Source organism: Symphodus melops (assembly GCF_947650265.1).
Source record: "Symphodus melops genome assembly, chromosome: 19".
In the NCBI taxonomy this organism is placed as follows: Eukaryota; Metazoa; Chordata; class Actinopteri; order Labriformes; family Labridae; genus Symphodus; species Symphodus melops.
In genome coordinates this window covers 17,867,523-17,989,418 of record NC_136709.1, presented here as the reverse complement: position 1 = coordinate 17,989,418, position 121,896 = coordinate 17,867,523, and the positions used below count along the sequence as shown (strand labels likewise).

Here is a 121,896-nt window from a genome sequence, read left to right as displayed (position 1 = left end):
AATAAGAATTTGGACTCAAGAGCGCAGAAACAATGACTAGGTATGGGAGTGTGACACATCTGTGGGAGGGGCTTACTGCCCTTTGTGATGCCATAGAGGGAAAATCTCCAAAGCCATGTCATCAAACAGCTTATGCATGGCTTCCGTTGTTAAAAGTATAAAGAAGCAACTAAGGGATAAATAATGTAGAATGAAAAAGAACAGGGTAGCAAAAAAAAAAAAAAAAAAAAAAGGGAATGCTGAATCAACGTTTTCACTAATCACACTCTCAGGAGCTTGTGGAATACTTTAAAACTTTAATATACAGTGCTTCATAAATCATTACTAAAACACAGGTGGTAAAAATCAAATCGGAACAAATAAGTTACACCGTAGTAAAAAGCAGTTGAGAGTCCTTTCCATTTTCATCATTTAGTGTGAACCCCATATGAAAATAGCATAAAAAGTATGCAAACATAGAATTTCATTCATATATATTTTTGTCATCTTTAGCTAAATAAACCTTTTGTCCCCTTAAAATTCCCTTAATCAACTCGATTAGATACTGAAAGTTTACAGCTGTGTTTGTATCGTGGCCTCTTCGATCTAATCTTTGAATTGTTTTAAAAACAGCTTGAAAAACATTTTCATGACTCCCCCCCAAGAAGAACCTTGAGAAGAAATAAAGAGGAAATATAATATAAATTAACATACCAAACATGTGAACAGTCTGCAAACTTGTTTTTTTTCCACTGACTTCTGTACAAATTAACATTGAACCTTTAAACCACTCGTGCACATGTAACAGCATATCCATATCCACACTCTCACACACACACACACACACACACACACACACACACACACACACACGCCCACACACAGTCGTCGATGCATAGACACAGGTTTTAACTTGTGGAGTATCTGGTGATTGGAGCCGTTTCTCCCTGTAACCCTGACAGACTAAAAAAAATCATCTCTGTGATTTGTCTTTTAAGGGTAAATAACCCTTATACCCATTTGTTGCTATGGCAACAGAAGCTGGCTCAGGGCCGAAGGGATTAACATGGAGATATGAAGGGTTAGACGGATCAAAACATGCCGTTTCCACAGCTGCTTTTAGTGCCTGCTGCCATCATTGAAAAGGTAAACAGAATAAAAAGTCCTCCTTAGATACACATTTGGGTTTGAGGGAGGGAAATATTCATCATCAAGCACTTCTTCATTGAAAAGTCAAAGTTGACTACATTTGCTTTTTTTCTTTAAAAATCAACAGTTTTCTTTCTGTTGTTGAAAAGAGATCCTCTACATAGCCGAGGTTTGAGCAGAGCATGAGACACCTGAACTATCACTTCCAGACACGCAGGCTTCAGAGAATATTTGTTCTTCTAAATTTGTTTGGGCTTCAGTGGAGAGTCACAAAAGCGTCTTTTGGCTGCAGTAAAATCTGCTAAATCAAGGTTGAGTTTGTTTTCAGTTTAAAAAAACAACAATCTTTTGCTCTACTTGGTGCCGGTTTGTTGTTACTTTCACGACATGTTTACAGTCAGTGGGAACTTCGAATACTTAGATTTTTTGTCTTGTGTTAAATCAAGGGAACAGATCCTTTGAATTTCATCTCCTTCTAAAAACTGAATAAAAAAATAAAAAAAATAAAAAAAAATCCAGGTTCCAGTTACACTAATGTGTTTCAGCAAATGTTTATTATTTTTGGAGCACGGTACGAAAAAAGTAAACCCTGGCTCAGATCTCGGGGTAGTGAGCATATTCTAGGATATGTTTGTGCTGGTCCCGCCCCCCCTCTCACTCTGTTATGTGTATCTATAGAGACCTGCAGCTTCAACAGTCATTGTCAGTTCCTCCTATAAGTAACAGGGTTAACAGCGAGGCATCTGGAGCAACTAGTCCTAGCATGAGGGAGGGAGGGAGGGAGAGAGGGCTCGGACGCTCAGGTAACAGGGGGTCAAACTTGTTCTATTGCACATCAGTTCTGCCTTTTCTTCATTTCTGGCTTCCTTAAAAAAAAAAAAAAAAATCTCACAGTTATAAACAGGCAGCGAGGAGCATTATTTTTTGTTTTTCTTTAAATAAAAAACAAAACAAAACAAACAGACAAACAAACAAAGGACAAGTACAGAAAGCGCTCCATTCAATTGCAGCCAAAAACCAGAATATAATAATATTAATAATCATCAACAAGAATATTCACAAAAACAACAAGAACCATTTATAGCTACACAGGCAGAAAAAGTAACGTTTGCCTGCATATATATCGATATATTCATAAAAAAAACACAACAGCAGTGTAAAATTGATTGTCATTTTGAGATAGAAAGCATCAAAACATCCAAGGCATCAACAGTGAGGGAACAAGCTTGAAACTATAACAAAGTGACGAGGGCTGAAGGTGGGGGGGGGGGAAAGGGGGTGTTACACAGAACTGAAGCCCGAATGCACAGCAAGTCACCGAGAAGCAGGAGGGGACTCGTGTGGTGCACGTCATGCGTCTGAGAAGAGAAAGCTTTTGGCAGCCTTGAGTGCAGAGGAGCGGCGGGACAAAGGCAACAGTTTGCACACGCCACCGATCAATCCATCCGTCATCCATCTGGACCCGACCCGTCGTTTGTGTCAGCGCAGAGAATCAAACAGCCCGCGCCTCCACCTGCTGTCAGATTTCATTCCACCACTTTTTTTTTTTCTTTTTCGCCAAAGCTTCATCCGGATGTGATGCAAGCGAAGTAGTTCATACTGTGGCTCATTGAAAGAGAAGTTGAAAAAAAAAAGACCCGCCAAAGGACGCGGGCCAAGACTTGAAGTGCTGAGGAAGGCGGCAGCCTGGCGAGGACAGCGTGACAGCGCCAGGAGAGGCGGCATGGCTTTGATTGGACAGAGCCCTGTGACCAAGAGAGGTAACTCTTTAAAAAGCTTTTAAAGCAGAGTAAAGGGCGTTGTTGAGTTTGATACACACACACACACACACACACACACACACACACACTCAGTCCACACATTCACAAACACGTACGTGGGTATCAATCTGTCCCTGAATGTGCCAAGCAACAGAAGTCTTGTTGTTCCACTAATGTACAGGAAGTCCAACAGGAGGGATTCTTCCTTTGAAAACGTCCATCCTCCAATCACAGAGGGCGAGTCACGCTGCGTGTTACAGTCGGTGCGTGTGGCCCTTTTTTTCATTTATTGCCAGTCTTCATCGTCCTCGTCCTCTCCGCCTGACGAGTCCTCGTTGGTGCTGTCCCCGCCCATCTGCCGCGTCCCGTTGTGTTGACGCGCAGCGAGCATGGCGGCGGCCTCAGCTGCCGCTCGTTCCTCAGCTTCCTTCTGGCGCAGCGCAGCCGCCTTCTTCTCCTGCTCCGCGTGGCTCTTCATGTGGGCGCTGCGACTTTTCACCTTGGGGAAAATCCTGTGAGGGGAAAAAAAAAAAAAAGGGAATAAAGGAGGTTACAGCGAAAGGATCAGGATTCAGAGTCTTGATTGCCCCAAAAAGGGGAAATTGGTTTTACAGCAGGAGCACACAGAAGACGAGAAACACAAGGACAACATCACCGTAGAAACCAAATAAAGAAATATCAGACAACACAACGAAATATAAAACAAAATAAAAACGCAAGTGACGATGCTGATGCTTAAAGCCGGGTTCACACTGCAGGATAATTACGCCGATTTTGGCCCCGATTCTCCCCTTCCGGTAATCTTAAAGACGCCCCGATCATCATATCAATCATCAATAATCTTATAAGATCATCCTGCCGTGTGTGGAGTGTTCAGACTGCTCTCGTCTGGTCGGAAGAAGGCCGGAACCGCTCCGATCTCAAATCGGGGAAATTCAACATGTTGGATTGTTTTTTGCCTGATTTCTCATCGTGTGTGGTGACAACGAACCCGAGCCCGTTGACTGTGACGCGTAGCCAATCAGAAAGCGAGGTGCTGAGTGGCGAGGAAACACCGGCAGCAAAACAACAACAACTCACCTCCGCATCAACATGTAGCAAGTGCAGCTCATGCTCCCGTAGTCTCCACTCCTGTGACCGACGGCTCTTTTTAAAACGTGTTTTTCATCCTCTTCGTCCGTTTGTTGACTCTGGAATCACGTTTGATCTCGAGAGGTTTCGTGAGACTTCCTGTCTGATCGGGGGGGGGTCGTACGCGAGGGAAATCGGTTCGTGTGTGGTGTGTTGATGTTGCCGTGTGGCCGCACACCACACACTGAACGACCAAAACTGTGAAGCCTCCGATTATTTATCGCCGTGTGTGTGGTCTCTAAAGTTTGGGAAAATCGTCCGACAGTTTTAAAACCCTGCCGTGTGAACCAGCCTTTAGAGAGCGGAGGGATTGTGAATTCCTTTTATCCATGCCAGCACTTTTTTCACACAACCGGACATTTCAAAACATCAACATCAAATCACAAAGCTTGGCTTCATTAAATTAAAAAAAAAAGGTGAAGAAAAGACCCATTCATAACATCTTTAAATATTTATTAATGTTGGAAGCCGGAGCGCGTCAGAAATGAGGTTTGTGAGACAAACAGTGGTTTCAGTTTGAGAGAGGAAGGATTCAACTTGGACTGATCTGGTGGCTGAATTATCCTTTAACAGTGATCATGGTGCAGGCGAAGCTCAGGTAGCGTGCAGCGGCTGAGGGTAGCAGCTGCACTTGTGGTCATGATGGCATCATTTTATACTGGTGTTTATTTTAAAGGAGTGCCCTATGACGCTGAATCTTAACGGTATTTTAAGTTAGATGTTATCTGTACGTTTTTAAATCTGCGTTGGTTTTTTTTGCCCAGGTGAATAAATCTGTGATTCTCAAAAAATGTCATCCACCCCATAATATCAGCCAGGCTCTGTAGGAAACATAACATGTTCTTACATAAGCTCCATATGGGTCAGCCTCAGCTTTAATATATACTGTGTAAAATGTTTCATTATTCAATTCACTAATCCACAAACCCCCCCCCCCCCCCCGCTGTGTTCCCACCATAAACATGGCTCATTTTTTCCCCGCAATTAAAATTGGATTCAGTAAGTGATTAGAGAACGAATCAGACCGACAAGTAAAAATGAAGTCTTATTCATTCCTTTTTCTGTTCTCTCTGGATCCCTCTTCATAAGGTGTGTGTGTGTGTGTGTGTGTGTGTGTGTGTGTTGCGGTATGTGGTGACAGTAAAGCTCACACCATGTGACACGGCAGCAGGCTCATAGCTGCACCACTGACTCGATTCTCTCCAGCATCCTCAGTGAGACTGGTCAGTAAAGGAGCAGTCTTTGAGTATGTTCAAAGTGTGAGCGGAGCTCCTGTCATGTCAGTGGGTAGAGTTGCAGTCCAGAGAGGCGAGAAGTGCTGCATCTACTGTGTTCCTAGTTGCTAGGACACAGTTGGCAATAACAGACTCGATGTTGCTAGAGGACTGAGTGTTATTCAATCAAACCAGGACAGGATGGTTCAGTTCTTTCAAACACCACAATAAACTTGCCTCTATTTACCAAAAAGTGGGCAAAAGCTGAATAAACATTTCCTGCTGGAGTATTTTTTTTTTTTTCAGCGCGAGCTCGTGCAGTCCTCTTATATAAGTAACCGCATCTGTCCGCTCTAAAGAAGTAAAGACAAACCATGCAACAGCAGTGACTGACTGGCTTTATATTCCTGATCACTGACCTGCCACATTTCTTGCAGGGGAACTCTCCCTCCTGACCGACTGTGCCTTTGTTCCCCGTCGAGGGGCTGGTCTTGCGTGCGTTTCCTTCGCTGCGTGGTTTGGAGCTAGGAGGAGGAGGAGGAAGAGGAGGAGGAGGGTGGATGACCCGGGGAAGCAGCTGGTCCCTTGCAGCGTCCTCCTGGCCTTTCATGATCAGGACGGTCCCGGGCTGTGTACACAATCAAAGTGAGAGGTGACGTTAACACGAAGGCTCCAAAAAGGTCTTTAACACACTCACTAAGTGCAATTAGGAGGACAAAGAAGGAACCTGAAACCGCTTTATGAGCACCCTTAAGTTGGGTGGTGTAAACACTTAACAAACAAACAACGTCTGTCTTTTCTGTCAACAGAGTCTTGCATGTGCTAATTGGTGAAATGCAAAGCGAATAATGGAATAAAACGTTTCTTGTCGAGTCATTGTTTGCGAGCAGACATAGTTGGGGTTGCACAATCCAGGGAGGTGGACGTCAGCCAAGTTTTCTCCTCCTCAAAACGGCCAGCAGGGGGCGGCAAATCCAACAGCCGAGCCTTCCACAAACAGGTGAAGTCACGCAAAGTTCAAAAGGACAAATGTGTCACAACAAGTTAAGTCAAGTGAGGTCTGCGAGCGGGGGCCGGTGAGGGGGGTTTATTCCACAATAATGTCCAAGCTTTCTGTCATCCTCTTTATCCCGTCTGTTTATAGAAGAGGTCTTGGTTTTCTGTTTTTAGCCTCCTCCCTCTCCTACACACAGTTTATCTTCAGTTTAAAGCAAAGAGGGGAAGCCTCTGTGTGTGTGCATTTGTATGTTTTTTTTTAGTGTTTGGGCCATTTTGTTTTTATTGATAAGACAGCTGAAGAGAGAGAGAAGGATGACCTGCAGCAATTGGCTGGATCGGATTCGAACCAACAGCCGCTGTGACGAGGACTAAAGCCGCCATTCACATATTGTCACCTACTGTAGCAGAGTCGGACGTTCTTTAGTCAATCATGCTTTATTCTTCGGAGAATGGGAAAATGACTTCCAGGATGAGTTTCTTAACCTCTAACTATCTTAAAATCCTGAAAACTTCCCACACACAGTCTTTCAGAACAGGTGTGGAAAAACAAGAACTATTCAATATTTGAGAGTCACAAACAAACTGTTCTGCCTTTCATCCCTTTATAAACTTATTCCGCTCAGTCACGGTGGTTCCTTTCCCACGCAGAGCGGGTAATTAGCTTCACACTCACATTCTCTGTGGACTGAAGCGTGTGTGTCACCCTGGTGGGACCGACATCCTGTTTCCTGTCAGCTGACCCTTCCCACTTCCTGCTGTCCTCCTCCCGCTGCGGCTCCAATCTGTGAGAGCTCTGCAGGGGAAAAAGGCAAAGAGTGGAAACGTGAGGCACACACCGGGAGGGGGGGGGGGGGAGAAACACATCACACATTCTAACATGCATCTGTGGAACAACGAAGCGAGACCTTTAGATCCAACGTTCTCGATGTCTTAAGAAGGACAACACATGTGATAACATCTGCTATGTGTTCAAATACATTTCGGCACTGAGGCATAAACAATAGCTTGAGCTGTTCACTCAGCTCATTTCATGACATTCTCACTTCATGCTTTATTTCTGAAATGACATTTTGCAGTTTCAGTTCCTCATAAAAATGTGTCGTTTTCTGTTTGGACACTCTGCAGCCAAACAGCCTTGTTCGTTCTGCTGATTTGTAACCCACATTAACCTGAGACACTCGGCTTACGCTGCTCTGGAGACGCGAGCGCTGAAGCTCAGTGAAAATCCATTTTCTTTCACATTTGTTCCCCGAGCACAGCAGTGTCTGGGCCGGTTTCATGTCAGCTCTAAATGAGCATCTGCTCTGTGCAGTTCAGATATGAATCAGGTAACTGACCTTATGGTTGGTCTCCTCCTCAGTGGTCCTTCCCTCCAGAGGCTCAGCCTCGCCATAGATCAGCGTCCCGTTGCGGCCGATCTTCACATGCTTCTTGTACGTGTAGTAGAACTCCACACACTGTGCCACTGACTTAGTCATCACCTGTCACACACACACACACACACACACACATTTTCTTTTTATGGAGCTTTTAGGACATTACAGCACTATGCAGTGGAGAAACCAATGTTTTGAAAGAAAAAGCCGTTTCAGCATACCCCTAACCCTGAATAATAACAATAACAATAAAATGAATGAAAAAAAAAAAGTCTAATTTGAAGATTAAAAAACACCAACAACAACAAAACGTCTTCATAGTTTGGTATAGGTCCAAATCCCTCTCAATGTTCCAAGAGATTTGAGTGTCTTAAAACAAAGCACTAAAAAGATGTACTATCTAAGTGAGTACGTCTTATTTCAAAACACTGAGATATTTTATATGTCCAATATTTTTTATTGATCTTTTTTTTTATGTATGGGATGGGCACAACACGAGACATTTCAGATGTACAACAAGAGATCATTTTAAACTAGTACTGGAGTTTTGCAGGGATTCGTTTGCCTTCAGGGCTCCGAGTGTCGCTAACCAGTGAGCAAGTCATTCATCCATTAGAAGATACACATCTTAATGAACTTGATTTCTCTTCTTCAAAAGAGAATCTATCAGCTGACTCTAACAACATGCTCAATCATCAAAGGCTGCAACACATAAGAAACCAGTGTCTCTACATTGATGCTGTAAAAACACTCTTGAACTTCTTGCAAACTCACAGTGATCCAAGAAATATGGAAGGAAAAACTGTGTTTTTAATGGGACTGTTTCACACTGTGGAGAGGTGTCAGAGAAGGGCTGCTTCACTCTGCTATGCAGGGAGGGAGCCAGAGCTGTTGGGGGGTTTGGTGCCTTGCTCAAGGGAATCTCAGCAGCACTATCTCAAGTGCCCCACAAGACCAACTTCCGTATTTATGTCCACACTGGGACTTGAACCGGCGACCCTCCGGTTAACCACCCAAGTCCCTACAGACTGAGAGCTGCTGCTGCTGCTGCAACACATTTACCTTCACTTATAAAAATGAATTCCAGTAAAGATGTGCAGTCTGCTTCAGTCTGCAGCACACTGCAACACAAACACTAAAAATACTTTTCCTTCTTCTTCCAAACTTCGGGGTTAAAACAAGCACATGGAATCGTTCTGCAGCTTTGTGGAAAAGCAATGATTGAGTGCTACGCTGCAAGTAATAAAACAAGAAGGAAACATTGTTTCAGAGTGACTGTTTGCTTTCCCCACCCAATAGTCCAATATTATTATTATTATAATTTATTTATTTTTTGCTGGAAAAGCACGAAGATTCAGAAGTCTTGACAATTGAGCGTTTTCCACGTCATACCTGTTTCTGCACCATTAAGAAGTCCTTCTTGTATGCAGTGATCCCTTTGTTGAACTGGCGTCTCTCAGCTGCGGTCCAGCTGTCTGATCCTGAGGGGAGGAGGGGGAGATGGGGGGGGGGGGATGTTTGTATGTGCAGAGGGGGGAGGAGGAGGAGGGAGTCAGTGAAGAAGATGAGCAGAAAAAGGGAGAAATATAGAGACACAAGCAGCATGTTAACGGCCCGTTTAAAAACCAATTATAAAGCAACAAGTTTGAGACGAAGTTCTGCATGTGTGTGTGCAGAGCCTGACTAATTCAAGCCCACCCCCCACCCTTAATACCCCCCCCCCCCCACACACACACACACACACACACACCAAATACATGCACACATTGAAATCAGTGGATAAACAATGGCTCTCCTGTCTTCTGCTTGGGATTAACCACATGCTGTAAACCTGCCCCCCCCCCCCCCCCCCCTAAAACCCACCCTTCAGCTCCCTGCCTCCCCCTCCCCTCATCACATTGACCCTGACAATCCTCCACAGTTACCAGCTACCCCCACCAAAACAAGCCGGGCACTCTCACTCCTGCAGCTGCCATCGCTTCGAAGCGAGAGCGGGGGGCTCGGAGAGATCCAGTGTGACGGTTCGAGGGGTAAAACAAGGATCCTGGTCGATTAAACTGGTCTAACTTCTTCATCAATTAACAGTTAAGTTACAACAACAACAAGTTAAACTACGTCTGTCTTCATGTTCTGCTAGTCATCAACCTTAAACACAAAAAAATCACCGTTCTCATTTCTTATATTATAAAAAAAGAACTCTTAAAGCTGCTGTATGAGCCTCATCAAGTGTTTTAATGTTCTGTTATAAACCCGATCACCTCCACGTTTCAGCCATTAATCAATTCAATCAACTTAAAAGAAGGAGCCGTTTCTTTACCCGAGTAGTGGTAGCTGGCCAGACGATGAGACTTTGGTAAAACTGGATTCCTCAGCATCAGGAGTGACAGCGCCGCCTGAAAAACAAACAGCAGTTCATTAGCTGCCCTGGAAGTGAGCACACTGGAGCTGTTGACTGTCATTAGTCTTTAAACAGCAGGGCTCCTGCTGCTCTCCAGGTAACGCCGCGGAAACACACCGAGCCCAACGATGAGCGCTCATCTTACAGGTAGCCAGGGAGCGGGCGAGATAACGTTCTGCTGATGTCATCGTCACATCCGGCTTATCGAGGATCACCTTTGAGAAGCAACCATCCCACTGTGGCTGCATGTTCAAAGATGGCAGTTTGAGCCAGACTGCTGTTGCTGTGGCGAGTAGGCGTCTTAACAGTCCCCCCCCCCCCCCTCCTTAGTTTCCTTGACAACACCGGACCAGAGCTGGTCGCTGGGGTCTAAAAATCTCAACCAGGGCCACTACAGAGCAGTGAGACAGCTCGAATGTTACCCCACCAGTCGACTCCTGCTTGAGCATCCTCAACGTCACTAAAGATTCTTTTTAATCTACCTGGAATCAGACCCGAGGTAACAAGTCTTCTTATGCGTGAGAAAACAGTCAATGGGTTTAACATGTGTCATGTTGTGTTTGGAAAGAATCAGCGCCTCCAATATCTAAAGAGACCCCCTACGACCTGAGGTCCTCCAGTAGCTCATTACTTACTACACCTCGGAGTAACCTTAAAACTAAATGTGATCGAGCCTTCTCTGTGCAAAGACCTGCCGGAGGAGAGCAGGGAAGCAAACTATTTTAGACAAGCTTGGGATTAATTGTGTAGGTTTATTGTTGTTTACAACCTGCTGCCCATATAATAGCATGTAAACTGCTCAGGAACTATACAATTAAAGGTATCGTCATGATGAGATCTACAGGCCGTGGCTACAGTGGAGAACTAATGGAGATAGAATAGTTTCTGTAACTCAATGTGTTATTTTCTTTGCGTGATAAATTATGTCTACAGGTTTTAGGCTTTAATAACAAATCTGTAATGGCGTCTCTCTTTTCTTTCACACACCTAGCCAACTAAATGAAATGCCAGATTGAGTTATATAATGTTCGTAAGAAAACAAAATCTGGACAGAAAGACAAATGTGCATGTCGCAGCCAAATATTGTCATTTTTATTTAATTTAGTTTAAAAAAATAAAACTTTTCTTAAATGTTAAGCTTTCACTTTTACAATCCTGGCGTCCTTTTAAGACAATCTAATGTTCCCTCTGCTTATTCCAGGCTCTCTTTTATTCAATCCAAGAAGACGTAGCCAGCATCCTTTGTTCTCTCTATGGGGAGTGATGAGATCAGGGAAGAGCCAATCAGGATGCTGCTTTCATATCGTTTGACAATGACCAAAGTCAGCACGGAGCAGCCAGCTCCTAATATTTCCAATGATATCAGTGACATTCATGATTTTATTCACTGAGACAGCAGAGTGAGGCGAAGTGCTTAGTTAGATCTGAGACATCCTCACTGTCTGCATGAGGCGCTCTGATGTCACTCGAGTCATGACTGGAATGCAAATCATACGAAAACCAATGATGTAATATCTGACCAATCAGATTTCTTCACGTCACTGCATGTTATTTTTTTATGTTTTCGTTGTTTACTTTCCTTCGGGTGATTAACGACTCGAGTACTTTCGGTAACTTAAGTTACCGTACTCTTAAATCAAAGTAAAAAAATAAATAAATCTCATTTTCAAAGAGGAGCTGCCACTGAGGGTCGTTTTTATGAGCTGTCATTTCTTAACGTCAATCCAAAAATGTTTTGTTTAGTTTCTAAATTGTTGTTCAAAGTTTCACATGATTTTTTTAAAATGACTTTTTAGTCATCACATGATTGCAGCTTTTATCTTCTGATCGGGGATGTGATTGGTACCAGATTCATCCCTGACAGATTACATTTCTGATTAATCTGCAGGGGCTCTGAGGGATTAAGATGAAGACACTTAAGTGTAAAAAAAAAAAAAAAAAAAGGAAAAAGATTAACCTCCATATGTTTTCATTTTTCTCGTGTTTATTCAAAGCTTAAGAAACTCCACTTGAAAATACGTTTATGTTGAAACATTCAACATAAAGTGACACGAGTTTCCTGAATCCTTCTGGGAAATCTTCGAAGCTCTTTTTTTGGATCGTTAAAAGCAGCCCCGAACCAAAAAGCTCTCCAGTCTATCATCACATGCATCTCTCTGCCTCTGGTTCAACATGTAAACCGTTTGTACAGTCTCAGTCATATCAGGTCACCACAGAGTTTCACTCTAAAGCTCACTGAAAGTCAACAGTTCAGTCACATCCGCTCAGTAATCACTGCGAGCTCAAATGAAGGCAGTCAGGTTAGTGCAAGTTATCAAGCTCAGACAGGAAGTGGGGGAAAAAAGTGAGCGTGCTCTGCAACAGCCTGATGAATTTCAACATGAGCTTTAACAAACCGCTGGTCAGTTTTCTGTTTTTCCTTTTGACTGTGTTTAGTTTTTAGCACAGCCCTGCAGACTTTCACTCTGACAACAACTGAGACAAATAAACCGCCTGCTATGGCTCTTTTTCCCCCCCATAGAGTCACATGACTATAGCTGTTTTCACACATGCACTTGTGAGAATGTCAGAGCCAGAGACGACCTCTGTTGGACGGGGGCTGTTGTGGTTGGGGGGGGGGGGGGGGGAATTAACATTCAGGATGTTTTCAGTCGTGCCCCCTCCCATTTCTTAGCACTTCACAAAAGCCCGATTGAGACTGCCCTTACAATGTGCGATATTTATGCGTCTGCGCTGTCTCGCCTTCACTACAAGTGTCAGAGGCGTAAGGGGGGGGGGGGGGGGGGGGGGGGGGGGGGGGGGGGGGGGTGGTGATCCACCTCTGTACCACAGGGCGACACAAGATTGGCGGAGCCAGCGGGGGAGAACATGTCTGAGTGTGTGTGTGTGTGTGTGTGTGTGTGTGTGTGTGTGTGTGTGTGTGAGACGCTCTTGCTGTCTCCCTCCACGCTGTGTTTCCACATCAGCGTAAACGCGATGTAAACAGAACGCTCGTGAACGTACAAAGAAGTAACGAGAGGTTTGTTACAAGCGCTGATTTGGAATCAGCTCTCGACAGAAGAACAAAAAAAAACCCGCAGATGTTTCTCAGCTAAAAGCACGAAAGTTCAAACTTGGCAGAATAAACTGCATTACACAATCACTTAGAGAACAGCCTTCTCATTCATTTTTTAAAATAAGAGATCGAGAAATTTAAAGGAGGAATTCCTGCTTTCGGAACCTTTAAGGGAGACGCAGGTCGGTGTTCATGTGTGGGTTAGAAGAGAAGAACAGCTCCCGGCTCATTTCACAGCGAAACAACTTCTCCGACTTGCCGGTCAATATGGATTGTTCTTTTCTGTTCTGCTTACCATGATGTCCCCTTTGGACTCGTGCAGACAATGGTGGGCTAACTCCTGGTTGGTGCCTCCTCCACAAAAAACACTGGAGCAGGCCAGCTGCATGAGGTTTACCACTGAGAGAGACAAGAGACGATCGTTTAGAACAACTGCATGTTTTTAATAGTTACTGAGCATACAGGAGGAGGAAATATTTTAATGTATCAATATAATGAGCTGTGTGTAAACAAAGCTGCACGTGTACTCCTGAAACAACTGAATTGCAACAGCTTGATGGAGAAGTTTGGAATCAAAATCGGCCAAAAAAAGGAAAACTTGTTCAAACTTGACTCCTTCCTTTGCAGTTTTTTTTTTTTTTTTTTTTTTTTTACATTTCAGGTGACGCAACGACTTTGAAACGCTCTTTCTACCTTTCTGCTGAAAATCCGGTTTCCCTTCCAGCTCAGTCAGCGGAGCCCAGACAAGCTCTGCTCGATGACGATCCAACTCCACAGCGGACCGCTGCCTCAGCTCTGGAACCTCCGCCTGGTACCGAGACCCGATATTTATCCGTCTGGGAAAAGAAGATCGGTGTGAGTGACTTCGGTTTGAATCTCTTATACAGAATTCATCCCATTCACCAAACGGATTTATAGCCCATGTTAACTGTTTTTTGCACCAAGACAAATTCCTTGTATGTGTAAATCTACTAGGCAATAAAAACTGATTCAGATCCAGACAACAAGTATCAACCTCTCATGTTATTGATACGATCATGGCTGTATTTCTTGACTTTCCTTCAGCTCCGCCGTTTGAGTCATCAGACTTTTGTTGAGCGTCTGTGCACAGAGGAACATGCTCGTGCTCTCTGCTGATAATCATGTGTGAAGTGTGCTTCTTAAAACAATACAACAAAAAGTAAATGGATGCTCATTTTGGAAAAGTCACATTAAAGCACGGGGGAGAAAAAAAAAAAAAAGACTTCAAATCCAAGAAGTGCATGCACCCTTTTTAAGCGTGAATGTCGGCTGAAACCAGAAAGCTCAGTGCTGCAGTTGTGAAAACGATGCAGTGTTACATTAACAGACAATCCTGTTCCAGCATGCCCCCTCCCTCCCTCCCCTGCATTTCCAGTGGGCCTGCAGTGTTTCCAGATGAGTGTGTGTGTTCTGGCAGCCTCCCCCAGGGAAGGTGGGCTTGCTGAAAGTTCAACTGGGATTGCTCTGGTGTGTTTGGGAGTGCACCAGGCACAGCTGACAGCCTGATTTATGTAAAGCCTCGCCGGCTCGACCCCTGACTAACTGCTCAACAGCTTTCACAATGCAGCCCCATAGACTTGCCCTCACAGTCGATGCAAAAAAAACAACAACAAGAAGAAGCGTCTTTGATTAACAGTTTAAAGGTTAACTAGCTAGTGCCCTTAATGCTCCCGTCTTCGCTGCTCAGATTTCAGAAACAGAAAGCAATCAATGGCTGTGTTTACATTCATGGAGTCGCTTGGATGCTGGCCATGTTCTTACTTTTCTCAAGGTTGTTTAAGAGCATCGTAGATACACGGCATAAGACTAAAAAAAAATCAAACCAGTTCTTGATACTTTTTACAGCTCCGTGTCATACGACTTATTTTTGCTCGTAGTGAGTCTGCCATCGCTGCAATGGTTCCTATTGCAGGAGACATTTCAAATGTAAATCAGAATACTTTTTTTTGGGACAGGTCAGTACGGACTTTTGAGGCTGATCAACTAATGAAGGTGGAAACACACTGATGACTGTCCTGACAGATAGCGTGTTATATGTTTGAGCTGGATTTAGATGAGACCTGCTCAGCTTTGACGCTCTGCTACATTTACTGCAGACTTTCACACCGTCCATGGTGATAGGGCCGATTCCACCAAACAATACACTCAACACATCTATCAGTGATGCTCTTATAAAAACTAGCTTCACACTGCAGCTTCTTCACATCAAGTGTTTCAAGTTATGAAACACAGAGAAGCAACCACCAGAAGAGCAGCATTTGAACATTTTTAATTTCAGTCTCCTCAGAACACTAACTGGTAGCAGACGGCAGATGAATTGATCACTGAGCTTTTGATTTACTGTAACAATAGAAGTCTGTTTGGCTGCACTGTGAGCAGATACACCAGTCGCTCTTCTATCCAAATGAGTCCTTGCCTTTATGTTAATCTGCACTTACTGTTGCCTCGGTAACAATTTAGAGTCCCTAAACCGCTGAGATTTTAAACCTTAAAGATCCCATTTTTTTTATCAACAAAAGCCACAAATAGTACAAAGTTTGACCCTGGACATCAGGCCACTCTGATCAATTTCCAGATATGTTTTATAGAGCACAGACGCAGGCCTCTCGTGTACTTAGTGCTATTAGGTTTTAAAAGGCTTTAAGACTTTGTTATGACAGCTGATATGGAACTGGTACGACGGGATGCACTTCCATTGAGACACGCATCAGGCTGCATCGTTAAAATCGGAAAAACCCATGTTGGCATTGACGCCCGCTGGATGACGGGGCAAAAAGCTTCCAGTGGTGACAGCAGTGGAGAGGAGCGCAGCTTTTGAAGGACGAGGGTTTAGGATTTCAAAAAGTCTGCGCTCTCTTTTCCAAGACACTTCAAGATTCAGCCCGGTGTTATGGTTTGAATAACTGATTGCAGAACTTTGTGTGCTTTGAGTCCCCCCCCCCCACCTTCAAAAGTTCCCCTCCATAATGAAACACGATGACTTGGTGGCTGCTGGGAGGGGAATACTCACGGCTCTATGCTGACTGGAGTGGCCTCGCTCATAGCAGTCAGAACGGGTGGTGTGATGTCACAGCTGTCTGAAAAAGAAGCAGGAACACATATTCCCTTCAGTGACTTGTCGAGTTAAAAACAAGAATACATGCTGCACAAATGCTCCTTGATTCACTTCTACAATTCAAGAAATTATAAATCATCCACTGAGATACCGCACGTTAACCCCTTGACGCCTGAATTTGTTTCCAAGTATTAAAACATTTTTTTTTTACATGCGTTTCTGCTTTCAAGTAGGTGCTTAATTAAGTTGAGAACGTTTATTTGAAAACAGCACATAAATAGATATTACATAAAAATAGCACATACATAGCGCATAAAACGGATGTTGTTCCGTCTCCGACTGGTCCTATGACAAACTAATGCTTGCAAAAGGTTCCTAGGTATGTATTGAAAGTGCATCAGCCGGCAGTGGAGGAATACGGACGCTGTTTTGGCTGCATTTGGAGCGGAGGCGGTTTGATGCAAATTCGCGACAATAGGCGTCGAGGGGTTAATTACTGCCAGAACCTGATTCCCACAGTTCAAACGTCCAGCAGATTATTCAGGGGAGTCCTATATGCTAAATGTTTTCACTTACTGGAGCGCAACAGGCTGCGTGTTGCAGACTTGGGTGTTGCAGGAGGCGGCAGGCCCTGACTGCTGGCTGCAGCCGACGACAGGAAAGTGGAGAAGTACAGGCCGGAGCCCTCGCGAACCGGGCTGAGGATTGGCGGAGGCGTGTATGGAGGAATGGTGAGGGGGTTGTCGATGAGGCGGACAGGGGAACGCAGGTGGCTCTGGTAAGGCGTGATGCTCGAGTAGACGGGAGGGGCGATGAATAAACCGGGTTTAGGCGGCGGGATGAAAAGGGGCTCGGGCCGGGGCCGCCGCTTTGACTTTTTGCCATCATCGTCCCTCTCACCGTCGGCTCCATTCTACGGAGGAAAAATATCTGAGTTACAATTTATCACAAGAGTGCACTTTTAGTTTCAAGTCAACTGTTATGGTCATGAATCAATTAGCTTCTTGTACATCTGTCTCCTCTCCTGGAGGAAAAGAAAGGCACCCTAACCCTCAGTTCTACAATATTGTACATTATGTTCAGTATGGCACAGCTAAACCCTGGTAATCTGCCTGATCTGGGACAGGGCAACCAGTTCACCAACCCCCCCCCCCCCCCTTCCAAATGACACAGGGAAAGGGAGAATAAAGTGTGGATGGCTGAAATTGGGGCAAGGGGGGGGACATTAAGCATAGTGGGGGAGGGGGAGGGGGGGTGTGGCACAAACGCAAGGATTTAATAATAACCAGAGTTTAGACAGACATACTGAAATACTGACCTCATACCTCCACATGCCTCCAAGACTTTTTTAATAAATTACATTTTTAAACAACTAGTTAAAAAAAAAACAGTAAAAAAACAACAAGTGCACCAATTAAAAAAAATGCCCCCCCCCCCCAAAAAAAAAAAGAAAACTCAGCAAAGAGCCAACGTGGACCCACCTGCTCTGAGCTTTCTGACAGAGAGTTTCGGAGCGAGCGTCTCCGGGTAACGATGACCGAGGGCTTGTGGTCGGAGTGGCCCAGGTCCTGAGGGTTGTTCGGCCTGCGGGGCCAGTGGGAGGCCGACGTGGCTTCATCTTTGTCAGGAGAGGAGGGCTCCTGCCTTCGCACTGGGACGGACACCGGGATGACAAGCGGAAGGAGATTTTCGTCTCGGGGTCGCTTGGCGTTGGTTTCTGGTTCAGCGGGACTCCACGGCCTGTGAGGCTCCTGACGGAGACAATGGAAGAGGTGTCACAAAGCATCTTTTAAAAAAGCTACACTTAAAGTTCGCTTAAATGTCAAACATCAAGAGAAACAGAACGTGTACTCGCCCTCATTTACTGTGCAGACATTGAATTGGGGTTCCTAAAACTAAAGATTTGAGGCAAAAACCAAAGAAAGCTTCATCATCCTGTTATTACTGGCCATCAAAACTTGCAGCTCTAAAGCTGGTCACAGTCAGACTTTAAGGAGAAATGTTTTCAAACGTATGAACAGAATATGACTTTAACAGTGAGGCTAGGGTTAAACTCAATTTAACTTTTTTCTTTGGTGGATGTTAATTCGTCTCTGTTGGTTCCCCTCATCCTGATCAATACTCAGTTTCTCCATTTAAAAAAAAAAAAAAAAGTACAAAGAGAAAAGTAAGTCAATACTCGAATAGAGAGTTAACAGACATCATTAAACAAGCATTAGATGCGTTCTCATTCACAAACTGCTCTAAACAAAAGAAGCTTCAAAAAAAACTCAAGGTTCAGTTTTGAAATGACTGTTTCGGCGTCGGGCTCGTCAACAAAGTTTTTTTTTTTTTTTTGCAGATCTGCAAAAGTGTTACTGCTTTTAAGTGACAAAGACTTAACTGGCACAGAGAGCATTCTTCGCATTTTTCTTTGAGTTCCCATAATGAGTGGGCCTCAGCAACCAGCGCGCCTCAGAGCAACGATCAATTCTGAAGCAACTTCAAAGCGATCTATAACACCACATCACAGGCCAGTGGAAGAAAGAGTCGCTCCGTTCGCTGCACGCTGCATCTACCCGGGCAGACAGGCAGGCAGGCATGCAGCAGTGTGTGTGGCTACGCTGGATCTGTTCTCATTATTGCTGGTGGAAAACTCCAGCCCCTTCACCAGAGAGCGGTGGAGAGACATTCTGCTGAGCACTGCAAGCAGGACAAACCCTGCACCTCTCCCTGTAAAGAGGGAGGGGGGGGAGGGGGGGGGGCCGGGGCAGACGAGGCCAGGCTGGAGTTTCTCTCCTTTGATGGAATGGGGGAGGGAGGTGGGGGGGGGGGGGAGGTGTGCAGGCATGTAACTAAACACACTTTCAGTATGCTCAGCTAACCTGCGAGGCAAAGCCGGGGCACAGCCATGCTGAGCTCCAGACTCACTGACTCACTGTTGTTTGGCAACAGAACTTGTTGCACAATCGAGACATCCAGCGCGTAAACACAGATAAAAGCGTACGACTCCGGGATGTTCCGCTCAAGGTGATTTCTCAAGTTTGTAAAAGGAATCGGGGAAAAAGGCGAAGACGTGTTTGAAACCGTTGGATAAGTGCATCAAATAAAAACCTGGAAAAACAAAGGTGTTTTTACTCCCTTTTCCCCACCTTCATGAGGTGGAGCAGAGCTGCTCATTTCTGTGGTTTCTATTTCAGCGGCTGTTGATTACATTCAGTGTCTCTCCCTGCAGCACGTTAATCACAAACAACACAAGTTTTGGCACAGTTTGCCTGGCAGCTGCCTTAAGCAGTGTGTTCCACTTCTCGCTCTTGTTAAGGGAGCTGAAGTCCCAGTGCAATTACAACCCAGGATAACACACAATAATTTTTTTTATTTTTTTTTATTGGTTGCTGAGATATTTGCAAATAGAGAGTTCCAGGGTACTTGGGCTGATCCGGTCAGAAATGAACGGCAGGATACAGAACACTCCGTCCTCTTCTGTTTATGGTTATTTTGGTTTTTGGCTCGAGATGAAACGGATGAGAACAAGGAAACAGACAGACAGGCATATTAAGAAAGAAACATTATTAAAGGAGACTGTTTAAAAAAAAAAGTACTTACTTTTACAACATGTGAAGGCAAGGACTCCATTTCTGATGCTTTCTGAGCGAGGGTCTCCAAATTGACCTCCTGGGAGATCCTGCGTTTCCTGCGCGTGCTCTGGATGACGCCTGTTGGGGCCGCCTGGATGTCCCGGGCCCCGTTCTGGGACCCTTGAACCCCTGCGGTGGCCTGATCTGAAGAACCAGACAGAAAAGGGTTGTCGGACGGCGCCCCTCCTTCCTTTGAGAGCCGCCGTGATCGGCGTAGCTGCGTTTGGGATTGGAGTTGCGCCTGGGGGAGCGACTGTGAGCGAGGCTCGGCCTGGAGTGGGGGGAGGAGCGGGTCTGAGGGCTGCTGGGGTTCTGGGGTGATATCCTGGATGATTGGCTCCTGGATCTTCGGGGGAGCGGGAGCAGAGGACTCCTGGGAGTGTACCACCACAGGCTGTGGGTGCGGGTGAGGTTGTGCATTTTGTTTACCGGGGTAAAAGTCAAGCACATGAGGGTTTTGTTGTTGCAACTGCTGATGTTGCATTTGCTGAATTTGGAGCTGCTGCTGTATCTTTTGTTGCTGCTGCTCATGCTGTATTTGTTGCTGCTGCTGCTGCTGCAGCTGCTGGACATGCTGTTGATGCTGAAGGATTTGTTGCTGCTGCATTTGTTGATGGTGCTGCTGCTGCTGCATTTGGTGATGCATTATGTGATGTTGCTGCTGGCGCTGTATTTGCTCTTGCTTCTGTAACTGCTGCAACTGGTGCGGGGGTTTCGCCTGTGTTGAATAGATGGGCGGATTAGGTAGGGTTGTCCTGTTGCCTTGAAAGCTCTGGTAGTAGGCCGGCAGGTGCTGCTTGGGCTGACCGAAGGCCAACTGGAAGGGCTGCAGTACGGAGCTTCCTCCTGGGTGTAACGCGCTGTGCTGCTGCGGGTTGAGGGCCCCGGGTTTCAAGGTCTCTTGAAAGGCCTGGGATTGCTGCTGCTGCTGCTGCTGCTCCCAGTCCAGACCACGAGCCTTCGCGGCATCTCTGTACACTTCAGCAGCAGGGTTCGATCCCAAAGGCTGCTTTTCTGCAGCTCTTTTCGGGGGCTGTAATCCAGAGGTGTCGTGCATGGACTTCACAAATGCATTCTGGGTCCTTGAGTCCGTTACATTAACTCCTCCGATGAAATTAGCAATGTTTTGCCCCCAGTTTGTCATAGTGTTCCAGGGGGCAGCTCTCTGCTGCTGGGACAGAGATGGCTGCTGCTGACTGGGCTCTTGGTGTGCCCACTTCATCGGCACAGTCTGCTGATAGTGACCCCTGCTCTGGTCTCCTTTATCGGGGCTGAAGATGACCGAGTTTAAGTACACGTGAGGGCCCTCGGGGTTTGAGGTTACAGTGCTCGCAGCCTCGCTCTGTCCAGGGTCGGAGGCGGTGCCACCCGCAACGTAGTAGGAGCCCTCAGGGTGCTGAGAGCCTTCCTTCATTGCTACACTTTGCTCGTTGAAAAATGTGATGCGTTTTCCCGTTCTTTTGGCGCTGGGTTTTTGCTGGGCTGGTACGCTCATGACGGGCATGAATACGCCGAACCAGGTGAGTACTTCCAGCAGAACCAGCTCTAAATGCTCTACTTGGTAAATATATATCAAACCAAAAATTCAAGGGCGCCCACATTCAATCAAAGCTGTGATTCTGTGTTGACTTCAGAGTGAGCAGTCGCAAAAGTTAATCCCCTCTCTCCCCCTCTGAAGTCCTTTGTGACCCGCTCAGGGGTCTGCTGGCCTCGGGGTGAGCAGATCTGAAGTAGTCCACGTGTTTCGCTCATTCATGGGCAACACCCTGTATGGAGAAAATGAGAGAGAGGTCAAGCATTGAGGCATCAGAGCAAAGGGGTCCCCATAGAGAGGAGAAAGGGGGGGGGGGGGGTCTCTCATTATCAACCCCGCCTCAACCATGTAAAAACCTGCTGTTTGCTTTTTCAACAATAGACCTCTACTGAAAAGGTATCTGGTGTGAGAATAGAGGAGGGGAGGGGCAGGTCTACACTGTGTCATTATTCACTCAGATCACATGACACAGGGATAATGTCCTACTTGCAGCTGAACACGTACACCTGATGCAGGATACACAGACGGCTAAAAAAACGCTGGAAATGTCATTACAGGATAGTAATGAACAAAACATGAATGATGGGGGACATAAACACCCGGAGAATGTCTCATCACTTCAAAAATGACCAGACAGATCAGTGACCGGACGCACGCTTTCTTTCCCGCCAAACTTCCAGAACGAGCAAAAGCTTGAAGGTGAAACCTTTTTACAAACGTTGACTCATCTCAGGTGAAAGAAAAAAGAAAAAGGGGAACCCGTGCCATTTGAACGTGAACGCACGGGCAACCGAAAGTGAACAAGCATGAGTCACGATGACAGAATCCTTGCATGAGGGGGGGAAAAAAGTCCGAACAGCCTTGCAGGCTTTAATGACTGAAAATTGCTGTGGCAACCTGTGATGATTTTTTATTTATTTTTTTAAATACTCGATGGTAAGGTTTTGGAGCAGATTTTGACACAGTGCAGTCTGCCAAGTTGCAGGAAGCACACACAGATACCCACTGTTTCTCTCCGTTCGTGCTCCATCTGTACAGACTTCAGTCTCGTCACTGTTGTGCAGCAGTCCACAAAACCTTTAAGACTTTTTATTCATGAAGCTAAAGTCAACGTATTAAAAGCACATTAAAAACTACTTGTCATCCCGATTGTATACATTAATACTAGACTCTACAAATGGACTTGGCAACCATCGAGTTGACTGACACTCATCACCCTTTACTCCGGTGGCCTAGTAAAACACAAGCTTCTTAAAATAGACAGCTGCAGCTGTTCAGATCCTGCATTGGCTCATGGCACCACAGAGCAAGGAAAGTGAAGGACCATGCAATGTGGCTAACAAACACTGCTTGTTTGTTTGTGCATGAGCTACACCACGTGATGCCACACATGCCTATAGCAATGTTAAAACACATGCATATAGAAGACGACGTTTTAAAGCCAGGATCGCCCTGCATTAGAGCAGAAGGAAACTGCACATACACATACTGCTGATCACTGAGCGACCATGCTTGTGTGAGCAAAGGGATCATAGTGACGCATCACAAAGTGCAACCTTACACAAGCCGAGGGTTTAGCCCAATAAACAAAGCAACACGTTAAATTGGCTTACAATAAATGTCAAGCGCCATTAGCCGCCCTAATCCATCGCCGTTTCCTAATTTACATCGGCCCAGTGCGGGACGGCGTGCACGTCGTGCAGCAAGGCATCCGAGGCCTGCAGCGTGCAGGAAGAGAGAGAGAGAGACGACAAATAAGAGACAACATGCGGAGTCCGTCCACGACGACACTCTTCCTGGACCTCCCTCCCCTTTCTGCGGGCAACCAGCTCTCAGCGCAAATGACGAGAAACCCTATTCCGGTTGCAGGAACGGATTATCCCCAGTCCCGTTACATGCAACAACACGAGCAAGCAGTGTAGTGGTGTGCATGGCAATAACACCTTACCACAGGATCGATCCGACTTGTCAACACGGTTAATACGTCACGTCTTGTTCGGTTGTGCACTCGATCGGGCTTTGATTGAGACGTTAAAAACAGAGAAACAGAAAGAGGCTCGTGAGCTCCCCGTATGGAGGCTTCATCGGCGGCAGCAGCGCTCGCGCCCCCCCCCCCCCAATCCGTCTCTGCGAGGTAAACAAAACTTTGTCAGCAGAGCTGTCCGCCACCATGCACTGTCGACCACAACAACAACAACAACAACAACAAGCCCACAGTCTCCCTTCTCCAGTCCTGTCTGCCCCCCCCCCCCCCCGATACTTACTGTGTTGGTCATGAAAGCTGCTTCTACTCACTGCAGCTCAAGGATCGCATGCTCGCAGCTCCGCGCAGCCAGCAGTAGAAGCGGCAGGGCCCCCGGACGATCCAGACCCGCGATGATGACTGCATTCATCCCCAAGGTTGACTCATGCTATGCTGCTGACCTCACTCACGGGTACTCTCCCCCCCCCCCTCCCTCCTCCCGCTTTAAAGTCAAGAGGAAAAAGGGGGTCGGTGCAAAAAAAAAAAAAAAAAAACAGGAGTTCGCCCCAGCCGGACACGCAGCGATAATCTGCAGAGATGCAAGCTCAATGCCGTGGCTGTATGTTGCACATTATTGCACTACGATTGCACACACACAAAAAACTCACTGGCAATGCGGCCTTTGGTGTACACCGAGTCACTCCGTGTTTCTGCTTGTCTTGTGATCCTCCTCCTCCTCCTTCCCCCCCCCCAGCCATCAGTTCGCTGGCCACACCCACTTCCATGCCCATATATGGTGTTCCTATGAAACGCAAGGCGTCGTAATTTACGGAGCAAGATCCCCTCTCAGTCCATGCGGGAAATTCCGACACACATGGGGAGGATTGTGGGGATGGATGGAGAAGGGCACACCCCGACACTTTTTCTTTCCAACTCTCTCTCTCTCAGACACACACACACACACTCTCTCATACACACTTCCTTTTTCTGACGAAATCTTCTGGAAATGCCCGCGTGGTGTTTTCACAATGACACAGCATTCAGGGTGTTATAAATGGAAGCTGCAGAATGACCCCAGAGCTAAAATAATAACAATACAAATAAACATATTATAAAGACAACAAATACAACTACACATGCATTACAAATGAACCTATTCTGTAATCGGTTCATCTACACTTATGGAACATTTGGTATATTTATACTTATTGAACTTCCCCACCAGGGATAAATAAAGGATAATATATGTCTCATTTGTAAATACTGTTCATTTATTCACTTGCTGATGCTTCTTAGTTATTCTTCAGATACGCTCACTTGGTTCTATTGCTTCTTCTATTATATTTGTATTTAATATTATATATTTCCTCCTGCTACATATTGTGTTTTATGAGAAGCTGTAATAGCAATATTTACCACTGGGATTAAGAAAGTATTATCTCTTAAATGTGCACATTTCTGGATGCTAGTCAGAAGAATTTTTTGGGGGAAACTTCAGTGTTTTTTGTCCATTGGCTATAGCAAAGTCTTTCAGTCCATCCATCCTCCCAACACGGGCTGTTTTAGTCAACCACACTCGGGGAGTAAGAGGAGCTATCGCAAGTGTTAATCAGTGACATTTTTTCTTTACATGTCATGCTTCTGCAACGCGAAGCATGGTATGTAACGACAAAGACAGGGCTCCACATGCACACACAGACGCTCCTGTCCCGCCCCCTGTTACGCCTCCGTTACTACCTCAGATACCGGCACAGAGGAGGGACAACTTCTTTATCTTGTCTGGAACTATCAATAGGAACAGCACAACTGTTTGATGCTCCGGATATTTGAAGGCCACACAGATTGGCTGCTCAAGTAAAAAAAAAAAAATGTTGCGGACTGCAGTTAACCAAATTAATCATCTCTATCCTGATATTGCACATTTTATTTTTTCACTTTAAAAAATAAAAACAGTTGTACAAATTGAGGCTAGAAGTCCTGACAAGTGCAAAGTGTCAGGACTACGTATTAGCTTCTTGTCATCATCAAAAGCTGTCTTTCATTCAGGTGAGTGAAGGAGCTGGTATTCATCGTGAAAGACGGCCAAAGAGCAAACATTACTGTCGACAGAGACACCCTGGCACCAAGAAGTTATATTAGCACTTTCTCTTCGTGATATTTATCAGCTGGATGGTTCAGCTAGACCTTGTTTTGAGGAGCTATCAGGAGGACAGCTTCCTGCTTTAGTATTGATGTCACTAGTAGTTGTTAAGTGTCTGTTTCCACGCGGTTTTAGGATGAAGTATCACCTGCTCAATCCTCAACCGTGCAAAGATGCAAGACGATCTTGAACCTTCTCTCACTGATGTAACGACAAGCTAACACAAAACAATGGCTGAAAGTCAACTGTTGATAAATCAGTTCAGCAAAAAGCTTTTCAATGAATCATTTCCCGTGTATTTTCTCTACGCGACTCACTCTTTCACAACAGACTTTTCTGACTTTGAACCAAGAAATTGGAAGCACAGGGCAGGTTTGGAGGGATGGGGATTTTAGCAGGGAACCTGGAAGTCAGCATCACCCTGGTTCAATCAACTAAAGGGATCTGTGTCTGGGGTTTTTTTTTATGCAGGGGAAAAAAAAAACAATCTGAAGGGCTTCAACCATAGCTGACACCGTGGTCACTAACCACAACAGTATCATTGGAGTTCACCAGGGTGACCAAGCTTTCAACTTGTCCGTGTCTGTCATAATGAGATTTAAACTCGCGGACATCCTCTTTAGCCCCATTGAGCCAATTGTTAGCAACGGTCTTTTTTTAACACTTGTTAAAGAATTACAGTTTCTTGAGCTGGGTGTTTACCGAGGAGTTTCATGAACATTTCTATAGCTTGAGTTAACCTCACACCTCTCTCTCTCTCTTTTTCTGCATCTCCCTTTAACCCACTTTCCAAGCCCTCCAGTTACAGCAGATGTCTGTTTCACATGAGTTGCTGGTTGTGCTCGAGGTCTCTGATCGTTAAAAGACTAGTATTTCCTCGCCACTGTTGCTTTGTTAAATGTTGCGTCAAGTGTAACGACATTTTCTATGACTTTATTCTCTACAAATACAGATTGATTGACTTGATTTGAAGTCATAAAACAATAACCCATTCACAGACCCGTTGACCTTTGAGGAGAAGAGGGAACAAGAAGTGCAAAGAATCTAAATCACTGCTCATTGCCAGACTCAGTGGGAAATAGAACCAACCTGATTTTCAAGCTGTTTGTAACACCTGTTCTTGTGCTACAGGTCTACATGTCTGTTATGAAAAGGGCCCCATCATATAAGTCATACTATCAAAGAGTGTAGGAGATATGGGAGCACAAATATCACCAAGCATGTGCCAGACTGGCTCTGCAGGGTGCCAGTCTCCCTCCTGCTTGTTGGCCCTGAAAATAAAGGGAACACTTTCATACAGTTGACAAGAGTCTGACATCAGATGTCTATACCTCCTGTGAATCAGTGTGGAACGACTGATCATTTAGTTGATGCACAGACACAAAACAACCATCAACTGATATGACAATAGGGCTGACCTCAAATCAATATCATTATTAATGAAACATTTCAGTTCAACTACGATTCATGAACGATTATTTAGTGTTTTTTCGTTGAAATTCGAAAATTAATCGAAACCAACATTCAGAACCGACGTCGCCTTGCCCTTTTCTCTGCCATTTTTATTCTTTCTACAGAAGAGTGATGTCTCCTGGGAAAACTCAGGGCGGGTCATTGTATTTAAAGAGACACACACACCAAAACGGGTCGTTCTGAGAGAGCTGGTTTCTACAGGGTCACAAACCTCCTCCGGTTCTTGATTCACGTTATATCTGGACCAAAGCGCAGCACAGATGTTTCATTTAGACCACAGGGGGAGTGTTTGAAAAGGTGAAAAAAAAGGGTATAACATGACCCCTTAAAGGGCGGAGTCACGTGATGTCTTAAGGGAAGACAAGACAGAACATAAAGAAGAAATGCAAGGTATTTATTTTCTACTGTTTTGGAGAAGTTAATTCCTACTTTAAAACCAAAATGTGTTGGTTTCAGTTTAAAAATATGTAATAAATATCCATAAATAGCTAATCAGATATACAATCTATCATCAAAAAACAAAGATCCCAGCTTGAATAATTAAGCTTATTTACAGCAGAGACCATGTCTGTACATATTATATATTATACAGTATATGAGCCCTGTATAAATGACATTGAATACGCTCTGCAGCACAAAGTATAATGAATGACACTAGGTTGTCTTTTTTTTTCAATGGGACTTTTGGGGATTTTGACAGGTCATGAATGCGCGTGCATGCTCGTGCGTGTGTGTGCGATGGGGGGGGGGGGGGGGGGGGGGGGGGGGGGGCGCTAGCTAGCCACATAAACTGTCAGCTGTCAAAAGGCTCTGACACAATCATCTGGCCCATCAACGAAGCACTCAACATAAGTTCGTCATGCATTATGAAACATCCATAGCAGTACTTACATGAAAGTCTGTCCCTCCATGGCACACACACATCTTCATTTCCCCTTCATCTGTCACGCTCTCCTTTTCTGACTGTTTAAGCTAACTGAGGTGACGTGAAAAAAAAAAAAAACTTCACTCTTTCAGATTTCTCCGTAAGTCTTCACTTTCTTTCAGACTCACTTTTGACACACTTCGGCTAGCCATCGATTCTGCAAAAACCAAATCTGTGGCACCTACCCACGTAACGTGTCTGTGACGGAGAGAAACGGATTGCATTGGTAGAGCCGGCTCTGAATGTACCTGCGGCTTTTAAAACAGCGGCTGAATCATTGTACAATAAGTGCAATATTGATGATCTGGGATATTAATATAGCGTCCTCTCTGGGCGCGTTCCGTTTCTGTTCAGTGTAGCTGCCTTAACGGCTCAAAGATGATATACTACGACCAAGAGAATAAACATATGATCCCCGGAAATGTATTAAAAATCGTATCGCACATGGTACACAAGATTTTATTCCATCAGTAGATTGGAGAAATATATTCAATTCAATTCAGTTTATTAAGGAAGGGGACAGGTGAAATTAATAAAACCAAAACTCTAGTTTTCTTATCTGTAGTCCCCTTTCCCCGATGTTAAAGAGGCTTAAAAATAATACATAAATAAACAATAATAATAATAATAATAATAAATAAACGAGGAGAGAAAAAGAAAAAAACACCTCTCCAGCTACCAGACAAATTTTCATATTTGGTCCGCACTGGAACTCAAACTCGCGACCGAGTTTTTACGCACCATTGTGTGCCTTCTCTGAAAAAACAACTTTGATCCAATCTTTTTATTAACGTTCCAAGTGTTCGTGAGATATACATGTTCACGCAACAATGCATTCATTAGAATACTTGTAAAAACACGTGGACTGAGGTGAGAGTTGAAATGTTTCGGGTCGGGATCATTTCAATGACAGACACGCTCGCGCACACTGAGCGCTGATACAGCAAACTGCAAAGAATTAATTGCCAATGGTTATTTTTGCAGTTTATAAGGGTTTGGACGTACGCACTGAACACACCGAGTGCCTCCGGTGGCTCCGTGCATGACAACAGAACTCCCGTTTTAAAAATGCTTCTGACGAAAGCGGAAGTTGTGGAAGTGAACTCTCTTGCTTTGTCAGTGGTCTGTTGACTTTCTGCTTAGCCTGCAGAGTAAACAGTCTAAAGAAAAGGTTGTGAAACAAGTTCACTGTTTTACACATGTGTTACGTTTAAATGCAACACATTTGGGCTTTCTTAAATCTTTATACACAAAGAGGACAGAGGTTTATCTTCAGGTCTTCTCCAAAGATCAAGCACCAGTCAACGTAGATCTCTAGGTTAACTTTTACTTTTCAAGGATGCAGGTGCAAAGAGTGGTTCTCAACTCACGACCAGGTAGGATTTTTATTTATTTTTTTGTCATAATGGCAGATTATTTTTTTGTCCTGCATCCATGTGGCCAAATTTTGCACAAACGCTTTCAGGTAAAAACGGGACCCCTGTTCCTGAGAATTTTCGGCTGGAGGAGGAGACGACTCTAACAGCTGACCTGCAAGATGGGGAGGTTCTTGTTCGGACGCTTTACCTTTCAGTCGATCCATACATGGTATTAAAACAGCCATCGTGCACATATATTTTAAATGACTGTATTTGTTTTTTCTACATTTACATTTATGCCTTGTAGGAACATGGCTTCACAAAACCCTGGGTTTAGTCCCTCCTTGCGTGCTTCCACGTTTTAGTTCAGATTAGAAAAAAAGGACTCCAGCTGTTACTTAACATTGAAACTAAGAACATGCAAATGTGTCACAGTCCGGTTTCCATGCTGAAAATGTCATCATCTTGTCTCTTTTCTTTGCAGCGTTGCAGAATGAACGAAGACACTGGTGCAGAATATTTGACTCCATGGCTTTTGTCCGAGTGTGTGGATGGTGGAGGTGTTGGTGTGGTCGAGTCCAGCCGCTGTGCGGGTTGCACAAAGGGAGATGTAGTCACAAACTTCAACTGGCCCTGGCAGACCTATGCTGTTATGAAAGGAAGCCTCTTGCAGAAGGTAGGGCATTTAACTATGTGACAACATTGTGACATGTGGCATTGTTATATTTGAAGAAAGCCCTTAAACATTCTGACATTACTTTCTACCTATCGCAGGTTCATCCACAGTTGGTTGATGGACATTTGTCATACTTTTTGGGTGCAGTGGGCATAACGGGCCTCACTGCACTTTTGGGAGTAAGGGAGAAGGGTCACGTGACCAAAGAGGGAAATCAAACCATGGTGGTGAGCGGTGCAGCTGGGGCCTGTGGCTCCATTGCTGGACAGGTAAAATACACCAAATAAAAAAAATGAGCCCAAGCCAAATGTTTCTCAGAGGAGCTTTTAACATTAAATTTGACTACATACAGTATAAGACAATATAAGCATATATAATCCAGATAATCACAAATGCTCATTAAAAAAATGACGAAACTGACAATAAAGTGAAATCCTGACTGTATTGTTTTACCTTATTTTTTCTTTTATTTTTTCTAGATTGGCAGGCTGGATGGATGCGTGAGAGTGGTTGGTATTAGTGGTTCTGATGGGAAGTGCAGAGCTTTAGTGGAAGATTTGGGCTTTGATGCAGCCATTAACTACCGTCAAGAGGACGTTCCTGCGAGGCTCAAGGAGAGCTGCCCTCATGGGATAGATGTTTACTTCGACAACGTGGGCGGAGACATCAGTGACGCTGTAATCAAACAGGTACTGCTTCAGTTGTCCCTGTCCGAGGAAAAATCTAAGGTCTTTATTTGATCTTTTTTGGGCTGTAAAATGTCAGGATTCTTTTTGCAAAGCTAATGGGCGAGGCTGTCTTTCAGCAGCGAGTGTTTTGTGTCTTGTAAAAAAAATCACTCTCTCATATAGACCTCCAACCTCCTTCTCTCCAGATGAACTCTGGAGGTCACGTAATACTGTGTGGGCAGATCTCCCAGTACAACAAGGATGTGCCTTATCCTCCTCCCTTGAGTGAGGAGATCCAGGAAGCCCTGCGAAGTAAGAACATCACCCGAGAGCGATTTATGGTGCTTAACTACATGAACAAAGCCGACAGTGCCCTCTGTGAGCTCAGCCAGTGGGTTAAATCAGGCCAAATCAAGGTAACAAGGAAATTATGATAATGTATGGTTGACTGTGTAGGCGGCAATGTTTGCAAAATTCAGGCTTCGTCCTTATCTGTATGATCACAGTTTGTTGTATTTCTGCTTCCACTCCACAGGTGTTGGAATCTGTGGTTGAAGGCATTGAGAACATGGGAGGTATGTCGATTATACGTTTGGTGTTTACTTCATGGTATGACTTTTAGTTTGGCTTGGCGAAGAGCTAAATCCTTTTTTTCTCCCATTTCTTTGCAGATGCATTTTGCTCCATGATGAAAGGGGGAAACATTGGCAAGCAAATTATAAAGATATCAGAGTGAATAAACAACCTGTAGCCTCCACGAGAGACGGCTCATCACTGCCATCATCAATAATAATGTAATGAACCCTGATTAGAAGTTGCATTGTATTAGTTAACACTAGCTGGTAAATATTTATGGTATTTATGAAAATATGTTTCTGGAAATGTTATCAAAAATAAAGTACCGTAATATTCTATGAGTACTAGTGAAGTCTTTAACATCAATACTTGGTTTAGACTTCGGTATTAGGTGCTGCAGACAACTATGTGAGGTGGTATACTGGAGCACGGCCTCACAATGAAAATCTAAGTGTGGTGTTATGTGTTCGTCAACAGTCCAGACAAGTAACTACAATTGTGGTTTATTTTTAATTAAATGTACACTATATAAAAATCATAACCCTCATAGCCGTGGAAGATTACGTTGATGGGTTAATCCACAAAACTGTGGCTATCCAGCTGAACTGAAAACAATGCTAGTTTATTAAACAAAGCAACAGCCTCTTAGCTAGTATTTTAGCTGACCGTGTAATATCTATATACTTAAATGGTTAAGAATCAGGCTGGCTTGTTAATAAGCAAAAAAGGTTAGCTAGTAAGAATAGCACTTAAAAGGTTGCACCATTGGTCTAACTTCATACCATCGTCATATTGAACTACTTGTCTCAGACTTTATTGTGCCATCATGTATATTGTTGAGATAAGATTTGTCTAATAATTTAAAACTAAATGAATTTTGAAGTAGCTTTAGCTACCTAACGCTATTTAGCAGTTAGCTTACTCCTTGAAGTACTTAGCTAGAAAGTAGGCCTTTTCTCGTTATATTAACAACAAGGCTGGTTTTCCCTAAAATAATTTTGAAGGAGACGACAGACAAAGCTAAAACAAAGTTGAAAAATAAATGTGGATTTTCTGTATCCTATACATTGTGTAGATGTGGATTTATTTGAAGATTTCTTAAGTAGCAATACTAGTGTTTCCAGCTCAACTTTTAGCAACAGAAATAACCAGAGTGATGCTACTTCACTGAACTTATGTACTGGTTTGTTTTCTTTATATCAGCTCAAATCTGATTATGTTTGACTGTCATTGTCTGTTTCCATGCTGCTTTCTACTGTGTGTAATGTGAAAAAAACAACAACAACACAAAGTATATGATATACTGTAATGAACATTTTATTCCACAGCACTATAAACCATTGATAAAATAAAATAGTGGTTGGCTCTGGTTTTAGTTGTCACGAGAAAAATATGTGGCATGTGTAAAATCATCAATTCATTCATATACTGAAGTGTTTGAACATTTGAGGAGATGCAGAATAAGTCAAGTGAACACCACTTCACCACTATACTGGTATGTCTTCATGATAGTAGTGCGTTGGAGTGGATGTTTTTCTTTTTTTGTGAACAACCAAATCAGTGTACAGTGCAAAACAATCACAACCAGAATAATGATGAAACATAACGAATGAGCACCAATGAACTATCAAAACAGTCTCCTCATGACAAATGTTTGATGTGCTACTGTTAAAAAAAACAAAAAAAACATGCATAATTTGATCATTTAGAGGTGTAAATAATATGCAGTAATCCCGATTACCGTCCCAGTCCAATCAATACTGACTCCATGTGGACATAGCTTGTAAGAGCATCATCATGAAAACCATCCGTTTTTAAGTATCTGTCTTTACGATGGATTTATATACTTGTTTATGCTCCCATTACAATAAAAGAGTTGTCTATGAAAAGAGAGAGAGTGGGGGCCATTGCCAGTGTGAGTGCACATAACTTAATTTTCTCAGCTGTTCTAATATTAAACTGTGTCTTATCACAGCGCTAAGCAATTATTCTTCACTCACACAGTATGGTTTGAAGCAAAAAAAAAAAAAAAAACTTTAGTAGAACATTGCTTCTATTAAAAGACTTGATAAATGGTCTTCACCCTGGTTGTTTTTTTAATTTTTTTTTTAAATGAGATTACTTTGTTCTTGTGGAATCCAACACTTTCTACTACAGACGAGAAAGGATTTAATTCAAAGAACAAAACACTCTTCACAGTTACCTGCTCTCCCACCTTCTTCACACATATTAAGGAATCATCATTCTGAGGCCACACAGACAAATGTCCTCACACACATAAAGCTAGGAATGCTATTTTATCATCTTTTCCATGTCCCCGAGAAGCAGCCATTTCCAGTGCAGCTATAATAAAACATACATGTAAGTGGGGGATGGGGGGGAAGAGAAAAAAAAAAAGGAAACCACTCAATACAATCTGAATCAATAAATAAAAAAAACAACAGCGTATAACTTTTCATCCTATTTCACCACATCTTGAACACATTCATTCCCCCCCCCTGTCACCACACGTCTTGATTGTTTTACAGGATGGTTGAGTTCGCTGAGCTACTGTGGAGTATAAAAACATTGTCCTGAAATACTTCGGGGACCGGCGTGTCGTTGGAGTGCTCACATTCCTGAGAAACAAACAGCTGCTTTCTGTATTCACGTTTGAAGGAGCACGTACACTTACGCCGGTGAGCTTTCGTTTTTTTTTTTTTTTTTACATTATGAGTGTTTGTAAAACAAAATGAAATATTATAAGTATTTGATATGACTACTCAATGCAAAATTCAAGAGTATTTTTTAAGTGGCAGTCGTGTGCAACGTAATTACCAAAAAAACACTTTAAATCAGTACACAATAGATTTTTTTCCCTTCTGTCGATTTCCTGTAATTATGTGGAGAATAAACTTGAGATAATGAACATCGTAGGCTGTATTACACGTGTCATTCTCACCAAAGAGACTGGAATGACTGCACTGCGTGTTCAACTTAGGAAAAGCTCACAGTATACAAAACGAGGCGTACGCACTTCCTTATTATTATTCACATGAATTGTATACTGGAGGGTAAAACAGGAAACGGGAAGATGGGTTTGGCACGTCCAGCCGTCTTAGTGAATGACGAAGATTTTTCACAGGGAGGAGGAAAAGGTAAAATCTTTCTTATTCATCATTTGGCAGTGGTGGAGTGGCTATCGGCCAAGGCAACACTTCCAAAAAGTGCTAAAGCTCAAGTAAATGACTCAGCATTCAGTTTACCGCAGCTCTCGTTCGGTGCACTGTCAACTGCAGCACACATTCAACAGTCCTCACTTCGCTCAATGAAGCCAGTTACCCTCATGTCTCCCAAAGTGTTTCTTACACTGTACACATTGCTATGAATATGGCCAGAAATGTGCTCACCAGTGCTTTACAGTAACATGCATATTAAGTAAACAATACTATCTAGAAACAGGAGAGTGACCGATGTTCTGTCAAGTGGATTTGGAAAGAAAGGAAGGAAACTGAAATGTCCGGGATGGATAGAGACAGCAAAATATATCTGCGAGTCAGGGTCGATGGGAAAATCGTGGAAGTGGTTGTGGTGGAACAGTGCAATTACTGTCAAGAGGGAGAGACGCTCTTGCTCTTGCTATGTTCCCGGAGAAGGGGGGCGGGGCCTGTCCAAGCACGGTAGACCAATATCAGGCTGAGTGCCAGCGCCCACGTGCGGACAGGAGACAGGAAAAAGGCCACGGAGCCGTAGGTCTCCAGGAGGAAGTAACAAGAGTGGGCCTGCCAGGTGAGCAGCAGCAGCATGAAGACGTGCACGGCCAGAGTCCGCCAGCGGCAGCCCGGCCGCAGGAAGTGGGATCGAAAGGTGTTGCCGCGGCAACGGTGGTGGAGGCTCCAGCACAGGTAAAAGGTGAGGGGCATGTTGAAGAACAGCATCTGGCACAGATTAAATAAGCCGAGTTAAATGTGTTAGTGCTGTATGGAGCTCACAGAACAGGCTGACAACACATTTATCAGTCGGGCATTAGGCAGCACTTTGATACCTGTTTGGCTCTACAGGAACCTTGACTGGGATGTGACCTCATCAGATCATTTAAACTAAAGCGTTATTTTAAAAAAAACACTTGGTATCGTTCTCACAAAAAGCCAAAAATGAAATAACTGCTGGGAAACGTGCCAGTTCTTTTTTCTTCTCTGATGAATCCAGAAAGGCAACTACTTGTCATGATGTCATGCAGACTGAAAAACAAACAAGGAGGCCTGAGGAAAATATTAGGCTCATGAAAACTTCCAACTAACTGTGAAAACAAGCTTTGAACACAACACTGTGTGGTTGTGTGACTATTGAGAAGCCTCATGCTTTCCCAGCTAGTTTGCAGTCGCTGTTATTAGGTGATGGGAAGGAAGCATACAGTTGTGTTTCAGGAACTTGTGGTGAAAATGCTATCTGAGTGGTGTGAGTGAAAACAAACTATCAACTTGTGAGCCAGTGAATAAAAAACAGATAGGAGGCTATAAATATATGCGTTAAATGTTTATTCATCTACTTCAATAAAGCATTCATAGTTTTCTTACATCATAATGACGGTATTTTCTCTTCCTGTAAAACGTTTCGATTGTCTCACGACTCATCCTGCACTCAGTGGCGTTTACTAACATTTCGATAAATTAAAAAGCTTTTTTGAAGCAAACAATCCAATCAGAATAAACCCAGTGTTATGTCCCGCCTTCTCTCTTGTGATTGGTTCTCTCCCGTTTCAGATGGAAACACATCACGACACAGCAGTTAGATACTCTCCACTGTACATAAAGCCCGATGTGTAATCAATCATTTTCATACCTGGACAACACCAATGACGTAAGTGAGACTGCCCTCCAGAAAATGTCCGTCGATGAACACCCCGAAGGCGAAGCAGGCCCCACTGTGACCATCTATCAGCTCTCCTATAAACCACGGACCTGAAACATCACACAGCTTTTTATACAGGAACAATGTGCGAGAAAACAAAAGACATCATGGAGAGAAACACGGCATCAACATCAAGAGGTCTGTGTCTCACTTGTAACGCTGCTTTGAGCGTGAAAAGCTTCGAGCAGGAGGCACAGGGCCTGACTCACCTACGGCTGTGCACAGGTTGAACAGCAGCAGAGAGTAGAAGAAGGTGTCCATTGTACTGACATGATGCAGCGACATGCAAGCTTGAGAATAAAATCCTGTAAATAACAGACAAAACAATAACAATAATTCAAATGACTACTTTCGCCTTTTTTAACGCCAAAATCTTTTCAGTGATTAAATTGGTCATGCTCCGTCTCTGTCTACAATCGAGACTTTGACACGAGCAAACTGCACTTAAATTGCCTGTATTTGAAACTTCAAAAAAAAAAAAAAAAGCTCACCTCTCCTCGAGGGAACGCTCAGGAACCTGAAGGCCAACAGCACGCCGACGTTTAGCAGCATGGTCAAGATGAAGGCCACTCGGGCCAGGATGTAGTGGTCTGTGAGGAGGATGAAGGACTGCACGAAGCTGAAGCTGGGAGTCAGGTCATCCTCCAGAGTAAAGTGTTGCTCCCGCACCGACGACCGGCCTGCCGCGTCCTGAAGCACACACAAACAAAACATCCCAAAAAAAAAAAAAAAAAAAAAAAAAAAAAGAGCTCATTGTTATGTGTGTGAGTAGTGAATCAACGCCACAGCTCCCAGACAGAGCAAACCAGACCAACTGAGTCATAATTCAACTCCAGCAAACAAATTTAATCAGGACCTATGAAATATTCAGAGGTCTCAGAACACGTTTTAGTGTAAGTGGAAGATAAATGAACGCTGTGCAAACCTCCACTTTTACTCTGATGGTGTGCAGTCCAGTGAGGTAGAGGGACGGATCCCACAGCAGGACGTAAAGAGGACCTCCAGCGGCGTCGCATTTCCCCAGAGGCTCCCCGTCCACGCTAACGTGCACTGCTGTGATTGGTGCCTCTGAGAAGGCCAAGACCCTATTGAAGACAAGGAAATACATGAGGTTGTAATTCTGAGAGTTGGAGACTGAAGTGTGCAGGGGCTGCAGTCCTGGTGTTTTTGTATTATTCTATTTTTATTTTTTTTTTTTTTAGACAAAAGTAAAAGTTAAAATATTCTCAAGTCTTCAGTCCAAGGCACAAAGTTCCACAGCTCGAAATGATGTGATATTTACAACAATTGAAGTTTAAAAATCTGGGATCAGGACAACCACTCCCTGGACGTATGCTGCTATGTCTTCCTGTTTGAAAATATGTAAGCCATATTCTTGTCACGAACACCAACATGTGTTTTAATACCAGGGCAACAAATCATGACAATGTTATAAAAACATGCGCAGGTGCTCTGCAGAAATGTGCGTGCAGATACATCAGAGAAAGCATGTGCTGTGGAAGCATGTGCTGTAGAGCCAGCACAGCCCTAAAGGGTCAACAAAGAAGCAAACAGGCACCTGATGTGTGTGGACCTGCGTATGCGCCCCAGCGGCTCCACTCCCGGGTGCAGGTACTGCGCGTCCTTGGGGTTGGTGATGAGCACAGCGGGCCACTGCTCGAACCTCAGGTCAGAGAAACTCAGCAGGTCGTGGTCAAAAGCCAGAACCCTGTACCTGGAGACAGATGTGTTGGTTACAGCTGGACTTCCCCCCCCCGTAATAAATAAACTCCAACACAAACACTGGACTTGGCCTAGTAATATAATTCACTGTAACATGAGAAGCAGCATCAAGAGGTTTAACAGCCTTCTGCGTGCATGAGAGGCAGCTGTGGCTCAGATGGTAGTCGTCGTCTCTCAACGGAAAGGTGGAGGGTTCGACCTTTGGCCAGACAGTTAACACTGCTTCGTCGGCGGCGTATTTACTTCTGATGGTCTCTCTACTTAGCAACCTCTGCCATCAGTGTGTGACACGCGGTGTGAAAGTGCTTTGAGTAGTCAGAAGCGTTCTACAAGGTCAAGTCCTTTTGCCAAAGAAACAACAATTACACTTAAAGTTTACAGGCTTTTAACATCCAATAATGGACAACAAATCCTTTTTGGACGAATACAGCTCCATATAGATGGAAAAAGTAGAGAAGTCTTAATAACACTTAATCCCTTTAAACATCTTTGAAGACTGCGTTAAGACCTGCAGATACTCCGGGAGATGTCTGAACAGCTGTGGAGCTATTTATGTAAAAAGATCAAAATCAAATAACAATAAAAAGGAGTGGAAGGAAATATATATATCGAGTTATCTTGCCATCTGTCATACCTGCGGTTATCCATCCAGTCGCCCAGCTCAAGCTCCAGAGTACCTTGAGGGTGTCGGCTGTGGAGGACGGGCATCAGGCCGCCCAGTGTGTGCAGGTGGCCACACAGATACGCAACAGCAGATCTAAACACAAAAAAAAAAAAAAAAATTAACATACTAACATACTAAAATAAAATAAAAAAGCAGACAGAATATAAATAATAATTACAAACAGTGGATATTATAATTTAGAAGAAAATAAAATTAAATATAGAAGAAAATGAAATTTTTAAAAAAATTTGCAAATTAGAAACTTCAGCGACAAACAATGTTTTTCTTACCTCATTATGTCCCGAACTCCTGGAGCAGGTGAAACGACGGTGGACGTGGTGTAGTGGCCAAACCAGATCGACTGGTTGCTTTTCAGACTCTCAACTCTGAACGTGTCCAGCAAGTCCATTTGAGTCTACGACACATCGAGAGAGAAACTCGTCTTTAACTACAGGTTCTGCGCTCTATATTCAGTGACGTTAAACTAAAATCATTTATGTTTCCCTTGATCACATAACAAAGATAATGAACTGTATGTTCTTTATGGGAAACAGACATTTAAAGAATTGTTTACCATTAAGTGTGTGAGGAAACAGGAAGTCATGTGCTGATGTTATATATTTGCTTATTTTTAATATAAACTACTTTTTTCTTTCCCGTTTGCTACATAATGGCATTTCCATGTTTGGAGCTCCCCCTGCTGATTGGCTGCAGTATATATCGTAAAGCTCCGCCTCCTCCATGAGAAAAGACAGGACATGGGTGAAATTATCAAATTAAAATACATGCCAAATAATTGTTTTCCAAATATGGTTTGCATCACTAATATTAGTTCTTATCATGTTGTTTCATGTTCAGTTCAGTCTTAATTAGATCTTTAATGCTAATAAAGAGCGGCTGCATTGTCATAACTGATAGCTCTTGACATATACAGCCTCTGTGTGCACTCGATTAGCTGAGTAGATGAGAAGCAGAGAGAGGAAATGTAAATATGAGTCATTGAACTTTCCATAACTGTAAGTGTGTGCTTCAAACCGACACGAGAGTCTGTTCTGCTGAGGGCTGGAGCGACCGGAGGGATCTTTGCCTTTTATCAGTAAGTTTAATGTGAGCTTTAGTGGGGGGTCCATGGCATGCACATTTTGTCTTCTTTGTTTTTTTTTAAAGGGGAAGAGGCAGAGGTGGAGAGACGCACCGTCCATATTTATAGAGTCAAGGTTCAAGTCTCTTATCTTTACCTCGTCCAGGTGTCATAAGAACCAGAGCAGGTGTCTCTTAACTGTGTTTACATTTCAGCAGCTGTTTATGTTGTGTTAAATTAAAAGCGTGCGACAGATCTACCTGGTTTAAAATGCCAAAGAAATTGTATGGCCTCTTGGGTCCTGGAGTCAGGGTGGCATCAGCACACACGAAGGAGTAGTTGCCGAAGGGAGTTTTGTGAACGTAGTGGAAAGAGCCAACTTTCTGATTGGCCGAGTATTTCCTTGAGGAAATCAAACAGAAAAAGTCAGCGTGAGCGATTAGACACTGTGGTCTGGGATGGAGCCAGCAGCTCGGCTCCTAATACAGTCCTCAGATAATTTAATGTATTTTAAATGAATTAATGAATCAGGCGTGCATACGAGACAGACCGCAGCATTGAAAAAAAAAAAGAAAAAAAAGAAGGAAGATGAAAGATCTATCAGCATTAACAGAAGCGGCAATGTCACATTAAACACAATTTGTGTCAAAAGACGAGACGAGAGTCGCTCTGTTCATGTAGCTTGAGCCTCTATTTTAGTCTTCAGGAAGCTCAGATAGCTTGAATTATTGGCAATAAATAGGTCTGCAGCGACTCAGGTTTCAAAAGCATTGAAGCTACTCCGTGAGCTGATCAGCTTCGCACTCAGCGAGCTGCTTTGAGACATGGAGGAGAAGACTGGGTGTAAATCACACCTCTATTGTAACACTGACATTTTCATACTGACCTGTAATAGTTGTTGGTGCTGTCCAGTGACATAATATTGAAGGCATCTGTCAAAAAAAAATCACTGAATCACTGCAAAATGTCTTGTGAATAAAATACCCTCAGAGCCTTAAGTATGTAATTTTTCATATCACAAGAAGACATTGAATTAAATCTGCTGTTACCAAAGATCCCACCGACAGATGAACTAACACACATCAAAAATGTACGATCAATAACAGCCGAATAGCTGTCAGACAATCAGCAGATACAATAAAATAAGCCGTCTTCTATGTAACAGTTACAAGTATCTGGTTTCACATCTAATAGCTTGGGATCCAATAACAAGAGGAGAAAGAAGCAGTAAAGAGGAGGGGCGGGAGGATTTCCTGTGCAATGCTAAAATGCACCACAGTTAATGGCTTCTTCAGAAAGCTTAATAGCAGCACTGGCTGCTGAGGGATGAGTTTGATTTGAAGCAGTGGGTTTGGAGAGAACATTAAGATAACAAAGTGCTGCGGTGTGGTTACCATGATTTCCGCGGATGTCTATCCACCTCGTGCGCTCCATCACGCGGGACCTCTTCAGGACGTTGTGGTAGGCCTGCCACTCGACTTCATGCTGCAGGGAGCCCACCTTACTCTCCGTTTTGGCATCTGTCAGATCTCCTGTGGAGTGGAAAAAAAAAAAAAAAAAAAAACACAGATTAGAAGAACGAGACGCAGCTTATTGTTTTAACACTGCTCTAAATTTGGGGCTCCACACCCAACAAAATTGTTTTTTGTTTTTTTAAATCATACAAATACTTCTTATGCATTCTTACATGGGTTAAAGACGGGGGATTACTGTACCTGTTGCAAGCACGAGAGCCGGTTTGATGACTTCAATCGTGTCAGTGCAAAACTTTTCAAAATCTGGAATGCGTCTTGGGTCATGAAACCGGCTTATGTGAATGTCAGACACCTTAAACCAAACATAAAACACACACACACACACACACACAATCAGGAATAATAATAATAAAACATTTTTTAAAGAAGCCTCGATTCAAGATTTCATTTTGGTTTGTTCATTATTTGAACATAGCAGTATGAAGAGTTTCATTTGTTCATTCTTTGAACACAACAGTATTAATAGTTGTAAAACACAAACAGGTGCAAAGTCTAGCTTCAACTTACTCTGCTGCTGATCTTTTTTGTTTTTTTACCTGACAATGACACACTTCAGTGGTCAGTGACCCCATTCTGTCAATCATTGAGAGAGTTCAGTGGGTGAACTACTAAAGCTAGTCTCATTTAACAACACCTGCAAAGACAACCCACTCCTGTTAAATAAAGAACTACAGAACCATGACATATAAATAGATTAATTTCTATTTAACCTGGTCGCAATCATTACGTTTACAGACTAAAACACAGCTACTGTAGCAAAGCAATGCGGTACAAATAAATCACACCTGTATAAACCAGAATATATGGCTCAACTCGCCGCCGGGAAATGGTCGAGAACTCCCCGCAGATGAGTCTCCATCGCCGGCTGTGGGGCGCTGCACGCTCCGCTTCGGGTGCCAAGCCGTGTCGTAGCTGTCCAGCACCCAGGAGGTGATGCACGCCAGGGCCAGTCCGAGGAGAACCAGCACACCGAACAGCTTCAGCATCCTCCTGTAGTGGCGAGAGAAGGGGGGGGCTAGCTGCCGCCGTCTGTCCCGGACAGTAAAAAAAAAAAAGCTAGCTACTAGCTAAATAAAAAAGGGGGAGCACGAATCACACTAACATGAACTACAAATATAGTGAACCGTTCAAGCTACATGGCTAGGATCTATGACTCAGACCGTGTCTGTCGTCGCCATCGTGGCCCCCCCAGGAGATGCATTGATGTGCGGGGTTCATTCACGGCTCCGTTCAGAGGAGGAGGAGGAGGAGGAGGAGGAGGAGGAGGAGGAGGAGGTAGCTCGGCAGGTTAGCTAGCAGCTAGCTTACCTACAAGCTACCAACAACACAACACACACTGACCGGTTGGATCGGGAAACGTCACAAGCGGAGACGTGTGTGTGCGTGCGCGTGAGGAAAGAGCACCCACTCTGACATGTTTTCCGGGTACTGCAATCAGTGGCAATCATACCGCATCTGATTTTTAGGAATAACACAACACAGTTACAATAAAACCAGTTCATTTTCATTTTTATTTAGAATAACGAAAATCCAGAATTTATTGATGAGACATTTTAACATGAAATCCTAAAACTATAACATATACAATAATGTTCTATATAATAATAATATAATATAATTATATATAATTAATCATACATTAGTTTTATATAGCAATTTTCTAAATACTCAAAGACGCTTTGACAAAAAAAACCCACCAATCAATAAACAAAACCTAAACTATCAATATAAGGGGAGAGGATGGCACTCAGTGATTGTCAGCGATGTCGAAGAGGTGAGTTGTTAACACAATTGCTGAGAAGGACACAAATGCACACACACACACACACACACACACACACACACACACACACGCACACACAAATAACACACGTGCATTGGCTCCAAGGATTTTGCCACGTTTATTAAAAATGGTTTTGTTAGATTCTTGTATGAAAAAATGAAATAAATATCTTACATTAATACACTTGTCTTCACTTAAATGTTGCAATATTTCCAATTTGTTCTCAGTTTACTTTTCTCCTTCTAACACCAACAAATTGGTCATCTCACCTGGCATTTAAACATTGAGTCCGACCTTATGTATCCTTTGTATGTATGTATGTATATGTCTATGATTGAAATGTGTAATATTGGCAAATTGGCCGTCTTTATAAATGTTCATGCTATCACTGGCTGAATGTCACCTCCTAGTGGTCTTTACGAGAACTGTTCCTCATGTCGGTGGTCGCGTTCCAAACACATTAGAAGGTATCCTGCAGCATCGCCGAGATCAAATTAATTTGAGCATAATCTAAAAACTATAGGTTTTCTATTACAATCACATAACACACGCATGTTGCAGCAATCCACTGCGGTAAGGTTCCCACTGTCCCAAAAACAAACATGGAAATCGTTGCAGAGCAGAGCGCGCACGGGAGCGAGCTTTAAAGACCCTGTCGCGCGCCCCCGAGCTGTTGCGAGGGGTGATCGAATCGGGGACGCGCGCGCAGGAAGGCTGACGATCATCACAGAGAGTCGTCACGTCACGGATCTGCAGCGACCGACAGAGATGCTGAGGTGACAGGCAGAAGGAGAAAAGGGACGATCACGCTCAGACATATTTCTCCAACTTTACGCATGCTCGTTGATTTTTTTTTTCCAAGCGCAGACACGACGGCCTGCACCTTTTCCTTTGGACTGATCGCTCGCTATGGGATACCGCTTAATGTCGTCCCCGCCGCCTCCTTACGTAGAGGATTTTTTGTAACCACACCCGGCTCTGCTTTGGATCAAGGATTGGCAGCGAAGATCCGAGGTAAGCATCCAGTATCCGGGGGGGGCGCCGTGCTGTGCATTTCTCCTCTTTTGCTCTCGTTCCAATTCTATCGCATTAACAACCCATTCCTACCGCTGGCTGCTCCATGCATTGAGTTTAATCATCCAGCTTGTTGTGTGTCAGAGCGCAGAGCTTCACCAGCTTCACGCCAGGCAGGATGAGGTTGCGTGTGGCCTGCTGTGGTTGTGGTTGGACGGCCAGTGTGCGTGGACGCGCCTGAATAAATCTGCTGTGGCAACCAACTCGCTATGCAACAGCTTTCCACAGCAAAGCCAGCAGCCGGTCCCACTGCAGGGAGCACATCTGATTTAAACTGTGCAGCTTGAAGCATGTTTTGTGACATTGCTGCAGCTTGCCACTAGTCATTCAAAACAACTGAAAGATATGTTGTGTTGACTATCTTGCAAAAATAACTCTTAAAATGACAAGTTCAGTTATTATGAGTCATGCTAACTTGATAATAAACAGGGTTTATTATGTTGAACAAACACCTCTTAGAATTGGGACCTGCTAACCACATCAATTAAGCCAGTTACTCAATTTAAAAAAAAACATATTGATGTTAAAAAAAAGGTCATTATTAAAAAGTAATTTTATCAAATACAAGACATTTGTCACCATGCTACAGCTGCATCTATAAAAGGTAATGTACATAATTAAAGGAGTTACACAACTGTTTAAACACTTCAAAGCTTGAAATACAACAACAACATTATTAATGTATTTACTCTTTTAAATAAATGGCATCACTGTGTCTCCACATTTTTAAAGTTCAAACCTGGCCCTTTTAAACTAATTGAATACTAAACTACAGTGTGGAGGGTCTTGGCTAACAAAGATCTCCCCCAGCAGCAACCTGTGGACAAGTCTCCCTGTTAACTTTCTACTGAGGTGGGTCACGCTCAGATTAGATAGAAATGCCCCAGAAATGTGACTTTGAGTCACGATTTTGTCACTTGTTCCACATGTTGTTAAAACCCAGAATCAGATTAAGAAGGGCTTTGTTGCTTTATGCAGAATAAGTTATCAAAATAAATATTAAAAATAAGTACTATACATTAAAGTAATTTAATGTAAGTTAGAGTACAAATAACAGTAGGATCAATATATTCTATGTACATACATTTGTACAGGATATGAAACAGCTAAGTGTGTCACAGTTTGATTCTAAGATTGATTTTAAGAACTGCCGTCAATGTTGTGCTTTGACTGTCGCCACCTGTGTTTCCAATCACACTTAAAGCTGTTTGATGCATTTACTTACTGACATTGTTCCCTCTTTTCTTGATCTTTGCTTGTGCTGCACTGATGTACGTTGCTTTGGCTAAAAGCATCTGCTAAGTGAATTCTGTTTGATGCCACATGTTTAATACAATCTGTTAATTTAATGATCAGTGCTGAAAAGTACCAAAGCCTCCCAAAAAACCTTCACATCTATAATCATATTTTTAGTTGGCAAGGTTTTGCAATTGCAGGAGTTTGCTTGCAATTATTTAATGAAAAACAAGAGATGACCCACTCTCTGGTGTCTTGGACTTCGATCTTAGTTGCCATCGTATCCAAACAGTTTGGCTTTTTTTCAGGCCGCAGGACATTTGTTATAGTTCTAGGAATGTTTTGGAACCTTCACTCATTTTTACTGATTCTTCACTTAAGGAACTAGGAACTATTTTAAGTTCCTTAAACCTTGTTTAGAGGAATCTTTTGAGCTCCTGCTTCAGGCAATTTCCCAGCTCCAGAGGGACTTTGAGAAATGGAAGTGCACAGTTCATACATCATCGTATGCAATACCACCAACCGCCATTTTAAAAATCCCACAGTAAACATTAGCCAATGACAGTTAATAATGGTGGTTAAAAGCTATTAAAATCAAAACAAAACAAAATTGACAAGTGGACTGATGATGAAGTCTTGGCATGATGGAATTTTTATGCAACAGAGGATATGTAACGCTCTTTTGTATTTTCAGTTGTCGCGTAAGTGACATTCAACTTAGTATCTAGGGCTGGGAATCTTTGGGAGTCTCACGATTTCGATTCTTGGGGACACGAATTGATTCTGAATCTCGTTTCAATTCAAAACAATTCATGGATCCATGATTCAAAGTCTATTTTTTAAATTTGTACGTACTTCACGATCTCCTCCTGTCATCTGTGAGACTGGTTAAATTTATAGTTGCTCTGTTTCGCATTCTACTGAGTTAAATAGCTAGCCGTAACACTAACCTTAGCACTTAGCAGGTAGTGACACCCCCCCCCCCCCCCCCCCCCCAAAAAAAAAAAAGATTTTTGGAAGTTATAAATCTATTAAAAATCTCAGAAGAGAAGAATATCTATTTTTACATCAATCGATTTTTTCCCCCCACCCTTAATAGCAACTCTCTGTCGGCGTGCATCACTTTAACGTTAATATTAGCAATCACCATGACATTGCAAATGCAGACAGAAAAAAAAAGTTGTTTAGCTCTCAGGGAACTTGGTTCCTCCTCAAAAAACTGTTTAGTGTGAAAAATACCTCATGTTGTTTGATTTTTACTGGTACTGTATCAAAGTTTACAATAATGATGTACTGTATTAAACCTTTTAATTAGTTAATGTGAAGTTAATGTTTTTAATGCTTGAATGAATAGTTAAGCATAGACTTTACATATGGTCAAGACTGAAGTAATTTTCAGGCCCGGCATCTCCAAATGTTGAGGCAGGAGCAGTCCTCTCATTCACGTCCCATGCTGCTTTACGTAGCTGCAAGCTCACAGCTTCCAGCAGACCCAAAGGGCAGAGGCGACCACAAGCTGCAGTCGGCACGTGGAAATGGCACTGCACCATGGTCGCTATAGAGACCATGATGCAGGGGTCAGAAAAGCATGATTCACGATCAGACGGGAGCTGATTTGTCATAGATTGATTCAGTCCAAGGTCTGCAGCTCCTCCCGCAGTGATGTTCTTCTTCATTGAGGGTGGATAGTATCGAGGAGGAAGAGGAAGAGGAAGAGCAGAGCCGGGCTTCTCTCTGAGGTGTGAGATTAGTCACAGAGTGAGACAGCCTGGCTTGTGCATAGGTGTGTGCGCTTATGCATTATGCGAGGTTATGTGAGTGTGTGTGTGTCGGCGAAGCTGCTGAATCTTGTCAGATATAATCAAAACGCTGAATGGCTGGTGGAGTCCGAGTATTTCTTCTGCTATCCTGACTTCTGTGGGTTGTATTCAGGGATAAAAAACATACATGTAAACTTCTCCAGAGTGTTGACCCCGAAAAGTAAAGGTTAAGCTAGGTAATGATAGCCTCTCTCAAAGATCCATCTTTTCCTCTCTTTCTCCAAACATATTTTGTGTTTCCTCCTTGATTAACTTTTGAGCAAATGATGAACATGTCTCGTACATTAAGTGGCAGAAAAAAAAGTTATAACTTCTTTCCTTGGAAGGATGACCACAGGGTGACCTTGAGGTTTTGACACCCCAATAAGACTGGTAATGTCATAGTCAGCGGAGTTCCCACACCACAGTGGAAATCACAACAGATACAATACGACAAGATATGATGTGATCTGTCTTGGTTGATATGCTGCTTTGATCTAACTCAACTGCTGTTGTTCCACTTGACTTGGTTCTCTCAAGATTTGCAAACACAGATGCAGCATACATGCCTGATATCGACACACGTTAGGCTACTTCTAGAAACAGGCTTTATATACAGCCGAGGTTGATCCAGCATTTTGATTTTGTGGTTCTCATTAGGGTTTCAAATTCTGTCCAGATATTCATGATCCCAAGAGGATGTCTTAATGATGACCTTGACCGTCTTTTCATCCTGGAGCGCCTTCATCAGGTCTGACTTATTTTTGTAGGCCAACCCGGAACTAGGGTTAAAGGTTAAAGAAGGAAAAGGGACTTAATTAGTTGAATTGTCTGTTTAAGGAAGAGATTGATAATCCCATCGTGTGATTGAGGCATTTTACCTTTATGAAGTCTGACCACGCTTCCCTCTTCCATCTACCAACCCCACCCTGGTGCATGATGGGATTGATTGCCTCCTTGATGTCGGGATCATGCCCTGTAACTAAATAGCGTTCTGAAGGCCTGGTTGCATAACCGTAGATTCGCCGTGTGCAGAAAGATAAATCGAAAGGCGTTTTTTTTTTTTTTGCTGGGCTTGCTTTGACTGTTTGAAGACAGACTTAACGGAAGTTTCCAGCGTTTTCTCTCCGGAGGAATGCTTATCTCTCCCAAGGATGTTGTATAATACAGGAGAACACAGTTTATCCAGAGGAAACTCCACTTAGTCCTTTTTGTACGGACAGTCTGCTTTAATGCAAAGCAAGCGTGCGCTACATGGCATGGGCTTTATTTATTTATGAAGGATTTGTAGGTTATAACTTCTGGTTTAATTATTGATGGTTAAGTAATGTTTTATACATCAGTTACAAGTCCTCAGTAAGACCAACTTAAGGATAATCAGGCGGGTAAAGAATCCGTCCAACAGTACAATTATCTTTGTAACCTGTGAGTTTATTCACCTTTTGGAAAAACCATTAAAAAATCTTAAATAAAACAATACTGAAAACAACATGTTGAACTGCAGACTTGTTAGCTTCTTAGGAAGTGTCACCCACACACATTTATAGTTTTATCCCAATGTGTTTGTAACAACCAAAAGAAAGTGTAGGAAGAGGGATTTCTCATAATCTGGCAACCAAAATGTTGGTTTTGTGTATAGCTTAATAAATAATAAATAATGACAAAATGAAAGAAAGTCAACTTAAAGTTCCAGTCAAGAGTTTTGATCTGACGATGTAGAAGACCTGAAATTAATACTGATGCCTCCATTCAACCAACAAAGCTAACCCGACCATCAGTGTGAAGACTGACTGTTTCTATGTTATTCCCAACGAGTAGCCACTGCCACCGCCGAGTAGGTGTCCATTAACAGCACGCTGGAGCAACTACTCACAATGAGTGACACGTTGGACTGTTAAAAGAAAGCAGGATATAATAGTTGTTAGAAACAAAAGGGATTAAAGGCCCTGACACACCAAGGAGATCATCGATCCTATAGTTGGTTGTCACCTTATTTTTTTTGTGTCCGGCGCGCGACTTGTCGGCTCCTGTTTGCTTTTTTTTTGGCTCATTTGACATTTTGAATCGACGGTCTGTGAGAGTTATCGCTCTGATTGGCTGTTTGGAGGTTTCGTTTATCTCCAGTCCCTTCAGCCTGCTGCTTTAGTCGCCATTCTTTCACCCATTAGTGCGTTTTCTCCTTATTTGTCGCCTCGTTGGCCTTATGTCGTCACTAGTTTCTGTGCTGTCTGCTTGGTGTACCACTTTGTTCACTAGAGTAGACACACAAATCAAAAGTACCTCACAGGAGCTTTAAGATCACTTAAGTTGCTTGTCAGGTTTTTTTTTACATTTTGATACAGTTTAATACCATTTAATAAATATATTTGCTGTTATTCTAATGATCTATAGTTTTAAAAGGTAACATTTAAAAAAACATCATATTCAGTTATATTTTGAACCCAAAGCTGATGCAAGCTAAAGACAGAACATTGTCTCAATTACATAAATACATTGGCAGTGTTTTGGTACTAAGTTTGTGACGGTTTCAGGAGTTTGACAACATCTTCACAAAAATGACCCAATAAGGATGCATAGGAACTGTGTTTTTGTTGTTTTGGTTTGAGTACTTATAGTATCTTATCTAAGTTTAAAAGTCTGGTATTGTGACGAGTGACAACCCCATGATGTACGACTTCATGATGCAGAACTCCTCGGCTGTTCCTGATGCAAAATTAGGGAGAATAAAAACGGTCTCGTTATATCTGACGAGACTGTGAGCGCTGCCCTCATTAGTCCTGCGTCTGGGCTGTCACACACAAGAGAAGATAAATGGCAAGAAGATAAAAATGATACTCAGAGTCAGACGAGGCCTTTTTGTAATTGAAGGCGCAGAGATTTTTCCCTGCCAGTTGGTGGGGTGAGTTTGTCTACAAGAACAGCTGTTGGCAGCAGGTGGGGCAGCTGCAGCGACGGTCGGGTATCTGCAAGCTCCAGCCGTTAAGCCAGGGGTTTAACTTTGTCTCCAGTTGGTCGATTTTTGAACTTCTACATGCAGCTCAACCAGGTTAAAAACAGGCATTTTATTTTACACAATTAAGTTGCTCAACCAAAAAAGCAGCAATAAGATGCTTAAGTTTACAATATGATCTAAAATTCAGATGATTGCCTTGAGAATAATCCCTCATCTTTTGCACGTTTGTGTTTCGTTGGCTTCCCTAGGGTTCTCTATCAAGACTACAAATGTCCGGCCCAGTCTAAAGTAGCTGTTCGAGGGGGGCGGGAAGCAGTGAGGACAGCGTCCCAGGTCCACAGACGGGATGAGCGGAGGAGCGGAGCAAGCTGACATCCTCAGCGTGCTCTCCCTGGTCAAGGAACGATGGAAAGTGGTAAGTGACGTGTTATTTGGCCACAATAGGAGGCGTGTGTTTCCAGCTCTGTCGCTGCCTATCCCCCACAAACAACAACTCCTTGTTCATGAAGGAATGCTTTTTTTCCCCCCAGCCTGTGAATTTTTATGCTATTCTCACCTCTCTAAATGTATCTCACCTGTGCTTTGGACAGTTTGGGGTCAAATCCCTCTGTCCAGGTAGGGCTGCTGCAGTGTGTGAGCTCTAAATATAGCCTGTGTCGCTATTTGTGGCAGTGCAGTGTTCTATAGGCGGCAGCAGCAGCGTTCCCTCAGGGGCCCATGTCTCTCTCTGCTGTGCCAGTCGGGGGTGCCATGTGAGCCTGTTATTCCTCACTGGCAGCCTGGCACCACTTCCTGTCTTCCAACAAGGAGCAGAGTTACATAACAGTGCCGCAGCTAATCCTACGACTTTAGCTCAGAGGGCGACACAAGGCGCTGCATGTGTGTGTGTAAGAGCGCGTGTGCACGGAGGGCAGTGAAGGACACGTGGGGAATGTAAAGCTCTGCGAAGTGCTGAGACTGAAAAGGTACAACCACAGGGCGCTTCATGAATAAGGAAAAAAGAAGTCGAAAGAGAAGCGACATCGATGGCATACTTCTGCAACTGTGTTGCATAAAAAAAAGTACAGAAGTCTTAATTCCCTTTTACTGTCACGCAGAACTTTGATGAGTATGGAAGCACAAGGCCAACATACATTTGAACACTTTTCAGTGTTTCAGGTCCTGAACGATATTGGACTTTTTGGTCTGATACCGATGTCGATAATAGAGTTTTCAAAAATCCAATCCCAATATTTGGCTGATATCTTTCTTGATTCTATGTGTATTGCATTGATGCCTTAAATGCAGTAATCAAACAATTGTGTGCAGATATTTGAAGAAGACGAGATGGTCACTTAGCTGGAAAGTAGCTACACATGTCCATTCATCACTCGGGAGTGTGATAATGCTTGTTGTAATCCATAAAGCGCCCTCTGCTGGTGACGGCCAAAAAGAGAACTGCTTGTTTAAAAACACACAAAGGAAACGTGAGTTGGCTGGTTGATAAATTTAGTCATATCAGCGCATGTCTGCGATAGAATTAACTGATACTGATAGTCACTTGATGTGCTATTATCGGCAGATGTTATCGGCTGCTCGATTAATCGGTCAGGCTCTTTTTTTATTTTCTCCATTTTCAGTTATTTTCACAGAGATCTCAACGGATGTGTCATGTTCATGCCACAGTCGTAGTGAATAAACGTTAGCAGCATCCCCTCCCACTTGCTCAGAAGTTCAAACATGAAAATTGTGGAAAACTTGTAAAGTGTAAAGAACACAACAACGTATGCATAAAGTGTGACTGAATGAAACAGTCTGTCCAGAACTGTACTGTCCAGTCTGCTTTTACTTTTGTCAACATCTGTCAGATGTGTCCAAAAAAACAAAAAACAGCCAAATTGTAGTACCATAAATGTTTTTTTCATTCTTTATTCATTCGCTCTTTTTTCCCCCACTAGGCCAAGAAGATTGGAGGTGGAGGGTTCGGGGAGATCTACGAAGCGGTGGACCTGCTCACGCGGGTCAGCGTGGCGTTGAAGGTGGAGTCGGCCCAGCAGCCCAAACAGGTGCTCAAGATGGAGGTGGCTGTGCTAAAGAAGCTCCAGGGTGAGTCCAAATGGGCGCTCTGGATTTGGTTACATTTGTAGGACTGATCGATTGATTCTCCCTTGACACTTTGACCTATTGAGTCTCCCTGAAAGACGGGGAAAGTGGATACTGTCGGCGGCAGGAAAAACTCGTTCTGGAGGAAACTGACATTTTTTGTCCCGGGTTGAAATATAGAGTCGTGAAGGATCAGACAGACTGAGGAAATGTCAGATGAGTACAAACTGCAGAGATGGCTTTTGTCCACTGATGGCAGCTGTCATAATTTCTCCCTCTGAAACCAAATATGGATCACCTGACTCGTACGAAAACATAACTAGGCCCAGGGTTCAGCTCAGTTTGCGTTGGTCTATTTAAAGAAGCACACAGACGTTCATTCAGGCATGAGAAGCAGATTGATCACTCTGTGTCTAACTTCTTGGTTCTAATCATGGGCGCAAACAAACCTCGTCTGACAGTGACATAATGTTAGTGTGAGAGGACACCAAGACGCTCCCAGTGTCTCACTGCAGAGTTACAAGAAAACACCCACAGACTGGCTGTGAAGTTTTACTCCTTTCTGTCCCTTCCTTCCCTTTGACCACTACCGCTGTCACGTCTCCCCCTCTGAGAGGAAAATCAATGGGCTGGGATCGTGTTTGCTGTCTAATGGCTGCGGCCTGGGGCATCGTGTGTTCGTTCCTTCCTCAGGGAATCTGCAATGTAACTTAAGAGCAGCTGGACTCTAATACACCAAACATCACTGACCAGCCCAGCTGCAAAGAGTCAACATCCAGCCACCGCCTAAGGAGAGGACTAATGGTCCATATGGATCTGATAATGGCTCCTTTAACTTCACTAGTTGAGTTATTGTGAACGCATATGGTGACAGTAGGCTGTGTCCTTTAAAACGTAGTGTTTGGAACGCGGTGGCTTGGCAAGAAATTGTTTGCATTCTCTCGGTGAGCTGGTGGGAGCGGGGTGTGGCTGCAGTCGAGCTGCCACTGCAGCAATGTCCCTCACGACCAGATCTCCCAGGCGCAAACACACACACACACACACACACACACACATAATGCATTCAAGCACATGTGACAACCGGTTGTTGTTTGCTTTGTGTCTTTATAATCAGAAGCTGGCCGTGGCGAGTGCGAGCTTTAAGCTGTTGTGGACGTTACATTCATCATTATTCACTCCATTGTTAATATTAGCAGCTCTTTAGATGATGTGTGTATTAGTTAAGGTTACATTTGAGTCATTTTTTTATGCTTTTATAGTTGGGGTGTAGTTTCAGTCATCCACCATTAAAAACATTCTGGTCCATATTAGTCGTTACTTTTTGATATCTATCAACTGTTCTACTAAAAAGGCAAAAAAAAAAAAAGACACACACAAACATACATGCTCTGCCTGGCAGCACGCACACACACACACACACACACACACACCTCTCCTCTCTCCTGCTTGTATTTTGCTGGACAGATCAGATGCACAGCAGGGGGTAAATGTCATGGAACAGGTTGGAAGTCGGCCTCCAATCAGAAAGTAACCAGAGACTCTCTTGTCCTTCTTGTGTTCTCAGGTAAAGACCACGTGTGTCGCTTCGTCGGATGTGGCCGTAATGACCGCTTTAACTACGTGGTGATGGAGCTTCAGGTCGGTCAAAGTGCAGAGGACTACACCCACTTACTGTAGACTAATTGGCCTCACTTTCTGCCAAGTGTGACACTGCAGATCGAATACGCAATGATTAAGCATTTTCATAACTTATTAATTTTCGATGATGACATTAGACACAAAGTAAGAGGATCACCAACATATGTCATGGTTAAAGGGGCGCAGGAATAACTGAGGTACATTTGATGAAAATCCATCTGTGAGTTGTTGACTTCAAACCACAAAGTTTCCCCTCATGATGGCACGAGAAGAAGACATTTTGAAGAATCACGACGGTCATTAAGGGTTCTTCCTTTGGGGATCATGCCTGTTCTACATTGTGTGCCCTTTTATCTAGTGTTTATACAGGATAAGTTGATACCTGGTAGTGTTGGAGAAGACATCAGAGGGTCACAAAGGTACTTGGGACTCACTCAGGGGATGACGAGTTTTCATGTCCTTTGTTGGCCTGCTGTGATCCACAGACAGACATCAAATTAGCTTCATGTCCTGTATTCAGTACACATCCTGTGTTGTTGTGTCAAAGCCAAGACCACAAATACTCAGAGTCAATTCTGAGACATTGCTGACAGATGAGGTTTGTGTGCTTTTTGAAGTGGTCTGGTTTTAAAACAACAATCCTACCCTCAGGGAATATCCGAACCCCGACCGCACGCTGTGTCGAATTATAGAGCTGAATTTAGTTTTTCTTTCTGCGGTCATATGTTTGTCCGCTCAACATATTTGACTCTCATCACTGTGAAACATTTCGGTCAATAACAAATTAACATTCAACATTTTTGCTTTTCCTTCATGACGTGTTTGGCAGCAGACCGAGGTCCTGCTGTGAGCTAGCAGAGAGGAATTTGTCACAGTTTTAGCTACTCGTGGAAGCTGATTTATAAGTGGGATACCTTTTTTTTTTTTTTGTTTTTTTTTTTTTTAGGGTCGAAACCTGGCTGACCTGAGGAGGAGTATGACACGGGGAACCTTCAGCATCAGCACCACGCTGCGTCTCGGCCGCCAAATCCTGGAAGCCATCGAGAGCATTCACTCTGTGGGCTTTCTGCATCGTGACATCAAACCGGTTAGTCACAGTGAGCGGGATGCTGAGACGTTTTTTTCCTGCTCGCTTATTTTCATCACCTCGCACTCACGTTCCTTCTTTGTTTGTTAAAACACACATTTATTCTTACTGTCATTGTCCGCTTAGTTTTTGGGCCCTTTTTTTCATTGGCTGAAAATATTGCCACTGATGTTTTTCTTTTCATTCACTGTTAGATTTTTTATTTTTATTTTTATACAGTCATATGTCAATCATTTTGATCATGCTGTTGATATCTGTCCCTTGTTTCCTGTCAGTCAAACTTCGCAATGGGCCGCTTCCCAAGTACATGTCGAACCTGCTACATGCTGGACTTCGGTTTAGCTCGCCAATTCACCAACTCTTGCCAGGAGGTCCGACCTGTAAGTGTTCCCCTCCTCTAGCTTATTTAGTCTTGTACATATTAGTTTTTGATTACCTGTATTTATTTATAGGTAATTGTTATTATTTCATGTTTACGTTGTACAGAGCGAGCACAGTCTAAAGTTCAATTCCATGTGTGTTAAACAGTAAAGCAGATTCTGAACTGAGCTCAGAGCTACGCCTTATAACATGTCTATACTAACAAAGGTCACTGGGATGTTTTTAGCCTCTTTAAACTTGGCATGATGACTGACAGCTTCTCTGTTTGGACCCAGAATCAAAGAAACAAAAAGAATGTGCAATATATGGTAAATGTGAAGAGGTCAGGAAGCTGCAGCAACACTTGTAGTGTTATAACCGAGACCACACTGACCGAGACCAGACAGCTCAGAGACCAAGACATAAATATCAATGAAAAATCATCTTGTGTGCAGGGCACGAGTCTCTCATTTTGACTATAACAGGCAAACATTTATTATTCAATTGAATATAATTACATAATGTGCCAAAAGGAATTGTTGCCAGTAATGTCATTGGGAAAGAATTGTATTATTATTATTATTTTTTCTGTTATATATGTTATTATAAATGGCTGTTTTTCTGTCTCAGCCCCGTCCTGTGGCAGGGTTCAGGGGAACAGTTCGCTACGCATCTGTCAATGCACACAAGAACAAGGTCAGTATCGATCTGATGTGTTTTTTTTTTTTTTCCTCTTCTAAACATGTACTGATTTAGACTTTAAAATAACCGACCCTTGGTGTGGTTTCTGCAGGAGATGGGTCGACACGATGACCTCTGGTCTCTCTTCTACATGCTCGTGGAGTTTCTGGTCGGTCAGTTGCCGTGGAGGAAGATCAAGGACAAAGTAAGGAGAAGCAGAGAAGCTGCCAGCTTCAGCCCCCTCCTGGTAGCTGTGAGTAAATGAGATGTGACAGGCGTGTGTGCTGCTTTCTTCCTAGGAACACGTGGGGAAACTGAAGGACACGTACGACCATCGTCTGATGCTCAAACACTTGCCGGCAGAGTTTGGGGTCTTCTTGGAGCACATCTCCAGCCTAGACTACTTCACGAAGCCTGACTACCAGGTGACATGGGGGTCTCATTTGGATTAGTGAAGGTTTTAAACGTTGATGTGCACATTATAATCAAGGTTACTATTTCTCCTAATCAAAACCAAACTGAGGTATGCAGAAGGATCGTGAACTGCTCGTGTGTTTCATCTACAGGAAATCCATTTCCTCTAGAATCTCAAAATAAAAATTACCAAAAAAAAGTAAATGATGTATTTTGTTGTTCACGCAGCTGCTGATGTCGGTGTTTGACAACAGCATGAAAACCTACAATGTGGTGGAGAATGATCCTTATGATTGGGAGCGGACCGGCACTGATGGCACTTTAACAATCAGTGCTTCCGCCACAACACCGCAACATCACACCCGCCTCACTCCGGCACACATGGGGTACATTTATATTTCATAAAAAAAACAACAAAAAAAACCCTTTATATTTAGTGTTAAAGACTTCGAAATTAAGTTATTTGTGTTACTTTTTGTTGCCTCCAGTATGGCCAATGCCTCTCTGATCCCTGGCGATCTCATGAGAGAAAACACAGAAGAGGTTCTGCAGGATGAGCAGCTCAGCGATGGTGAAAACAACCCCGCACCAGAACGACTACTCGGCTCTCCGCTTCATCCACACCGCAACCAAGAGGCTGATGTCTGGGAGGAGCTTGACCGCAATAGAAACCGCATCAGGAGTGCAGTGTGGAAGGTAACTACAGGACTGATTGCTTGTTTGAAATCCAGACGGATTTATTTTTAAAGGGATAACAAAATGACTGGTTTTCTTAGACGGGAACGGAGGAGGAACACAGCAACAACCAGGGTAACCAAGGACACCAGAGCCCCTATGCTGGGCCAAGCCTGGGCTCCCCCGTCAAACACTCTGAGGTTGGGGCCGCAGACCGCGATGGCTCTCTGCTGAGGAAGCTTCGCAACATTCACAGTTTTGAGCTGGAGAAGAGGCTGGGCCTGGAGTCCAAGCCCAGTCCAGAGCGCTACATGGAGGCCTGGTATGTCTGAAGCAAATACTTTCATTCATTATTGTTTCTTTGGGAAGAGTAGAGTTGATTAGTTTGAATCTGTCTTATGCCCCTTCAGCCCAAATAAGCAGCAGCTCGCCCCCCAGCATCAGGAGAAAGAAGCAGATGGGGCTGCAATCATCCCAGTAACTCAGGGTCAGGCAGTAGCTGTCGGGGAGCGCCCGGACCGCGTCTGGCACTACGATGAGGAGTTTCGGCCTGGTAGCGGTTCACCTAAGCCAGCGTCCTGTGGATCTCTGGAGCAGGGAGAGGGGGCAGTTAGCAGCGGGGGCTTTGTGGCCCTCAATCTGAGCTCTGGGAGGCAGGACTTTGACTCAAAGGAGTGGGTAATGGTGGAGCGGCCCAGCGGCTCTCCAGGAGCCAAAGTCACCTCCAGCCCCTCGGAGGAGGATGACGAGCCAGAGGTGCTCCAGGCGGGGGAACGATCTCCTGGATGGGACAAGGGCAGCCCAAGCCCTGGCCCTGGTAAAGTCAAACAAGAAAGCATGGCTTCCTCCAAGGGAAGTGCTAAAGGGGACAAGTTGGAGCTCAGTGTGGGCCCTGCGGGGGCTCTTCCCCCCATTACTCCCACCAGCCCAGGTGAAGCTCTGGCTGAGGGAGTGATCACTCAGGTAAGCCCTTTTATTTTGAAGGTCGTCTTTCAACATGACATAACATGATACTGACTGTAGTCAGCATTTTTACCGAGTTAAAAAGCTGCACAGCATTCTAGCTATTGAACCTCAATGCTAATGTCATACAACAGTCAGTTTCACCAGCTGCATCTTGTTGTAGTTTCAGTCCAAATGTTACTGCTCTATGTTTTCACGCTTCTTTGCTTGTGTTAGAAAACAAAGATATTTGTGTCACAACTGCAGAGCTGTTTATCAGATCACAGCATGGGGGGGTGGGGGAGAGCCTCACTTTGATTTGCTATATATGCTATGTATAATTTAATCTTATTTGCAGACATTTGCAATGCTTTTGGTTGGTTTTATTTATTTCAAGAGTCGGATTGTTTATTTTCAAATTATACTTTTGCTTATTTAAAATACTTTTTGTTCCTTTTTTTTTAAAAAAGCCCCTAAAACTGGCTCCCAAAACCCTTCAAGCTCAGCATTCTTTGATTGTTTTAGCATAGCAGCGCCAAGACAAGAGGAATAACTGTCCGCTCACTTTCTCCTACAACCAGACCATCTGCCTCCAAGTTCAAAATGTGCACTGCCTTCCCAAAGTCGACTTTCCTCGCCTCTTCCTTTCTTCCTTAACCTCAGATCACCTCCTTATCTTAGTCATCCTCCCCTTGCTTTACCTTTTCGAAAAAAACAACTCCTCGTTATTTTCCCCGACCAGGTCACTCTAATCACAACACTTCCTCTATACGTCCTCCATCTCCTCACTCCCTCAACAATCTCACAACCCCTCCTCTCCCACTTCTCTCCCTCCCGTCTCTTAGCTCCCCACCTCTCCTCCGTCCCTGCCTGAGGAAGTTGCGATCCGGACATCCAGCCCCGTTCCTCTGCGCTCTCCCAGCCCTCACGCTCTCCTCACCACTTTGTCTGACCCGCTGCACCTGCGCTTGCCGGGCATGAGGCGCAGCCAGTCCGTCGACCAGCCGCAGCAGGAGCGCCCCTCCTCTTCCTCGTCCTGCCACGCCTCCCTACCGCTGCCATCAAACCCCGCACCTGGCACACGTTCGCCCGGTCGCCGAAAACTGCCGGCCATCCCGGCTGGCGCCGCCAACGCCAAGTTCCCCTCAGTCATACGCATCACCCGTGCCCAGCTTCAGCAGGTGACGAGACCATCACGTCCCGTTCAAAAAAAAAAACTCCATTTAACTTCCTGTGCCATCAGTTGCAACGCACCTGCTGTTGACATTTTTTGTTCATCCCTTTTGTTCACTTTAAGTTGTTTATTTTGGCTTCTTTGTTCCGTTGGCTTGCTTTTTGTGTTGTTGTCAGGCAGCTCTCTCCCGAAAACCATGAGGGGCATTGTGCAGGCCAGGCAGAGCATGGGTCAAATGTGTCCTTGTGTCTGGACATGTGTTCTTGTGATCTGAATAGGGGGGTGTGTGTTTGTCTGATTGTGGCATGTGTGTTTGGAATGTCGACTCATGACCACAGGTTGCATGGTCTCTTTTGTTTCAGATCGTCTTTGTCCTCTCTATCTTTCTCTTCCTCTCTCTCTCGCTGTATTTGTTCCTCACCCTTTCTTCGCTGAAGCCCCCTGCGAAGTTGCGTGAACGTTTCCTGTCCTACTTGCTGGTTTAGTACTCACAGCTTGACTGACACTGCCATAGCACTTGTGTGTTTCGGTCTGATAATGGTAGCTATGGTACTGCATGCTGTCGCCAAACTAATCACCATTTATTACCCCATATTATAAAATTCTTCTCTTTTCACACATGTGCATCAGGCTCTTGCTACAGAACTACAGCACAACTCGACATGTTGTAGTCTATCAGCAACAGGCCTTTGAATTTTAGCATTTTTTTCCCATTTTTAGTGGGGTTTATTGTCTAGTAACAGCTGTGTTTTTTCTCCCTCCCGTGTCTCCACCTCCCCTTCCCCCTCTAGTTGACGGCTCAGCGTCCCTCCGGCCTGTCCTCCCAGTCAGGATCAGACAGTGCCCCACAGTGCCTCCTGTTGGAGAGGCAAGGTGAAGCTGAGGCTGTGGCTCAGACTGTCCAGGAGGTCACAACGGACAACAGCTCCCCACAGGACAATGTGCCCACTCACCCGGGGACGCCCACAGACCCCCTTAATGAGGCACAAGTCAATGGAAACAACCAGACCAAAGCCCTAACCCCTGTGCCGAGCCGTGCGTCTTCCCCTCGCTCCCCTCGTTCTCCACATTCGCCTCTGCGCTCACCTTCCTCTCCGCGCTCGCCTCGCAGCCCCCTGTTTGCCAACGGCCACTTCTCCCCTCCAGTTAACGGCCAAAGAGATTTGAGTAACGGAGCGTTCCCTAAGCTGAAAGACCCTGACAATGATTATGGCCGCACTCCCTCTGCCACAGAGCCTCAATTAACTGAAGAGGAGAGCAGAGAAGTGAACCAGGCTGCTGAACAGACCAGTGGCCTTTCCTCCTCCTCCCCAGCTGCCCCTCGTAAGGACCCCAACCGGAGGCATAGCCGCATCCCGATCCTGGAGCCGTCCAGTTTGCTGGAGCTCCCCGCTCCACGGTCAGCTAAGGAGAAACTTCTGCAGAAGAAAGCCAATCACCAGGGCTCGGCCCCCTCTCCCACTGCCTCCCCCTCCCTCTCTGACAGACGTGGCCCCATGGTGGCCTCGCTTGCCAAGGACCCTCTGTCCTCCGCATCTGACCGCTCTCAGGAAGAGGACTCCCTCATGGGCTCTCGGTCTGACCGCCAGGGAGATGAAGCTCCTTCCCTCTCCTCCTCGTCCAGCCCTCTGTCCCGCAAGAGCAGAATTCCCCGTCCCATACATTCAGCTGCTTCTGCTGAGCAGCTGGCCGCACAGTTCATGCCGCGCCCTCCACCTGGAAAACCACCATGTCGCTCTACAGTGGAGGGCAGGTAACTTGCTGATTTGCATTTTTTTTTTGTGCATGTTTGTATGCTTAATGTAAAGGAAGAACCAGGAGATGATTATCATGGGTTAGCACAAAACTGAAAACAATGGAAATACTGTAAAATGTACAAGTGTTAGCATGTGTATCATTTAAATGTTTCTCCTTGCTTCCAATCCCTGTGCTAAGCTAACAAGCTGTTTGAGCCTAGAAGGATACAGATGGTCTCATCTAACTAGGCAGAAATCTTGATTCATCACCAGTGCTCCTGCTCTGCTTTGCAATATATGACCTTGATGCTCCTCTAAATACTTCCTTGCTTTTTGTATCCACTCAGGCTCAGGCGTTACCGCATTCGAGCTGGCAGCAACAGTGACTCAGACCTCTTGTCATGCCTTGCGCAGCTGATGCACGGTACCCGAGGCTCCCCGCTCCACCACCGCTCCTCTGCCCAGCATGGCGGCTCCAGGACGGGCATCTGCAGCCTGACCAACTCTCCGCATCACCATCGCAGCTCTAGCGCATCCCCGCGCAGCTCCTCCTCCCTGCAGCGCTCCGTCAGCTCCTCGCCCTCTCGCCACGAGCACCGTGGCGGTGTGGGAGTGAGTTGCCTCGGCCGTAGCCGCTCACCACCTAGCTTCTCTGGCTCGCCGCCCCCCCGCCGCTTCTACCCTCATCACCAGGATACATGCTGCAGCCGCCAGGCCCGCACGAGCCCCTTCCATCTGACAAGAGGAAAGGGATGTAGTCGAGAGGGCAAGTGCTCCAGCAAGTTGAGCAGATAGTCGCCCTGCATTTTGTGCTGCCACACCAGAGGAAGGGAAGACTCCAATTACCACAGAGTAGAATGCTTTCAGGATAAAAGCTTGAGTCTTCCTGTTCAATTAGACAAATCTGTCCCTTGTTTTGCCAACAGTCTGATCCTACACTTGTCTCGCAAGTTCCCCACACCACTTCTATCTGCCCATTTGTCATTTACTTATGAGCACCAATTTAAAAGAGGACTCCAGCTATTTATTATTGCACCTCCTTTTCATTTTGGAGAGCCAGATTTAACAAAAAGTTGTCAAAAGGTGTGCGGCAGAAGCTGAAATATTGAGACTTTTAGGCTGCTAAGCTACAGAAATTCAACATTTTCTTTGAAACTCCACGCCTCTAGTTCATAATAAAGGCTTTCTTTTAGAGGAATCAAAATCATTGGAGTGCCCTCTTTTTTCCATAACTTTTCAGATAAGCGATAACGACTTATTAGGATCCTGTTTTTGTAGATTTAAATAACGTTAATTAAATAACTACAAAATAAGACATTCTTTTTCCATAGTAGTGGTATAATAATATAAAAAACAGTGGTGGGATGAACTTGTGGGCACATGAAAAAATGAGTTTCCAGTTTATTAATGGTCCTACATGTTGCACCACAACATGATGTAATTTATTAATCCCCATTATTAATGCACTTGGATTATACTGATGGAATATCGGTATAGTTGAACACAACTGAACTAAATACGGGCCTGGTCTTGACTCTGTTTTCTCCTCTGTATTTGGAGACAGCAGGCAGGGTATAAGATGAACTTAATGCTACATGTGAATGCATAAAGCTGGAATCTGTGAACAGGTGTATTTATTGAGATATTTATTTTGATGCTTTTAGCGATGCTTAAGACTCCGACCCCCCCACCGCCCTCTGTGTGATAGTGGATGTATGGTTTTGTGTCACTCACATTTGTTAAAAATGTTTAAACAGAGGGAACACCCCAAAGTGAACCTTTTGTACAATCAATCATGTGAAGTGCGTGAGGACACACACCTTTTTGTGCCTACTGTGTTGCTAAGAAGGGATAAGAATGTCACACTAAATGGTGTTAGGATTGTGAAGTGGTAGTTGTAGTAGTACCAATAGTAAGCTTAAACAACACAAGGTACATTACTGAAGAGTAATGTTCAGACACGGACGTTTGTCTCAGCATGTGCCTTGGCACTTTGGGCAGCTTGAGGATTCACTTTGGTTTGTTTTTATTGTCATAGGAGCAAAAACAAGACTTGTGCCAGAACCCTTTGCACTGATAGTCTTTAATGGTAAAAAAAAACCAAACAAAGGTAGCAACTCAAACGTTTGTAAATCAAATACACTCTGAGCAAGTGTTTACCTGAGGACAGTAGCTAATATTTTGAATGAAGAAAAAGGAATGATTACAAGGGAAACCTGATATGGAGTTGGAGGACCAGCGTGTGGGATTTAGATGGATTTTTATTTTTAGCTGTGTCATCTCACACAGAGCAATGCAGGAGCAGCAGCATGGAACATCTGTTAGCTTTAAAGACAAGGTTCAAGGTTTTAAGAAATGGCTAAATTCTCTGTTAAACTCTCCTCCTCTAAAATACAAAGTTAAATTGTCATTTACACTAGAAAAACAGACGTGTAATTATTTGGCTTTATGTTAAAAATCAGTGTTTCTCTGATGCTCTTAAGAGACAGGAGGGTGAGCAGATGTGTAGCTAGCTTGTTTGTAAGTAGCCTACTAAGTTTTGTGCATGCTCTGGCCATTGTTTGAAAGTTTTAAAAATGGGAGCACAGGTCTCTGAACAAACCACCTCTTCTACAAAACAAGCTTCAGAAATCATAAAAAGTCTTCTGCTGCTCCTCGGCGAGCTAAAGTGGCTGCTAGCTAAGCTCCCGCTAATATGAGCTCACTAACTCATACTAAACTTCTTTCTGACGGGCATGTGACTATACTTAAAACACTAATGAAGTAGTCTTTTGTAAGCTTTTTAAAGTCAACTAACTCTGATTTGATAGACATGATTCCATCTGCAGCACCTCTTTTCTACGCTAGCGAAGAATAAACAATCCATTGTCTGGCTTTTGGGCAATTCTACGTCTGCTCTAGGGTTTTTCTGCATCTTTGAAAGGGAAAGGCGAGTTGTCAGTTGTAATCTAGATATTCAACACTAAATCCTTCACTCTGGTCCTTTACCTGTCCTGTGCAGACATACATTACATAGGCCTACACAGTTAGCATATCAGGTCAGTGTTAAAACATCAAATGTGAATTTCAGACCTCAAACAACATTTTCTCAAATGTGACATAAAAGGAGGCCATATGTACATACTGAACTCACACCAAATAATGTTCCATGTACAAGAATGTGTACTTGTTTTTGTTCCTCCTCCAATGGAGAATGTTTTTTTTATATAATGACACAGTATGTTTGTTCACAAAGCAAAAGAATCTGAGTATTGTTTGTGTTTCATTAAGTAAGGATTCCTAACTGACCTGGACACCTCCTCTCACTGCTCCTCTGCTTGTAAGATACTGTACAATAACTCCAGCTTCTTCCCAATGCAACTCTCTGCATGCTCATCACAGAAAAAAATCGACGACTTAGTGAAAGCTACACAATGCTTCCATCACACAGTATTTATCTTGTTCAAATTTTGACCCAGCTGTGATTTCATGACCTGCTGGATGACTTGTGTTAATCTGTGTGTGACTAATTTCTGCACTGACTGGGGACGATTGTGCTGCTGGGACATGACAGTATTTTTTAACAGTGCAAGTAGCTGAGAAGATGCACAAAAGAAACTACTAGAGATACTAAAAATGGAGAGTAGAGTTTGTTGTATTTCAGCACTTGAATGGTGTGGGGAAAAAAAACGTGTTGAGAAATCAGTGGCACTCAGAGTCTGTATGAGACACAACAAGAAGAAAATCCCATTGCCAAATACTTTTGATAGATTTTGCAGTATGTGGTTCAACTTAAGATATAACAAATATGGAAGTGTATAGAAGTTGAATGGCCACATTGCTCTGTAAATATAAAATCTGTCGTGTTTGTTTGAGTCTTGCAGATACCTACGCTAGCTTCTTGGAGCAGCTATGATGACTCATCCTGAAGGCAGACAGCGTTCAGTCAGTCAGCCGCCTTAATGTCTCTTCTCTGCCCCTCTGTGCGTAGCGAGGGATGACTGAGCCTTGTCTGTGTTGAACATCATTCCCACCTTTAGGCCATGCTGAGGCACATACTACCGTGCATCTCAGTGGGCTCAAGTACCACCCCTCAGATATGACTGCTATCAGACTTTTTCTGTGAGAATGAGAATTTGTGGGCCATTAATCGATGGACTGGTGAGTAATTCCATCGTACAGTATTCAAGGTGTGTTTGTTAGTATAATGCTCTCACACAGGGGTGTGTGCATTTCCTACATTTTGCCAGCAATCAACCTTTGCATTCTCCCTCTTTGATCGCTCTATATCAGACTCTCAGATTACCAGATACTTCAGTACACTGTAGTGCAGCCTTTTTCTAATATATACCTGTAAAATACTCAAAGTAATTATTTAAATAAAATAGTCATCGTCAAACCATAAACTCTAATGCTAACACGTGTGAAAGGGACAAGAAACACTAAAAAGTGCTGCTCGTTTTAAAAGATAATCAGATTTCTTCTCATGTTTTTTTCCTTTAATATTGCACATACGTGGTGTGTGGTTGTAGTACTAGTGAAACCTTCCAGAGGAGATTTTCTTAGTTACGTTTTAAAGTGGCCTCCTTATACAGATATTTATTGTAGCTTGATAGTATTTGCGGATATAGATACTCATAGGCCAACTGAACAAATCCAGCTGTTTTATTTTGAAGGTTGAGATAAAAACTAGTGAAAACTTCTAGTGTACAGTTGTACACTCATCATGTCACATCATCCAATAACTTGTTCCTTACTTATAAATACTTGACAGAAATTATTTATGATAACATTTTGCTTTTTCTGCTTGTCCATTATTTGACTTCACTTGTTGGGATTTTTTAATGGTTGATATTTTGTGTTGTAACGTATGTCACCGTTTTAAAATGTAACTGTACAGTCTTAAGGAAAGAATGTAACAAGTGGGAGTTTTGCATTGTATATAACTGTAATTATTTATGTTAATTCTATCATTTGTATCATATCAATGCCTTGTACAGTGTTATTTTTTTCTGTTTTGTTTAAAATTATTTTGTATTTTATTTTTATAAACTGGTTATAAATAAAATACTCATTCCGCATGCAGACAGAATATTGTGAAATACTTCTGTTCAGTTTTTTTTATTAAAAAAAAATATTAGTCAAGAAGTTTATGATTGGGTATCAACGTTTTTATTCATTCAAAGGTTTTTTTTTCCCCAAAATCTTTATTTAGATAACCAATTTGTCTCAGGAGACATGAGAAAAACTGGAATTAAATATCAATAAGAAATATCTAATTCAACTCTTAACGTACAGCATAAAACAGGGGGAATGTTACAGATGAATAGAACTGTTGTCAAAGATGCTGTGAGGAACGTTTGTGTCTTTGCGACTTGTAAACAAAGCAGAGCTTCCTATTGCTTGTTCTTTAATTTTTGTTGTGAAAAATAAACAATAATCATGCTTTATCAGCAGTATGCTGTTAATTTCCCTGATTGACAATGAACATCAGTTACAGGCATTAAAATGGACATCAAGCATGATGGAAAATCTTTTCACAGAGAAAAGAGGACAACGTAAACAGAAATATTATGTAAGAAAGGCCCACATAGATTAAAACAAATGTCAATAAGCAAGGCAGTCAACTGGTTGGGGTCCCAGACTAGTAAGAGAGGACTGATAAAATTAAAATCACAGCAGTGGCTCAAAACGACAACCTCCCCAAGAGGGCCCCTATCTACGTATAACGCTCATTGAGCTGCGAAGCATCACATGCAATATTCTTGTGAAAACCAAAGTTGATGAAGAAACAAAGACATTGAGTCATTTATCAAATGTAAAGCAGAAGCATACAAGGATAAATTCCCCCCTCATCCTGATAATGGTTACTATTATTTATAATAATAATACTAATAATAATGATAATAATAATAACAATAATACATTTTATTTGAGGGCACCTTTCAATCAAACCCAAGAACACCTTACATGCAGGGTTTAATGTGATGAATGCTGGCTCGAGGGCCCCCTGTACATTTCTGCCCAGGGCTTCAACAGACTCGAGAATTGCTGAAAACCTGTGTAGCGTATAAGACCCATAATATCGTGAACGGTCCCTGAAAGAGGCACGAGTGTTAGTTTCAGTCTGTTTCCTAACCATAGACTGTAAACATTAAGTTCATAAATAACAAAAATCTTGTCACAGGAAGCTTTAAGGTCATTTTGTGTTTTACTGCTTAATACGCCAGAATTAGAAACATACAGGACAGATACATTTTTTTTATGCTGAGTGTTATTTAATTCTAGTGTATTTTTCTCCCTTTATTTAATTAATGTAGGCTTGTGCATAGCTGTTTTTTTTAAAAACTTTTTTGCTATTTTCTGCTTTTTTCTAGAGCTGCTGTAAGAACTAATTTTCCCAAATTGGGAGATCAGTAAAGTTTATCCTAATCCTTATTAGAAAGAACCAAGTTTATCTTAATTACTCTGACACAGCTACTGCAAAGCACAGCCAGCTGGGCGCAGAGTTGAGCACGTCATACGCATTACGCATACGTGGCTGCGTACCCGCTGGCCCCGCCCCCTTTCCTCTCCGTCCTCTATCCGCGCGGCGCCTGAACAGAATGGCGGCTCTTTTGGAATCCATACTGTCGAAGAAAGCGGACATTAAAACCGTCTTGGACTGGCTAATAAATCAGAAGGTTGGTCCGGAATGATGAAGAACTAGATAAGAATTGAAGCATATTGGGGAAAAAAGCCCGTGCTCGTATGATTTGTTTTTTTTCTTTAGATGATAAAGCTGTTAACTGTTTGTAAACAAACTTTTAGCTGGAGGGCTAAGTGAGCTAGGCTAGCTTTAGCCCGTTTGATGCTAGACACAGTGTTGTCAACTTCCATGCTGTCAGGATGACATGGATCATTAAAGCAATTTATAACGTAGCACATCGGCTTGAAAATATCATTATAATGATAAATGTACAGGACTGGGTTAGTTCAACAGATGCAAATCAGCGCATAAACAGCTAACGTTTGTACATGTGGCTGCTTTTTCAGATGTATTGAAGCTGTCAGAAAAATAAATACTGCCCTTGTAAATTTCTACCTTGGGTCTTTAATGGATTAAAGTGTTGATAATTGTTGCCAGTCAGCCTCATAAATGTATACGCCCCGTTTTAATTTACCAACACAAATATCTGTCTTTTAACAGGAAGATGACAGCCTGGCATTCAGTGAACCTGTCCTCACTGTACACAAACAAGAATTTGTCCCCTTTCTGTTAAACTTCCTGAGAGAGCAGAGCAGCCAGGCGCTCACTCATGGACCTGCCACGCCCGCCAAGACCCCCAGCCGCCCCAGACCTGCTGTGCAGACCCATGGCTTCACCGACCGAAGGGGGAACAGATCTGCCAGCACTGGAGCCGGTTCTCGCAGTGCCAGCCGGGTCCAGCTGTTTTCTCCCGCCTCCTCGGTGTCACCTGGAAACGAGCTGGATGCTGGACAGTCTGGATCACACTGTCTGAGTGGGGTTAGCGCTTTCAGCAGCCCGTCATTTACTACAGCTTGGAGTCCTGCCTCCAGGCCTTCGGGCAATGAGCGCCGTCACGGCAACAGAATCAGCCTCGGGGACTACATGGTGTCTCCTCCTGAGCACCAGGCCAGCCCCAACTTCCAGTCTCAAAAGGGCCGCAGGAGAAGTGGTGGTAGCATGGCAGTAGCGGGACAGGGGAAACATGGAGCAGGGCGGGGGGGACATCACAGTGATGACACTGGGCGCTGGGAGAGTGGGGTGAGGAGGTCAGGTAGAGGTGGAAGCGTAGGAGGAGGGCACAGCAGGATAAGCGAGGAGGTGTCCCCTCCACCTGCGGGGCAGCTCAACTTCAGCAACTTGGAGGACTTCCCTCCTGTCGGGGCATCACCCATTTCATCTACGTGAGTGAAGCTGAACAATCGTAAACAATCCTTCCACCTTTTTTTTTTTTTATAACACTTTTCCCTTTTGTGTCTCTTTCAGGGCATCGAAACCATCCAGAAGAATAAACCCAACACCAGTCAGTGCTGAGCGTCCACACTCGAAACCAAAAACCTGCTTCACCTCCACGCCATTCAGTAAACCTTCTACTCCGCCGTTAGTTGTGGAGGCGCTCGAGGGGTCCATGGCAGTGGGCAGTCCTCTGAGCCTGCATGAAGAAAGGGAGCTTCTGAAGAGGGAAAAGTACGTGAATGATTCTGCTTCACTGATGATGGTTCACTGAAAATCTGACAAATGCATTTGAGTATCCCTGTTTGCCATTCCATTTTAGAGGTGGGTGTTATTCCTACATTAATAATATCAGCATATTAAAAAAGTCACAGATTTCTACACATACTGATCTGGTATTTTAACTTTATCATTATTGGTGTTAATATTAGCTTCTGTTGTGTTTGTCTCCATTGCAAGAATTGCTCTTCCTCTTAGTTTACCGACACTGTTTCACGTCCATAAATCTTTCTTTCAGGACAAAGCGTGCCCAGCAGGTCGGCTCTCCACTGACGACCTCTCTGGACCCGTGCACGCCGACCAAGTCAGGGCTCAGGACAGGATCTAAAGTTACACCAGATCTGCAGACAGCGTGTCCGGAACCTTCAAAAGTCACCTTCTCGATGGAACTGGAGCTCCTGGCAGAGCTGTATTGTACCTGCATCTCTGGTGAGTAACCACTAGGTGGAGATGACGTGCCATCGCAAGGACACTGGTGGAAAATACACAGATTTTTGAAGTGTCACGAATTAAGATGATTAAAGAGACTTTTTTTCAGAGGAAGTTTGTGTTTTCATGTCTTTCAGAAAACTTAGTGCCAAACATTTTCCTGGAGCTTTTCTTTGTGGTGCAGTTGCTCACGTCTCAATCTCCTCACAATCATGATGAAGAAGAAGAAGAGGGAAGTTTGTGTGTAGGGAATTCAGGTATTGACTAAATTATCTTTAAATCCTGTCACATTTAATGTCTATTTTTGTAACTTTGTATTATCTTTTTTCACACTCTTAGATGCTCTGGAGAGATGTTACCTCAGACAGGTACACAACTGTGTGTATTTTGCGGTGAAGGTCTTGGAGAATCAGTTCCAGTGAGTGTTTTTCTTTTTTTTAGCTCAAGTCGCAGGTCCTCTGGTCTCTCTGAAGTGATTCCATGTCCCTGAGTCTGACCCTCTTATTCCTGCCAGGTTGGTCGCTCACTTGGACAAGTGTACCCTGCGTCTGCTGGCAGAGAACGAACGTGTGGCAGCTTTTTCTCCGGATCTCAGGGACCGTCTGACTCAGGCCCAGGACGGAAGCACAGCCAAAGCAAGTCCCAAGTCTTATGAAATACACGTAGAGATTGATCCCAGAATAATCTTCTGTTTCAAGGAAGCACCTGCTTCGAATTACATGCACTTGTATTCCAGTGTGGAAATGAATGTTCAGAGTATGACACTTTTAGTTCCAGTTTTTTAAATAATGGAAGATCAACTACAGCTGCCTTTTTAACAAGTTAAAAATACCAAACATCAAGTTTTCTTGTTTTCAAAGCAGGATACTGTGCAAACATTTCAATCTGTTTGGGCTATATTCTCTGATGTTAAATTAAGCTCTACTGAATGTTTCACTGAGCTTTACAAGCAATTTTTTTGTTGCTTTTTTAGACCAAAATAAATGTGGATTTGTTGGTAAAATAATCGAACGGTGTGTATCGCAGCTTCATTCATTAAAGAGGTCACTTCTTTAGTTCACTGTGAAACATTCTTCACAGTACACTTCTTTTTCTAATTAAAGCCGTTTCTCCTCGTGTATTTCAGCTCTCTCCTTCAGTTTCCACTTTCATTCACTCGGTCTCTTTCCAACCCGCCACTGACAACCGCTCCAACTTCGGTAGTGACAAGGCCTTCCACACCTTTAAGAAACAGAGGTACGTGCTTCGGGGACGTTGCTGAATGTTGACAGAATGTGTGAATTTTCAGGCAGTTATCAGTTAACACCTTGGCGTCTTGTGCTTTTTTTTCCTCATCTTGTCAGAGATGTTTTTTACGAGGTGTTACGAGAATGGGAGGACTTTCACAAGGAGCCGGGGTGGATCTTTGACTCTGCTCTCGGGAGTCGGATAAGGTCGGTGCGCTTATTAATTAAATATTTAGAACGTATGCACCAGGTGTAGAATGTCTCTGTGCCATTTATTCATTTATTTTTTCTTCCTCTTTGTTTTTTAGAGGAATGATGAGTCAACTGACCTCTGCGGGAAACCATTCCCACTTTTCCCGTCTCTTCCTTAAGCAGCTTGTTCAGGTACCCTGCAGTATTTTGTGTCACATGAAATCCCTTCCTTTTGTTTTGATGCTTCCTGACTTTGTTTTCGCCTCCACAACTCTCTTCCTCAACACACATTGTTCCACATGCGACTCACATTTCGGTACGATAAAACTGCCCGTTTCTTTTTCTAGATGTGTAAAGGCCCTCGGGTGAACAGCTCTCCTGCAGATACCCCCGATGCTGACCTGCTTGGCATGCTGGGAGCTGACAGCCTGGGGCGTCTCAAGCGTCTTGAAGAGCGTCTCATTCAGCCTCACGGAGTCGTGGGTCCCTGCCCTCCTCCCTCCTTTCCTGGTCACCAGGAGTTCTTCAGAGATTTCCTGCAGACGGCCAGCTGGTGAGACATAACACCTTTTGTTTATCCTGTAGAAACCTACAAAACATTAACAATTCGAATTGAGAAGGAGAGTAGTTTAAGTGATGACTGACCTGACGGGCCAGTTAGAGCAGTGATTTCATCTCGTAGACTTTCTTAACTTAATGATGAAAGCTAAAAGCTGCAGTGTCTGTGGTCTTTCTGTGATCTCACACGGTGAATATCTTGCACACCAGCTGTCAGCTGAACCAGCACTTGCAGGACAGTCTGTGTCAGCAGCTCCTCCAGCTGGATGAGGTGTCCATCCTGAGCCCGAAAGCTTCCATCGGGGAGGGCGAGGAGGAGGCCGAGGGAGACATGGAGCAGCAGGTATGTGACCAGAGTCAAACACGGAGATCTTATTTCAAATGTTTGAATCAAGTTAGTTGTGTAAAGCATTCTTATCCTCAGGAGAATTACAACCCTGATGAAATGAAATGACAAACGTGCCAGATTGAGAAAAGATGTAATATATATGTAATAGAAGGATTGTTTCAAACCTTGGTCTCTCCCTCCTTTTCTCCTCGACAGGATGAGAAGCAGCGGTTCTCCTCAGTGCTGCTCCACGCTCGTCTTCTGGCCAAGTTTCTTGGATTTATAACTTTTCTGCCTTACCAAACAGCTGAGCGACCGTCCAGGGAGATACAGAAGACCGCTGTAGAGCTGCGCAGCAAGGTGAGAGCAACGGAAGGAGAATGTGCATCAATGATTAAATGAGTCTATCTGGCCTGTTTAATGGAAAGAAGGAAAAGAAAAGCTCAACTTAGAAGATCACACATCTTTCCTCCACACAGTTCATGTCTAATGAAGGAAACAGGCTCACGCTTCCTTTTACTCAGGAGACATTTCTCTCTTCACGCCCTCAGAGTGTTCCCGTGCTGGATGTGTGTGCCGTGCTGAGCAACAGTGTGAAAAGGAGGCGCACCGTCCTGACCGTGCCCTGGCTGGTGGAGTTCCTCTCCATGCTGGACTTCATTGGTCCTCTGCTGCTCTGCTATAGAACCGTATTGGGCACGCTGCTTCTGCTGTACAGGTGTGTTTCCATTTCTGCAGACTTACTGATAAACTGATCATTTAAATCAAATGGCAAATATAATTAATCTAAATATAATGAATTACTTCTTGCTGAATGTCTTTAAAAACAAAAGTTCACAAAGTGAGACAAATCACACAACCAATGATAATAATAGTACAACAAGCAAATATCAGAATCAGCTTTAGGTTTGCACATGTAATGAATTGGACTCGGGGAAACAGGAAATCGAAACAGAATTCAAAAGGCAGCAGAAGAACTGATGACGCGTGCTCATTCCCAACACCGAGAGTACAAAAGAAGGAAAGCAACAACATAATGGAACAAAGAAAGCACACATAATGTATTCAAAAAGCCTTTTACACAAAGATTTAATTTTAGTTAATTTCATGCTCCCTTGTCGAAAAAGAAAAAGCTTCTTCTTATCACTAATGAAATGTCTCTTCTGTGCTCTTGCAGGAGAATGCTGCTGGACAGATGTGGAGAAGTGTGCTACCTGAACAAGCTGCTTATGGTGTCTGTGTTGGGATGGCTTTTCCAGGTGAGACGCAACAATGCCAAAGTTGTTTTTTTTTATAAAGTGGAAAGAAAAAAAAACACACAGAGCTCACTTCACTTTTGGCTAAAAGTGTTTTTTTTTTCATTGACCTTGTACAGATCCCAGTGATTCCCGAGGACATTTTCTACACCAACGATTTCACTAAGATGGCAAAGCTGGAGGAGGAGAGCATCACGGGTGCTACAGGGCTCGTAAGTGAGATACTCATTCAGGTATCTGTATGTCCACCAGTGCTTGTGTTTTATACTGAGCTGCCTCTTGGTTGGTTGCAGGACTGCATTTCTCTGGTGGATCAGCAGCTTCTCTATACATGCTGTCCATTTCTTGGTGAGGGGAAAAAAATATTTTTATTTCTCTCTTGGAATATTGGCACTTTCTTCATTTTGAACATTTTTGTAATGTTGTAGTCGCATTGTTCTCTGTTGAAAAGTTAAAATGTTTGTTTGTACGGTATATATTTTCCCTAAATGTGTCTCTAAGTACAAATTTACCTATTGAGGCTGAGAGTTGACGTTCTGCCTCGTTTTTTTTTTTGACCCGTCCAGGTGAGTTCCGTAAGCTTCTCGCTGCCTTTGTGTCTGGGAGCACGGCCAAGAGCGGAGGCATCATTCGCAAGATCACACCCACGTCTGCTGAGCTCAAGGATGCGCCCGCCGCCAACAGGTCGCAGCAGAAACTACAGGCAAGTCAACGGAGGATCAAGTGGGAATATCAAAGTCATCTTTATTGTCAAATTTTCAACATGTGCTGGACAAATAGAAAAATAAGCTTTTCTCTCTGAGCCACGGTGAAAACTAAGAGTAGAAAGATGTTAAAAATATATCCAAAATATAAAGGATAAAAATACAAATACAGATTTATAAAAAAAATTCAATATACTGTGCAAAGACGTGCATTTTGAACAAACAACAGCAGCATGTGCATGGCCTTGTATTAACTGCAAGTAAAAAAATATAAGGCACTAACTTAGTGCGACTTCACCTCAATTATCTGTGTCTAAACGTTTCAACCGATTTCTCGAATGTGACAGGTGGACCTGGAACAAGCCTTCTTCCACAACCAGCCCCCGTCGCTGCGGCGCACCGTGGAGTTTGTGGCAGAGAGGGTTGGATCCAACGCCGTCAAGCATATGAAGTGAGTATCTCACAAGTCGAGCCTGAGAAGTGCACATAAGCCCTTCAAATCTCTCCAATCCACCGTGTCTGTCACATTCCTTTGTTGAACCTTCAGCAGCCACTGAATTAGGTTTTCAGAATTGAAAAAGACTTTCAGAATGGGAGGCAATAAACCTGCTACTTTGGTTGGTTGCCTTCCTAAAAGGCTAGTGACTGTTCAAACGGTCCAAATGTATCAGCACTCAGGGGGAGGTCGGAGAGAACAGAACACATTTTAGTTGAATTTGCCTGTTCTTGAACAGAATCGAAACAGATTCGCACATGAGATGTTTGCTCATGTGTGTGTCCGTTAATGTGTCTCTACCTCCGTTTGATTTCTCCCCAGGGCGACGTTAGTGAGTGAGCTGGTGGAGCGAGGGGAGAAGATGCTGAAAGGAGGCCTGGAGTCACCAAACTCAAATCCTTCCAAACTGAACGACTCCATCTGTGCTCAACTGTGTGTGGCTGGGTTGGAGGTGCTGGCAAAAGCCACCAGGTACCACAGCTTCTTTTACAAGTCTGTGGATTTAACAGGAAACGTCAACTAAGTTGAACAGCGTGTGTGCATGCGAGAGTGAAGTCAGTTTCTTTTTCGATTGATTTGAGGACTGTTTTGATGTTAATTAGCTTCCCTCGAGGGCAAATACCATCATCTTTTCTCCTCTGTGCTTTATGTTAATCTCTGTTTTTTGGCGACTTTCCAGATTTTGCGATGAGAAAAGTCCTGAAGCCATACGAATTCTGCTCCCCGATGAGACCTCACTGGCTGTAAGTTCTGCAAAAATCATGTCGTTTGCCCCAAAAAAAGAAAAGAAAAGGATAAACACTTAGTTTCTCCATGTTTTATTAAGCAGGACGGAGAAAAAGAGGCTAGTTCAGTGTTTTGTACTCTCGCCCTCTCTGCAGGTCTTGACCACATCTGAAAACATCACCAAACGTCTGGCTACAGAAAAGGCCTGCAGCTGGCTCTCAGCCAACATCACAGGTAGCGCCATGAATGCACGATGCCTTTGGTTCTGTGAAATACATTTTTGAATGCAGTGCTGTATTTTGCCTAGTTTTTATTTTTTTATTTTTTTATTTTCCTGGGTTGGTTAACCTGAACTGATTTAAAAAAACAAAACAAAAAAACCAAGAAAAACCAGAGCAGTGCTGTGATTGAAGCTTTTTCTCTGTTTTCAGCCCTGATTAGACGAGAGTGGAAGAGCAGGTACGATCGTGTGATGAAGGCGATGGGAAGCCCCGCGGCCCCGGAGTCGAGTGATGTGGTCGAGCTGGTCGCTCAGGAACAGGCGACGACTCCCAAGAGGAAACGAGGAAGCGAGAGAGTAACATCCTGCCCTCCCGACTGCACCCACCGGGCCTCACTGCCCTCTGACGTCCTCATCGAGATGAAGGTCCGTCTGCACCAGAAGACATTATGTAAAATACTTCAAGGGGAACTGAACAATGATTGTGTTCCACAGGAAAAATAAGAAACGAATAACCAAAGTTCTCACTGAATTAAACGTGTGATGTCTGCTTGAACTCAATGCAGGAGTTGTTGAGCGTTGCAGTCGGCCCCAGGACTGATGAGGAGCTGCCGACCGGCCCTCAGATCAGATCCCTGCTGCAGAGAGTGGGAGAAACGCTCGCCTGCAAGAAGGTACGTGAGACACACAAGTGCAGAGCAGCACTTCATCATGGTGGATTTACTGATTTATTTTTCTTCATTCAACGCTGAGTTCTTCTTTTCTCTTCACTTAGTTTTCAACTGCCATGTCGGAGCAGATGCTGGTCAACTCGACTGTCCTACTGGCCTGCAAACTGGGTAAGAGAGTTCGAGCCATGGATTATAGACTTGATGAAAGGATAAGTCTTTTATTGCATGCAGTGTGTAAACTGTAAATGACTTCACCAACTTCACGTCTGTGTAGTAAGAGCTAGAAGTTGTGCGTGTCTTTGCTCAGTGTCTGCAGAGCTTCCAGTCCAAGGTGACAGGCTTGATGTGGATCCTGGTTCTGTGTCAGAGCCTCCAGTTGGAGCACTGCTGGAGGAGCTTGCTGAGCTCTGGGAAGCAGAGTGCTGTTCCTCCGCCCCCCTCCACCTTCTCTTCACCCCGCTGCTCGTCGCTGCCGTGCTGAAGGCCAGCGACACCGAGGTGTGTCTCCCAAACCTTCTGGAACTTGAACCAACGCTTCGATAATACTTTGACTCGTCCGATCGTTGCTTTAGCTCATACATTATATTCTCCTCATACACCCTGAATTTAATCTTTAAGCCCCCTTAATCCTTGTAAGGATTGTAGCTCAGTGATTTAAAGCAACAGGTGTAGAACTGTTTGCTCAAAACACTGAAATCAATCATTGTTTTAAATACAAAGCTTAAAATATGACAACTTCAATGCCATTTCACAGACTTTCAGCATTTTTAAAAACGTGATCCTTTTTAGATTTAGAAGATCTGCCTGCCTTTGATTCTGTTTTTCTCCTGAATCCGTCCATTTACCTGTTTTACACTCCCCAAAAAGGATCTTTTTGGTGTATTGCTGATATTATAGATTCTATGTGAGAGGAACTTTCTGGCTTTTTTACTCTTGTGGGACATCTGGACACCATTCAACCACCAGCATGCTCGAGTCCTTCACATCACTTTTTCATTTTCGGCTGTAAAAATAATTCTGTGAGGCGTTTTTCTACAAAACTAATCCATTGATTGATTTGTGAGCACATTTGAAGCTTTTCTTTCCCTGAGAGCTCGAGCCTCCGTACATGTTTAACCGTTTGCAACTTATGTCTTTGTCCTTGTAGTGGAACAACTACCTGTTCCTGGTCAGAAAGTTGGTTGAAAGAGGAGTCCTGAGCCAGGAAGAGGTCGTATCTCATTGGAAGAAATTAACAAACTTGGCCTTGCCCGCGGTGAGCTCTCACTTCCTTCTTGTTATCACATATTCCCTTTGAAGTGATTTTTCTTTCAGCAGTGATCTGACCTCTTTTGACTCTTCTCCTCTATCTGCCTCTTCCTGACTTTGTTCTCTCGTTTTCGTGTCATTTCAGGAGCTAATAGAAAATTTTCAGCTGCAGTCACAGAGTATTAAGCCACAGTTGCCTCTGGCTGAGTTGCAAAGCCATCTGGACATGCTGAAGGTGTCACCACAGACAGTAGAGGGCGCTACATGACTACAGTAATACATCCAGTGGAACTTCACAGCATCTTTTCTCCCAGCGCTTTCTCTCCTGTTCTGTGTCACTTCTGTCAGTGTCTCTCAAGAAAGAGGGAATGTTTTTGTACCACTTCTTGTTGGTGACCATTCTCTGAGTTCCTGCTACACAGCACATCAAGGCTGCTCCCCAGTCAGCCTCTGCACACACTTGCTGGTTTTAGACTTGTGTTATTCACCTGTGCAGTGACGGCAGCCTTTTATGAATCCCTCTTTGGTGAAGTGCCAGAGTCAAAACCAGTGAAGGCCTGCCAGTTAGAAAGAACAAGGGACGACAACGTCTCAAACCTTATACATGTTGAACTCTGAATCTCTTCCATTATTTTGTCTGATGGAAGTTTTAGTAGATCAGAAGGTCCAGACTTTAACAAGGAGTTAGCATAGACAAAAAAGTGAACATCAGAATATGAAATTGTATGTTTCTGTCAAGCACTTAAGAATTTTAGCTCTAGGCAAATTCAACATACAATTATTTTCTAAATTTTCACATGTAAGGTATCTCTTTACAAGCCATAGTTTGATCTACCGAGTCTTAAAATGTTGATTTTTAAAGACACTCTGGAGAATTAACATCTTCATTTTAGTACTAGCACTTTCACACATTGCCTTTGACCGTAACTACTCGTGACTGCATGTTTATTTCATGAATGCCAAACCGCGTTTGTGATTTGTTTTTGTTCATGTTGAACGACCGTTGTATTTCCTGCTGCTTTTAAAAACTGAAATATTTTTATGTAGCCGTAAAATAAATTGAACAATAAAGATGTAATCAGCTCTGATTTTGTCGCTAATGAGATAATTATTACAGATGTCAACGATTATCGATTAACTTTTTTTTTTTACTTTGTACTGCTTGGTTTATGATCACCTCTGTAGGATTTGGAAGATTCATAATATTGTAAATCATATTGTCATTGCTGGCGTGGAGATCTCGGTTTCATTAAAACACAAATCTATGGAGCCCCTTAGGTTCAAGAGAGTAAAAAAGGACTAGTGTGCACAAGATCATTCATATCATGATGTGCACAAAAGTTAATTTTGAATGAATTAGCCTCAGCAAAGAGTTCAGTTGATACAGCCATGGAGATAACTAAACTGTCCACGTGTTTGTGTGTCCATGATGTTAATAAAGTAACTTACAGTACAATTCTATCCCTTAAATATTAAGCATATTTATAAATATATAATACATATATAATTATATGTGTTTTTAATTTAAAAAATAATAAATTAAACCAATTACGTTACTATAATAAGTTACAGTACAATTCTATAACTTGTAGAAAACGGGTGCTTCCTTATTGATAATTGCTTCCTATCAAGAACTGCCTCCATATTTAAATTGTTTTACTCTTCGGAGTATCCAATGGCTCCCGTACAATGCATTTTTACAGTCTGTGGTACAATCCATCATTTTCATTTTCGAACCGCGGTGGAGATTTGAATAATAACAGACGTGCAAAAAAAAAAAAAAAAAAAAAGGATTTAAATATGGTAAAGTAGGAGGAGTATCCATGACCCCCCTCCCCCCCTCCCTCTCCTCCCCCTCCTCCCTTTCTGTCCAACAGGAAGTTTCACTTCTGTTGAGACTTTTTGGAGAGAGTCGGCGTCGCGGCTGGTGGAACCCTCGGCCGATACCCAACAACAACAGAGATGACTCGGACAGCGGACGACTAAAGCGTTTCATTCAGCCCTGAAAGCTATATCGGAATAAAACTAAAGAAAAACTCGATATGCATTCGCAGGACAACGCTGAGTTATTTCACAGCAGCTCAGAGTTTAGTAAAGCGATGAGTGCACCGTGAAGGCGTCATGGCAAACGTTCAAGTTGCGGTTCGTGTTCGGCCTCCAAACGCAAGGTAAGAACATATAGCTACCTACCATGAGACTAATTAAACTGTTTAATAAATTAAAACTACTTTATTCAACTATGTCTCAGCTGTGGCCAGCCATTGTCCTCTGCCTTTTCTTTGTTACTACAAATTACATTAAGCTCCATGTGTTTACTTTTCGGTGTTAGCGCGTTTGTCATTTTGCATTATGACAGGTGATGGTAACCATGGTGATAACAGACACGAACCTTAAGCTAAGCTTGCTGTTTGGCTTCTAAGAGAAACAGAGAAACTCAGTGTGCACATGGGGAATAATGACAACTGTGGCTGTCAGTGGCGTTGTCTGACTGATCGCCGCGTGTGTGGGTGTGTGGGTGTGGGGTGCTGAGTAATGTGCAAAAGTTGGAGCTGAGTTAGGGTAAAGGTGCAGCTAATTATCTTTCCACACACTCTATCAACATGGTCAGACTGGGTGTAATTATAATTAGAAATTAATTGCCATGTTTCCAAAACAAATTTCTACCACTTTGTGTGTGACTGCCCTGGGATGAAACTACGGAGGACGATTAGGGCCAGGCATGAGAAATAAATAATGAGATGAGGGAGATATTTTGCAGTTTGTGGGAAAAAAAGTTGAAATGTCAAGAATAAAATGGAACTATTGAAGTATTAAAAATAAAAACTCAGCATTTCGTGCAATTGTTTTTCAACTTCATTGCAGATGTTACAACTTTATTCTCAACATTTCAACTTTATACTTGAGGTCATGTCTCAACTTTATTCTCAACATCTTCACTTTATTCTTGTGATTGATTTTTAACTGTTTTTCCTGATGTCGTTTGAGTAATTGTATTTCAACTTTATTCCCCACATATAGACATTTTTTTTCTCAATATTGCAGCTTTTTACTCAACTTTTTGACTCGAGGTGCATAAAGGGTTAAAAAAACAACAACCTCTTCCTCCTAAAAGTATTTATTTCTCATTTTTGTCCCTGTTCATCTCCCGTATAAATCAGTAAAGGTAATTTGAGAAGCTTGACGATGTCCACCCATCAAGTTTTCTCTTATTCAACCACGTTATTGAAAGTTTGAGTTGAAAGGAAAGTTCACTCAAAGAAATCTGATCATTTATATTTCAATGTATCTTTGATTGAATCGTTGATCAAGTCATATATCCTGCTTCTCTGATATTTATGAATAACTGCTTTTCTTCTTTAAGGTGAAAGTAAAAATCAATATCTTTGACTGTTCAGAGAAGCAAACAAACAGACTAAGTTATCCTTCATCCAGGCACATTGTAATAACACTTATATTTCCAACCTTTAAATGTCAGTCATCAAAATTCCACATTGTCAAACAGTCTCATATGCAGTTCATTGTGCATCAGCTTCTTTCACCTCTTTATTGTTGAGACACAAAGAGGATGTTAACTTGCTTTGCTCTCCCTTTTCATTAACAGGTTGCATAAGTTACATTAACCTAGGTTAAAGTACATTCACGTTCTGTAGTGGTGGTATACATTGCATTATTGTCAACTCCTGCAGGAGGTTTTGTGGGGGAAGTTATTCTAAAGGATACTACAATACCATAACAAAGCATTATTCAGGCTATGCAGGGCTGAACAATGATTCTTTTAGCCGCTCCTTCCTGGTATTTTGCATGACAAAAGAATTTCTTATCCATAATGTTCACTGTAATGCAAATCTGTGCTTCCTGATTTCAGGCTCTGACACTCTGACTGTCCTCTGCTCTTCTCTGTGTGCCCTTACTTATATATTTGAATAACAGCGTGCTATGGGACAGAGATAACATGAACACCAGATTAGTTAGCAGCCTTCCTCATTAGGTTGGACATCTGAGTGTGCCGCCGACCAATAGGCTTCATTCTCCTCCTAGCCTCCTTCATGTGCAGCAAATGTGCCAACCCAATAGCGTAATTGCTCGTCTTAGGGCTCGTATCAAAACACTGTTGTTTTTTTTACGAGCCGTGCTATTTTCCGACCTCAGACCTCCTCTCTCCTTCATGCTAGTTTGAGCCTGAGATTGAAGGTTGGTGGTTTTGGGTTGGGCCGCTGCTGGGGTCGACGAAATGAGTCCCGCCTGGTGAAGCACAGAGAGAGCTGACGATTACAACAGCCTCCTGGTCTGCCTGCCTGCCCCCCCCCCATCCCCCTCTACCAGCCCACCTCGGAGGCACAGCGAGAAGCTGGCTGCAGCAGCGTTCACCGTCATTATCGCTCCTGGAGATCGAAAAAAAACCCTCTCAACTCTGTGTTGTGATTGCCTCCAGTTTCGCATGTGTTGCATCAGATGTGCTTGGTCCAGCTGCTGGAGCTGGAATAGCTGCGTTGACCTTGTTTTACACGCACACACAGACACACACATGCAAGGACACACACTGGTTCCTACTAACCCACTGGACTTGAGCGGGCCCGTGTGGAGACAACCCAGACTGCCTCATCCGAGGACGCCTCTGGGGTTTCTGGGGGTCTGTTTTCATTTGAATCTGAAACTAGTGGCAATTTCATGGCTCTCTTTCAGCCACACACTCACAATCGGATTCATTGTGTTCGCTGTCATGTGATGGCCTCAAGTCAAGTGGAACTGGTTCAAATGTATCTGGACACCCTTTCAATTAGATCGGCTTCAGCCAGAGAGAGAACTTTAAACCCATTAAACCCGTTTGTTAAATCTCTGTCTGCTTCGCATCTGGAGCGATCAAGTCTGTCGGAGTTCCTCACATCTGTTCATCATTTGGCACGTTATAATGTCAATATGATGTTGTTGTCCTCGTTGTCTTCTGTGTGCTCCTGCTGCAAAACAAACAAACACACAAACGTCCCCTTGTTGGCAAATGAAGAGAACCTGAATTGAAAGAATCGCTCTCTTTCTGCTCACAGGGAGAGTGCGGACGGAGGACGGCTGGCAGTGCAGGTGGAGGACAAGTTTGTGAAGATTCGAAATGTAAAGGTGAGTGTGAGTGAAACAAACAACAACATCATAAATCCAGAATGTCATCTATTTTTGTGTGTGTGTGTGTGTGTGTGATTGTTGCTGATAGGACTGGGGGAATTGGAAGTAGAGGCTATTTATCACAGCAACAGGATGTTTACAGCTCTGTTGCAGCCTTTGACTTTGTGATGTCACTGTTGTTTATTTTATGTGTTTGAGAGTGTGTGTGTGTGTGTGTTGATCTCACACACACACACACACACACACACAGACCCTTCCTGTCAAACATGTGCGCTCTGATACACGTCACGCTAACAAACTGTAACACAGCTACAGTTCGTGTCAGCCAATAAAACAGAATGAGTTTCTGGAGGAACTTCTTAGAAGGAGAAGCCTCCCAAATAAAAACTAAAGCAAACACAAGCGAGTGTTAAACGAGGTGTTTTTAACAGGGAGTCTGGTACTCGGCTGTTTGGATTTCAGGCCTGATTTCAACTTTTCAAATGTTATCCGAGAAGAAGACTCATTAGGTTTCCATAAGCGTTTGCACATTTGGGAATAATAACCGCGTAAGCCGACACTTTCACTAAACTGCTGTGTCAGATGGCGTAGAAGACTCGTGTGATTGGTTGAGCTCCGTCGCCTTCCAGACAGCCTGGTGCTGTTCCTTCTGTTTCAGTGTGGAGCGTGTTGTTTCACCTTGTGAATGTTTGCAACAGCTCATACTGATGTGATGAAACCTTGTGTGTGTTGTTAGGTGGAGCTTGGAGATCACAAATACTTTGGAATTGATTTATCAAAAAAAGTTGATCTCAGATGTTTAGAACTTATCCAAACATTCCAAAATCTGAAGGAACATAGTTTTGGATGAATTGATCAAACTTCCCATTTTGTAAAAAACGCTCCCAAGCACAGGTAAATCTGGATCTGGTAGATTTTGATAAAATTGGCAGATAAAGAATCGCCCTACCCTGTTTACTGTTAGATTTGTTTGATGCTGACGTATCAGAACAAAGTGTGCTGGGGGAGGAGAGAATCTGTTACAAATAATGTGACAGAAAACAAACCACATATGGCCTCCCTCTGCACGGAAAAGGATCAAGACTCCGAGCTGCAGTCGGTCTCCGGGGACTGATTATTTATGGAAAGTGGGACAGTTTTTGGAGGATCTAAGACAGAAAGAAATGTGGGTGGACAATAAACGCGAGGCGAACTAACCAGCAGCAGGAAGTAAAAAAAAAAAAAAAGTTTGAAAAAAAGAAAAAGTCTGAATTTTTGCAACCAGTCAGTCTTTCCAAACGTTTATCAGCGATTGGAGCTCTGCTGGCTGCTGTTAGTTTTGGCTAATCCTTTCCACTCTAAGGCCCATTGTTGGACGTCCAAACAGGGCTGAAGGGTTAAACAGTCATGCTTTCAGGCCAACCAACTGCTGTGAAAAAAACTGATACCCCGAGCTTTGAATTGGCATCCTTAACATCTCATGACTTAAGGATGGACCCTTCTCAAAGCTCTCTCTTCAATCGCTGAAAAGTCCCTGAGCAAGGCATGTAACCCTTCCCAGCTCTCGTGACACTGTTAAAGCAACTGGACTATCATTCTTCAATGTAAACCTGATACTTGGAGGTCTCAGTGGCCTATAAGAAGAAAACAACCTCAATGACCTCAATATAGCCAAGATTTATTGTAGTGAAAGTACATGATTTTTGAGTTTGGTGTTTTGACCCATGTCGAGCTGATGTCACTTAAGGCAATGAACATGAGTTCAAAGGACATTTTAATTTACAGCTAAGGTTTAATAAAAAGGCTCAAGATAAAAGGGTTATAGGAATATAAATGTTTACTTACAGTCACAAATCACACAGCTGTGGTAACAAATGTCTTTAAAATGTACAATAGCTGAAGGATGAGGATGCCCACACACAATCCCACACAAACCCGCAGACCTGATTGTGTTTGTTTTTTCAAGTGATTACAACGAAATTCCCGACTAAACAAAAGCTGCACATTGAAAGCTTGGATATCAAGACTATCCCAAAAAAAATCACAAACATACAGGTAACTAATCCCAGTAAGGTTTTTAGTGCCCTATATGTTCAAACTAACCCCCCCCCCCCAAAAAAAAAAAAAAGTCTATCTACATGGAAGTCAAGCCAAGTTAAGGTCTCGATCTGATACAGAGACAAAGGTTTTAGGAAACATTGAACTCTGTGCTGTTGTTCTGAAAGCCCTCAGGTTCTGTTAATTAAGGTTTAGAAGTTTTTTTGTTTGTTTTTTGGGTCTAAAGGGTTTAAGGTAAAGTTTGACAACTCTGAAAAAATTTCATGTGACACGTTGATGTGTTCACTGAAGTATCAGGACTCACTGAAGTGTGGGTCACTTGTCGTGGCTGTGGAGGTTGAACGCAGTGATCTGAAAGATGACTCACTTATTTACTGTTTACCAGTTACAATCGTTGTGCCCGGACAAGTTCCAGTGCTGGCGTTCAGGATTCACTCTCTCTCTGTAAGCAGAAAGCTGTTGGGTGTTGATGCAGTGAGGCGGCCGAAGGATTGGAGGAGCAGTGAATGCATCGCTAATGAATGGAAACAGCTTGCTTGCAATTTCACACCACAGCAGTCCCATAAACAAAAGCTACAGTACCTGGCTTTATTATATCTCCTCCTTTTTTGTTGACAGCTGCTTTTCATTATACGTTGTTTGGCATATTTGTATGGTACTTGTCAGAAGAAATGTTCTGTTTTTTCACCTTAACTCTTGTTTATTTATCGAATAAAAAAAAGGGGATGATAACAAATCACTGCTCTTTTTTTTTTTTTTTTTTTTCTCCTCGCTGAAAAGTTGGACGGACGTACAGACGGTGCTGTAGACTCGAGGGAGAAGCTTCTGGAGTTCTGTTTCGACTACTGCTACTGGTCTGTGGACCCTGAAGACCCTCACTACGCCTCGCAGGAGGAGGTAACGACCTTTACTTTTTCTTTAATTAGGATCCCAATCAGCACCAGCATGTACGCATTGGCTCCTCTTCCCAACACACATCCAGTGACACACACTTCCACACAGTACGACAGAACAAAACAAACAAAGACGGCTCCTCTGATACAGTTCACAAAGTTCATACTGAAGAGAAAAAAAAAAAAATGGCGGTCCATTTCACAGATATTCTGCTTGTGTCACAAGTCGACACCAAGGGGAAACACAAATACTGCACCGAGCCCAGAGGAAACGGCGTGTCCTTGTAGAAGAAAACCACAACAAGAGGGGCGTGTGTGTTGTGCTGTGTGTTTCTACACAGATGGCCACTCGAGGGATATGGTATCAGCTCCATCTGTTACCCAGAAGTCTCGTTACCTCAAACATGGCATGGCTAAAGTCGGCTCGCTTTTCATGGCCCTGCTTTGATTGGGCGATTAGATGCTGTTGTGTCGCTTTGATTTTTTTTTTTTAGGGTGTTGCTGGAACCTGAAACCGATTTCAGATCAAGAGGAAGTGATGCATAATTGTGTTGCAGGAAGTCGCTCCAAATCCGAATTGTTCGGATTTATTTTCTTAACTATAAATGCAACGTTAGTTTTTCCAGTAACTTTTTACTCCGTTGTACACTCCCTCACTGTTTCTCCTCTTGTCAGAGCGGCCTTTGTACGTGTTTGAGAAAGACGCGGCTGTAACGACGGCCTACGCGCTGAGCAGAGCGACAGACAACACCACACTTCTTCCTTTCTTTTTTTTTTTCTTTTCTTCTCTTTTCTCTTGGGCTCTGACACTTTCCTCAGCAGAATTGTGCCCAGTCACAGTGGCCTTGGTGCTGCAAGACATTCCTCTGTGGTGGGCGAAAGGACACCAGCGAAGGGCAGAGCCTCTGGATTTAAATGTGACCTCTTTTCCTGCCCCAGAATCCAAAGAATTGTGTCTGAAACAAAGACGCTTGGAGATGACCACGTCAGCTGCCTACTGATCACATCACAGTTTAAAATGTTTGAAAAAGGCATTTTTTTTTCCAGTTTGAGAAAAACCTCAGTTCCTGATCTGAGAAACACATTGTTTGTTTTGTTGGTTAGCTATGCAGATAGATGGCAGGTGGACTCCAAAAATTCAAGAGCCGTTCTAAAGTATTTTACCAGACAAGTAGCTTTTTAGGACGATGAAGAGGCTGACTAAGTAGTCGGTTGAGTAGATTTGTTAAACTCAAGCAAATATCCTTTTTCAGACCTCATTGTTGTGCTGCCTCATTTCACTAAACTCCATTGTGTCCAGCTACATATTGGTTTGCGCAGCAGTCGCTCAGCCCGTAGGGATTCGCGCCGGTTCAAGTCCTGATGAGGATCGGGAAAAAAAATGTGGAAGTTGGTCTGGTAAGCTGGAGAGGTGCCGGATCGCTGCCGAGGTTCCCTTGAGCAAGGCACAAAACCCCCACCAGCTCAGGGGGTGGGCGCTTCCAGTGTGGGCAGCCGCCGCACTCTGACATCTCTCCATTAATGTCCCCGGGTCCCCCATGTGTGAGAAGCATGTCTTTAAAACAGAGTGTAAACCACAATCTCTCCCTCAGGGATTCATAAATTCTATTAAATAAAATACAAATTAACATGTTAATGAGTTGATGCCAGAGCTGGATTTTCTCATGGTTTGAAAAATGTATTTGATCAGCTTTTTTTTTTCCAGTTGCAGGAGGGGAGGGGTTTAAATTAGTCTTGCTCTGTATATCCCCATGAGATGGTCTAAAGCCTGGAGTGGAAGGAAACAAGGGAAAGGGATTCCCAGCTCCTGCTCCTGCTTTTTTTTCCAGTCCAGTACTATCCCACCACACCACACCCAGTGCCCCTCAGAGACCAGTGCTCCCAGCCCCTGTGCCTCCATCCTCCCCACTTCAGCACCGCACCGTTCATAATCAGGCTTCTCTCCTGGTTTACTCCAGATTCATGTGGGGGGGGGGGTTTCAGCCCTTGCACTCTTTAAGGAGAGAGCGTACCAACACGTGGAACCCTAATCTGTACGTTAGGATTCCCCAGTTTATTTTACTGGATGCTGGCCTCGCTTTTTCAGGGTTTGTTTATGAAATGAGGTTGAGCAGAGAGGCGGCAGAATGACTCCATCAGGTGGGAAGAAGAGGGCTTGAAACATATTCCATAATAATGAGATCCAGCTGTTGAGTTAACGCAGGCCGCCAAGGGACCATTTGTCTAAATGCTGCCTTTGTTTTGTGCCTCAGTATTAAACAAATGAATAGCTTTTCCCTCTCTTTATGAACGCTCGCTTTTTTTTCTTTTATTGCTTCTGATGATAAGAAACATGGGGAGGGAAAGTGAAGAAGAAGAACAGGCAAGAGACCTGATTAGAGACGTGGAGCGAGCTGGGATGTGAATTCCTGGGGAACAAGAGGAGGAGGGGTGGACAAGAGGGGAAGTGGGCGCGGGGGGGGGGGGGGGGGGGGGGTCCACTGTGCCTCGGCAGCCCCTGCCAAACGCACAGCTGCCTCACTAAGTAATTTTTCGCAGTTAAATTTCAGGCCAAAGACGTCACTGAAGAGCATTCGTCTCCGAGCACAATGCTGGTTTTTATTGCCAAAAAGGGGTCGACTTGCTCGGGTTTTTCCCTCTCCTCCTCCTCCTCCTCCTCCTCCTGCTTGTCCTTGTCGTCGTCGTCCTCCTCCTCCTCCTCTTCTTCTTCGACTCTGTGAGCCGATAGAGATTGTGATTCCACTGTTTCTAGGTCTGTGTGTCAGTGGTGCTGCAGACAGCGGGAAAGAATAGCTGCTCTGTATGAGAAGAATCCTCCACACATACATACACACGTGACCGTTTCAAACCCCCCCCCCGCCCCCCCAGTTGAGTTGGGTTCAGCCTGGAATGAATTAACTTCCAAACAGGACACTAAATACACCACATGCTGTCAACAAAGAAATATGAGATCTCCAGCAGAAACTGTAAGAGCAGCTGTGATTTATGTACAGACGCTCTGTTGTCTGTGGGTGAAGGAGGCGATAAGACGAGCAGAAACAAGAGGAACTTAAAGCGCTTCAATAGAGGCGCGTGACGAAAGGTGACGAGTTCAATCAAGCTGCACTCTGGCATACGGTACTCTGGCGTTACCGAAGTTTGATCTTTCATTAATTGACTGATTGATGAGGATCCAGATGCCTTGGCGGACACCTTTCTCTTATTTCCTCAATGGCTAGAGTCCATGCAAGGGTTTTGAATTGTTTGTTATTACAAGCGCAGTGATGGAGTTGAAATATGGAGGAACAGAACTGTAGTACAAACATGACATACTTGTTGAAGTTCTTAAAGATGGGGTATATGCTTTCTCTGCGATCAATGAGAAGAAGCGACCTTTCTGGTTTGTGTGCTCGTGTTCTGATCAAGCATGTAATCGGATACAGGTGTTTCCCATGATCTCTGTCTTACTGAGAGACATGAAGCAGACGCTGTCATTACCTCAACCAACACTCAATGCTAACGCGGTGGCTTTTTTGAAGTAATATTTGTATGAATGTGAAGCCCTCTGTTTCTGTTGCCTTTTTAAGAGCAACGTTTCACGAAGAAGGAGAAGAAGGCCTGGAGAATCAGCGTTCACTGCATGTCTGCAATCAAGTCCAATATACATCCCTGTTATTTTAAAGGATGTTATTCATTCTTTATTAGCTGACCCACTTACAGCAGCATGCACTTTTGACTTGTAGTCAAATAATGTGGTGCATTTAAAAAAAAAAAAAAAAAAAAAAGATTGTAACTTTCGCAGATGTAAGCCCTTCCTACATTTTAAAGCCAATTGACAATTGGAGCAGAAACATAGGTCATTAACAAGACGGGTCATCACAAATCACGTCTGCCCCATGTCACTGCGTTTCACTTTGAACCAGAGAAGGACGAGCAGGAAAACGGAGATTGTCTAATTAGATGACATCTTGTCTTTCTCTTTTAATATTTTCCCCAAATATTCTCCAGCGGGTTAAAGGACCTGTACTCTACCGCTGTACCTGATGGATTCCACCCAAGGCTCCTCTCTGTCTGCAGGCTGGAGGAGTCATTGTCGCCTGCCGTAAAAAAAAAAAAAGTTTAACCTGCAGCTCAGTTTCTCAGCGTCGTGCTTTGGCCTCTTTAACAAGGATCAGGGGAGGGCCACTCGCTCCCTAAACTCTCTTCAGATATGGTTTTATGTATTTGTATAAACGTCAAGCCTTTGCCCCTGGGTCAGCTGCTAGAAGAGCATACTGTATGTCCTGAAAAATGGACGGTACCGCCAAGGCGCCCCCATCTTCATTTTTTATTTCTTTTTACTGTTGTCCTCTGCTCCTCTCTTTCCCCACTGTGCTTCATTCCCATGTGGAGGGAGGGAGGCCTGAGTAATGAAGAGCAGCCTGTCTGTTTGGCCTTCATATCTCTGTCTCCCTCTCTTGCAGCCTCTCTGCCCTCCCATGCTAATTTGACCTACAAATTCCGTCCAAGTGTGACAGACGAGAGAGCGTGGTTGAACTCCGGCCAAACAGCTTCCTCTCTCCGTCTCTTTTCGCTGCGTGTGATTTACTTCGTCTCCCTGTCTGTATCCTATCTCTCTTTTATACCTTTATTTTCACCTTTCTTCCTCTTACTCCCAGCCCTAGCAGGAAGTCCAGATGAGGATCTCCAGTGACATTTTATTCCCTGTGTCTAAACAAAGGCGTTTAGTTTTTGCTCCGGGCCCAGCTGTTGTGTTTGTGTGACCCACTTTGAAAGCGTGGGACTAGAACTCCAGCAGCTGTCCACTTGTGGATGTTGAGAGTTTTGGGAGAGATTTTGCATTTCTTTTCACATTTTTCTTTCTTCCTGTACGCTCTCGGTTGCTTTGCATTGAGCTCCGAGGCAGCCTCCCAGTGAACACAGTTATGGAGGGAACATGACTCTCTTGCGTCACAGCTGGCAAAAGAAACGAGATGCTGAAGTTTTTAAATGTGGCCAAGTGCTTCATTATGCTCCTCGGGCCTGCTGCCATCGCCCCTGACGACATCTCACACACACACACACACACACACACACACACACACACACACACAGCTCCAGGGTTTAGTGTAGAGCAGGCCACATAAAACCAGACCAGCAATTGGCATTTTCTGCAGCCAGTGATTACAAGACTTAAGTCATTACAGAATCATTACACCATTTCTTTTTCACTTTTCTCAGTTTGTTGTTATCGTTCTTTCTTTCTCTTTCAGCACTCGAGCTCTTGTCGAGCATTTTGTCACAAACACAGCTGCCTCTTTGGTGTTTCCAAGCAGACACAGAACATGTTTTTTTTTTGTCATGGAGCCACCCTGGTTCCTTGTTTCCTGAGCTCATTTTCCTCACAGAGCTGCTGCTTTAACTTACACTCTAAACATCATCACCTGATCTTTTTATTCAAAATCAGTTGCCTTGATTAGGATTTTAGACGATATCATCTCTCCTTTTGTCATCACTTCATTAAGAAAACATTTTTTTGCTCGTTTTCAAAACTTTCTATCACAGACTAGGGTTGTGTGGATACAGCCGACTCCAGGATTAAACATCGTGTTAAGCACCAGAATAAGTTGACAGTTAAAGAAAATATCATACATAGTTTAAGGTTGGCCCTCCATGCCAGTCAAATGTTGTGCTTCAGCTTTAACTCCACCACGTCCGCCACAAGCACGAGCTTTAAAAAGAGATCAGTCAACTGCCCTTCTGCCCTTCCTCTACTTCGTATTACTCACAGAAACAATCCTCGATCTCATTGTGTGCACCACAGTGATTATTCTAGCTGTGCACGATGGTACCCTCGTATATAATCAATACTAAGGTCAGGGATCCACATGGGTTTGTTTCTGATGGGTTTGGCCATTTTCTTCTATTTTTGGCCCCTTTAATGTCAGCACAGTCAGTTTCTCAGGTGATTAACCAATCATCTTGCAGTATTTTGTCTGAATGTTTTTCAGTCACTTGGAACATCCCTGTTACAGACCCCTTTTTAATGCCAGGTCTGCATCCATTGCCAGCTTTCTTAACCCCAAAGCCTCGTTTCATTCTTCCTTCCTCACTCTCTGTTTTGACCCGGTAAATTTGACCTGCATTTCCTGCTAAAAGAATAACGTCTATTTTCTGCTCTTCCTCTTTCATTGTTTGAGTGTTTATGCATTTATTCTCATAGATGGACTCAAGCTCTGAGTCTTTGTCCTCGTTGTGGGTGCTGTTTCCTCTAAACTAGTCGGAGGCACACGCATGGGAACACACACACGTATGTGCAGGGGTCTGCTCATGGCCGGCACCTTCCTGTTAACGGGGGTGTTTAGTCTGTCCCAGGAGTGTATGGAGGCCACCCTCCTGCCTGCACACTTACTTTAGGCCCTGACCCAGTCACTTTATCTCCAGGCTGCTTCATTTGATCCTGGAGTACAATTCCACTCCCACAATGCAACACGCCTCTTACCTCAAACTGCTTTGTTAGTCCAAAAATACTTTCCAATGCTGCAGGGTGCTGCAAACTGTGAAAGTAGGTGAGTGTCAGAGGCCCTTTTACTCTAAGCAGCCCTAGCAAAGGGCATGAATGCAAAGCGTTATGATTGAAGCTAGAGACAATAGAATAGTTTAAATGTTTCCTCAAATGGTGTGTTGACTTGTAGACTGCATCAGTTCTCTCAATAGGTTGAATAAAGTTTATGTTTCCTCTTGTGGTTTTGCTTCTGGGTTATATAAAGTGTTGTGCAGACTTAAACTTGAAAAAAAGCAAACCAGGTGGAAAGTGAGGGAAAAGTGCACCGAGAGGAACGAGAGTGGAGATCAGAGACGGAGTCAACAGTTGAAGGGAAGTTCCTGCTCTTTGTGCTAAGCCTGGAGGGACCCTCAGCCTTGTCCTAGCCCCCATGGAGTGAATTTAAGAGGGTCAACTTTAACAAGGGCTGTATTGATTCTCTGTGTTTGAGGGAGGAGAGGTTTTTTTTTTTTAATAGTAGGATGAGGACAAGACAGGGGCGGCGCTGCTTTTTTGTCTTCACGTTTAAGCCTCCATTCAGCCAAGTAGCGGGGGGCAACACTCGGCGGTCTGGACTCCGGGGGGACGACACACTTTGACACTTGCTGTCACGTTGATGGTATTTACGAGGTTACAGTTACATAACAAACCTGCAGTTTAAAATTCTTTGAACATTTGTTTGAATTTAAAAAATAAAATAAAATGGCCCAGGATACTTCTAAAGTAATGGTTTGATTTCTTGTTTGGTGGCTCCTTTTGTTTTTGTTTTACAATTTACTTGAGACATGTCTGAATCAAAAATACCCCAAATGTCTCATTTCCTGTCCTCAAATGTAAAACTTTATTGTACGTTGTCTTGTTTCATTATAGATTGAGTATACTCTGGTTTTGAACTGCTGGTCTAAGTCAAGTTTTTTTTCCCATCATGATCTGGCGTTTGTAATCTATTAACCAAGGAACACTGGTGGATTAAATCACAGGAAATTAATATTTCGTTGGGTCCCAAGTTAGCTTTAAAACGGCCTGCTTGCATGGATCCCGAAGTGTCGGAATAAAGACGTCTGCCATGGTGCTTGTTGGGCGTTTTATAAGGTCACTGAGGAAGAGAGCTGTTGTGGCTGCCCTTTTATTAGAGGTGCATGTCGGCCGTCTGTCAGCGGCCGGCTGAGCTACAGAGAAAAGATGAAAAATGGTGTTTGTAAGCTTTAAGGACGACAGCCAGCAGCTTCTTTCTACTCTGACTGATCTGAGAAGTTTCTTTAGTGATAAACAGCTCAGCCTGGATACTGAAGGAACAGGGATGCCTTGTGTTTTCTGTCAAGTAGTCCAAGAGGCAATTCTAATTAACAATGGTAATGGTGACAGATTCTCAAATCGACTTTCATGCTTCATGGTTGACTTCAATGCAGCGTCTTTTTTATGACACTTTTGGGATCTTTATCTGCTGTAGTCGGGTTTGGAACAGATTTAATAACTCCAGTAATCTGAATGCAAGAAGAGAAATCTTTCACTCAAAAACACTATACCATGTCTTTATTGATAGATTACATTAAAGTCAATATGGAGCCGTGCCTAAGACGGGATGGATCATAACCCCCGTCATCGTGAGTCACATTGCATCCTCATATTCTGGACACTGTCTTCATTAGCACAGACTTCAGGAAACGTTTGACATTTTGGGGCGCTGGTTGCTTAGTGGTTCTTCCCAGTTAATAGGGGGCTGTGGTCCTTTAGGTGGGCGGCCTGGGTCTGGGTCAGGGTCCGACCTGTGGTTCTGTTACTGCATGTTGTTCCTTACTCTCTCCCTGATATCAGACTCGATCCACTTCTCTAAAGTAAAGGCACACAAAAAAACACCCCAAAAATGTACAAAAAAGAAGAAAGCGGTTGACGTGAATTGATTTTCCACTCTCATATTTCTTTGAAACAAAAGATGATTTGTTTGATAAATGCTCGTGAGTTATGGATTTCATCAGTGTTGTTTAATCCATATTTCTAAAGCGTCTTGATTTCCTTTATCGTCGTTCTCTATCTCTGTGAGTTCACGTTTCTCTCAGGGCTTAACACACAAAGATTCACACACTCCTCAAGACAACCAGATGACCACCGGATCCTTTCAGGTTGCCTTTACAAGACTCCAACCTTTCTCTAGAGCTTTCAACCACATCCAACCTAAACCTATTCCCACCCTTTTCTAAGACTTTTATGTAAACAGGCTTAACTCCAGGTTCCCCTTGTCTCCTGACGGTGGTCGGTGCTCACACACATTCACACACACACGGGCGGTATGTTGAAATGATTCCTCTGTTTGATCCTCGGAGAGTTCAGTATCTTTGGGAGCATTCCTCCTCTCTCTGCTGTGTACTTAACCATCAGTATCCGAGGTCCAGATCGAAGCCCCGAGGCCAGGGGAGGGGACCCCTCTCTGATCAACAGGTTATGTTTTGGTTCTGGGGCGGGGGGTGTTCTTGGTCTCAGGTCTGATGAAGATCAGGTTGCTGCCCCCCTCAGTGTATTTGTTGGCCTTGGACTTACTGAAGCTTTTGGGTTGCAGATGTTTCCACATGTCCTCAGGAGCAGGTTCTGATTTCGACGGTTTTTGCTGATCAGCTGAAAAACCAACTCTAGAAGGCATTGAAACCTGTAGACAGGGAGAAACTGTCTCATCAATATCATGATGATAGTTTGTCATCGCTCTGACTTTGATTCAACTATTGAATCACAAATACCAAATATTTATATTTCAAAGGAAGAAAAAGGTTCTCTGAGCAGATTTCCCTGCCAGTTTGACTAAACGGTGTGAAAACATCAGACAGCAGTCAGAAACATTTCGCAGACGGAGAGCAGTACGAGGTGAAACTGATTGCAGGGAATAAATATATGAATTCTGCTCTTGACCTTATGAGGATACACTTTATATTCTTCAGTTCATCAGATGTCCTGAAGCGTCTCTGTATGTTTGTCGCGGGCCACATCGCGAATCATTTCATATCGGGGGTCGTCCTGCGATGGACGACGTCCGCTGTCCTACGTCCACTGTCCTACGTCTGGAATGGAGGCCAAAAATGAACCTTGAAATATATATATATAATAACACCTGTTATTTTAATCCAATATAGATTTGTGAAATAGTTTAGATGACCAGTGTATTTTTGTTTTTGAAATTCAAATTCACAAAAAAAGGTTCTGTTGGTTTTAGTGATATTTCAGTTACCAGAACAGAACAATCATTGACTTTAATTTAATCATTTCTATTTATCGTTCACTGAAGGAGGTGTGCTCGTTTGTTTTTCTATTCATAACTAATTTGAGAAACTGTCAAAATAAGTGTTTGTTATTTGAACTCATGCTAAGAATCTGTCAGATTTGGACCCAGAGAGAAGGTAAACACGAGGCTTCAGTTTGATTGTTTGATTTGAGACCCCCCCGGATCTCCCCCCTCCTCGCCTCCTCGCCTCCTCATGCTTTTAGGCCAGCTTTATTTTCCTGACCCAGGTCTTTTCACCCTCACATTCGTTTCTCTCACGTTCTGCCACGTCGTTTACTCAGACCATGAGCTGACCTCGCTGCTTCTTCTGCCCAAACTCCTGAAGCAGGAAGCAATGTGAGCGCTCTATCAGCGTTGTGGTCACGAACCCTCTGTGTAAAGCTTAACTTGTGTGAAGACGCGATGTGATTAGGATCCAGGTCATTGTTTTCACTCTTAGCCCCCTCCTCTTCTGCACAATAGAGACGAGGGCCTTCTCTTTAGCTGACATGTTTTCAGGTGTTTTTTTTTTTAACTTCCATCATCAAGAACTGTTTTTCACCCTGAATCAACATCCTTCTTAATTATGTCAAGATTAAAAAAAAGTAGGGCAGCCAATCCACGTGTCTGACCCCACCTTGCTATTTACAGAAGCTTTGAGTCTGTCTCTCTTTGTGTGGTTGATATTAAAGGTGTGTGTGTGTGTGTGTTCACTTTCCTCAGGTGTTCCAGGACCTGGGTGTGTCGGTGCTGTCTGGAGCCTCTGAGGGTTACAATGTGTGCCTGTTTGCCTATGGACAAACAGGATCTGGAAAGACCTACACCATGATGGGGACATCGGTGAGGAGAACACCTCATCACAATCAGAATAGTTTTTTATTGCCTCGTACATCTCCACATACAAGGAATTTGACTGGGTGTTTTGGTGCAAAAACACTTCCTATCTTATTTCTTAGAATAAATTCTGTCAGTTTCGCTGTGTTCAGCTAGAATGCTCTTATTGTAAAAAAATAAAATAATATAGTGATTTATTGTGCAGCGTAGATCTGCTGTTTAATGGTGTACTCCTCTAGGTCTGATCTTGCTTTTTAAGCAGTATTTAAAGCAGAAGGGACATCATTTGTGATATTGGTAATGTTATATAAAGGACCTCAGCAAACCCTGTGTTCACGGAGATGTTTAGCTGTCTACACAATAACTGTCAAAATAATTCACCTCGACCTTCTCTTTTACTCAGGGCTCCATCGGACTGACACCTCGGATCTGTCAGGTACGTCAACAAGTCGTAGCGTTCAGTGTAATGAGCTCAGTGGTGGTTAAACTGCATTGAACGTCTGGTATTGTAGTGTGAAGTTAATAACATTTCTCTTCTCCTCACAGGGTCTCTTCAGGTCTGAAGACACTTTTCCTGACGGGCAGAACTCGAGCAGGGTGGAGATCAGGTACTGTGTGTGACTCTAATATTGAAATCTTAGCTTTTGGCTGCACAACGAGGCAAATCACAAACTGGATTTTCTTGTCTGTGTTGAAGTCATCCAAAACTTGTTGTCGTTTGGTGTTTGTCTAACAAAGCGTCTCTGAATCTTATCAGAAGGAAAATGGATTTGAAGGTTATTATTATAGTGTGTCGATTTGTGTTTCTGTGTCATTTAGTCGGGTCAGCAGTCTGTAACACAGACCATGTAACCATGGCAACGACCTGGTTGAAAATACAGCCAGTCACTTGCCATCCTCTCCTTTGTCTCTACGTACTGTCTTTCAAATAAAGGGAAAGTTCCAGAAAGAGTAAATCTATATGGTTACCTTTCTGACGTGGTGTGAAATATGCAATTAATCAACTCCTCCAAAACCACTTCCTCATGCGAGCCGAGATTTTTAAAGCTTCTAAGTATGAGAAATGATCTGGGTTTCCTGATAATCAGGATTATTAGGCATTAATGATGATCACAACATCACTAGTGTATAAAACCCTCAGTTATTACGTTTAACTTTTACTTGGTGCATAGTGCTGGGTGGTGATCTCAGAGACGCTTTGTCAAGTTTGCCGGTTAACTGCTTCATCCCGAGTCTTCATCCCTCTGTCCGTGCAGCTTCCTGGAGATCTACAACGAGCGCGTGCGAGACCTGCTGCGAGGTGGCGAGCAGAAGAAGAGAGCCTCCCTGAGAGTCCGAGAACATCCTGACAAAGGACCCTACGTACAAGGTGAGGACGTTAAACCCCCAACTCAAAGAGACGAGCCAGTTATTCTTCCATAGTTTATTTTCTGATGATTTAAAGCAGACACTACATCACCATATAGATCCACCTTCACACACATTCCCATAGCCGTAAACTCATGCTGAGCTGTATCGGTGTTGAATGACAGTTTGTAAAAAAATACTTCCTAAAAAAGCTAAAACTAAAAAATAATTGAATGGATTAGCCTTATAATTGAAATTCTGTATTCAAACATGACCTCACAGTTCCAGGTGTAATTGCTAAAATGGCTCAGCTCATAAATCAACAGATCATTTCCCCTTTCTGTAATTTTCTGTCACTTTAACTGATGAAGCCTTTAAATAGAGGTCTAGAGGCTGCACAGTCTTATTACCGTGTCTGGATCATTTCATTCAGAGTGGAATAAAAGTCTCTTTTTAAAGAACCTTGCAGCAACCTTTTGTCACAGTGTAACTTTTTGCATTATTTGCATTTTTGAACTTTCGGCTTTAGTGGTTAATTGTCTTTCACAGCCAATGAGCTTCCAGAAGTGTCCTGTGACAGTTTGTAAAATGTGTACAAACTCCGCACAGTGGTTCGCCGTGTTAAAATAATGGCTTTGAAACGTTTGATGAAAGCGGGATGCAGAGGTTGTCTCTACACTCTCATACACACAATTTGGTCAAATTATGGGCCTGGACGTGAAACATGGCCGACAGTATTTTGCGTAATGCTCATGTCTTGTAAGTTTAGTTTGAAAGTCACTGTGGTCTGTGGCCAGCGGTGGAATTTTGTTCCGTTTTTTAGATCAGTTCCAAAACAGGCCTGGCTCCAATCCAGCCTCCTCTTGTTTCTCTCTCTCTCTCTCTCTCTCTCTCTGTCTCTCTCTCTCTCTCTCTCTCTCTCTCCTTACTTTCTGTTTCCTCTCCTCTATAACTATTCTCTCCACGTTTAAAGCCACACATCCACTCATTGTCTGTATCAGGAGAAATCCCAGTTGACCAGAGGAAGTGAGCTCATTTCCTTGTGGTTCCAAGGAGAACGCTTTAACATGCACACACACACACACACACACACACACACACACACACACACACACACACACACACACACACACACACACACACACACACACACACACATACACACATGGTCACAGCACTCAGAGGTCTCCATCACTGACATTACTTCAACACGTGTTCATCAAATTATGTTTCAGTATCACTCGTTTCTTCAACATTTTTTACAGTCATTAGTACAAACGTTTAAGAAAAGAAAGAAGGCAGCATGAGGCCGTGTTGCAGTCTGTGCAGTGTGCACGCACGTGTTGAAAAGCTGCTGAAGTTTGTGATTCACACCAGGAATTAGAGCATTGTTCGTTTTTTTTTAATATCCTGTGAGGAAAATATTACGAATCACAAGAGAGTGAGGCAGCACTGATGAGACATATACATGTTTACCACAGAGTATAAAGGTTAACTATCACATCAAGTTAATATTTAAAACCGGTCTAAATGTTTCCATTATATGTGTTTTCATGTAATTTCACTTTTCATAAGATAACTTTAATCATTCAGTCTTAAAATGTAAAGCCAAAGCTTTGACCCTTTGTTTATTTACATGTTTGTTTAAGTCCTGATAGTCATAAAATGTGAATCCTAATAAACAGATATGATAAACAAAGGACTGGAGCTGCACTGACTCCTACAGAGCGTTACGCTGGGTTAGCGAGTTCGACACAGATTACATTCCATTGTGAGAAGTAGGTCAATTAACAATCAACAAACCGTTCGCCTTTTAGTGTATTTACTCCGTTTTTTTTTTATCACCAGACCTCTCACAGCATGTGGTCTCAGACTGTAAACAGGCCATGGACCTTTTGGAGGAAGGCATCGCCAACCGCATCACTGCTGCAACCCACAACCACGATGCCAGCAGCAGATCCCACGCCATCTTCACCATCCAGTACACGCAGGTCACTATCTACGTGTCATCCTTCACACGGCCACAGTCGATCTGCTTTTTCTTACCCTGCTGTCACACAGAGTTTCTCTTCTGTAGTAATATGCTTTTAATATTGTTTTTAGTGATGTTATTAATAACCCTTTTCTGAGTTTATTTTTTTTGCTTTTGTCTTTTCTGCAGGCAATCCTTGAAAACAATCTTCCTTCAGAAACCGTCAGCAAGATTAACCTGGTGGACTTGGCAGGGAGGTAAAACTGTTATCTCCTTCTGTTTTGTTTTTTGTTTTGTTTTTTTTCCCCCCATCAAAGTCTTCAGAACACAAGTCATTGACAAACCTGCCCCCTAGTGGATCTCGGCTAATGCTTTGAGGTTTTCTTTTTTCCTCTAATTTACAGGTTTTGAAGGGATTCTCAGTGTCTTCTGTCTTTGTAACTGGATGTTGTTTTGTTGTTTCTGCCAGTGAGCGTGCGGACCCCCATTACTGCAGGGACAGACTGACCGAGGGCTCTAACATCAACAAGTCGTTGGTCACTTTAGGCATTGTCATATCAGCTCTCGGTAAATGAACATGGTTGAAGAAAAGCAGACGCTATCATTCCAGTATTTTTCCATATGCAGCACTCCATCCATATATCTCTCATCGTTTGCTCCCTTTTTTTTCTTCCCTTCTGCCTCCACAGCCCAGAACTCCCAGATGTCCAACAGCTGTCAGAGTATCAACAGCATGGCCTCTGAGGGCGACGGCAGCACGGTGGGTAGCCACAGCAGCTCCCTGTCTGGAGGAGGAGGGGCTAGGAGACACTGCTTCATCCCCTACAGAGACTCGGTCCTGACCTGGCTGCTGAAAGACAGTCTGGGCGGCAACTCCAAGACCATCATGATTGCAAGTAAGCGAAGCAAATGTCAGAGTTGCAAAAAGATCATGAGTCCTGAGTTTGCAAATTGGAGTACGTTACTGCGTATAATCATTTTAGCTTAAACTAAATGTTCAACATCTTTACTGAATGCTCATGCTGTTATGTATCAGCTTGACCTTATATGTTCTGGTTTCTTACAACTCACAAAATCTCTTGATGATGCTAAAGTAACTTGATCACACTTGTAAACACTGACATGCGTCCCGCACACACATTCCCTTCGTGTGAGGACTCATTCCTGCTCGTGTTCTTTCTCTGTGTGTTTGTGTTGCAGCCGTGTCACCCTCTGCTAACAGTTACAATGAGACCCTGAGCACCCTCCGCTATGCTGCCCATGCCAGAAATATTGTCAACAAGCCTCGCATTAATGAGGTCAGAGCCTGTTAAGAGTCTGACTGCAAAATTGAATGTTTGACCAAGGCGGTATTCATTAGGTTAATGTGCGCTGTGATCTCCACGCAGGACGCCAATGTTCGGCTGATCAGGGAACTGAGGGAGGAAATTGACAGGCTGAAGAGCATGCTGCTCAGCTTTGAAATGGTATGCTGACCTTTTACTCTGAGAGCATTGCACTAACTCTCCCGGGGATACACCCTGCTGGTTTTCCTCTCCAAATAACTCTTTGGTACCAGAAGTCTTAGAATATAAGAAAATGTAAGAGAATCCCACATCTCTAAATGTCTAATGCAGTGCTTTGTGTCTTTGTGACACGTTTTAATCCCATGGGTGGTAAAAAGTGATTTGCATTGTAGAGAATGACATTTTCCTTTCACACAGTATGTTGACTGACCATATTTTACCCTGTTGACTGACAGCAGCGGAATCCCAGTCCATCCCTGAGCGATGAGAGGGATGGAAATCTTTCTGACTGACATCGTGCTACAGAATGAACTTAAGGTAACCCGGGATCAATGCAGATCATTATACCTGCCTGGCAAAGTCCTTAACATATCAAGTTACACTGATGATAACAAAGAGTACTAATTAGAAGCAGACTGACACAAGTTAATTTCTGAAGAAATTCTGGGCAAATTCTAATATGAGACTCCTTACATACATCCCATTAAACTATTCCTTCTGACACAGAGATTTGTTTTTGGCTTCGTATCTGGGCTTTTTGTGCCTTTATTTAGAGGCAGGACAGTAGATAGTCGGAATCAGGCTGAGAGAAAGTGGGAAAGGACATGTGGGAAAAGAGCCACAGGTTCGAGTCAAACTCGGGCCGCCCGCTTGAAGAACTACAGCCTCCATACACGTTAACTGCGTCCCCGATCTACTTACACTTTTCAACCTGCTGACTGCTCAGTCTTCACTAATGCATGCACGTACAGCCATGCATTATTCATACACAACTGTTCAATTCAAGATCTGCCTTTTTGATGTATTGTTAAATCGCACACTTAAAAGATCAATAGAGTTACCGGTACATAAGAAACTTACTAATAATAATGTAGTATTATCTGGAAAGCTTTTGTTTGCTAGATTTGAAAAATTGGAAATATTTGTCTTCATCTGAAGGGACTGAATGAGAATGATTACATTAAATGAAAACATTAATGTTTGGAAATGTACAACTAGTAGTCATGGTGTTCGGAGTAGCTGTGCTGTTGGATTTAGTGATAGGGAAGGTGGTGCAGGTGCGAATGAAAATAGTGATGTTAGCTATTGCTGACATCATCATCTGACCTGTAGTTTGATTCCTTCTCTAAATGTTCTTTCCGTTTGTCCTGTTTCCTCGTACCATCCTCAGGTGGAGCAGCTAACAAAGGATTGGTCAGAGAGCTGGACAGACAAGAAGGAGCTGCTGGAACAATACAGCGTGGACATCAACAGAGGCCGAGCTGGATTCCTCATCAACTCCCTCCAACCGCACCTGGTGACTGTGGACAGAGATGTTCTCAGCACCGGGGTGGTCCTCTATCACCTCAGGGTGAGATGCATTAACAGAAATCTTCTTGTATTTGGGTGTTTCTTAATTGTTCCACATTGATCAATGTATATTTTTTCATTGATTGGGCTTAGTGTTTGTTTATGCACAAATGTGTTCGTAGGAATAAGAAACACAAGTGTGTATTGGTGCTATACGTTGTTTTTTTGTTCATGGAATTATGCATGAACTTCAACTCTGTCTCTTTCTGTGTACGTTTCTCTCCACCCCAAGAGACACATCACTCAATGGCACACAAGCTGTTACTCTATAAATACACATTTGCATGAACATGTTTGATAGTCCATCAAACTGATATTGTTTGCATTTGCTTTTCTTATCCCCCCCTCCACTCTCAAGTTTCTGATTTGTCAGCTGTCTTGACTAAAACTTTGAAAATCTCTTCCCCCTCCATTAGACTCTCTTCCTTCCCCCTTCTGCTGTTTGTCTTTGTTCAGCTCTAAAAACTCTAGAGAAAAGGTGCGTTTCCATCTTTTCTCCTCATTCTTCCCCTCCAACTGTCCTGTCGATCTCCCATCTCTCCCTGTGTGTACGTTTTCCGCGACGCATAAAGCTGGGTTGTATAAGATGCTCTTAGTTCTCAAGCTAGGACTCAGGGGAGCTTAAGCTGTCCTGATTCTGACAATGACAAGCATACCCTTAGGCCTGACAATTACACTGTTTCCTGCATGTGAAGAGCTCAGGCCACTTGGGAACGCATGTGGTCTTGACACCAAATGAGAAGAGCCTTTAATCCTATTAGATAAAACTTCAAAGTAAACAAATGATATATTTTCTGTCAGCTAAGAGGAGATTAGAAGAGAAGGGACAATAGTTCTCTGAGGATCATAACGTTAAGTCATTGTATGCACTATCGCTTGTCTTCTAAGCACCAGCAGCTAACGTCTTGTATGCAAGATAGTTGTTTTGATGTTGGTGTTTGTGCAGTTTTAAATAAAGCTGTCATGTTTTTTTTTAACAGGAGGGAGTTACCCACATTGGACCTCAGGAACCGTCTGCAGAGCCACAAATAGGTAATTATTAATTTATTTGACAATCTTGAAGTTTCCCTTTTCCAGCTCACAGTATGCCTTTTCTAAATGTTTCAGGTATTTTCTCTAAACTGCTGTACATTATTCATCTCAGCACATCTAGAGAAGACACAGCAAACTGTGTGTGAAAAAAACATCCCTTTTAGCATCAAAACAGGGAGCATGACAAGACATGAACTTATTCTATTATACAATGTACTGTAATGCTGACATGTATAAGTGTTGTGCAACATATCCTGAAGTCGTATATTTACAGAATGCGACTTCATTTTTAACATATTTACGGCTCGGAATTTTTTGTATATACGATTTATATAGAATATATGCCGCACAGCATCAGCACAGCTTTCCAATCCAGTGTGAGTGATTGTGCTTCTGCATCCTGTTTGCAGTCTTGCAGGGCAGTGCCAGCTGTGTGATTGAAAACCACGGAGGTGTTGTAACGCTGAGACCCCTGCCGGGCTGCGTCTGCCTGCTCAACGACAGAGAGGTCACTGAGCCCTGCAGACTGGCTCAAGGTAGAGTTATCCTCGAAAAAAAAGAAAGAAACAGCTTGCTAGGTTTAAAAAAAAAGAAACCTTACTTGTCAGTTTTGACTTGACTGGTAACTAGAAGTAATATTTTCTCTTAGTTTTTCACTGACGCCCTAAGAGGACATTCATCCATACGATTAATTTCACGCTGTTATCACTTCATGCCTATAGCAGAAAAAATGCCACACATAAGTAGCATCATACGCATACCTTTAGAAAGACACAAACCTCTAATGATGCATAACATCAGACCTGAGCAGCACTTGACACGGAGCATTAGGGCTTGTCATGCTACTGCTGCTCTGTGCTGGATATCACATGTAGGTTAATGTGCAATTACACACACTTGCTCAAAGATACACAGATACGACTTGATAACACACATGGGTTAATGAACACTTTAATATGCGTGCATGCTCGAAGTGCACTGATTTTCAACGGCAAAAAAAGCCATAGATGCATACTCTTTTACCCTGCAGCCTTCATCAACACGACGCTTCAGTGTGAGTGCCGCTTGTGATGAAAGATGTGTCTCTGTCTCCAGGGATGGTGATCACCTTGGGAGGAGTGCATAAGTTTCGTTTCAACCACCCAGCAGAGGCAGCTGTGCTCAGGGAACGCAGGCGGGTGGGTGCTGCTCTCTGAAAATGGAAATGCGATTGATGTTTGCAGGTTTTGATGCACAGCACAAAAATATTGATATAAACTGTGGTAGGTAAACTAATGCAAGTAAAACACAGGCTATTTTTTAATCATTATTTTCGACATTGTATGTGTTAAAAGAATAATGATAGTAATGATTGATGCCTCTATTTATGGTAGATATTGGTTGATCTTCTTGTGTTGTTCTCAGGCAAGTGAAAGCGGCATGACCTGCAGCTACATCGACCTTTGTCCCCTGAGTCCTGAACACAGGTACATGATAATAACTTTTTTTTAATCGTGCCCCAGAAATGACTTTCAGACCACCAAACGCACCGCTCTCACACCATATTTATCATGGTGCAGTGAGACCTTATTCTTTCAACTCACAGCATACATAATTGATAAGAGGTACATATGTTTTAGTGGTGTTCATGCTGTGGAAATAGGGCAATGCTTCATGCATGTTTTAATTCAGCTGGTAGAGGTGGCATGTGTTCGGTTTGCCTCCACCCGTGTGAACAGTCCCCGTTAGCTGCTCTCGCTCAGCCGTTGCTTGGTTACTGTTGAGGCTCTAAACTGGAAACCAACAACAGGAAGTCTTGTTTAAAAAACAAGAGCAAACGTTTAAGTACTGTGAATGAAACTGAATTTAATTGAGCTGAAATTCTATCTTTTTCTTTGTGTCTTTGCTTTTTTGAGCTTTTTGCTAAGTAATGTTTTCCTGCATCCATTTTATAGTGTTGAAGAAGTAAAACTCCAAGGGCAGCTGGGCGACTGTCTCTCCCCCTGTGAGGAGCCTACTGCGAGGCAGCGTGTGGAGGCACAGAAACGCTACGTGGAGAGTTTGCGTCAGGAGATTCAGGCTGAGCAGAGACGGGCTGAGAGGGAGCTGGAGCGCGAGCAGGACCATCTTCAACAGCAGCACAGTGAGAGTAAGTACGGTATTCCTTCTGGAAACTAACCATGAGAAAAACAACACAACTGCTCATGCAGGTACACTTAAGCTTTTAAATACCAATCCCCAATGTTACAGTTTTAGAGCAAAATGGAGTAAAAACAGTGTACGATATCAAAAAAAATTCTCTGCAGGGCTACACTATCAAACCCTTTATTCCTTGTAAATCTTTCCTCAACAGTCCAGCAGTGGATCCTGCAGGAGAAGCACCACCTAACAACTGTTGAGCAAAGAATCACTCAAGAGTTGGGAGTCCAAACTGACCTTGTCCCTGCATCCTTGCTGGAGCGACTTACAGGTCAGGCACCTAAGGATCAGAACAGTCAGGTAGTCGATCAGCCACCGCTAGTTTCAAGGGCCAGGAAGAGGGCTGTGCAGGAGGAACTACTGAAGCATCACGCCCTGTGCCGCGCTGAGAGCCGCATCCGTCGAAAAAGGTTGCACTATCAGCTGGAGAGAATCGCCCGCAAGCGGCATCTATTGGAAGCTAAGAGGGAATTACAACTGCTGGAAAGGGAGTTTCCTTCAGGACCGGAGAGTCCAGAGTCTCCTGAGTCCCAGACGAAAGTCAGAGGAAGACGCTCTCGTAGACACTCTTTTTCTGCGGATCTTTTGTCCCGGCTCTACCCACAGCCCACTCCTGTCTTCAGGTGAGACTTTCAGAGTTTAAAGAATGATGTGAACTTTAAACTCCCATATTATCCATCAATTCCTTTTTCTTCATGGTTTTGTGGTTTCTTGAAGCTAAAACTTAAATGTCTTTCCCATCCTAAACTTGTTATTTCTTTTTCTCCACAGACACTTCCTCAAGAGAACGAGATCCACAGAGCCAACATCAAATTCCTTCCCTGCTTCCGATTCCATTGGCAGCAGAAAGTGGGTTTCAGATGAATGTCTTCCTCGGGAAAGAACCCAAAGTTGCTCTGGTGTGATTCTCTCAGGACAGAGCCAATCCTGCAGAAGTAGAGTAAACTCATGTGAGAGCATTAGACAGGTTAATAAAGATGAACCAAGGCCTCAGCCCTGCCGAGAACGACCAGAAAGAAAACCTCTGCTGCCAAACCGAGACTTATCTTTTAAGAGCAGATCAGATCAGAATCCACTGCTCAGTCTGAAGTCTCCATTTGGAACTTCTTTGCAGCCAGTCAGCAAAGAAAACATGCAAGTACCCAAAATGACTGAACTGAGTTCTCAGACCTTCTCGTGCCCCAATGAAAAAACACAACCATTCACTGCCAACACTGGACTAGAAATGGTCAAGAAGACTTTCTCTTCTTCTGTTGGGCCAAGGTTAAAAACCGCTCTCACTAATGTTTTCAAGAAGCCACCACCAGGTGTGAATTCAAGACGAGACCCCAAACCTTTTGAGAAAATATCAAGCAAATTTAACTGGAGACAAAGAAAAGAGCAAACGCTTAAAGAAAACAACACGACCAGACGCAAATATACGGTTAAAACAGCCGTCTCGTGTGAGGAGCTGGACCAAAGGATTCTGTTTGAGGACATAGGACAGAGGCGATGGCATAGTACTGAGGCTCTGATGAACAAGCCCAGCAGATGGGTGGAGAACAGGCAGGGATTGATTGGATGGGAGGAAGAGCAAGAAGACAGGGATGAAGGACAATCGGACTGCGATAGCCTTTTCTCTCTTGATTCCCTGTCTTCCGCTTACGCGACAGCCTTGGCTGAGCAGCTGCGACGAGAGGAAGCAACTCAGAGTGAAACAGAGAGTGTAGACAGTCAGATGTCTAAGGATTCATTGGCTTTGGGAAGCAGTGGGAAAAACAAATCTGTGGAGAGATTTAGCCAAACGTTGGTGCCAACCTACTCATTGGTGACTGATCACTCCAATTCATCCATACTGCACAATAGAACAGCAGAGAGCAGTTTAGATGGGAACAGCTGTCATAAATGTCAGGTAATCCCAGTAGAAGTGTGCTGGAGCCAACAAGACTCTCCAAGATCAACTCACGGTGGCGCAACACAGAAGACTGCTCCCAACAACCAATTAGTAGCAGATGCCAGGTTCAGAGACACAATACACAAATTGATTGAGGACTTTGGGAACGTCCAGACTATTTCAACCAGCAACCCATGCTCCATGAACAGCTGCAGCATGAGGGAGCCAGAAAACACGCTGGCTCTTACTGATGCTTGGTCCTCCATAGATGCAGCTGACAGTCCAAGGATTCACAGAGATTATTTGCCTTTCCAAAGTAAAAATGTGCTCCGAGGAATGGAAAGTAGCAGTCCAAGTCCAACCAGTACAAACACATCCGATTCTGAATCGAGAAGCTGTAGCTCAATGTCTTCCAGACCCAATGGTGTAAATATGACAATTCAGGAACACAGTGTTGAAAAATCAAAGGGAACATCAGAAACATTAGATTTTCATTACTCTATAATTGAAACGGCTAAAGATGACACGCTCAATGAGCTGGGATGTCGCATGCAGCAATCAGAACAAAGAGAAATGGAGCAGAAACCCTTTATAGATGCTTCTGACTACTGTAGCAACAAAGGTCCAGCATCCCTCACAACGTTGAATCAAACCATGAGTTTGTTACGTACTGATGTCCTCCACACTAAACAAGCTTCGCAAGGCCAGCTGCTCCCGGTGTTAATGGATGAATCTAGAATGGAAGCAGCTGAGTTTACGATGTCGTCTGCTGCAGAAACGTGTGCTTCAGATTGTCAATTGGTCACACATTTTCCTAGAAGTGCTACCAACCAAAGTCCAGCTTTGGGCAAGACTTCTGACCCCGAAAGTGCCTTCAAAACGTCCCTGGAAGATAAACTACTATGCAATTTAGATTTCCCAATAGAACAATTAAAAACCTCTCAGAAATATGACTCTGGGAATACCAATTTTCCTACAAGGGACCAAACGTTGGATGAAACCAAAGGCACTGAGCCGTACATTGCTCTACAGCAGGAGCCTGTTAAATCGTCTTGTAAAAATTCCAGGAAGAGGAACAAAGACCAACAGGATTCTTTCATGGGCAGCCTGAAAATACCAAAATGGACCAAATGCAAAGAGTCGGTAACTTTATGCCGTACACCAGTTGGCAGCCAAGATGGTGTTTGGCCTGATGACAATAATAACACCAGTGACTCAAAAGGAGAGCAATCTTCTGTAGAAGCTGACAGCCGTGAATTTGATTTTGTTTGTGTTGATGGCACAAAAAGACAGGGAGACGTAGCTTCAGTGGAGTCGCCAGTTTATGATCCCATGAGCGGGAAACTTGAGCCCAGTTTTCAGACCTTTAAGGACTTTGAATGTGTTAACAATTGTTCTCAGAATGGTACCTTTGTGGGGGAGAGACTGCCGGTTGAAATGATTGGTGTGACAAAAAAGGAAATAGCTGCCGAAACCAAAGGAGGAGAATGCCAAAGTGATTACCCTAGAAAACATCAAGATGGGAGAAAACACACATGCAAGTCTGATACAATTTGTAGCGCCATTGATTTGAGAATCTCAGAAGTGGTGAAAGAGCACATGAGAGGGTCGATGGTTGGCCCTGCTGCAGAGAGGAAGAGCATGAGTAAAAGCCTTAATGCCGTATCTTCTGCTTTTCCTGTTAGCTGTGAGAGTGATGAAGTGAACTGGATAGAAAAAGAAGTAATAAATCATATGAGCCATCAGGTGAAAGAAGAAGCAATCCTTGGTGAGCCCATTTCACCTGAAAGGATGGCAAGTGAAAACATGGTGGACAAAACTGGGCACCTTCAGTTAGATCAACGAGCTGAGTTGACAACTGTCCATGATAATAGCTTGCTGAGAATAACTGAAGTTATACAGAAGATTGACCGTGGTTGTGACTTTTCTGATGCAACATCAAAGAAGCCAGCTGATAATAATTCAGTGCTCGAGTTCCAAAACTTCTCTGCCAAAATAATCACCCAGTCAAACTTGACAGCAGGCAGCCATAGAAAATCTGAGCTCCCTCGCAGCCCCACTTCGGAACCTATCTGTTTATCCTCGATGAGTGACTCCTCTCCAGCAAGGAAATGTGTTGTTTCCCAAGAAAACATTGAGGAGGAGGATGCTTTACTTCAAGAAATGATAGACTCATGTGAACAGAAAGTAATCAGTGATCCATGTTGTAATGAAGGGGAAACCCACAGTGGTTTGCATGGCTCTTCTGTGGATCAGGATTTACAACAACTTCAACAGATGCCCCATGAAACACATTCTGCAAATGGTTATAGAAAAGAAAACAGTGGCCATGTTGAGGATATCAGTGTGGAAGTCATGCCTAGTGTTGAAGATAAAGATGGTTTCTCATGCAAACAAAACCTACCAAGTACCATTCATCTAAAAAAATGTCCTGAAACATCTGAAGCCATAAAATTACTAGCTAAAGAGACACATAACCAGAACACACACACTACTGAAAGTGCTTCTGTAAAGAGCTTTGCTGTTACGACTGGTGGAAATGGTGAAAAAGACAACACAACAGGTGGTTTAGGTTGTGTCGCAGCACAGGATCTGCTCAGCTGTATACAAACGTGTTCAAATCATTCAAGTCAGACTTGTGTTGTCAATGAGAACTACAACAATTCCCACCATTTATCAAATTCTCTGTGGAAGATTCATAATGATACTCAAGTTGAGGGCCAACAAAATTGTAAAGCGAAAGAGACATTCACCCACACATCTGAAGCACTGCTTCCAAAGACACTGTCGCACTCAAATTATGTAGACAGTAATACTGAGTCTATGCAGCTAAAACATAAAATACCCCATGAAAATGTCCTCAGAAACACAAGCTGTTGTAGACAGGCTCAGTTAAACACATGTGATGATAAACAGGCTCACTCCACTGTAATGTCGAAAAAAGCAAGGTCAAAGAGGTTCAAACGGTACAAGATCCAGACCTATCCCAGCTCTTCGTCTGAATCCATCCTTAAATCTTCAGATGAGGACAGTGAACATGACAAAGACACCGGCGTGTTTTACACTCGTCTCACATCTAAATGGGTGAAACTCGGACGTCAAAGCAATGAGAAACAGGAGCCCAGAAACACCCAGAGTATTATTGAAGATATTTCTTCTGAAACAACGACATGTTCTGGTGTACCTCCAGATAAAAGCAAAGAATACCCTTCAAAAAGACTCTCTTTACCCACTCAATCAATGTCACAAACGACAGTTGCTGAAACAATCGTCCCATATGCAAAGAAAGGTGAAGCAGAACATACACTCAAGGCTCAGGACTCCTCTATGCATTTTGCCTCCAGCGACATCAACCCTTTTGTTCACCAATGGCAGGGAGGGGACTCAAGCCAACACTGTCATAAAAACCCGTCATTTGGAAGTGCTGCCGACCTCTCCTGTAAGTCTCCGCTTCTGAACAGCATGGAGAAACAGATCACAAGATGCTGCAGTGTCGACAATGGTTTGAATGGGCAGAACTCCCCTTTCAATTCTCACCTGAGCACGTACGCCACCAACAAGGGGCTCTCGAGCACACTTAGCAGTGTAGAGGATTATAAGGACGGAAAGAGCCAAACATCTCAGCCCTGTCCACAGGAATCTGTTGAAACGCGCAGTCATCAGGCCAATCGAACAGCGGCTGGAAGTTCCTCAAGTAACGAAGCTCCTGGTGGGATTGGTAACAATTCCAGTCAGGTGGATGAACTTATGTTTGTTTACTCCAAACAAGAGCCTCAGGCAGGCACAAAACAGGCGCCAAGAAGGAGGAAGTGTGAGCATGGAACTCAAACTGACAATGGCTTTCAGGCGGCTAATATCAGATACAATGATTGTGCTCTGAAAAGGAAAGAGCGCCACAAAAGGAGCAAAACAGATGTACCAACAACTCAGAACATTAAAGAATCTCAAACATGGGCAAGTATGGAAAGCATGTCTGCTCAACTCTCCAAGCTCATCCACAGCACTTCAGACCTGCTCGGGGACGTCCAGGGAATGAGGACAGGAGAGACCTTCAATTCCACTCCGAAGAGGAGTTTTAACTCCTCAAATATCAACATGTCTTATAGCGAGTCTAATGGCTGCACTACGAGAGACTGCTCAACTCAGACATCCATAGATGTTGGAATCCAGACAGAGCCAGCAAAAAAGGAGGTCGCCGCTCATCAAACACCCAATGAGCAGTCCAAATCTCATGAAGTCAATGTGATCGTCAAAGTGATTGGCTCTGAGCTTTTCAGTGTGTCTCAAGAGAAAAATGTACAATGTCGGGTGAAGAGTAAGGCTACAGAAGAGAAGAATATTCCCAACTTGAGGTGTACAAGTTCTTCTGCAGCACAAAGGTCTGCTTCTCAATCCGAGTGTTGCCCGTCATGTCCTTTGAGTCCTGCTGGTGAATGTCAAAGACGTGTAAAATCTGCTTCTTCCAGAGTCTCAAAGCACAGTTCACCTGAGGCCGGGTTCAAGAAAAGTGAAACAACATCCGAAACCATCCGCAGATCATCAAAAAAAGCAGAATATCCCAGCAATAGTCGGAGAAATGAACTCAAGAAAGCGACATACACAGACCGTGCATCATCTCCGATACTGACCGTGGCAGCGAGATTACGCATGAAGCAGAACGCAGATCGATCAACACCGAATCCTTCAAAAGATAGACATCTTGAAGAGCACAGCCTCACGTTGCCCTCGAGCAAACTGTCGGGATGCACATCTGTCTCAGAGGCTGATCAAATGTCCACACAGGATGGTGATGCGTCCTCTTGTAAATCAGAATCCATATCTCTTAAGAAAGTGACTGAAATGACTTGCTCAAGCCCCAAAGAGTCAGACAAGGGCCGTTTGAGCCTGACTTCATCTCTGGATGTCTATGCAGACACCAACAGTAGAAATGCTTCCTATAAAGGTGATAGATCCAAAAGGCTCATGGAGGGGAGGACTTCAACAGAAGGTTCAACGATGCATAATCAACTCGTATTAAGACCAACTGATTGGCACACAGCGAGACGAACAGAAACAACGCGCTACACAAGTGATGCAGTGGAGTCGGTAGATTTTTGTGTTGATTCCTTTAATCCGTCTCCGGTTGGAAACAGGACTGTTCCACTTCAAGAAGACGACACGGTGTCCCTGGCACCCAGCGAGTGCAACACAGACGTTCTCGTGAACACTGAACCAATCGACAGCCTGTCCCCATGTCAGGACCAACAGATCATCCCAGAGGATCTGCCCATGCACAACAAGTTCAACAACTGGTCGGGCATCAGTCACCAACAATCCAAACCCTCCAGCAAACAGGCTCCGTTTCCAACCAAAGACAGCGCTAACGGCAGGAAGTGTGCCGAGTGGTGCGAGATGGAGAGCTACGTCTCGCACGTCGAGTCCATGGTGCAGAGCGACAGACGGGCGAGAGAGATAGAGAGGTTGCGACAGGAGAGAGAGCAAGTGATGGCGACGGTCAGCCTCCACATGAACCCAACGCCGCTGACCGTGGAGCTCACGGAGGCCAAGCTCCATTACAGCCTCGGAGAGACGGATACACTGTTGAAGATGCTGTCCCCCAGGTCCACAGAAGAACCGGAACCAAAAAGCTCTACACCAACCAAACAGCAGCTGTATGACAGGTGAGATACAAATAATGTCATTCATATAGAAGCAACAGAAGATTAATGTTTAAAAAAAGGAAGCGGTTAGAAATGAGCAGTTTCTGATATTGACAGCTGATACTCTGGAAACTATTTATTTGAAATTCAAAAGATATGTCGGTTAAATTTCAGTCCTTCATCTAAATTATTACTTGAACTAACCAACTAAATTTCATTTATCACCAAATTCCCTAAATATTATCTCTTTCCTCTCAGACATCGCAGGAGTATTGAGGGTTTGAGACAGAAGAGGGAGGACCGTCTCCAGACTTACCGGAGAGCTCGTAGTCTGAGTCCAAGCAAACACCTTCATTCCTCTCTACACGAGGCTGTTTCCTCCTCCAAGGTGGAGACCAGGTAAGACTGTTTCTCTTCTGAAAGTACACCATGGTTCTCTCAGTAGAATAGGTCCAATGCAAACATGTTTCCAAGCTTAGTGTGGAAAACAACATACCGTAAATTCCGTACTATTGAGCGCACCTGGATATAAGCCGCACCGGCTAAAAATAAGTAAATCAATGTATTTGTACATATATAAGCCGCACTTGATTATAAGCCGCAGGTGTCCACGCTATAACAAGAGCTATTTACACAGACGTAGGCTACCGGTAACATCCGCAAATACTGTAGCGTCCGTACGGACGTTAAAGGACGACGAGAGCGTTCAAATAATAACTTTTACTTAACCCGATCACTGTCGGCCGTGACCACGCCGTTTACAGCAGAGAGCAACACATAACTTGCCGTAACAATCCAACTCTCTCCCCCAGCGTTCTCTCATACAGCCACTCAACACGTTCGCGCTGGTGCATTCACTGACTCTCCACACAATCGGAATTATGAACACATTATCAACTACTGACTTTACAACATGAACTGTTACAATACGAAGCCTAGCCGACGGTGTCTGTAACACGGCTGATGAAAAAGATGACCGTAATATATTTCACAAGAAAAAGTCCATCCATTCACTGCCTCAGAATGACTTCATTACTCACTTCCTCAGTCTCTGTTGTCGCTGTCAGTGTCATCTTAACGTGCAGCAGCTCTGTTAGCTTCTTTGACAGCCAGGTCGATCGCCTTTAACTTGAAAGCTACATCATATGTATTTCTCCGTGTGTTTTCCATCATGAGGGTGCGTGCATGAAGCGCAAAATGACTGATATTAAGATCCGACGTGACGAAGTCAAATGTTTTTGCGGCAGAAGCTCATTGTCCCCCATAAAAAATCCATGCATTAGCCGCACCGGAGTAGAAGCCGCAGTGCTCGAAGTGTGGGAAAAAAGTAGCGGCTTATAGTCCGGAATTTACGGTAATCACATTTGTTATTGGTTCAAATTAAATTGACTGAATTGTCTTCATGGCAGAACACAAGACCCACCACGGGGAGAGGGCCAGTGTCCTTCTGACATTGAGCAGCTGCTGCGGGACTACGGGCGAGCCCGGGAAGAGGCCAGGACAGAGATCGCGAAGGCTCGAGAACGACTGCGAGAGAGGACTGAGCAGGAGAAGAAGAGGCTTCAGCAGCAGGCCCTGTCTCAGGAAGCCAAGGTCCTTTTTTTTTTGTCTCTAAAGTTACGACTATAGCTGTAGAATTATTATTTTATTTTTTTTCAGACCTGTGGGAACAAATGACAATCTCCCATTTTAGCACAATTATTTATACCATTAAATTCTCATATTTGACAAGATTTAACCAGCAAACATTCAGACATTTCTCAACAGAAGACGCACATGTTAAATAGATTGTTAAACATGTTGACAATGATTTTTTTTCTCTCAATTTTGACGTGCAATCATTGTTTTGGCTCTACATTTATGCATTTGGTAAATTGTCAGTCACAAATAAACACTTGTTTTTCCTCTTTCATCTTATAAGATTCTGACTTATTTGCAAATCAATTTTCTTCTTAGAAATAAATATGGATGACACAAAATCTTTGTTATTTCTTTGCGGTGATAGAGTTTTATAAATGGCACTGCAGTATTTCAGATAAGTTGACCATCTCCTCCCGTCTTCACAGGACGACCCGAGGCATCGGACGAGAATCAGTAACAGCACTTTGTGCACTGGATCCAGCCTGAGCCTCTCCTCTGGACCAACATCAGGGTACAACAGCGGCAACACTGCCCACTTACAACAAGGCAACAGAACTCATCTAAATGGACAGGTTAGTACTGATCTGTTCATTCATCTTAATAACAGACATATCTAACAACTTGAGCTTAACACCAAAATATGCTTTGATTTGCTTTTGTACTGCTGATAGCTCATCTTTTTTTTTTGCCTAACTTTTCTTTTGCAATGAGCCACGGAGGTTGATTGTGTTGTTGTTGTTGTTGTTCAGATCTTAGGGCTCCAGGATGAAGGGCTGAAGGTCAGGACACGTCCTCCTGTATGTGGTCCTCAAAGTGTGAAGACACAGAGAGTCTGGCTGTCTGCCCATGGTAAGGACTGGACTGTTAGTCACCAAACTCAAACAGATGTGGGCAAAACACTCGCCTAAAAGTGTGCTCGGAAACCTTCAAACACAACGAACAGCTGAATTTAAATATGAATTTAAAAAGTCAAATAATATATACAGTTGTTACCCAGGTGTTTTTCTTGTATCTGTGACTGAATGTTTTCTGTTTTCACGTTTGCTAGATATTCGCCATGAGCCCTCTGTCGCCGCTTTTGAGCCGCTGATGTCCTCAACCCCATCAGCAACAACTCGTCCACGTCAACGCACCGCCTCCTTTGGCTCCTCCTCCTCGATATCCTCAACGTATCAGGATATCACATTCAACCTCCTCGGTCGAGCGCTGGCTGAGGTATGAACAGTTTTGATGTACAGTAAAAGCATCGAGCCGTTAAAATATTTTTGTTTTTCACTTTAATCCACTCTTTTAGATCTTTTTAACGGCTTGGGTTGTGAATTTCTTTCTCCTCAGGTGCGACTGGCCTCCTCTGGGGATTTGAGCAACCTGCTGATGGGCAAGGCTGCAGCAGGCTGGAGGTAGGATTAGAACAGCTCCTTATTGATTGAGGCTTTTCTCCTCGTTTACTTTTAGATCAGATTGATCAACTGCGAAGTTAAGACCTAATTTCAGTCCCTCCAATATACCAAGTTTCTTCCATTTGCTCACGTATTATGTCTTTGTTTATTCAGATATCAGGGAGAAGAACGAGGCGTCCAGGCTTACTACAAGCCGTCCTCCAGCCCGTCTGTCCATGGTTTCCTGGGGGCCGGGGAGCTGAACAGACCTCTGGACAGTCTGTGGAACATAATCTGCCAGCTGTCCAAGAGCCACATGTACAATCAGTCAGTCCGTTCAGTCTGGACTCGACCACTAGATGACAGCACTCAGCTGGGTGAGCTAGCAAGTCTGCACAGTAAACATCCATGCAGATGTTAAAATATAACAACATAGAGCTATTTAACATGGTTGATGTGCTTCACTGAATTATTTCCGTTTCATGCCGTTTTATTTGAACAGATTTAGTTACAAGTTTCTTAATGAATCCGGATTTTATCCCCAGGATACTGAAATCATCAGATCTCATTCAGTGGGTCTTCTTGGAGCTGGCAGTCTGTAAAATTTAAAAAAGACGCTTCTTAACCAAGGAAAAAGAAATGCTAATGTCACATTTATTGTATTATTCAATCAAACATTTAAAGGAATGCAGATTTTTTTTTCTTTCTTTTTTTTCTCCATGAGGCCAAGCCTCCCATGATTGGGGTCTCAACCGCACTAGGGGTCGCATGGAATCCAAATAAGGACGCCTGAAACTTGTATCAAAAATCTTGAGCACAGGCTGCTGTGGGCCAATGCCAAAAGAAGAAACTTGCAGAGTCTGTCTGTCATCCACTTTGCAGAAATGTCATCCCAGCCTCTCTTCCTCTGTCCTCAATAATGAACACGAAGAAGCATAAATGTGCTCTAAAATGAACGTTTGCTTTCAACACAGAAATACATTGACAGGATAGAAAACTAATGAAGTTGATTAGAAAGCTGTGTGTGTTTTGGATGTCTGGGGTTGTCAGAGTTTTGTGGAGTCACGATCTTCATTAAAAGATCAGAATTATTTCTCTCTGCAGTGTGTGATTTTATTGACACTATCAAATTAAAGGTGCGGTTGTTGCATGCTCTGAAATCCAGTATGGCAGCAGTGAAAAATAAGGACGACGTAAAAATCTGTGGCAGAAGTCGTTTGTAAGTTGCTGATATTTATTTGCAACGTGCACTTCCTGCAAAGCAAGGAAGCGCTAACCAAGCAAATCATATTTGTGTTTTTTGAAGACTCTAAGGAAAATATTTATATTTTTGTCTGGGCTGCCAAGTTTTTTTTAAAATAATTTTTGCAAGGTGATTCAGAACCTGTAAAATGTGTTTGCATGTCAGCATCATTAACTACACAGTCCACAGTCCCATACATCACTGCCCCGCTGGATTTGTTTATTGTACGACCAGCTCCGTTCTCACACCTGCAGTATGTTGCTGACTGCTGAACCCATATTACGTCATTGGGACCCTCCATCTGCACCTGTTCTGCTCTTTATTTACAAGAACTGTCAGTGGGCTTAATGTTAAAGATTGACAAACTTAAGTAGAATTATTTTTAAATGCTTTTAATTCCTTTGAGCAAACAGTTCTGGTTATAGAAAAGATATATTTCCTTTTATTCACATGATGTCATTGAGCATTTTTCCTCTGTGACTAATTCTCCCTTTGTTTGTGTTCAGTCTACATACTAACCGATCCGTCCACCTGCCACCTCAGCCAGCCGCGAGACTTCTGCTGCATCAGCACCGAGTCCAAAGAGGTAAGCAGATGAACCTCTTCTTTCTGCTCGTCCCCCTGGTGTCAGGCCTGCTGAGCCTCTTCATCACAGCTGTACATTTTAGTTTGATGAAGAAAAGTTTCTTTTCAGGTAGTGTTGAAGGAGCCTGGATGGTACAGTGCTGTGTGAACTTTTTATGAAGACCGGTCTATAATTAACGCTGTAAAATAGCTTCTTCTTTTTTTAAATCCTGAAACTCTACAACCATCTTCATCACTGAACGTAAACAACACTGACTCAGAGGCAGCGGAGCTGGAAACACTCAATGCCAGCTGCTGGTTACCAGCGTCCATGTACAGTTGTCTCTTGGCTGATGAAATATCTGCACTGTCTGATTTTTTCTGTTCTTCTGTCTCTGCCTCAGGGTGACCGCTACGTGCTGGCCATGCAGTCTGTGTTTGAGGAGTCTCTGCCTCGTCCTAGTGTGGACGCTGTCCGAGGCGAGATGATGCCCAGTTGTTGGGTCCTGCAGCCAATCAGACGCAATGGACAGGAAGTCACCAGGGTCTTCTACCTGCTACAGGTGAGACATGGTTTCTCTTCATTAATCCAACTTGCAGATATTTGTGTTGCACTCACCAGCAACAGCAACACATTTTAACTCCCGATGTGGAGGTGGCTTATGGTTAATTTACTCCTCTAAATGATTTAGATTTTTCAGGCTCCAAGAAAAACAATAAAATCAACAAACCACTTCTGTCTGACCTCCAGAGTTCAGCTGTAGAAGTGCTGAGGACTTATTCAACCCAGTCGACTTTTACAATCATAGAACCTCAAACTTTTGTTAGCAAATTAAAAAAAACAATCTCTGATATGCACGGCTGTAACTTTATTTTTATTGATACACAAACATGATTGTGTCGTATTTATAACATCTCAATGTTTCAAAGAGCCAAATCATCATTTCTAACTGACTTTTATTTTGAAATCCTACATCAGAAAGTTTACCCCTCAATTCACCTCCATAAAGTAGTTGATTAAATTTGACACATTTTGTCAGATAGTTTATGGTCAACTTCGATTGGATTGCTTTTTTTAAACTTCCTCTACGTTTACTTTTTCAAATTAAATCATCTTTTCTTTGAAGGGAGTGACTTTGTGTGATCACACCTCAGGTTGTGTAAAATTGGATTTCTGGCGTTTGAAATTTGGCGTCTAATCTTGTTGTTGTCCTTCAGGTGGATCTGGGGACTCTGTCCTTTCCTCAGCGACTTTTAAACACTGTTGCTAGGAGACAGGCGTCTGTCATCGCTGACCTCGATGTCTTCCTCTCTTCGTATATCCCGGGGATGAAGACCCATTAGCAGTGAGCACTTGGACTAAACTGTCTCCAGCAGAGACTTAGTCTGTTTTTCACTTTTTGCACCAGAAAACTATTGACTTGACTTTTTTTTAAATCTAAGAGCACTGTTACATTAAAGCAGCTTTTTTTTTGTATGAAGGTGTTTTTTTTTACATATTGAAACTGTATTTTTATACATGTTATGTTCGTTGCTGTTTGCAACAATCACAATCTCATTATACCAAAGATTCACAGAAGTCTTAAGGAGCGACTTGAAAACATATATTTAACTAAAAATCCAGTGTCAAAAGTTTAAAATACCCCATCTAATCCATTAATTCAGGTTAGTGTCAACGCAGCTCCTTTTAAAACCTTGAAGTAATAAAGTGTAGGTTTATTTCTGCTCTTATAACAGCCACATAAGTGAGACTTTTACAAGCTCAGCTACAGAGATTAAGAACTTCACTGAAGAAACTGAAGTCGGGGAGTACGCCAACAGGTTACTCTTACTTCATGTTATTTACTACTCGAATAGTTCAGCATTGTGTACGTTCACAGCCACAGGTAACAATGACATGTAAACACCCCCAGGTTTGAGGTAACATTCAGTAGTGTCTTTGTTCCAGATCGGGTTTACAAAGATTTTGCATGAACTTAAAAGCTAATATTTATAAGATGTGTATGTATTTCCTCAGGCAAGCTTTTTTTAACCACTCAAAGACCTTAATTCTGCAGAAAATGAACTTTTTTTTATCTAAAAGAGGGTGGGTGGGGGGGGGGGCTAAGGATTAGCTCCTCTCACTGCTTGAGTAACTTTTCTGCTGTCCTTAAGCTATGTGATGGACAGTGCGGTGTTGTAATGAGGAATCGAAGAGAAGTATCATTACTTTCTTATCTTTGTAGGCACATTTAAAAACCCCACCGAAGCACTTTTGTCGAAAAAAAAAAAAAAAAACGTTTTGTAGAAGATGTCAAGGAGCAGTAGGCAGATTGATTTTTAACTGAAGGTCCCTGACTCAAGTCCCTTTGTGCGAGCAAGCATCTAGCCTGCTGAAGTGTCCTTGAGCAAAACGCTGCAGATACCAGAGATAACTGGCCCTGACCCCTTTTACTTCACTGTTATTAAAGCTATTGAAACAAACACAATGTGGTACCCTCAATCTAAATCAGATCGCCTTGAAGGCCTTTTGTTCTCACCTGTTTTGAAGTTGTATTTATTTTGTTCCTCTTGCCTTCTGCAATGCTGTTGAATGTGTTTTATAGTTATTTTTTTAATACGCAAAGCTTGTTGCTGTTCTGCACAAAATATGAATGCATCCATTAATGTTTCATATTGGAGGGTTCTTTTGTTGTTTTTGTACAGTATTAAAACTATGCAGAGACCAAATCAAAGGCAGGACTGTTGTTAGTCTGAGCAGGTCGGCTGTATCCAGATATGAAGCCATATAATTAACGGCAGTTGAAGGTTCATGACTGTTTTGGCTCTGCAGCTGCAGCGCTCAATGTGTGACTAAAGAAATCCCTCGAGGAACCAAAGAATGAAAATACTGAACAAGACACAGATTGAAGGAACAGAGTGATAACTTCTTGGACTGGTTTTATTTCTGTCTTAAGTGCTCATTTCATTTTGTAAAAAGTGTTATTTATGATTTGATGATGTGTTGTGTTTGTATTGTAAACAACAGCCTTCTGTTTGCCAAAAAAATGTTGTTCGGCCAGTTTGTTTGGCCATTTTTTATGACTATAATTCATATTTTGAGTAAAATGTTTTCACATATCTTTTGATTCGAATGTTTTTTTCCAATAGTCATCCTATGTGCAGTATTTACATTATATGAACTCGACCACCAGTGACCAGATTCACAATTTCTACATAGTTACTATTAATGCCTGAAACAATGTCAGATAAAGTGATTAAAAAAGCACACTGAAAGCACACTTATTATTTTTTTCATTATTTTCTGCAGCAAAGATGCTTGATAAACCGCAGCTTTGACTATTAAAATAAGTAGATCGAATTTTTGTTGGAGGAAAACACTAATCACACAGGTACAAACAAGAGAAAATCAGCAAAGAGAAAATAAGTACTCCACAGGGGCTGCAAAAATCAACAAAAACGGTTTGCTCACATTAACTTTAATACATGTTGGCTTTGATCATTTAGAAGAAAATCTAAAATTCAACTACTTGTACATATTTTGTATAAATGTTGTGCACTCGATAGTAAAATAATTCTCAGTGGATGTTCTGCAGTGGGTTAGAAGTAAACGTAGCAGAGAATGAAAACAATGAAGTGAAAACATCATCAAACTAACTACGACTTTGTTTCAGTTTTTTGTTGGACATCCTTCGTAAGTGAGGATCGTTGTCCAGAACTTGTCTCCTTGTCTCCGTCCTGCGTGAACGTGGCACGTAGAAGCAGAAGTCGTGGAGGTGACATTTCTGAAAGGGTCTCGGTGTGAGGGTGGGTGTTATGAGTGCGATTAGGGCCCGGACTGGGCGGGGTGGGGAGGAGAGGGGGGGGGGGGTACACAGTAGATCAGAAGTGTCTCTGCCATTTAGAGTCACCAGCTCATGTCAGGAATGTCCGTCCCTGCTCGCACACAGATCATGTACTGGATGCGCCCACTTTATTTTTAACCCTGCAGGGTGGGTCAGTCGCTGGCTTTCGGGAATGACCGTGAAGCGCGCGGCGCCTCGAGCCCTTCACCCTCGTCCCCCGTGCCCTCCTCGCGCTGTGGAGCCGACTGACCAGGAGCCCTCTGCTTTAATGGGATTATAACACTTGTCATTGAAGAGAGAAAACTCGAGATAAACACAGGACAGAAGAACACCAAGAAACAAGTAAGTGGAACTTCATAGAAAAGCAAGTTGGGCCAGTAAATGTATTTGTGTGTAGAAATTATTGATATATTGCCGATAACTGTACGTCAAATGGTAACTATGTGACGCTATTTCACTAAGAGTGTTATTGGTTGTTATTGGTAGTAAAGTTGCACGGTTTTTTTTATAAGCCACCTGTCGGAGGCTTCCTCTCAAAAATGACTTCGTGTTTAGTAGCACCTCGAATATTCTCATTCACGAATTAGTCTCCCCGTTGTTTTTAAATTGAGCTAGGCGTTTGTTTGTTTGTTTTTTTTCTTCATTATCAAATTGTTATCTTTCCTCTGAATGGGGCACGTTTAAAGTGCGCACAATGACGTCACTGCGCATGGTATCGCGTGGGCAAGTGCGCTTTCCAAAAGTTGTTTCTAATGAACAGCAATGGTGGAGAGCAAATAATGTTGTATTGAACATACTGCTATATAAAAGCAATGCTTCTTAAAAACACACATACAGACTCAAGGTGTAACTACCT

At 43.3% G+C, this 121,896-nt stretch overlaps 8 protein-coding genes across 18 annotated transcripts in view; 6 read left to right on the top strand and 2 right to left on the bottom strand.

The window, feature by feature from the left end:
- Positions 1-282: 282 nt before the first annotated feature.
- On the bottom strand, positions 283-28,153 carry mideasb (mitotic deacetylase associated SANT domain protein b). Of its 5 annotated transcripts, none has more exons than XM_079369082.1 (13): positions 27,756-28,153; positions 19,723-21,520; positions 17,619-17,888; positions 16,714-17,050; positions 16,093-16,159; positions 13,755-13,897; positions 13,357-13,460; positions 9,926-10,001; positions 9,001-9,089; positions 7,570-7,713; positions 6,906-7,025; positions 5,653-5,861; positions 283-3,400 (listed from the first exon to the last, which is right to left on the bottom strand). In XM_079369082.1, exons 2-13 carry the CDS (start codon positions 21,256-21,258, stop codon positions 3,175-3,177), a joined length of 3,321 nt encoding a protein of 1,106 aa, XP_079225208.1. In that variant the 5' UTR covers positions 21,259-21,520; positions 27,756-28,153; the 3' UTR covers positions 283-3,174. The 5 variants fall into 5 exon arrangements, with proteins under 5 accessions (XP_079225208.1, XP_079225211.1, XP_079225209.1 ...); XM_079369085.1 differs by lacking the exon at positions 27,756-28,153 and adding an exon at positions 23,920-24,072; XM_079369083.1 differs by lacking the exon at positions 27,756-28,153 and adding an exon at positions 23,553-23,908.
- Positions 28,154-28,872: 719 nt separating this feature from the next.
- On the top strand, positions 28,873-31,408 carry ptgr2 (prostaglandin reductase 2). Its single transcript, XM_079370052.1, has 8 exons — positions 28,873-29,165; positions 29,255-29,376; positions 29,632-29,823; positions 29,922-30,092; positions 30,303-30,512; positions 30,698-30,907; positions 31,027-31,066; positions 31,163-31,408. Exons 1-8 carry the CDS (start codon positions 29,129-29,131, stop codon positions 31,225-31,227), a joined length of 1,047 nt encoding a protein of 348 aa, XP_079226178.1. The 5' UTR covers positions 28,873-29,128; the 3' UTR covers positions 31,228-31,408.
- A 955-nt stretch (positions 31,409-32,363) lies between these two features.
- Positions 32,364-42,336, bottom strand: tmem62 (transmembrane protein 62). 2 transcript variants are annotated; one of them, XM_079370049.1, is made up of 14 exons: positions 42,120-42,336; positions 41,745-41,949; positions 41,140-41,251; positions 40,819-40,956; positions 40,311-40,356; positions 39,685-39,826; positions 38,634-38,758; positions 38,314-38,436; positions 37,516-37,671; positions 36,883-37,042; positions 36,449-36,647; positions 36,167-36,262; positions 35,889-36,007; positions 32,364-34,984 (listed from the first exon to the last, which is right to left on the bottom strand). In XM_079370049.1, the coding sequence occupies exons 1-14, from the start codon at positions 42,158-42,160 to the stop codon at positions 34,658-34,660; spliced, it is 1,989 nt and encodes a 662-aa protein (XP_079226175.1). In that variant the 5' UTR covers positions 42,161-42,336; the 3' UTR covers positions 32,364-34,657. The 2 variants fall into 2 exon arrangements, with proteins under 2 accessions (XP_079226175.1, XP_079226176.1); XM_079370050.1 differs by having other exon boundaries at positions 41,745-42,336.
- Positions 42,337-43,096: 760 nt separating this feature from the next.
- Positions 43,097-63,018, top strand: ttbk2a (tau tubulin kinase 2a). Of its 5 annotated transcripts, none has more exons than XM_079369563.1 (17): positions 43,097-43,518; positions 43,610-43,756; positions 50,053-50,219; positions 51,742-51,889; positions 53,451-53,524; positions 54,471-54,611; positions 54,887-54,991; positions 55,602-55,667; positions 55,765-55,857; positions 55,952-56,077; positions 56,295-56,452; positions 56,555-56,762; positions 56,843-57,063; positions 57,152-57,704; positions 58,529-58,864; positions 59,649-60,610; positions 60,941-63,018. In XM_079369563.1, the coding sequence occupies exons 3-17, from the start codon at positions 50,151-50,153 to the stop codon at positions 61,386-61,388; spliced, it is 3,708 nt and encodes a 1,235-aa protein (XP_079225689.1). In that variant the 5' UTR covers positions 43,097-43,518; positions 43,610-43,756; positions 50,053-50,150; the 3' UTR covers positions 61,389-63,018. The 5 variants fall into 5 exon arrangements, with proteins under 5 accessions (XP_079225689.1, XP_079225688.1, XP_079225687.1 ...); XM_079369562.1 differs by having other exon boundaries at positions 43,605-43,756; XM_079369561.1 differs by having other exon boundaries at positions 43,097-43,756.
- Positions 63,019-67,065: 4,047 nt separating this feature from the next.
- cdan1 (codanin 1) lies at positions 67,066-77,953 on the top strand. The gene is made up of 28 exons (XM_079370167.1): positions 67,066-67,255; positions 67,762-68,483; positions 68,566-68,766; positions 69,050-69,240; positions 69,378-69,497; positions 69,580-69,658; positions 69,755-69,875; positions 70,367-70,476; positions 70,584-70,673; positions 70,775-70,850; positions 71,006-71,211; positions 71,427-71,559; positions 71,761-71,904; positions 72,096-72,262; positions 72,722-72,803; positions 72,920-73,012; positions 73,094-73,148; positions 73,367-73,503; positions 73,852-73,955; positions 74,322-74,471; positions 74,680-74,743; positions 74,882-74,960; positions 75,158-75,372; positions 75,513-75,620; positions 75,722-75,785; positions 75,925-76,115; positions 76,765-76,872; positions 77,011-77,953. Exons 1-28 carry the CDS (start codon positions 67,178-67,180, stop codon positions 77,131-77,133), a joined length of 4,011 nt encoding a protein of 1,336 aa, XP_079226293.1. The 5' UTR covers positions 67,066-67,177; the 3' UTR covers positions 77,134-77,953.
- A 681-nt stretch (positions 77,954-78,634) lies between these two features.
- LOC306840840 (stAR-related lipid transfer protein 9-like) lies at positions 78,635-101,607 on the top strand. 2 transcript variants are annotated; one of them, XM_079370413.1, is made up of 15 exons: positions 78,635-79,033; positions 81,908-81,977; positions 84,798-84,914; positions 95,383-95,499; positions 95,897-95,929; positions 96,040-96,101; positions 96,750-96,862; positions 98,689-98,831; positions 99,002-99,069; positions 99,282-99,379; positions 99,502-99,708; positions 100,013-100,110; positions 100,201-100,278; positions 100,557-100,635; positions 101,489-101,607. In XM_079370413.1, the coding sequence occupies exons 1-14, from the start codon at positions 78,987-78,989 to the stop codon at positions 100,608-100,610; spliced, it is 1,305 nt and encodes a 434-aa protein (XP_079226539.1). In that variant the 5' UTR covers positions 78,635-78,986; the 3' UTR covers positions 100,611-100,635; positions 101,489-101,607. The 2 variants fall into 2 exon arrangements, with proteins under 2 accessions (XP_079226539.1, XP_079226538.1); XM_079370412.1 differs by having other exon boundaries at positions 78,636-79,033; positions 100,554-100,635.
- Positions 101,322-120,315, top strand: stard9 (StAR-related lipid transfer (START) domain containing 9; the record flags this gene model as incomplete). Its single annotated transcript, XM_079369283.1, has 19 exons — positions 101,322-101,375; positions 101,489-101,668; positions 102,648-102,699; positions 103,110-103,235; positions 103,795-103,877; positions 104,104-104,165; positions 104,634-104,827; positions 105,032-105,500; positions 105,649-112,410; positions 112,648-112,788; positions 113,799-113,982; positions 114,456-114,602; positions 114,780-114,879; positions 115,079-115,245; positions 115,366-115,430; positions 115,584-115,786; positions 117,159-117,238; positions 117,621-117,779; positions 118,435-120,315. The coding sequence occupies 19 exons, from the start codon at positions 101,322-101,324 to the stop codon at positions 118,558-118,560; spliced, it is 9,354 nt and encodes a 3,117-aa protein (XP_079225409.1). The 3' UTR covers positions 118,561-120,315.
- Positions 120,316-121,095: 780 nt separating this feature from the next.
- The window catches only part of sptb (spectrin, beta, erythrocytic), a 42,079-nt gene continuing 41,278 nt past the window's right edge, over positions 121,096-121,896 (top strand). The window contains exon 1 of the mRNA XM_079370043.1: positions 121,096-121,382. The gene's annotated coding sequence lies outside the window, so the exon portion shown is untranslated. The remainder of the gene's footprint in view (positions 121,383-121,896) is intronic.

Bases quoted from the DNA above. Each gene is read 5' to 3' on its own strand.
- mideasb (XM_079369082.1), bottom strand. From the start codon at position 21,258: ATGCCCGTCATGAGCGTACCAGCCCAGCAAAAACCCAGCGCCAAAAGA. The intron at 10,002-13,356 runs GTAAGCAGAACA...TTTGTTTTTCAG, and splicing joins AGTCCAAAGGGGACATCATG to GCGGCGCTGTCACTCCTGAT. The intron at 7,714-9,000 runs GTATGACGTGGA...TGTGTGTGACAG, and splicing joins TCTTAATGGTGCAGAAACAG to GTGATGACTAAGTCAGTGGC.
- ptgr2 (XM_079370052.1), top strand. From the start codon at position 29,129: ATGCAGGTGCAAAGAGTGGTTCTCAACTCACGACCAG. The intron at 29,824-29,921 runs GTAGGGCATTTA...TACCTATCGCAG, and splicing joins AAGGAAGCCTCTTGCAGAAG to GTTCATCCACAGTTGGTTGA. The intron at 30,513-30,697 runs GTACTGCTTCAG...CCTTCTCTCCAG, and splicing joins GTGACGCTGTAATCAAACAG to ATGAACTCTGGAGGTCACGT.
- tmem62 (XM_079370049.1), bottom strand. From the start codon at position 42,160: ATGCATCTCCTGGGGGGGCCACGATGGCGACGACAGACACG. The intron at 36,263-36,448 runs GTGAGCTTTTTT...TGTTATTTACAG, and splicing joins GAGCGTTCCCTCGAGGAGAG to GATTTTATTCTCAAGCTTGC. The intron at 36,008-36,166 runs GTGAGTCAGGCC...GTGATGTTTCAG, and splicing joins CAACCTGTGCACAGCCGTAG to GTCCGTGGTTTATAGGAGAG.
- ttbk2a (XM_079369563.1), top strand. From the start codon at position 50,151: ATGAGCGGAGGAGCGGAGCAAGCTGACATCCTCAGCGTGCTCTCCCTG. The intron at 50,220-51,741 runs GTAAGTGACGTG...TTCCCCCACTAG, and splicing joins TCAAGGAACGATGGAAAGTG to GCCAAGAAGATTGGAGGTGG. The intron at 53,525-54,470 runs GTCGGTCAAAGT...TTTTTTTTTTAG, and splicing joins ACGTGGTGATGGAGCTTCAG to GGTCGAAACCTGGCTGACCT.
- cdan1 (XM_079370167.1), top strand. From the start codon at position 67,178: ATGGCGGCTCTTTTGGAATCCATACTGTCGAAGAAAGCGGACATTAAA. The intron at 69,876-70,366 runs GCAAGTCCCAAG...CGTGTATTTCAG, and splicing joins AGGACGGAAGCACAGCCAAA to CTCTCTCCTTCAGTTTCCAC. The intron at 72,263-72,721 runs GTGTGTTTCCAT...GTGCTCTTGCAG, and splicing joins ACGCTGCTTCTGCTGTACAG to GAGAATGCTGCTGGACAGAT.
- LOC306840840 (XM_079370412.1), top strand. From the start codon at position 78,987: ATGGCAAACGTTCAAGTTGCGGTTCGTGTTCGGCCTCCAAACGCAAG. The intron at 96,102-96,749 runs GTACTGTGTGTG...CTGTCCGTGCAG, and splicing joins TCGAGCAGGGTGGAGATCAG to CTTCCTGGAGATCTACAACG. The intron at 99,070-99,281 runs GTAAAACTGTTA...TGTTTCTGCCAG, and splicing joins CTGGTGGACTTGGCAGGGAG to TGAGCGTGCGGACCCCCATT.